Here is a 116,037-nt window from a genome sequence, read left to right as displayed (position 1 = left end):
CCCCCCCCCCCCCCCAACAAAAAAACAATCCCGTCCATTTTCTCAAGGCCCACAATCTGCTCACCATTTTCGGACTCTGTCGATGGACTTCAAATCTTAGGACACAACCTTCGACCCTCTAAGTAGATAAGATATATAAGTTCACAAAACACGAAATACGTCTATATCTCGTTAATGTATTGATTGTTTAGAGAAACAGTTGCAAAATATGTTAGGAAGCCCTGATTGTCATCGAAGGGACAATCTGTGCCGGCTTTGTTTCCTTGGCGAACACAGTTTATCTACAAACTCTTGAGAAGGGTGATATTATGGTTTTCCCTCAGGGGTTATTGCACTTCCAAGTGAATGGAGGTGAGACTCCAGCCCTTGCATTTGCTAGCTTCAGTAGTCCAAGCCCAGGGCTGCAGATTCTGGACTTTGCGCTGTTTAAAAACGATTTAGCAACGGAACTGATAGCGCAGACTACTTTCCTCCATGTTGCTCAGATCAAGAAGCTGAAGGGTGTTCTTGGTGGTACTAATTAGTAGTTAAGCTCTCTCATTTCGGTTTCCTTTTAGTGGCAGTTTCTGGATTTGTTGTAGAAGAGTAATATACTCGATTTTTGTATGCTTGTAGTAGAAGTATAGTTGTGTGGGCTTATTCTTAAAGGCGAAATGCCCCATTTATTTGAAACCCCGTTCTTATTTGCATCTGAAGATGAATAAATGCATGTTTCTTCACATATCTTGTATAATTTGAAGCAAGAAACAAGTCGGGTCGAACAACTTTAGGATCGATATCAGCAATGCAGTGCATCCAACGATCAACTACTGAATCAGAATTACAGAGCTACGGCACAATTAAACCCGAACGATGAAATGAACAAAGTGTTGACCTCAACCATACACTCTCAATGTTCACCTCAACTAATATTTGTATGGTTTAAATTTCTTTATGGATTATATGCCAAGTTCCGATGTCGCGCCTCACCACCACATGGTGTCACTAATCCACTCGTTTAATAACACAGGTATCTTTATATAGTACTATACCTAATTTTCATCAACTATTTACTATAGTTTACACACATTATAACATGTGAATTAATACCACCATGTAGTTTCTTTATCAAGAAGACTTCAATCAGTAGCATAATTAAGCCATCAATCTGGGCTTAATTTATGCATATTAACCAAAATTTCATGCCAAATCCAATTTTGCACGACGGTTATCGATCAAAATTCAAAATCACATTTTCCATCTCCCTTCTTTTCTACATCAAAAGGCGCTATGGTTAAAGAAAAAAAAAAAACTTTATTGGCACTTTTCAATCACTTTCCTCAGGAACTTTCCAAGAAAGAAACATCAAGTTCACAACTTAAGTTAATTTCATAAATTACCAATCAATACACCCACATCAAAAAATCACTCTCTTACGATGTTGAATTAAGGTTATTTGAATTCGTACGACACTTTATATTTATACTGTCATTTTCTTCTTCTCCACTCTTCCCCTTTTCTCGGATTGAATAATACAAAAAAGAATCAATGTACAAAAATAAAAAGAGGAGCGCATGAGGAGAAACTAGGGATTTGAACACATGCGAGAAAATGGCGAAATGTGACGATGACGATGGGATGAACGGAGCCAACTGCAAGGAAGGCCAAGAGTGGTGGGTGAGTTTTTTTTTTTTTGTCAAAAGGCAAACTTTATTAAATTCTAATAGGAATGTTTACGTCTTCAGCAAGAACATTAAATAAAAATTTCAGACCAATAACGTCCCAACGGAAGGCACCTCCATGTGAGGCAACGTATGAGGCTACAGCATGAGTAGCGGCATTTTCATTCGGCTTGACAAACCCAAACCTCACCCCCCAAAATTGAGATACCAACTGACCAATATCATGAATATAGCATTCCAAAGTTACATCCACCACATATTTTCCATTAATCATACTAATTATCACCTGAGAATCAGACTCAATTTCCACTTCCTCATAACCCAATTCCAAACAAACCAATAATGCCGCACGAATCGCCGCAGCTTCCACCATAGCCGCCGTGTTGAAAAATAGACCACCCAGCCACGCGCAACAAGAGCGGTGGGTGAGTTTGGTTTGGCCTTACTGGATTAGGCCTTTAATAATGGAGCCGTTATTATAACGGTAAATTGGCGGCAAGTGTCAACTACCCAAAAATCCGTTAATATTGTTACTTTTTTTTCTTGATGAAGCTCATGTTCATTAATTTGCTTTTGAAATGGAACGATACGTGTTTTTAGTAAACTTTTAAAATCTAGTCGTAGTGAGTGTTTACCTCATGTACAAAATTATATCATTAATTCAATGTTCTTTAGTATTACAAGTGGTTTGTAAATCAGTTGATTAAGAATCTTCATTCTTTAACCTAAAGTTCCGTCTTCGAATCCTTATCCCCATTGTTTAATATAGAAATCTTATCGTTTTTCAAAAAGTACGGCACTTAATATAATTAATGCACATATTATAATACAAGCAGAAATTTCAAAAGATGAGTGAAAAATCGGAATTAAAGTTGATAATCAAAGCAGGTGGATATTACGGTTATGTTATTTGGACACCCATAAGTGATAATGCTGACACACTCTCCAATGTAGGTAGAATCCACCTACAATGTTAAGGTCACTTTTCGATATCCAAATATTATAATTGTAATGCGAGGTGATTTTTACACACAATTTTTAGCCTCACACACCATTCTTTATTTCTAGCCATCAAATTGAGTAAATCAAATAAATTAACAAAACAAACATAAATAAACAAGAATGTATAGAAAGCTAAAAATGACGTGTATTTATCATTTCTCAATATTATCACTAAAGCTATAAATCCCAAAGGTTTTTCAACATCAATTTGACATTTGGATGGTAGAGACTTGAGAAATGCTAAGGAGACCCTCTCAAAGTGAGACTCTCTATGGTCACGGACTCTCTGTCACCTCGCAATTTAACGTTAATTTTCGTGCCAACATTATAAAACATTGTGCTAAAAACATGAGATGACAGAAAGTGGATGAAGAGTTTCACTTATGACATAGTTTCATTTGCATTTCTCTAGAGACTTGTCACTAATCTAATCCCACAATTAAGGTTATTATTTGTCTAATAAAAAAGGGAATTGTTATTGGCACTCTAAAAATCTCATTCTACACTCCAAACTTTCTATATTTGGAAAAAAAATACACTTATGAAGAGTGTAGAATGAAATTTTTGGAGTGTCAATAACACTTCCCATAAAAAATGACCCAAGGTGTTGGTGGGATGATAGATCAACATCGAAATCAAAGCGTCAACTCCAAACAATAATACAATCCTATTTATATTTAAGACCAAGTAGTTTATACATAAACAATTGATTTATAAAACATGGTCCATCTCCAACTCAACTTGATTGGACAAATTAAATTCGTCGAATATGTAACATATTAATTTTGCCAGTTCGTATACAGCAAAGATGCATATCGTATTATCACTTTCTTGGTCCCATTCTCCACTCTTCACTAAGAGAATAATTTACATAATACGAGTTAGTCATGCGTTATTTTATGCTAGTAAAACAAAAATATTTGTATAAAAACTTACACATTTTACATATATTTATTTTACATTACTTTACGTTACCGTGACAGTGTACATGTATCATGTTACCATGTAAATCTTTCTCTTAAGTATGAACACAAATTAACCTAATTAATCATGTAGTATGTCGGTCTTGCTACACACAAATTCAAATCCCCGTCCTTCAAAAAGAAAAGTTTTGTCACAAACCTAATCACTAACACAGATCCTAATGCTGAATACGGTCCGTTATCTTTACCTCTATTTGTTTCACTTTCTAATGAATCATATCTAACACTAATCACCGAGGATGATCCTCTTTAATTATGCTAAATTCCCAATCATTGAAATCAAAGTCCCTATGATTAATATATAAACATGATTCTATCGTCTACTTAAGTTCTTTTTAATTAATTTTGAGAAATTTTTTTTGAATCAATAACCTTATTCTATGTCCAACTCACTCTCTGCGCCATATTATTTTAATTAAACTATTAACATCTTCTTAAACTCAATTTAACTACCTAAACTCTCCTTACAAATCCAATTTAATATGTAAATTTTCTCTAGACCCATTTAAAAGATAAAACCCAAAGTCAAAGAACATGTTCCTCCTTCCAACAGGTTCATTGACCTTCTTTTCAATTCTTCATGATTAATAGAAATAGAAATTAATTAGAATTGGTGAGAATTAATTAATTCATCCTTTAAGTTTACAGGAAGATGACAGAAAGGACATTACCAACACCAGACACTTGCTTTTGATGGAGTCTCCATCATTCTCTACAGTGTTGATCTCAATAAATCTCAGGTTGTCTTGCATGGCCATGTTAAGCAAGCCGTCCTCTCCTCTTGGGGTCCCATTGCAGGGCTAGAACCTTAATTTCAACATAAACCCCCTCTTTGTCAAGGCAAAAGCTTGTGGATAGATCTATTTTTTCTTTTGTTTTGCACACGGAATTGGGCTAACAAAGTTTTTTTTATTTTTGCAGGCAATACACTCATAAACCCTAAACAAAATAATTCAAAAAACAAAAAAAAAAAAAAAAAACTTGCATAAATCGCTTCATACCTTAATAGGAGGATCCAAAATTTCAAAATCAACATATATGCGTAAAAAAGAGCTTATTTTTCTCTATGGGATAGCTGGATTTCAACTAGAATAGAACATATGAGAAAGATTGCACGATGGAAAGGGTTTGATTGTTGGATATGGATTTATTAATCAATTTTAGTTTTATTGTTCACTTCATCTCGTACTTGATCGTAATAATACAATAAAGTAAAAAGATCAATGCACATTTAAAGTTTATGGTGTGTGTAGAAAAAGATTATATGGGTTCGAAAAAAAATTTCATCGAGTTTTGATGCATGCGAAGACTCTTCTACAATTATCTTGTATCAACGATTGACAAAATCGTGCATTAACATGCTTACACATAACTTTCCACGCATATTTCTTTAATTATCAAATTGCCACCGCAGCAGTCATTATCTTCTTTGTCTTTCCTCCTTCGGACAGTAGAAAGATTATTCTTTTTAGTTAGTGTTACATTAAACATCAAAATGATTTTCTGACCCTTCTTTTCTATTTCCGTACGCTCGTGTTTATTATATCTCTTTAATTTTTCTTTAACTATTTTTTTTTTATTTTTTTTTAAAGACAAAAAAATAAGCATAATTTGCAGAAGAAGAAAAGAGAGATGTACGGAAATTATTTCTCGTGTTATATCAAATATTTCCATATACAAATAATTTAGAGTAAATGAGAAAGAAATAAGGAGAATGAGCCAGGTTAGCAGGGTGATAACCAAATGGAAAAGAAAGGAAGACAAACCCTTTCTCTCTCTACGTCCGAGATGTAAATGACAGACTGGCATTAGCAAGGTCAAGCAGAGAGAGAATATATATATATATATATATATATATATAGACAGATAAATATGTCGTTCATATATAGTGTGTCTGTGTGTATATTCCTTCTTTGTCCTAGAATTGTCCCTCAATTATCGCCTTGGGTTCTGCAGAGCTAGAGATCTAGAGAGGGACGAGATGAGTCTCTTTGGCCTGGGAAGCAGGTTTGTACCTAATGATCCCAAGTTTTTAAATCCAAAACTATATTGGATTCAGGATCATGAACTCTAGAACCCTATTCTTTTTTCTCAGGCTTTTTTCTAGGGTTTTTGTGACGATTTTGATATATCTGTCATGTTTGATGCATGCTTTTGCACCATAACTCTTGTCATATTTTGTTTTGCTAGAGGATTCTGCTAAATGGGGATCAATCAAAATTTAAAATTTTATCTGTTTACTCACTGAAATTTGGATCAGAAAAAACAAAAAACCCAATAAAAATTTGTTTGTTAGAATTCGGAACATGTTTTTTGTTTTCGCCCCTCCCCTGAATCACATCTTTGATAATTCTTCACATCTTTGATAATTCTGCAGAAACCAGAAAACATTCCGGCCGAAAAAGAGCGCTCCGTCCGGCAGTAAGGTTGGTTTATTACGTACATACATTCCTCAGCCAACACTAATCATGTTTACTTACTTCTAGATTAAAGTTCAATAAAAATCTGGTGTTATATTGGATATTGTTTTAGTCATTTAATGTGTACTTAATTTAAATTCATTATATTATATTTTTGTTTTAATATTTAATAAAAATCTTATTTAATATCATTACATTAAAATTTTATAATTATTATACGCATTTAATTCATTAACTTTATTTTACTTCCTTTAATTAGTGTACCTAAACTTTCGTATCATAATATATTTCACTAAATTAGTGTACCAAAATGTCTATACCTAAATATATTGTAGCACCTAAATATATTGTAGTGAATTAGTGGCACATGAGAAAATATGCAAAAACGTAAGTGTACCGAAAAATTTCGTACCTAAATGTATGATACTAAACTAGTGTACCAAAATGTCGATACCAAAATATATTATACTAAACTAGTGTAGCGAAATATCCGTACGTAAACATATTATACTAACCTAGTGTACCAAAATGTTCATACATAAATATATTGTAACAAATTAGTGGCACATAAGAAAATATGCAAAAACATAAGTGTACCGAAAAATCTCTACAAAAATATTTTCTTATATAACTTACTTACCATAATGAGAATTAAAATTTATAATTTGAACACCATAAAATTATAAATAAATAAAGAGACATTGAATACATATTCTGGCATAAATAAAGAGACATTGAACACATATGCTGGCATTAAATAAAGTGTAGGGACTAAAATCAATTTTTAATGTTGTATAAGACATTTTTCTAAACTTCAATCTTATTTAAGGATTAAAATCTAGTTTTCAATTTTTTATTTCTCAAAGGTTTTTCATGATTTTTTTTTTTTCCTGATGGAAGCAATATGTTTATATATACGTTGATAAATGCAGGGTGCCCAGCTTCAGAAACACATTGATGCTACTTTAGGCAGTGGCAACCTGAGGGAGGCGGTTCGTCTGCCTCCCGGCGAAGATATAAACGAATGGCTGGCAGTAAACAGTAAGAACTCTTCAATATGATCATCATAATTCTTATGTTGTAAATGTGTGCATGTTTATGTATCGATACAAAATTCACTGGGAAAATTGTTATTGCACTATATTTTAACTTCTTTCAATCTTGAACTTTTTCCGCAGCTGTCGATTTTTTCAACCAAGTGAACATTCTATATGGAACTCTCACGGAGTTCTGTACGCCGGTCAATTGTCCGACTATGTCTGCAGGGCCAAAGTATAGTTCTTGATCGTCCAGTAAATTCTTTTTATAATTTTGTTAACTCAGATCAATCCTCCCCATTCGACATCAGTTCCTTCGATAAGCATTTTTTTGGGGACATATTTCCTGAGTGCTAAGTTTGGTTAAACTCTCACAGGTATGAGTACAGATGGGCTGATGGAGTTAACATCAAGAAACCGATTGAGGTCTCTGCTCCAAAATATGTCGAGTATCTAATGGACTGGATCGAAGTTCAGCTCGATGAGGAATCCATCTTTCCTCAAAGATTGGGTAAGCAGAAAACTTTTCTGAAGTTAATTAGACCTGAATTTTGACGAAGCTCTCTTCATCAACTTATCTGCTGTAATGTGTTACAGGAGTACCGTTTCCGTCCAATTTCCAAGATGTCGTCAAGACCATTTTTAAGCGGCTGTTTCGCGTCTACGCTCATATCTACCATTCTCATTTCCAGAAAATTGTGAGCTTGAAGGAAGAAGCTCATCTCAACACTTGCTTCAAGCACTTTGTTCTCTTCACATGCGTAAGCTTTTGCCCCACCTCCTTTCTTTCGTAAGTTTAAGTTCTTCGCTTCGATTCTATTTGTTTGATGTTCATTCTTCGTGTTGTGACGCAGGAATTCCGCTTGATCGACAAAGGGGAGCTTGCGCCTCTTCAGGACCTGGTTGAGTCCATTTTACAGCCTAAGTGATCTCTGGAATTTTGGTCTGATGTTTTTGGATTTTGGTTCGGTTTTGGAGCACACATTTTTGACAGCTTCTGTTTCTATATCCCTCTCCTGTCCTTGTTATGGACCATTTTCTTAGACTTTGGGAATTTTAAGAAAGCTGTTTCTGCTTGTAATTATATGTTCCAAGCAATTATCTCACGTCAAATTACAACTGTAAAACCTGTTTGATCAAAATTGCTAGTCGTGCATCAATTTGGATGATTGGATTGGTAATTTCATTCAGGTTACTTGTAAACAACTCAGATTCACCGGTTAATTTCTTGGAATTCTTCAACGCACATTCAATCGTTAAAGTTAGCAATGTATATCAAACATTGTTATACTCGGATTGACAAAAAAATGTGAACCACTTGACATAACCCGGCCCTGAGAGAAGCCCTACAAGCCGACCACCTTGGTGCCCGAAATCTCTGGACCGGCCCTGACAAAAAAAGATAATTCCACAAGTTGCAGCTGGAAAAATGATCCATGACGAGTGAATGAGTCATTTTATAAGGAAAAGCAGCTTGTTATAAATTGATATTCTTTGAATTACATTTTTGTAATCTTGAAGTAATACATTCAATTCAGTATCAACCCTTTGTATCCCAATCAATTTTTGAAACCCCCTATGTTATGGACGAAAAAGCACGAAAAATTAAGTGCAAAATAAAACAACAGTGTAAACTTAACTGCTGTGGTACACTGGCAAGGAGGTCTTCTGTTCATCGTATCAATCTTTACTTTCCAGTGGTCGCTCGGGAGAACACACACATGACTTCTGTGTTGAACCTCAAATTAGGCTGCAAACCAACCTACTGATTCCTCTTTGCAATTGGAAATTTAAGATTGCCACTCCCTTGCTGATTCGTGAAATAATGGCAGCACAGACCTTGATGTCTTGCACGCTGCTGATCTCATACCGTGATTTAATGCAAAACCTGTTACCGCACTCTACTTTTTCCTTCTTGCTTCACATATACAGCCTGGATATGGATTTGCGTAAAAGCTTTCCTCCAGTTTTGGAAACTCGCCAGCCTCTCTCGGATATGGAGCTCCAACTCTGTCGATGTGAAGCTTTTTCACCTTGGAACTGAATTTGTTCCAAGAGATTTTTCCTTCGTCAAAGTCATCGACAAGTTTTACAAAATTCATCCTGCATCCCCAATGGAATGGAACTTAATGTACGCCGAAAATGTAATGAATGAAAAAGAAAAATAATCATGCTAAAAGGGGTTGTAAGAAAATAGGTTATGTAATTACCTGTCTGGATTAATGGTCTTCTTAAAGTTCTCAAAGCGCCTATGACCTTGCACTGCTTTTGCCATGTTTCCGTCATATGTATAAAGAAAAACATCACTCTGTAAGGCAACAACATAGTCTATACCAGCCAACATGTTCTGATGATTCCTGAATGGATTCAGCTCTTCCTCTTTAGCGAGAGTGGAATGGGAAAATATGTTCGGGAATTCATCCTCAAGATGTTGCATACTTCCATTCCCATAAGCTTCACCAGCTACCAAGTAAATCCTGGTACTGGATGGAAATCCGAGCCCTCTGAGCAAAAGCGAAGTCTCCCTTGGGGTCAATGGGCAGCCCCCAAGCAACCTTCTCTCTGTCCCATTAATTTCTTTCTCCTTCCAGTGGCTGACTTCGTATCGCATTCTACGTAGTTCTTCATCCTCCTCTGCTGTCAAACTATGACTGCAGCCCGTAAATGCAAGCATATCCTTCTCATACCTGATGAAGAAATTACAATTTACATAAGCGGGAGATAAGTTTACAATAAGTTGCTGCAATCACCCTACATATCAAAGAAAGCAAACGAAAACCTACTTTTACTAATGCAAATTCATTATATATATCAATACAAATATTTAACGTGAATCACCATTTCATCTCTGAAAGATCACTAACTTTATGCACACCAAAAGAGTGAAATGGTCCATCGGATACTAAAGTTAAAACTTATACACCACTTGCCTCAAATGAAGAGCAAGATAAGGGCCTCCATTTTTCCGCATTCTAGAAATCAAGGTTCTTCCAAGTTCTTCTATTGGAGCTGAATACTTCAATGCCCTGTAATTCACACGGCACCTCAGCCTTTGAATGGAAATTGAGAGGTCATTGTTGGCAATTCGAGAATCCGTATGAGTGAAATAGATTACTTTGTGCTGCTTCAACAGTGGGAGAACCTCTGACTTATAATAACTAGCCTGGACAAATGAATGCAACACAAGCTAATCAGCTGGCAATAATTAATCTAAGAAATGGTAATAAATGATATGAGATACGTTGGGAATTACAGTGAAGTATAGCCATTCGTGTGAATTGAACAAAAATCACGATCGGCTTTAGAACATAGCACAGCATCCCTAATGAATGCTCAACCTATGTTCCTCTGCCAATATTAAGGTAATAAACATTACTGTATGATAGATAAGTTTGCACGGACTCTGACCTTAGACCAAGATATCAGTGTTTTGTTGAAAGGCTCGATTCCAGCATAGGCAGGGGGTAATGTCTCTACTATGTGGATATCATCCTTTAGAGTCTCAATGAAGTGTTGCCAATTGAACAGATCTTTAAAACCACTGTGAGTAGACATGAAGTAATTAGTTCAGATTATATCACCAGGAAAACTTGAACGCAATCATATCATTTGGAGCATAAAGAAACTTGAACAACTATATGATATACTCAGAACTACGGAAATAAACAAACCTCTCATCAGCCCAGTAGTTAGTGTGATCAAGTGAAGGGAGGACAAGCGTCGCCTTCATAATCTTAGCAACAGCAACCATATCACAGATCTGCACTCTAAAATATAATGCATCAGACTATAGTTAACACCAATGAAATCTTAAAACAGTAGAATAATCAAAATGCACAATAGCCAGACCCCAAATCTCATCTGATTCAAGCCGCCATTAGCATTTATAAGAATGTAACCGTTGGTCTTTGCGTCCAGCTCTGCCAAAAGATGCAAGTAGGACATAAGATAATGAAAACCTAAAGCTCACAAATCTAAACACACAGAGGCACAAAGACAGAGGAAGAGAAGAGTAAAGTCATTTAGTTGCATGTGTTACATACGTTTATGAGTTTTTGGCAACTCAATGCACTGACTGAAATTCTCACTGTTCGGTCGGGACCAGATACCTGTGTACTGAACCAGAAATCAATTTCCATACCCTCAATTACTTTCAGGAAACAAGAGAGCAAAAAGCGAAAAGAATGTGATCAAGACTTAAGATTTAAGACTTACTTCAGCGCTTTTCTCTTCAACGACCACACGGTTTACACCCGACGCCATCATTATTGTTTGTTCAACATGACTTCCTCCATCACTATATCCATATTCGTGAGAGCCTTGATCCATCCGTTTTAAAAGATTCATGGAGTCGGAACCATCCTAGATTTAGAAGAAACCATCTTAGGAAAATTTGAACAAATACACGAAAAATCTAACATAGAACAAATGCAATCCATCCTAAAACAATCTCATCGCGCATAACACATACAATATCGAAAGCACTCACTCACTCAAGCACGCGCACACACATATGAAAACATACATATAAACAATACGACCATGTATATATATCTTTTTATTCGAGCGATATTCTAACTAATCAGAGCTAAGGGGATTCGAACTGCTCTAGCTAACTTAGCTACGACATACAAGCATATGTACAGAAACATAATAATTTGCCAACCTGGTTGGACCTAGCAGTTTCAATAGCAGATCCAAACCAACCAGTAGCACAAATCTTCAGAATCCCGAGAAACAAACAAACCCCACAAAACGCGAAGAACATCCAATGGCCAAGCTTCCTCTTCTCCCTCAACCCCAAGTCCACCACCACAGATCCAATTGGCCTCCTCAGGAACCCCCTCACCGCAACTCTCTGGCTCACATGGTTGTGGGTCTGCTTCCTTTCCAAAAACGAGTCAAACCCATCAGCCGGAACCGGGTTCCCACCGATTTCAGATCTGGGCGAGTTCAGCTGCAGATCAATCTCGTACTCGCCGACGAACCCGCCATTGCCGCCGTTGGTGTTACTGCTGCTTCCGATGTTGCTGCTGTGAGAACTTCCATTGTTGGCGGCAGCAGCGCTGGCATTGGGGTTGCGCTTGAACGAGTGAGCTCGGCGAGTCATTGCGCCCGAGAATCTCGGGCTGTTGACTCGCTGCGAGACGCCATCGCTGGCGTTGTGAAGGTGGTGGTGGTGACCCATGTCCTGAAACTCTGTAGCACTGTAAAACGCTGCGTTTTGAAGCGATCAGAGTGGTATTTACTGGTTATCGTTGGTGATTGGATTGGGTTGCAATCGCCATTAAAGCTGTCCACAAAGCAGCAGCAGCAGCAGCCAGGCTTTCTCTTCTCTTCTCTTATCTTTCTCTCTCTATAATTTTTTTCTCTCTCTAGAATTGTGATGCGTCAGAAAGTCCTGAAATCCGAAAATATGTTGGGGCGGAATTTGGATTTGTTTAAAGGCAGTGGCCAGCCAATGACGATGGTGACACTAATTCCGATTATACTATTTGGATCCAATATTCACCACGATTCCATTTTCTAACGGGTCTCGAACGAGCTCTTCAGTTTTTAGTTTAAAATAAGCCTTACAATCTATGGTTTACCATTGAACTACCAACTTATAATTATAAACGACACATCATTTAATTTGATAATTTTATTTACAAATTTATTTTTATTTGAAATAAATATATGTAATTTATTTGTATGCTGACTTTACTTGTAATGTAAGTTTGACTTGAGGTTGCAGAGTTGATAATCTTGCATGATTGCAACCTTTATTGGGAGATTACTTTTTTATTCTTTATGAATAACTTTGACTAATACTAATCGTCTTCAATACTTAATCACTATCACGGCGATTAGATTTCTTCTAATTTATATATTCATGTAAATTATATTTGACAGTTAGATGATGATTTATGATTGTTTTGATGAGTTTTGAGGTCTTCGTTTTGAGAACTTACAAGGGACAAATGCACATTAACATTAAGATTATATTAATTTAGATTAAAAAGCTTTAAATATTCGTTTTTTAATGGTTTATTTTATTAAATTGTCAAATAATTTAAATTTTGGATCTATACTATAATATTGTGGTTAATATGTACTTTATTATTATTATTATTATTAAAGAGAGACAGATGATTTAAAATTATTATAATAATTTAAGCGAAGAGAGAGTTTCGAATCTGTAACACATGAATGAAAACTCAATACCCTAAACTAGCATATTAGACCACACATGCTGGTTAATATGCACTTAGTTCTCATAGCTCGCCAAAATAAGAACCTTTGGAGAGCAAAAATGTTGTGTTGAATAAGTATTGTAGTCAAATTTTGAATTGTGTAATATTATTGATAGTGTAATACTAGGTAAACTAAATAATCATTGATATGTATATATGTGTATAATTTAATAATTATTGATATGCATGTATATAAAATGCACCAGTGTGTGTAAACACACACACACACACACATGTAGATATATAATGTATGTATATATGCAAGTCAATAATCACAATGGGTCCAAATGGGATGACAGGAAGAGTCTAGACCTTTTAATACGACGCATCTTCTCTGATTTGTATTTTAGTGTTTTAATTTTGAACATACTTTGTTTGTTCACTTATGTGTGCTAGTGTGAATACGTGCCTAATTGTAAACTATATAGAGAATTGAAAGGGACATTACCATTATGTTATACGTACGGAAAGATAACTCAATATCTTAACCAATGATCCTAAGAAAGTGTTGCCATTTTCCTAGGAAAGATATTCTCACTCGATCGCTCCACTAAGGTTATCGAATCAAATAATTCGATTTTTTTAAATTTCATCAAACATCCCACCTGTTTTGATCCTTTAAAAACTACAATAATTTTTTGTTGTTGGATGAAATTTCAAAGGCCCGAATCACTTGATCTAGTGCCCTTGGTGGAAGAGATCTAGAGAGGATCTTACACTTTACCATTGTTTTATAATCATACAAACTCTAGTATCCGCTTCTTTTAGCGTTTTTACTGAAAGTGTTTTTGCTGAAATGGTTTTGGAACCAATTCTTAGTAAAAATGCGAGTAAATCCTTAAAAAACACTTGAAGTAGTTATTGCATGAAGTACTTCAAGTGCTTTTAGAACCCATAATATTCTCACTAAAAACTCTTTCAGTTATTTTGAAAGAGCTTCCAAACGAGCCCTAAGAATTTAAATCTAAGTGCTTTTATAATTGTGAAACACTTTAACCTATTGTGTTAAGCGTTTTATCACTGACTCAAAATTCTTAAGTTCAAATTTCTCAGCCTCCATCTATTGAAAATATTTTTTATGGGTGGTGCTATACATTCACTATTTTCTATTTTCCATACACCCTATGTTAATTTCTGTCTTTTAATCATTTTAAATTCATTTGATCCGACAGTTAGAAAAAAATATGAGTGTGGATAAATAAATTAATGTTTTTCATAACTCACGATTGGGATGAATTCAAGCTGCCAGGTTGGAATGTAATGGAATTGGAGCTGTGTGGGCCTCCGGGCATCCCACAAACTCTTGAAGCCTTCCAATACTGACTTTTACATGGCAACAATGTTCTTCCTAAACGATTAAACGAGGAGTTTCTGAGTCATTTCCCTTTGGGCCATTTCTCATTGGTCTATAGAACGAAATCCCACATTCATTGACAAAAAGAAAGGGTACAAGGGAAATTTCCCCTTAACAAGTTTCTACGCGTCGAAGAAACATCGGTTTGTTGTTTGCGAAACCCTAGAGATGGTTTCGGGCTAAAAATAGCATATTAGTCATTGGCTGAAAATGACCTTATATCGTTGTTATGTAACTATGTTTGTGTTAAATTACAAAGTGATCACCATGCAAAAGGATATAACATGACTTGGGAGAAAGTTTATCAGTTTATTATAATATTAGTTGAATGGTGTTAAGTGTACGCATTATATTTCCTTCGAAAAGTGTGAGGTGTCGTGTTGAAAATTTGAAGTGGTCAGGTGAGGGTCGGTGTGCATTCAAAATTATTAACAAAATATTGCTGATATTTTTATTTTTATAGTGATTTGATATTGTGGCATTCAACTTTTTGATAATTTAGCACTATATTGTTTTCTTACCAAAACTCTTTAATATATTTTTCACGGAAGAATGGTACATTTCGCCATTAAATAAATGTAAAACAATAATTATGGAAATCTACTAAATTTTCTTCTGTTTGATAAAAAAATAGAATACTTATAACAAGATAGCTCGTTGTAACAATAAAGCCTAGTCAAAATATATGAGTTAATTATAATAAGGTTCTAAGCTCATGTCCAAGCAAGTCGAATGAATATGTGCATCAAGCAAAGACAAGTTAATGAAATTAAAATTTTGGTTAGACCGAATTTGATTTATAAGATAGTTATGGTATTAAATACATGTAAATATTATAATAGTCCGTAAAGTTGAGGGATTTGTTTGTGAGATTTTGGTTGATTTGTAGGGGGCAAATAGATTTCAAATAGTAGCAGTAATGAAAAGGTGCGAAAAGACTTGCACGCTTGCGCTTCCACACGCTAAATATAATTTGGCGGGAAAATCGAACCGGCCCCAAATTAAGCGTACGGTGAACGCTTCTCTCTTACAAAAACCCTAATTAAGTAGACCCGTCATTTCCAGTTCTCCGATTGCCTCCCCCCGCTTTCCACTTCCGTCATTTCGCGCCATTTATCCCCATCAATCAATCCGGTCAAATGACGGTTCTTAGGTCTGGCGAAATTGCTCCCCCCAAAACGACGCCTCGGAAGCCCAAGACACCGCTCAAATTAGAGCCCCCCACGCCAGCCCAGACCCATGAGTCCCCCACTCCACCCACCGCTCCGACTTCCTCCTCCTCCCAACCCCAAAACACTAGCCCTAATTTTGCCCCGAATCCCCGAAAGGGCTCTGTCGGGTCGGCCCCTGTCTCGGGAGTGATGCGGCGACGGAGTCTGCGTCTCGCTTCCATGTCTCCGGGTTCTGCCGAAGCGGTGGGGAGAGCGGGTGGCGGGGGAGAAGGTGATGATCGTGATTCGAGTGGAGAGGTGGGTTTTGCTCTGTTTGGGAAGAGGGTTATGGTTGCGGGTGCGGGAGTTGAGGAAGGGACTGAGGAGAAGAAAAGGAAGTTGGAGATCGATATTAATGTGCCGGCTTCCGAATGTGAAGGGGAAGATGGAGAGAGTAAGCAGTTTTTGAGTTTGCGGTCGGGGAAGAAAGTGGTGAAACGGGGAGTGGATGGTAGTAGTAATGGAGCTTTGGTGATTGATTTAGTTGCTGATGAGAATGGTAGCGTGACGAGGGAAGGTGGAGTTGGAAGAGGAGAGAGAAGGAAGAGAAAGTTGGGGGAGAGTGGTTCTGCAGTCAATGGTTTCGATGTGGTAGAGATAGCTTCAGATTCGGATTCGGACACAGAGAGGGCAAGTGAAAATGTCTTGAAGAGTAGTAGTCCTAAAGGGAAGAGGAAGTTGAGTGAAGCCATTGAAGATCTTGAAGATGACGTGACTCCCAGCGAGAATGATACAGAAAAGGGCAGAAGGAGATACAGCAGCAAAGAAAAAGGGAAGGGGAAATTGGTTGGAGAGGCGGATTTATCGAATGCTAACGATGGAGGAGAGAATGTAGCCGTGGACAATGTGTTTTCTGCTCCTATTCACATTGGAGAGAATGTAGCATTGCACGATCAGGGGCAGGTAAATAACGGTAACAGTAATACAAAAGAGAATGTATCAGATGGAAACGTATACATGGAGCGGTTTCGAGAAATAGCTAGGCGAAATGCGTCTCGATTTGCATATTTTTCTGCTGACGAGGAACAGGTGAATCACTTGCCTCCTGATGCTGAAGTGCCACAGGACATCGAAGATTGGCCTGGTCCCTTCTCTACGGCCATCAAAATTATTAAGGATCGAGCAGAAAAAGATGTGCAAGTGCCCTATAAAGACAAGACCAAGCCACCATCAGTGAATTGGGTTCCTAAGAAGTTTCCAGACCGTCCCCTCCCAAAAATTTCGGTTCCCACACTGCAAGATCTATGTTTGTTGGTTCTTGCTAAGAATGCTGATGCAATTGTTTCACTTGACCATGTGGCAGATGCTTTGAGGCACCGGCTAAGTCAGATACTTTGTGATTCTCGAAAAATGAACAGTCATCTGTTCGAACTTCTTGTTCAGAGATCTCCAACAGAGATTCGGTTACGGGATTGCTCATGGATGACTGAGGAGCAGTTTACAAAATCTTTTCAGCAGTGCGACACCGTCAATTTAACAGTACGTTCTCTTATTTTTGGTTGAGCTTCAGTTTTGCATATATAACATTCATTTATATCTGGTGCGTGTGTGATATATCAGGCGAATTTGAAATACTTAGTCTGAGTCAATAGACAAGCTTGCTATGTATGAATGCAATTATGGTTCATAGGTAGAAGATGAGAATACTCTGCTCTTATTGTATTGTGATGCTCATTTAACTGAACTGAGCTTTTATCCTGAATAATTAGAGTCTTGCTTCTTATAGTATTGACGGTGACACTCCTGTTAACTGGGAGCGGTGAGAGAGAGAGCAATTGATTTGTTATGATCACATTCACATCTGAATGTAGAGAATGTTGAACTGACCATAGTTCCTACATTAGAGTTTTCAGTGCCAATTCTGTTGCCACAAGGATGCGGGAAATTATTGGTGCTGAAAGTCTACTTCATATAGTATTCGTGCTTCTGTTAAATGGGAGCAGAGGGACAGCAAACATATTTTCTCATGTTTCCAGTGACATCCTGATAAACGTAGCTTAGCAACTGGCATTAATGTTTTATTAAAGGATTAATTACTCACTGAAAGCTATTTCTGTTGTTTATCAGTAATATGGAAGTTCGTTGTTTATTGAGTGTAGACTTCCAGCTTCTTGTCTTGTGATCTGAAACTTTTTTACTCTCTGGTGAAAATCAGGTGCTACAACTTGATCAGTGTGGGCGCTGTATGCCAGATTATATATTGCATTCTACTTTAGCTCGATCATCAAATTGCTTGCCTAACCTAGTCACTTTATCCCTAAGTGGTGCATGCCGTCTCTCGGATGTTGGGCTTGGTCAACTTATTTCTACTGCCCCTGCACTAAGATCTCTAAACCTCAGCCAGTGCTCTCTTCTCACTTACTCGAGTATTGGCACTTTAGCTGACTCATTGGGATCAGTTCTGAAGGAACTATATCTAAATGATTGCCAAGGCATTGATGCTATGCTTATGCTACCAGAACTGAAGAAGCTTGAGTGTTTGGAGGTTTTCTCGCTAGCAGGCTTCGAAAATGTTTGTGACAATTTTATTAGGGAATTTATCACTGCTTGTGGTCACAGTTTGAAGGAGCTTGTTCTGACTGATTGTGTGTAAGTCTTTCTAACACCTCAGTGCACAACATTTGCAATAAATTCTCTCATTTGTTCCCCAATTATGTGTTGTTTTTCTACTTATGAGGGTTGCTTTTAATTTCATGCAGGAAATTAACAGATTCTTCTGTGAAAGTGATAGCTGAAAGCTGTTCGGGATTATGTGCACTTGACCTTGCTAACTTGAACAAATTGACTGATTCTACTTTAGGATATCTTGCAAATGGTTGCCGAGCAATTCAAACATTAAATTTTCGACGGAATCCATTCAGGTGCTTTCCTTAATAGGTTTAGTTTATTCTTTTTCCATCAAAGTAGATATGATTTTAGTTTATTTTTGCTAAAGATTATTGCAATGCTAGTACTCAGTCCTGTTTAGACAGAGTGCACATGACTATTTAATTTGGTATGATACTTAATGGAGTAGTTCTTAATTGCGCTGATCTTTGATAAATTTTCTGGGTTGGATTGTAGACCCACATTGAGTCGTTAATAGAACCTGATATATTTATACTGTTATATGCTGATGTGATTTTAGTTTCATTTTGGTGCTCAATGCACACAATAGGCATTCCTCTGAGTGATAAACTTACAGAACAATCTATTCCCTGTGTGACAGTGATGAAGCCATTGCTGCATTTTTGGAAACTTCTGGAGAATGCTTACAGGAACTTTCACTAAATCATATCGAGATGGTAAAACTTTGCTCTCTCTCTCTCTCTCTCTCTCACAAACTCACGCGCACTCACACTGTCGATAATTTATGTCTGCCAAATTGCACGAGCCAAAGTTGGTGTTTGACTGTGATAATCTGCTCGCCACTTGCTTGAGCAGTAGGCCTGAGGTTGATTGAGACCCTGGTCTACATAGCCATAACTAGTTGTTCTTACATTATGAATACGGATTGGGTTCTTTTCAGGTCGGCCACAACACAGCCATATCACTTGCCAAACGTTCAAGGATGTTGCATACTCTAGATCTATCATGGTGCCGGAATTTGACAGATGAGGCCCTCGGTTTAATTGTGGACAGCTGCCTATCACTGAGGATACTAAAACTTCTTGGATGCACTCAGGTACGTACAAACTCTGATCAGTGTTCTAGTTTTGTCTCGTGTCTTGACAATCTGTAGCATGATAAATCATGTCGAATGGTGCTTGTTGCAGATCACAGATACTTTTCTGGATGGACACTCAAATCCAGAGGTGAGAATTATTGGCTTGAAATTTTCTCCGATACTAGAACATCTCAAGGCGCTTAATCCTCACGAAGGGCCATTGCGTTATTCCTCAGTCTGTTGAATTTAATCCCCTGTTCGGGTCATTGTCGCAACAGACATTCTGTAGCCAATCCATCAACTTTTGTAGAGGAAATGCAGCGTTTTCCTGTATCTGTAATCAAACGGTGGAAAGATGGATATTTTGGTAGTCGTTTCATAGTAATCAAGTCGAATGCTTTTCTTCCTTGCACTTTCGGTGGATGGAGAATTTGTATCTTTAGCTTTTCTTTAACTAGAAATCTGATATTTTCATTTTTCAACAACCCAAAGTATCAGCTAGACAAGTAAAGGAAATTGGAAATTAAGGAACTAGTTCTATGCGATTCAACCTGAAAAAAAAAAAAAAGACGTTATGGGAATGACGTGTTAAGGGCTCATTTGAAAATGATTATCGGAGGGCTGTAATTATTTTTGGAAAGAACATGGGAACTGCTTTTCTATAAAATCACTTCAAACAAATAATAAATGTTGTAAGAGCATCTTCAAGTGAATTTAACTTATGTAACGGTTATCAGTATTATTTTTCATATTTTGATTCTCATGTTTTTCTCATTTAAATATGTGAGTTATTTTAGTTAGACTGTTATTAATTTTTCCACTTCAAGGGACGAGGTAGAGGTAAATTATCACCTTTCACCCTCTTCATCAACGAAAAGGTAAAGAGTTAGCCCTGCTTAAAAGTTAAAGGGCAAATAAGGAGGTAAATGTGAATGGAATGTTGAAATGAACGTAGAAAAAGAGAAAGAAAAAGCAGAAAAAAACTGTAGTTGTCTAGAAAAGAAAAAAAAAAGCAATAAGAAAAAGAGAGAAAAATAAAAAAGTGAAAGGACTAATAATATATACAAACTTCCGTGTTTCCATTTTTTTTTTTTTTGAGAAAATTGTAATAATAGATTTATTCCAATTGGAGTAATGATCCTTCAACTTTAGCCTAATTGTAGTAGTAACCCTTCCAAAATGATTTATTTTAACGAAATTCTGACGAAAATGATCATAACTGCAAGTTTTGATAATTTAAGAAATCAATAGTAAAAAAATTTTAATTAAAAAAAAAACGTAAATTAGTTCGTAAATCTTTGGGCTTCTATTCTTTTACCAAGGAATAAAAACTTCACACACATAAAGCGGCTGATTCCGTAGCACGGACCGGAAGAAATGCTCGGTGTCATTGTGTTAACTTAGCTTTAAGTTAAGGTACTTCCAACCGTTTGAAGGTGATTGGATGTGTGATTGACATGCTTGCTTTTCGCTCACTCTCCTCAGATTTCATTGCGTCAACCATTTCTACCATTTTCTCTTTTCCTTTTACGTGAGTACGAAGTAGAGTAGGCATCTTTCCTCTAATATTTATTATTTAGGCTCCTCGCAGAACCAAACGAGAACCTGCAGCAGAAAAATTCACACACAAACAGCACTGAATCAATGGCAGGTCCAGACGGGGGAATTACGGAAATAACACTCGGTGTGGAGGGAAATCCCCTTACTAGTCATCATCTCATAATTGGTGGACACGGACACCCAGCAACTTCTGCAGCTTCGTCTATTCCTACCCAGCATGGCAGCGATGGTCAAGAAGGTAAGGTGCTAATTACCCATGTTTTGATTTTACTTTTATGGTCATGTAACTCTCAAATGATGCTTAAAGATGTCATCTTTTTTTGCGGGGTGAGGACTTTTAACTGAACCCAGTAAGTGATTAATTGAAAACTACTCTACTGTACTGCTGCTAATTACCCATATTTTGGTTTTACTTCTACTGCATATATAGTGCTTAAATCACACTTAAAAGATTCCATCTTTTGGGTGGGGTGAGAGTTTTTAACTGAACCCAGTAATGATTCTTGCAAATATGGTGGAAAAAAAGTGAACTTGGATCAGTACCTGCCACTCTACCGTGCTGCATTTAGTGGCAACTGGGAAGAGGCTAGCAAGTTTCTGGACAATGATCCAAGTGCTGCGAAAGCTAGGATCTCATATTTATCAATGACTGCACTGCATGTTGCTGCAAGCGAAGGGCACTCTGAATTCGTTGAGAAATTAGTGAAACGTGTTCCTAGTAATGTCCTCGACATGCAGGACGAAATGGGATTCACACCGCTTCACTATGCTGCAATAAGTGGAAGACCGAGGTCTGCCAAGGCTTCGTTGATGGAAAATCCAAAGTTGGTACAATGTGTGGATGCCAAAGGAAGAACTCCGTTGCTCCTAGCCGCCACTTTCGCATCTGAGAATAAGGAATTGGTGTGGTACTTCTTGTTGGTAACTACTGATGAGGCGCCTGGTCGTCCTTTCACTGGTGCTTGGGCTGCTAACCTTGTCAATGTGCTTATCGCCTCCGGTTTCCATGGTAATAACCGCTCACATTGTGGAGCAACATTTCCCTTTTCGCTAATCCTATCATTATAATTTGATTGCTTACAATTTTCTGCAACAAAAATTTCACTGTATCTGCTTCATCTATATCCTGAGTTGGCCATTGCTATTGATCAAGAAGATTGTTCTGCTTTATATGTTTTGGCAAGGAACCCGTCATACTTCCTTAGTGGCAGCAGGCTTAGCTTCTGGGAAAGCTGCATTTACTCATGTTAAGACCCTCGTCTCATTTTCAACTTTAACATTTTCCCGTTTACTTGTTCAATTTGTTTATCGTACTGATTTTTAAGAGGTTGCTTGTTATTTTCCATTTGGTTTCAGTTCTCCCAGTTGAAGTGGACTCTAGACCACCACACTCAGTGAGAACCGATGTGGCTCGCTACCATGGAAGCATTCAAAACCTTCCGGCAATACCAACACCAGAACAGTATGGAGGTCAGGGTTTGCGATTTCTGTATTAATTTGTTGTTCAACTATTGTCAGCTTTTTATCATATGTGAGAAAAAGAAGACGATGAGGTAGTACAACGATATTAGGCAAGGTCCTATCTTCTTTTGGTTCGATAAAAGAAAGGAAAATCGGGGGTTGCAGTGAAAAGATGTAATTAGGCGATTCTGGAGTAAAATTACATCTTTTTTAATTTTATTTTCATAATTTTAGGAACTCACATTGACTGTAGGTGTAGATTGTGAGCTCTAAATTTATACGTTTGAATAGGAATAAGAAGCCAAAGGAAGTGTACCCTACAGCCAAATATTGTCATACCGCTATAGTTGTACTGCCTATTAAATGAAAATAACCGAACCTCGTCTATTTTTAAACTTCATTGTATGAAAGAAAAATGGATTTGTCAAATCACCTTCATGGTTTTAGTGACCACTTAGAGATGAAACCAGTCATGTTACTCCGAAAGGAATTGTCAGGTATCAATCTGCATAATTGACACTTTTTGCGTGGTTTGGTTCTCTCTTGCAGTTCTTCACGGGTTAAGAAGAATACTTTTTGGAGCTATTAAACGAATCGGTGCGATTTGAAACCTTACCCTACCATATTTACCACTGCTGGATGCCTTTCACCCACATCTTGCACATTTTTAATTTGCAGCACCAGATCATTTCACGCGACTCCACGATGCAAAACTTAGTCATCACTGTGCATTTGAACTAGTAGAACGTATTTGCTTTCAACTTTCACAAAGGCATACTTCTTGGTGTTTCAAATATCTTTTGAATTCAGAAATACTCTGTGTAGCCACCGTTAATGGAATAGTTGAAATTATAAGAATGCTCCTACAATTTTTTCCTAATCTAATATGGGTTTGCAAGCGCAGCAACAACCAATATTTGTTACTCCCTTCTGCTATTGAACTTCGGCATGAACATCTTTTTCGTACTGTGTATGATAAGATTGCATGGAGTAAATTAATGGCTACTATACTAATTGAATCGGGGGGTACCATCTTGCATCTGGCAGCAAAGTTGGCTCCTCTTCCCCAACTCTCATCAATTTCCGGTGCAGCTCTACAAATGCAGAGAGAGTTGCAGTGGTTTAAGGTGTTTACTCGGAAAATTTATCAATTGTTAATATTTACACATATTTGACATTCTTAACAATTCTTTTATTTTGTATGTTTAGATGGTGGAGAAGCTAGTTCACCCTTATTATAAGGAGAGCCGGAACAAAAACGAAGAAACTGCTAGGGAATTATTCACCAACGAGCACAAAGCATTGGCTGAGAGTGGAGAGAAATGGCTAAAGGATACATCAAATTCTTGCATGCTCGTAGCAACTCTCATTGCCACAGTTGTGTTTGCTGCTGCTTTTACAGTACCTGGAGGTAACGACAACGAAGGAGCTCCAAATTTCTTAGAGAAGAAGTCAGTCATATTCTTGGTGTTTGTTGTTTCGGATTCAATAGCTCTATTTTCTTCTTTAACTTCCGTTTTGATGTTTCTATCAATCCTAACCGCACGTTATGCTGAAGAAGATTTCCTTGAGTCACTACCAAAGCGGTTGATAATCGGTTTGGCCACCCTCTTCTTTGCCATAGCCGCCACTATGGTAGGCCTTCGGTGCAACCCTTTTGATTGTGCTCGGCAGTTTCCATCCCAATTACTTTTCTGGCAAGTTTTCCAGTGACTCTTTTTGCCTTGCAGCAGCTTCCCTTGTTTATCCAAATGGTCCGATCAACATTTGGACGGAGCATGTTTCGCCCATAAAAACTTCGGTAACTCGAAGGACGGATGGAAGAAAAGATGTTAGAACTTGTGTTTTGGCTGTGTTTTTGTATACTGAATTACTGATCAATGATGAAAGGCAAATTACGCAAAAATCTAGAGCACTTATGTATGTGTGGCTCATATTTTTGGTGATTTAATTGTCATTGTTTGGCTAGACAAGAAATTAGTTACAATTATTTATGAATTCCCTGTAGTTCTAAAAAACTTTCGTTTTTTTCTCGAAAGTGCTTTTAAATGAGCTTAAAGTATTTTGAGTGAAAAATGTATTTGTAATTAATCTTTAGTAAAAATAAAAATGAAACTTGAAAAAGCAGGTGCTTCTTGCAAGAAGCATTTCAATATTTTTGAAATTCAAAATCATTTTCTCTAAAAACGCTTTTCAGTATTTAAAAGCACTTTCCAAACAATTTCCTTATCTTACCGAGTCCATTTGTTTACACCTTGACTGGATAGGCAAGTAATCGTTGTAGGCTAATTTTAATCGTGGTCCATGCAGAGACAATGATTTTAATGCGACATTTATGGTGAAAAAGTTGCAAATTAAATATCTGAGGTAAGACCGGTTGACAATTTTAGTCCAAACCAAATTTTTCATTAGTCCTTTGTTTAAAAAGCGAATGTGCATCTCACAAGTGAGATTCAAATTGTTTCAAACGATTGACTTAGGTTAGAGCATCTCAGAGTCTCTATTTAGGAATTTCCATCATCGCAATTTAAGGACTCAAAACAAATATACTTTTTCTAAAAAAATATTAGTTTTAATGGAAGTGTTCTTATAGTATAGTCCTTCAATTTAGATACTAAAAAGTTAAAAAAAAAAAAAAAAAAAAAAAAAAAAAACATTGTTATTTTTGCAGCCATTGATTTTCCTTTAAAAAAAAAAAAAAAAAAATCAGCAGGACTCATGCATGCAGATGCAGCTGGATAGCAGCAAAGAATCTGCATGTGGATGGGCCAAGTTTTCCACTCAAAAAGCTCACCGTGCTCCGCAACTTATATATAGAGACTTATCTCATGTATCCAATGAGTTATTATATTTTTGGAAAAATTTGAAATAGGTTCAATTTTATAGACTACCTTTTGAAATATGTTCAATTTTTAGTGACTTTTGACTTTTGAAATAGGTCTAATTTTTAGTTACTTTGGACTCATTTCAAAAAACCCCGTGAATAGTACCAGCATGGACTTTTTAGTGTAAAAATATGGTTTTTCATTAAAATGAACAGTACCGTGAACTTTTCGTTAAAACTCCCTATGTTTAAGGACTCAAATTTTCGGTGTATTGAAGAGCTTTATTCTCCATTTATAAGGTCTATATAATGGTGAAAACGGTTTTGAAGACTAGCATTGGAGAGCTCTTGGAAGCTCATAACATGTATCCCCTGTATCATGTATGACTGGTTCCATTTACGTTTTGAAATTCTGACTGGTTCCATTTGACTGTGGATTCTTCAAGTCTTTAACAAACGGGTTGCAGTTTACTGAGTTGACTCTCATGGATGACAGTTTAGGTTCAGAAAAAGTTGTATCGTTAAAGGCAAAGACAACCTGGTTTCTTTTTCATGGGAGTAGGATTCTCTTTTTTTTTTTTTCTCTCCCTTATTTCATCCTTTCTTATTTGAACGATCACAATTAAATCACATTAATATTTTATATTAATTTTTTTATAAAAACAAAAAGACAAAAAAAAAATATCAGCGAAGCGAATGAAAATAAATAGAAAGAGAAAGGAATAAAATCCTAATCATTTTCCATGGCCATTGTACTTGTGTTGCGGGCCATTACCTGCAATTTTTCTTCGGTGCAACTGGGGCATTCGTACAGGTTTTTTTGTTTAAAAAAAAAAAAAAAAATTTAATATATGGTAAATTATTGGCAACTTCAAGTTACAACTTACAAGTCAGTAAGTTAAAGTCATGTGCAACATACGTGAGTAGTTTATCTCCCTCTATTCTTTAACTTTACCTTATTACGTAATATATTTGCTCATTATTCTAGACTTTAGTGTATATTTATCATATACTTAATTATCTGTCACGTGTCATTTAACTTAATCTTGAGTAATTTTTTTTCAAATTGAAAAAGTGACATTTAATGTGAAAGTTAACTAGAGTTAAATGAAATAACAAATGTCAAATGATTAGGTGAATGGTGAACATGGTAAGCAAAGATGTCCCCCCCTCCCCACCCCCCCCCCCCCCAAAAAAAAACACGCAGACCTTATTTTAGGTCTTCACCAATATTTTTAGAATCTTTTAAAGGTTTCAAGGGAATATTTAGATCCATAAAAGAATATTGTCTTCAACGAAGATCCTTAGAATAGAATCCTTAAATATAGAGACTATAATATTAAAAGATCCTTATGGTGCATTCACGTGTGTGAGGATCTTTATATAACTTCCGGCAGTCCCTTTACCATAGGAGCTGGAGTTCCTTCCCATTAGAAACCACCAAGTCCTTAAGTTTAAGAAACACACAGTGGCAGAGACAATTTTTAAAGAACCAATAGAAATGTTTTAATATCTGCCCCGCTCTCTTTCCTTCCTTGGTATTCCCAACCAGGTCTTCCCTTCGATAGTGGTGAAGCCGCTGATATTTTGGGGAGCGATCATCATATGTGTTAGAATGAAGGCACCTATAATCTACTTCTGTCAAAGACTTCCTTGTGTAACTAATCAAGTTCTGCAATATTTTAGTTGTCGGATTAATATAATTGTTGATAATTGAATTATTACTGAAATATTGATTAGCGTGATTATTTATCATTGGTAATACATTATATTGTTTGAAAATTTGATCTAGGGTTTTTTTTTATTAACATCATACAATCTTACGAATGCATCCCATTTTTTTGAATTCTTGTTGAACTACCTCATTTACCCTTATTTAAATTTGAAAAAGAAAAAAAAAAAAAAAACAAACCCAGCACCCACAAATGCATCACATATTCCCTCCGCAACAGCCAAACAACATGCACCACCATTAACACAATTTCATTGATCTCAATAATTCAAATATTCAATTGTTACAAGAAGATGGTCTTGATAACTTTATTTACCCAGACATATGCCGACCTTATATTACAAAAGCATTTTCCATATGTTTTCCTGCCCATAGCCATCAAGTAGACATCCTTGAGTATGGCGTCTGAAATTGCAGTTTCTACAAACTGCTAAAGGCCTCGCAGAACGACAGGGAGGGAAGGGGGAGGGAAAGGTGAGGGAATGGAGTGCTTAGCATGGATCGATAAAGCGGCGGAGGGTGAAATGTTATTGTTGTTTTGAACAGATGGGGTGGCTTCAGTAGAAGTAGGGTTAAGTTAGAATTTAAAAGAACAATTTTAAGTATGGGATGTATTTATAAGATGATGGGATGCCAATAAAAAAATCGTTTGATCTACTTAGCATTCCTCGTTTGGAATATAAACTCCCTAGCAGGTCATTTGGTCATTCTTTCCCAACCACACGATTGAATCCTACGGTCACAAAAAATTCTATGTGAAGTCCCAGTGCACCTAAGAAAAATTGCATTACCTATTGATTCAATTCCTTCACCAATCCAACACAAACTAACAAAGAATATGGCAAAAGATAAAGAAAGAATAAAGAATTTTACTTTACTTTGTAAGACTGAATCTAAACTACGCATACAAGAAAAATAAAAAGGTCAAGTGAATATATGGTGCGGATTCACAATTTTGCAACATATAGCCAGACAATCTGACATGAAAACATTTTTTTGTATAACTAAAACTCACGCATACCATATGCATACGCTGTAGGCAGTCGAAAAGTTCATGTGCCCGGTCTTAAGGGAATGGAAAGCAGCCGTTGAAGTGTTTGTAGAGGAGCACAAAGGGCTGCGCGAAGAGGGAGTGGAGTTTTAATGAAAAGCCCATACTACTGTTCACTTTAACGAAAAACCACATTTGTATACTAAAAAGTCAATCCTGGTACTATTCACTTTACCCTTTATTTTGTCCTTATTATTAAAACTTAAAATTTTCAAGCCATTTTTATTAGTTTTCCTAAGAGGGAGAGAAATGGATGAATGATACATCAACCTCTTGCATGGTGGTGGCCATTCTAGTTGCCTCAGTGATGTTTTCTGCCGCCTTTACTGCGCCCGGAGGCAACCATACCGACAAAGGAACTCCAATATTTTTGTCCAAAACTACGTTCAAGGTGTTTGCTATTTCGGACGCACTGTCTCTATTTTCGTCTTTGACTTCAGTCCTGATATTCTTGTCACTGCTAACAACACGCTACGCTGAGAAAGACTTCTTGGAGGCCTTGCCGAAGAGGTTGATTTTGGGACTCGGATCTCTCTTCTTTTCGTTAGCCACCATGATGGTAGCGTTCGGAACAGCTCTTTCGATTGTGCTCACTCAGAGATTGGATTGGATTTATGTTCCAATTACTTTACTGGCTTGTTTTCCGGTGGCTATGTTCGTGTTCTTACAGCTTCCATTGTTTATCCAGATGATCCGATCAACTTATGGATCCGGCATCTTTTCCCCCTAAAACCCTAGCTTGTCTGGAAAATCTGGCAAATAATTGTATCAATTTATGTTGTACGTGTATCTTTCAAAAACCATAGATTAATGTCTCCTTAATCTCCTCGTAATCTCCTCGAATACTTAGACTGGTTCAGATAAACCTTCGAGGAGATTAAGGAGACCATCAATGGCATTCCCAAACAGTGAATTCTCACAATTTCTATGTAATATTAAATTTGTCGGAGAAGCTAGAACAACAATAATTTCTTGAAAGCAGATACGAGAGAGAGAGAGAGAGAGAGAGAGAGTGAATATCGTGTTTCATTGACAATATTTGTTGAACAAGGAACTACAATCTATACCAAGAACCTTGCGGGGTCCCTTTTGACACCAGGACTTTGCGCGGGAAGTGAAATTTCGGATTTTGACCTAACTTCACGTAACCTGTACACACATTTGTATTCTTCTACTGTAATTTTCTTTTAACTCCTAAAGAATGAAATACAATTCATGAACTTCTGTTGAATCGGCTTTCAGGTCTTGAAACAAAGCAAGTAAGTCTGCTCCTCTGACAATTGAGAGTTCGCCATTTCGATGATCTGACAATAACAAATATCTGCATCATTCCTCCTTGTTCTAAATATAAAAACTAGAGATCATATGCTATAACTGCGAACTACAAATGCACAACCAAGATAATACCTCAAAGCCCATCTTTCGGTACAGTTCCTGGGCGGGTTTGTTCTTTCTATCCACATGCACATATATCTGTTCCACATTAGCTACATTTAAACAGAAAAAGAAAGGGAATGAGAAGACTCAGAAGAGGAATTCAAGTGCGCCATAGTCAGACATTTCTATAATCCCAGAGAACAGTTCATGCAGTATTTCATCTTACCATTTAACATTGCGGATCTAATAGCAAACTGTAGCATATTGCTTGCAATACCCTGTCGTCGTGCTGCTTTGGCCACACATAAGTTTGAAATATAACCATATTTACTTGATTGTGTCCTGTTGGTACTGCAAAAGAGAGGAGCTTTTACCCGTTCCTGCAACAGAATTAATCTCATGGTCAGTTCAGCAAAGCCAATAACTGGATAGACCGGTAGATACAAATGCAGTAGGGTCTTTAGTTTTTAAACAAGATGTTTGTACCCCTGGAAAGGTCTCTCCATCCAACAAGTACCGAATGCTCAAATCAAGTGTTCCAACCACACTTTTCACAACAGTGCGTTTCACATTCTTTGTGTCCTTCTTCACCTGACAAATTCGAAAGCAAACAGTCACCATCAATGGTATATTTTTATAGACTGGGAACTTTAGCTAAATATAACATGCCCTAATGCAAAAAAGGGTTTTCTGAGTTCAAAATAACAAACCAGAAACACGCTCATTCAAATATGTCATACCGTAACAATGCATGTGCATATCTGCCCATTCTGCCCCTTTGCCCGTCCTTTTATAGCAGTGAATGCCTAAAAAGATTAAAAGTATAATTCAGAATTTTATTTGAGACATTCCATTTACACAGAATGGAAATGCAAATGAATCTTCCCTACCCGATCTGTAAATTTCCTTTTGTTACTTTCAGCAAATCTGTGTCAATCAAGCGTAGCTAGAATCAGCAGTGTCCAACCCTCCATTTGATTGATTAAAAAAAAAAAAAAAACAACTTAACAGACGCTTGATTCAGAACTAGAAGTTCTGAACCTTTCCTTATTCCCTTGTTTTATCTATCACCTTGATTGCCAGCTTTTGTTAAAAGGGCAGGACTATTCCTCTGCATGTATGCTCTATATGATGACTTCAGATGGTCTAGACCATTTAGTCGGCCTACCTATGATAGGAACTTTATGTTCCCCATTTATTTAGAGTAGTTCGATTAACAAAGACCAAAGGCAAAGAGACAGAGTCAGACAGACAGAGGGAAGTCTGAAAGTAATAAAGAACAACAGTACACACCGGTCATTTTTTCGCTCCTCCCAGTGACTTTCTGCACGTAGCCATGCTGCTGTCTGCCACAAACCCAAAAGCACCAAAAAACCAAATATTATTCGTGGGCACAAATAACTTACACTTAGAAATTTCGTGGCCAAGATGTGATCATCTAGAGAGTGATCACTTACCCAGTATTCTTCATCCAGTGTGGCCTGTCGTGCAACAAATTGTCCAAATTCAAACTTTTGCTCTTGATCTAAATCTTCATCTGATGGCTGCAGCCGGTCAAATTGCAGATCAGGATGCTTTGATGGTTCACAGTGAGGAATAGTTTGTGTTGGAAGCTCTACTGAAAGTTCTTCCATCTTCCTTGGATGAGAGGAATTTGAATCCCTTTTCCTGTTCATTTGGTAATGAAATAAGATAATGAAAGATATGTACCGCTGCTAATATACTAAATTTCAACTAACTATAACTTATGAGGAGAGGCCTTTACTTGAATTAGAGTACTGCATAAGAAACAAAACTAACTGGCTAGATCAAATAAAACTAAAGAATTTCCATATAGGACATCAGCACACAAAAAGAGAAAACCATCACGAATACAGTACAGTAAGAATTTAAGAATACAAATTACAACAGAAAGTAAATGAACTAACCCAATATCAATCGAAATATAAATTGTAACTCACACGTACCAAGTGGCATTGATCCTGAGAAACTTTTGATGACTTCTGCATTTGACATGGGAAAATCTCAACAGCACAGGCTTGTCAATTGAAATCGTCAACATCAGAACAGTTCTTCCTCTGGAATTGACTTTCACAGAGAGAGATGCTTCTTAGAGAAATGCCTTATGTCACAAAGTTGGTGACAATCATTCCCGGCATGTGAAACGCTTGTTTGATCCCTGCTGGATGTGGCTGTCTATTAGAATAAAAGCAAATAATTTCAAGAAACACGACTGCGGATATAACACCAGTTATAACTACCTAGCTGTCAAGCCCGGGGCAGTAAATAGTGGATAAGACAAAGATGACACCATGTAGGCTTGAGTCTGTTGATTTATTAATGAAAAAGAACAATCTATCAAAAAGTGCCTAAACAACGTTAGTTAAAATACCATTCTTGTGACTTCACCGGTACACAATTATTACCACATCATACGGGACCACGAAATCTGGATTCCCATGATGATTTTGGGCCGAGATAGAGTTTGGATTCTAGACCTCCAGCACTGAAGAGGAACCCAAACTCAAAAGTGGTCCTTAAAAAAACGGCCATAAGCGGTTTAGCTTCATTGCGTTACTCGGAAGGAGAGTGACTATCTATCTGGTGAAGGAAACAAGAAGTGGGTATGCAGCAAATACAAAGGTTGGTGGACAAAAGCAGGGGCAGCTCTAAATGTTTACAACAAGTTGATATCATTGAAACCTCATTCTTCTATTCTTTTTTATTTCAATTTTTTCTATTAATACCAATTATTTCCTAAAATAAACAAAAACAAAAATGGTAATCAAAATCTTGGCCAAAGATTTTGTTGAGATTAGTTAGTGGATAATTAGCATAACATCCTCTTAATGGTGGGACTCAGAAAATATTAGCATAACATGCTCTTAATGGTGGATAATTAGCATAATAATTACTGAGGACCACTCAGAAAATATTATCCAAAAAAATAATTTACCAAATTTGGGGGCTTGAAACAGTCGCCATTGTCGTTGGGGAAAGAGGGAAACAGTCGCCTTGTCGACTGAGTCGACTCGGAGGAGTTATTCCCAACCTACTCCCTTACAGTTAAACGCCAGAATTTCGACGGAATCAAGAAAGCCAAGGGTTTCGCGCCATTGAAACGCACAAACTCGCATGCAATTTCAAAGTAAAGAAGAACAAGAAAAAGAAAGCTTACTCAATTTCTTGGTGGCAAAGAATCAAAGCTTCGCGTCGTTGGCGATGGACTTGTACGGCGAATACATGCAAAAGCGCGGGCTTTTTGGCTCGTCTGCGGTTGAAATGGATTGATACTTTGGGGCGGAGGTCACGGTGGTTTGCGGTGGCGCTGTGGGCAACGGTTACGGCGCGCTTGGATTTTGGGGGGGCGAAAAAGTGGAAAGCATTTTGCTTTGAAGGCGCGCACAGCGATCAGTCGATGACCGAATTACAAGGCGAAGGCGCTTTGATGTCGTATAACTGCGGGACCTTTGATGATTAAGAACAACATGAGCCGTTGGATCATTTTATGAGTAGTTGGCGTTTTCGTTTTCCCTTTCATTTTGCGCGGTTCGGTCTAACTGACACTGAACGTTCTTTTTTGCAAACATTTTCCTTCTTCCTTTGTTGAAAATTGTAATTTTCTAATTATTTCTTTTTAAATCCTTTCGTTTTATTTTACTCCAGAGAGAGCGCTTTTACGACTCAAAAATTACTGTTAGATTTTTCATAAATAGTTCAAAACATGTTGTTAGAGCAGTATTTAAAATATCGATAGAGGTGGAATTAGCAATATGCAAATTTATGAAAATATCAATGAATGTATATTGATATCGACAATGGTTGCTTTTCAAGAATTTATGGAAATTTGCAATCGTTAGGTATATCAACTCATCCAGATTTAGTTGAAATTAGAGAAAAAAATTCAAAAAGTTGACATCCTTAATGTGTTTTGACAAATTTTTTGTAATCAACCAGTAAATATTGGTCGATATTCATTGATTTTCCTATATCGCGCCAATACAAGGTGAAGTTCGCCGATACATAAACTACGGACGAAAACTTTGTTCTAATTCTCCATTTCAATGTAAAGGATCGGTAGCAGCACCCAGCAAGAAGATGGAGAACGAGGTGAACATTGCATTAGGTAGAAATTTAAACACCATTTACACGATGCCAAACAACAAAAGTAGATAAAACCGTGATCTGATTTGCAAGCATGCTCAGCTCAAGGACACAACAGCATGTACAATTACTTGTGTCAATCTGCAGCGTCCCCTTAATCCATCGATCCACACAGAAAGGCCATTGTGTGATGAAACATTAACAAACCCGTTTGCGCGAAAAGTCGCTTCATTTTAAGGGATCCGAAGGACTGGAATAAGAAATTACATCCGTTTCAGGTCTCTGCTGCTGTTCCTGCTGAAGAACAAAGCGACGTAATCACAAAGTCACAAAGTCATCTAATCTGTCCCCATCAAGGTGCAAATACCATTAGAGATTCTGAAAAATCTAAAACTACTACAAAAGGCAAGTTTGTGAATTCAGCAAGCACGGAATGAGGCACAAATTTTCACCTTAGATCAGCATGTTCTACAGACTCTAGGATGTGTGGAGTACGTGGGTGTCAACGCAGAAAATAAGAACAAAATGTATAACAGTAAAAGCTAGGAAATCGAGTACAGTTTCAAAAGCGAGTTTTCATGTGTAAATTCAACAGTCGTACCTTGTCTTTGGACTTGTATAAATTGTAGATATCAGTGTAGTTTACGATGGCCTCAACTCTATCTAGTGATGCTTGCAACTTTCCCGAGTTCATGTTGAACCACGGTTCACCAGTACCCAACGCCCTAATCAATTCAAGGTTTCGACCATGAGCCATAACTACTCACAATCAAATAAGCAGTTGAAACAGAAACAAGAACAAAACCGCATGTAATTTGAAGAAAAATAATCCGAAAACTAAAAAATAAGAGACAGTAAAACCTTAACAGATATGAAAAATAAATAATGATAAGGAGCTAACTTGAAGGCACACTACAAGAGATAGTACTTTGAATTATCTCTACTGCCATAAATGCATACAAGACTAAGGAACTTGCCCGGTGATTTCTGGAAGCACATAATCCGCCCTCCACCCAAAGCGCAAATCCACACCAGGGACCAAGCCAACCGATGTCTTATTCCTGATCCGAGATATGCCATCTCCACCAAAACAAGTAGTAAGTTTCCATTTCCACCCGGTTGCATTGATTTGAAAATTATGGCCTATGCCAACCTGCTTTTTCCAACATTTTGTAACGTTAATACTACGATACTTGAAGAAATATGAGCTCAGTCCAGGCAGGGGGGCACATCAGCAGAATATATGATTGTTCAAGCTAAAACATTATGAATTCCTAGTAAGTCTGGCATACGTTAATCCAAGTCTGCTTGAGATGGTGCAAAGGATCTGAAATTATACACTTCAATAGTGCAGGAAAGTGGAGCGGGGAGTTGAATAAAAAAGAAGATTGAAAAGCATCAAACCTGAAGATTTAGATATCCAGTTAGAGGAATCTTTTTTGAAAGAACACGAACATCCTGATGGATAGGCTCGTAGATGAACTTCCAAATCCGTTCAGGAGCCAACGGCTTCAATACAATCTTTCCTTGAAATTCATTGATTGGAGCATTATAGAACTGAACCAAATCGATGATCTCAACAAATCAAAATTCGGAAGCACTCAATACGGATTAATAAACTAACCTAAGACTCATAGAAGCTTATGTTCCACAATGTATACAGTAAACATAAACAACTGCAGCCAATCTTCATGAAAATTTGAACCAATATAAACACATAGAAATTCAGTATTCTCATCGATTGTTTAGGAACCGTTTGATAACCATTTCTCCGTCATCCCTCCCACCGCCCCCTCTCCACCCTTTTCATCCCTCTCTTCCCCCATCTACTTTCCTTTTATCTCTACCCAATAAACCGAAAGTAAAAAACTAAAACCGAAATAGTTATCAGACGGTCCTCAATGTTTACAAACACAAAGGATAACGAATCTCTCCAATTCCAAACAAAAATTCAATCCAAAAAACCAATCTTTACGAACAGGACACTTCAACTTGTGACTAGCATGGAATAACCCGAGTAATTCTTCATATTAACACAGAAAACAGAGGATTAAGCGTTGGATTATTAAAAAGTTCAAACCTTTTGAACTGGGAAGGTAAGAAAACAGTTAAAACTCTTGAAGAAATTGAAATTTCATACCTCCAGATTGAGGCCGACCCTTAAATCCTTCACTTCTTTCCGGAACTTGAAAAATAACTCCGACGGTATCAAATTTACACTGTAAAGTTCTTCGCACAAAGTTGGTTCTTCCCCACTCGAACCCCAATCCATTTTTTTGATGAATTCAGAGCCGTGAACTGTACGGACGAGGCTTTGGAGCAGTCGCTCTCTGCTTCTTCAGTGTGGGAGGAGATGAGAGGGAGAGGAGAGCAGGGAGGAGGTTGATGAAAATGCAGATGCGCCATTAAACTAGGAACGTTCTTTGGATAAGAGTGGAGGAAGGGAGGGTCCATTGGGCCATTGTCCACAAATCGTCAAATAAAAGATGGGATTCATTTTGATTAAAAGTTGCCACCAAAAGCGTCTACAATGTTTGGCCCACCAAACCTTCAAAGCTATTTTTTTATTCACAAACGATGTTGTACACAAAATTCATCTAAACTACAGGGAGAGTTATTCAAGCTTGGATATCGATGAGGAAGAACACTGCTTTAACCAATTTAGTTGAATGCAAGTCTACAGTGATATTCTAGTTTATATTAATAAAAAAAGAAATGCTTAAGGAGACTCTCAAGTGGAATTCTTCATGGACTCTCAGTCACCTCACAGTTTAACATTAAACCAACAAAATAAATAAGGGTATGATATCCACACACCCCATTTTACTTCTCACGCACCTTTTTAATTTTCGACCGTCGAATTGGATGAATTGAAGAATATCAACAGACATAAATTATCAAGGGGTGTGTGAGAAATAAAATGAGGTGTGTGAATAGCACACCCCAATAAATATTATGCAAAAAGTATGATGTGACAGAAAATCTATAGAGAATACCAATTTTGATAATCTCAATAGCATTTCTCTAATCAAAATTACAGAAAAAGTCAAACTCAAATGCATCAAGTTTACGATATCATAAATTCCGTATTTACAACAAAATTTGAGGACTTCAAGTTTGTCTAATGGCATGATGATGAAGGCACATGATCCAAGTAGTGGCTTGGGTGTGCTACCTCTTCATTAAGATCCTACCCAAAATTTCAAAATTATTATGAAGACATTACTAGTGATGAAGGATTAGCATTGTTTCATTCCAAGAGAAATACTAATGTAACTCTCTTACAGTGAGATTTTTTTATGGACTTTCTATTATCTTATGTTTTTAGTACAATGTTTTTTTAATATTGGCACGGAAATTAACGTTAACATGTAAGGTGACGAAGAGTTCATAGAAAATCTCCCTTTTAAGAGTCTCCTTAACATTTCTCTCATTCCAATTTGAAATTTTTGCTTAGACTATGACCTTCCAAGCTACAAAGTTAAATCAACCATTAAAAAGAATGACAAGTTAGCCTTGTTTTCTTAAATCTTAACTAGCATATGGGTACACACAAAGTGTGTGAGAAAATTTTTTATTTTTTATTTTTGAAATAGAAGGAGAGAGGAAGAGAGTGATAGAGAATGTGGGAGTGGGAAGTTTTTTTTTTTTTTTTTTTTTTTTTTTTTTTTATAATTAGAGATATGTTAGGATTATATATATGTGAGGCTTTGAAAAAAAAAAAACAAAATTTGGTTGTGTGAAATTACATTTTTGCCCCATAATTCTTATTCATGTTCTCTTTTAATTAGAGCGTTAAACTGGTAATTTCATAGGATTTTAGTTGACAATAAATATTTTATTAATTAGTAGAGATTACAAACTAAATTTGGTTACATCAACCATGATTGTGTTTCACTTTCTTAAATCTTACTTAATTTCTCTTGGTCTTTTCCCTCAAAGAAAATAAGTATTTTTATAGTCCTTTTTTTCCAAGGTAGTTTTTAGGGTTTTGCTTATTACACAAACGAGTTGTCCAAATATTTTCCTTTTATTTGGTTTGTTTGTACATTGATCACTTGTCACATTTTCGTGATAAAGTAAATTTGAAGACATTAATTTCTTCAACCTTTGACAATAGTTGGGTCGCATTTCTATCAATGAGATTATGATATCTACACTATAATTATGATATTTAAACGTTGAAAGCCTCTTCAAAAACAATCTTCTAACTTCGCCGTTCTTCATAATACAACAATGTAACACTTTATGTTCTTAACGTTATCCTTAATCATGTAATACAAACGCGTCTAGGTTAATACGTGCACCACGACAATGTAGCACTTTATGTTCTTGACATCGTCCAAATAATTAAACGCGTTTATACTCATGTAATACAAACTAGACACGCGGCACAGTCTGAATTAAAGATTAATTTGCACAGTCTCAAAATAATGATGCATATATTATGTTCCTATCAATTTTATCGGTTAACAACGTGGCTAAACCCCCAATTATATTCCTATCATTTGTTAAACGAAGATCTTCTTCAAATAATATCCTATGTAAGACGTATGCATATATTATGTTCCTATCAATTATCTTCACTCCATCTGTTATAATTTTTTATTCATCTTATATTGATTTAACTTTTATATTTTATCATTAAGGAAGTGATTTTACACCATTTTAGCTTTTCAGGCACTCATCTTCATTTATGATCATCAAAATTATAAATCAAACGAAATCAACAAATATATTAACATGAGTGTGTAAAGATCACTTTCCTTAATATTAATTGAAAAGAAAGAAAAAAAGACAATAAAGATTGCAAAATTAAAAGGCTACAAAGGTTGACACAGAGTTCCAAACTTTCATTTATTTCATCAAACTTTCACCATACAATTACAAAAGTCCACCACCTTCACCAACCCTTGCCCCAAAAGGAGCAATTGGTGGAAGCAACGATCGTGTCCTTCTCGGCTCATATCTCCTCACCCAAATGTGTTTTCCATTGATTGTAAACTTTGCCTTCCTCATCCCATTGAGTATGGCCTCGATCGTCGCCGGACTGTGGAAGACAATTTTCGCAAACAGTGACTGCTCGTGTGGCTGCACCTCCTGCATTTGCAGCGACTCGATTCTAGCCCCGAAAGTCATTGTGAAAAACTGCCTCACTTCCGATTCCTGCACCGGGTACCCTTTCGAGAACGTGACAAACATCGTCCTGTCGTGTGGTGGTGCCGCCTCGTTCCTCATCTGCAGAGGTTGCTGCTGCTGCAGATATGGCTGCTCATTAATTGAAAGAGAAAATGAGAATAAAGACGAAGACGATGGTTGTTGGGATGGTAACGAAGAAGATGATCGTTGTGATGGTAACACCACGTTGCGGTGATCCACAGAGTTCTGAGCGAAATTCCGCTCCATTGTCTTCTGCATGATGTCGTCGAAAGCCGGGAGGCAGACCTCGTTGACGGCCTTGGTGACGCCGCGAGCCGCTGCATCCCGGTTCTCGTGGAAAAACTGGACTGAGATTTCTTTCTCTAGAAAGCTTTGCATGAGTGGGATGTCCGTCTGCTCAGAGGAGAGAGAGAAATGGGTCCCGTTGATGAGGCCGAGACAGGTGATGGCCTCGTCAGCGAGCTCGTTGATCAAAATGTAGGGCAAAGAGAGCATCTTTTTCACCACATTCTTGAACCCATCTCTCTCCAGCCAGAGCCACAGGGCCAGAACCTGCATGGACTCCAGTGGGTCCCGGAAGAGCTTCAGCACCAGAATCGTGTACAGACTTCTGTCGACGTTGTGAAACTGTTTGAAGTTCTCCTCTGTGAAAAGCGAATAACTCGAAGCCATGTCTTTCCGCAGCTCCAAAACTTCAAAAGCTGCCACCTTTATGGTCGGAAAAACACAAAGGTTACTACAAAATACCCAGAAAAGAAAAATTAAAAAAGATAGAAACATAAAAGTGAAAAATCAGATGAAAAAAAAGAAACCCAGAAAGGAAAAATTGAAAAATACGAGATTTCCAAGATAAAAAGCGAACCTTCTGAAGCTGTTTTGTTCTTCTGCTGGGATGGGTTTTTTTTTTTTGTGTTTGTTTTCTCTCACAGCCGAAGGCACCCAGAAGATTGAAAGAGGAGTGAGACTGGCAGTCCAGAAATTCGAAACCGATGCTGAGGTGCTGACACAATGTTGGTGTTCTTATCAAAATTTCAGAGGATATTGTTTGTTTTAGAGATTACTTTTAAGCAAGAAATAATTAATGCAAAAACAAAAAATGTATGTTTGCTTCCAACTTGTTTTATGGAATTGTTGCCTGGTGTCATTAAATCTCTCTGCTTTTCCCCTCCTTCTGAGAAAATTGTATTTGCGTTATCAATCTTTTTTTTTTTTTTTTGTATATATATTTGTTCATCTGGAAATTTTGCGGATGTTTGGCCAGTCAATGGGTGGCTTTATCAGTAAGTAGGGTTTTTATCGTGGGTGCCTTATCTTGGAAAAAATAGGGTGTAATTGCTAGATTAAATCGTATAGAAAAGTAAGAAATGATTCATGCAATTATATATCAAGGTAATGCATACACATGAGTAATTAATGTTGAATGAACATGACGTAATGGATTAGAAAACCTGAAAATTGGGCAAGGCATATATGTCATTTAAGACAAGTTTACGCCTCACCTGAAAATTGATAACACTTTTCTCTCAAGATACAACGAACACGTCCGTGTAATAGTAGCACTTCAAATCACAGGACTCCAGTGAACCACAATTGTGTTGAAAACTCTCTGATATAGACTCAATGGGACATTTTAATATTTAGTGCATTATATTTATGATTATACGTATGATAAAAAAAATATAAAATGATTATGGGGGCTTCTCTATTTATAAAATTTGAGATACCTCTTTAGAAAACATGTGACTATTCAGAAAAAGTTAAAAATTGTAACTCTTCATTTGATTAGATACATTGTTCTACCAAAAGACACCACCTTCAATTTACATTTGATTAGTAAATTTAATATAATAATTGGCGGATTGCCTTGATTGCTGCAGCTTATTCTCTGTTTTCCGTAAAACGGCTCTGCATGAATCTCAACACTTAGCGACCAGTGTGTTTCATGCATTTTCTGCGTTTTCCTCTGCTGCAGAAGAAACGGCACAAGAATTAATTGAGAGATGTTAGTTGAAAATTGCTGAAATTTGTAGTGTTTAGAGTAAGTAATTGTTAAAAAATTGGGGTCTAATTGTTAAATTTAAAGAATATAATGCTAAACATTGGGCAGAAGAACCTGAAATTTGCCCTTCGAAGATGCCTCAAAGTTTGTGTTGGCAGATGCCTCTCCACGACGTCCTTTCTATACGAGGAAGTCGAACTCCAGTATTCCACAAAGAACAAGGAACCATAAAGTGTTTGATCACTCTCATAGACAGTAGAAAATTTCGAAGTGTGCTGGAAAATTTAGCAAGTTGGCAGTTTGATTTGTTTTATATGAGAAATTTTTCAGTGCTCTAAAAATACGATACTTTACACCGAGTGTTATAAAACAAGTTGACACTTGATGCATCGTGTTGTATTATTGGCAATGAAAAATCTCTTCTTTATATTAGGGCATTGTTTTCTAGTAGGATGAGGATTATGATTTCTCTCCTATTTTTTTGGGATTCAGAATTTGCTTTCCTATTTGTATTAGGCTTTTATACTAACTTAGCATGAGAAATTAAGTCTTGATGAGATGTAGTCTTCTCGTGGCGTGTTTACGAAATCGGAATGGAGGTAGAATAATAAGAATTAAATTCTTCCCCGAGTGATTTCTGCAATTACCAAATTTTGGTAATGAAAATATTAGTTGTCTCCACCCAAAATCAGTAACCAGCCTCCTAAGAGCAACTCCAAAAGAGATGTTAAAATTTTCACATAAGCTATAACAGTTAAAAAAAAAAAAAAAAAAAAAAAAAACAGCACTAATTGTTTCCAACCAAAATTTCAAATCTTATGTGGCATAACATGGAATGGTAGCAAAGGAGTTTGGTGTCAAACTTGACAGTAGCTTCAAATTGTTTTTTTACTAATTATTAAATGTCATTTTATTAATATTTTAATATCATTTATTACTTGATTGTTAAACATTCGAGTTACAAGGAAGTTGAGAAGGCGCGTACACAAAAACGCGCCGAAGCCGTGGAAGACGAAGACGAAGACAGCAGAAAATCTCGCAGGTGACTTCGTAAATGGCCGCAACAATAAGATAGCTTCGGAGAAGGGACTGTTAAGCACCTCTGCATACTGTCATTCTCTCTTATATCTTCTCTGCATACTCTCTTAATTACTCTTTTGCCCTCCCTCTTATTCTCTGAGAGCCATGATTCTTATCCAAAGTTGGAATCAGATTCTAGGGATTTGATCAACTGGGTAAGTGGAGGAACTTGTTTCCTAACATGGGTCGGGTTTAGTTTTGGTTGGTTGAAGCTGTATGAAGCAGATGAAGTTGGCGCATTTGGTTTGGAGCTAATGGAAAAAGGTCGAGTTTTTATTGGGTAATTGTGTGTGGAATTTGAAATAATACCAGAAGAAGTGGAAGGAGGAGGCAGAGAACTTGCCTAAGAAAATGAAATGAGATCTGGTACTGTAGATCGTGAGGAGTGAGAGAACTTGCCTAGACAGAAATTAAGAAGAAAAAAAAAAAAAAATGTAATAAAATAATAGTTTAATTTGACATATCGGGCTGAGATCAAAATATGAAAATATGTTAAAATGCCATATAAGCTGTCAAATTTAAATTTTAAGTTCAAAATTTGACATCTCCTTTTAATATGGTCTAATATTCCAAGAATCCAAGTGATTCCCCAGTTTAGGGATGTTGTTTATGTTTACTGATAGGATAAAGATTAGGATTCCTTTCCTATTTTGAACTATATATTACTTTCCAGTTTATATCACAATTAGGCCTTTAAAATTACAGCCCTTGTAACTCACTAAGAGAAATTAAGTCTTGACAAGATGTACTATTTTCGTTATATAGCCGTCTTGGCAAATTGTTATGGATAATACCTGCATCTCCGATAAGAGAATGAACAATATTTCCAATCCAAACACATTATACATTCTTTGCAAATAATGTATTTTCACTGTATAAATCTTGTAATCAGAACAATTCAATTTCTTAACATTCATTTAAAGATTGTTTGTATAAAAAAAATTATTCGAATCAGAGAATGTCTATACATTCAAGTATATGAAAGAAATTGACAATAAGTACTAAATAACATATTTATGATGAACTATTAATTTATATACATTTATTGACTCCATAAATATACAATATTCATAAATTGTGAAATATGTGTATTTTTCCTATGAGAAGATGCACGTATTGACCAATTTTTATTTTATTTTTCTTTATTTTATGTCAACAGAACTCGGAAGTTGCGATCAACTTTTCCTCTTTATTTTCACATCCCTTGATCTACCAGTATTAAATTGCACTATTTGATTATATTTCCACCGATGGAATTGAATTATTATTGAGAACTTTAATGAAAAATTTCTTGTACTATTTATTTTAATGAAAAATCACATTTTTATACTAAAAAGTCAATCATGGTACTATTCACTTTATCCTTTATTTTGTCCTTATCGTTAAAACTCAAAGTTTTTAAACATTTTTCATTAGTTTTCCTATTATTATTCCTATCATGAAATTCGTTCCCAATTTAGAGAGGAATACCCATTCAAAATGTCGTCGCCTTTCTGAATTCTAACTGTATTTTCCATCTCAGTGCATGTACACAAGCGACCTAACCTTTTGAGAACATTAATGAATTGTTACTCCACGATTTTTTCGGAATGTCAACAATATCTCTGAAGAACCAAGCCATTCTTCAAGCATTTCGTAACCAGGAAGATTATTTTCGAGTACCAATAACATTTCTGAAAACTATGTCGTTCTTCAAGCATTTCAAGCTGTATGTCGTTCCTCAAGCGTTTCGTAACTAGGATAATTATTTTCAAGTACCAATAACATCTCCGAAAACTATGTCGTTCTTCGAGCATTTCAAGCTGCAAGTGTCCAAGCATTCACTTACAGCGACCTTCCTCTGTCTCCGGGTGCCTAAGTATCAATTCACAAGCCTTTCCCAGGATAAGCACTGAACTGAACAACTGAATTGGATTGCGGCATATAAGGAAAAGATAAATCAACTTTGTCAACAAATTTTCTTGTCTATAAAAGATGGAAAACATTTCCAATTTGGGAAACAGAAACATAAAATTGATGCTTGTATGATACAAAGGTCCCATTATAGTCATCGCATAACAACTAAATCGTATACGTAGAGAATACACGGGCATGCGGATTCAACAACTACAGTGGAAAACCCCAAGAGAAAACGTAAAACATGACCAACATTCTTCCAGAATCGTGAAAACGAAACAGAAGCTAAAACGTCAATGTAGATTGTTGTCCTCCCCGCTTCAAACTCCCATGCCAGTTATGTCAGGTGTTTCTGCAGCGATGCACTGCAGATCAGAAAGAGAGAATGATCTCCAAGGAGAACTGCGTCGAGGAAGAGGTGGTGATGGTTCTTTATCAGGTGATCGTCTACCATGTGGTGGCAGAGGTGGAAGACAGGAAGAAGGTGATGGTGAAATTGAGTTGGATCCCTCCCCGTTGCTATAGCTAGGGGAGCGGCTCAAAGTCTCCCCAATAAGAAACGATGCTCGACTAGAGTTAGCAGCTGGTCTCTTTGATAAGTCATTGCAGTTTTTATCCTGAAAATAATTCTGGGCTAATACATTCTTGCGTTTCTTGGTATAACGATTTTTTGGCTTTGCAAGCTCCTTGACAGAAGAAACAGACGAGATGTCTGCTAGGCTTGTGAAGGACTTTGATTTACCGCTATAAAACTTGGATATACCTCTCCTGAAATGTTAGAGAAGACATCATAAATATATCACAAATCAAATGCATGAAAAACATAAGATAATATACGTAAGTACGGTTTTTGAGCTTGTAGATTGTACTTAATGATCTTAAAGATTCATCTAATCCAACCATAATGGCTAAATATTGCCACAAACAAAATTTGATTCTCGCATGACGCAAAACAACTAAGTCACAAAAACTTGCACAAGGCATGGAAGGAGTGTGAAGTGCCTTCCTTTCGAGGCTTTTGAACGATACTTTGAACCATTAAGACATTTTTATAACAATCGATCCCACCCCCTTGTTTGTTTCAACCTAATTCATTCAACCATTAAGACATTTTTTAACCATTAACTTATTAACTTCCTAATAAGACTGTCGAGAACTCAACTTTCCTCTTTCATCAAAGATTGAACATTAATTCAGGCTTGCGTGTCAATAAACTTCAAGAAAATAAAATAGATAACTACAAGCTTATTAGCTTACATGACAAAAACAGTATAAGAACTATACTATGATTGCATCGCCACCACACCACGACACTCTCAAAGTTTTCCTAAATGCTCTGCTGGTTGCTGAGAAGACCAGATAAGGTAGAAAAATAAATTTCAAACATGTTTCATCACGGAGGATCTTAAAGACCAAAAGGAAGAAAACAACGAAGTGAAAACAAACAAAAATCCGAATGAGAATTAGATATAGCCAACTGACTTCCTTTTTCAATAATCAAACAACAAGAGCATCCACAAAGCCTAAACATTTAATATTCTTTCATTTCCTCTAGTTTCACGAAACCATACAAGCATACAAAAAAATCCAAATTTCAGAGAAAGGAGTGAGCCTTTAATCTTAATTTCTTAGAACAACAGTTGGAAATCCACCCAGTTGTGATTAACGAATCATAACCACGTCATCGTCAGTAGTGTTCATTTTATTGCCATTCAATCTAAATAGCTTCTTTCCATTATTTCTTGTTTAGTTTGCATACTTTGTAGTTTCTGCAAATTACTGAATCATTAACTAACAAACCCACCTGCTAATAACTTTCAAGCTCTAATTTTTTTGCAGCAAAAAGCAATAATATGCTCAAAAAACAATCAAAGCATCAAACTTTATCCAAAATTACCATAACCCAACTTGCTAATTCCATAAAACTACAACACCAACCAATCAAAATCCAGATTATATCAAAACCCAATTTGCTAGTTCAGTAAAACCACAACACTAACCAACCAAAATCTAAATTAAATCAAAACCCACCTTTCTAATTCACTAAAACTACAACACAAATAAATCAAAATCCAGATCATTCAAATCAAAAGTTCAAAACCACTAAAGGTACCAAGTAACATACTTGACAGGCAAAACCTCCTCGAGCTGGTCCATGGTGTCCAACGGTCCTTTAAGCGAGCTCTGCACCTCAGCCTCACCGGATTCCTCCCCCTCCGACGACCCATCGGACGAGTCGCTGTTCCTTCCAACTGAAGACGACGAGCTGCTGCAAGAGTCCTCCTGGTCATGACGACGATCTTGAGCAAACCCTTTATTTTCCGACGAGTCGTGGATGGGGATGCAAGGCGCCCCGTGAATGAACCTCGGCCGTCGGATCATATCATTGCCGCCACCGCCGTTTCTCCGTAGAGCGATTGACATGATGGGGGCTGGTTCCGGGTTCAAAGTTGAGAGATTTTGGATAGAAGAAGAAAAGAGTGCGAATTTTGGATAGAATGAAAACAGCGAGAAAGGAAAGGACTGAGATTGGGATATTAATGGCTGGTGATCAGCACATGGGGTGGCGATGATTTCGCCATTTTCTTATGTATATATATACTCATAAATTAATCTCCATTATCCAAAAAATCAAAAGCTCATAAATTAATAATATGATCGGAGAAGTATACTACGTATTATTATTATATAAATAAAGTGAGTGAAAAATATATTCTGAAGTGAGTTATATCAACTACTTCATCCACATAATTTTTCATCTTGTGTTTGGATGTACATAAAATTTTCTTGATCAATTAGTCAGTCTACTTTGTCGAAAGAGTTTATGATTTCAATTTAACTCACATAACTTCAGAACAAAAATTATATATTTGCGGTGTTTTTTATATTACGGAATGATTTGATATAAAATGGTTAAATATATTTTCTGATACTACTAGAGTGATACTGATGGAAAATGATCCTCGCGGGATCCTTTTCTTGGAGATTTGGGGGATACGTGATCGCATATGTTCATCATATATAGTGAGGTCATATATCATTTGAAATTTAAAATTTAAAATTAAATATAAATAGTACCCAACGAAAACTGACGACACGATGTACGATGAACGGACATGATCACGAAATTCTTCGAATCTCCATAAACAACATTTTACACAAAGTTATCAAAGTGGTTATAAAATATTTGGATTTATAATAAATTTAAAACATGTGCATAATAAAAACACTTTTATCAAAAAATACTTACGAACATAAATGATTTACAATAAACTCGCAAACGAGAGTTTTAATTATAATTTTTAGTTAAGTACACATACAACGAGTATGATAAAAGTAAATATGCTATTATTTGAGTAGATGAATAATGATATATTTTTCAGTGTATCTGTAATAAGAAGTGGAAAATCACATACTATTATACATTAAAGAAAAAGAATTCTTCTAATTATATAATAAATAACATGTATTATTCTATTCCGTATTACGAACACATTGAAAAATCTATCGTAGATAATGAAGAAGGAAAAAAAAAAGAGAATAAAGAAGTGAGGGCGAACCTTATCATGATTTGAAACATGGCATAAAATACGGGAATATGGAAGTATAGGTTTGTGGGGAATAGTAAACTAAGTTATCTGATTACATACTTATTTATCCACTTTTTTAATCTATTTCTCAAATATATTTTTTGGGTGATTGGGGTGCTTTTGGGTGTGGTGGACTCATGGTATGCTTTGTTGGGTTACGAAAATGTACAAGGATTTGGTTTGACTCTTTGACTTATTGTGTGTGAATGTGACGCGTGGAACGGTGGATCCCAATGTGATTTTGACAAAAGCAATGCTACACTTAAATAAGAAAAATTGCAGACTTCAAGATCTTCCTTTGGCGTTAGTAATTTAATTGGGTATGAACCTTAATTTGATAGACAAATTTAATTTTGACTGCTAATTCGCATGAAAGCAAATAAGCGTTGCTAAATGAAATAATCAGATGAAATTCTTCTTTTAAACCACAAAAAAAGGATATTTTGAAAAGAACACAAAAAAAATCACCTAATGAACAACCATGGAGTACCAATGAAGATTGAAGACAAAAATACTTGAAGGGGAATGATGATTGGGGCTACGGGGCATGAGTCTGGAGATAGAAATCAATGGTGATTGTGGTGATTGTGGTATACGAGTAAATTCTATAAAATTTGATCATAATCATGGAAATCAACAGAAATCAATAAAAAAAACTGGCATGAAAAAGAAAAGGGAAGGAAGAAGAAGCATAATGGATAGGGGAAAGAATAAGGAAACTCATCGTATACTACAATCATCATTTAATTAACAATCTTTTTATTAATTATTGATTAACAGTTTGAAATTAAATGCTAATTAATTTATATGATGTGGTTATCCATATTAGATGCCACCTAAGATGATATACAATTGTGGTACAAAAATATGGTAAAAATAACATTATTATTTTGATAATCATGATTAGTGGAACCCTATAGTGGGTCACAGTTTTGGTTTCACACTCTAGCATAGTCTAGCATATTGGTTGATTTATATAATATCTACATTTCTTTTATAATTTTCTCTTATAGATGGACCCACTATAATATTTTTTTAAGTTTAAAGAAAATATATCTAGTACGTTTGAAAAACTCACGTATGCAGTCATCGTGACATTTCATACAATTAGTATAGTTATATGTGTAAGTTGTTTTTATTTGTATTTATAATTGGCATTGGACATCATAATAGTAGTGCGGGCATATCATATAAGTTGCTTACATATCTCAGTGACATGCAAAAGGGTAGTAATATTCATACACTCATTTTTATTTTTCACACTCCTCTTAATTTTTTGTCGTCGAATCGAATGAATTGAATAAAATCGGGATTGTTAGATGTAAAAATAGGTGTATAATTAGCACTATCCCATTCAAAAATCCCTTTCTTATCACATAAGTAAATCGTAAATCATGAATACCTACCGTAAAATATAAATTTGAATCATTGCAAACATAAAAGCGTCTAAGTTTAATGAATACGTGTAACTTACGAGTAATTGTATATATTTAGAACTTTAAGATTTTGCATGGATGAGAAAAGTGAGTCACTGCACCAAAATTGAAGTTAATGATCTAACTTTTTTGTGCAAACTTTTTCTTCTTTTGGCAAAAGCAAAGATGCACCAGAAATGAAGTTTGAACTTAAACCCATTATAGTAATGGATGCATCCACCACCAAGGGGAGAAATCAATCTTCAAATACTTTCTTTTATTTTTCTTTTTCAAAACAAACAGTGAGTGATTTGCCCACAATAGTCTACCTTTTAAAGTTTGAAAAAATTTACAGAAGTATTTTAGCTTCTCTCTGAACACTATCATATAATTCACTAGTGCCATAAATAAATTTCAAAATGTGTCGTGTCGTGTGAAACATGGATCTGAATGTTTGCATGACATGGGGGAAGTTGCCCCCTTTTTTTTTCTTGTAAAGTATAGGGGAAGCCCTGTATTGTATTGTATGTCTCCATTCAATGTGGAGAATTTAGAGGACGTAAGAGATGATGTTACGCCGACCGACTTGACTGCCTAGTTGAAAACAACATACAGAGATTTTGAAGAAGAATAACCAGAGGGACAAGGATTATTTGCCCTCCTACTTCTGGTGTCATTCTGTGCTCTTCTATTTTGTGTGGTTATAATTAAACCACGTTAATATTTTATATTGTTATTATTCATTTTTTGTCTTATTATCTCTATAAAAAAATAATATAAAATATTGACGTGACTTAATCGTGACCACACGAATAGAAGGACATGGAAAAACACTGGAAATGGAAGAGCAGACAATCCTTGTCCTAAGCAGAGCCTTGTTGTAGTAACGTGGGGCCCAACCACATGATCCTGATCTGTTGTGATCTTTGTCTCCTGGCCATTGATTTCTGCTTTGACCCAATTCAAGTCAAACAGCACTTAGCCCAACAAAGCCCATCGGACCAACTATATAAAAGCCCACCCAATTCAATGATACGAAAATGAAAATGAATAGTTGTGATTAAACATAGGGGTGTGATATCCACGTACATTTTTTTTCTCACACACCCTTTTAATTTTCAACATTCGGATATGATTAATTGAAGAAAATTAAAGGACAAAAATTAACAAGAGGTGTGCGAAAAGTAAAACAAAAGTGTGGATAGCACACCCCTAAAAATAAAATAAAAAATTGAATATTTTTTGAAATTAAAGTTAAAGGTAAAGTAAAACACTCATATCATTAGAGCCAACCCAAATTGATCACTAACTTCTGGTTTGGAAGATACTATTGACACTGCAAAAGGTTATTTTGATTTTATTTTATTTTTTAAATGGGACAACTAGTGGCAAACCACGGTTATCCACCATTTTCGAAGGCCGGGAAGACTCACGTAGACATTTTAGCCTCCTCCTGACCACAAATCTAACTTCTACACCAGCAATGAGTTTCGGGAGTATAATAATTACACCAACAGCGGGTTATTTTGACGATTTACAAATTGTATTTGTTTTCTAAATACAAAAAATTTAGAGAGTATAATAACTTTTAAGAACAATACTGACTACTCAAAGCATGAGCATGAGTTCTTACTCAAAACTATTCGTCACCAATTCATAGAACTTTGCGTTTATAATCTGAACATTCATATTACAAATCACTCTATAAAAATCAATTAAAATTAAGGTCATTTAGTCATCTAATCGTAAAAAAACAAATGAACGGAATTGATAAAAGCATTAAAAAGCTCCAATATATTTGCATCAATAGATTGACTAAACGATCTTACTTTTAATTCATTTTTTGTAGAGACGATCTTTACAACGTGAGTCATACTATAAACAGTTCTGATCATAAACACGAAGCTCTGTGATTCGAACTAGAAGAGTTTGGGTCGGAATTCCTACTTATCTTTTGAGTAGCAAGCATAGTTCTAACTTTAAACGAGTGTCAAAAGTCCGACAGACTTCCATTCGTTCAATTTTGAGTACTATAGGTAATGATAGATTTCTTTCTTCACGTCTATTGTTATGTACATGTGTAATGCTTCATGTCTATTTCTCCTCCTAGATTTTCTTTTCCAAACTAAAGTAAATGAAAGCAAGAGAATTACAGAAAAGCTACTTGCTTGGTTCAGCTGACGATTGTGATTGACTTCTGAGCGTCGGAATCTTCTTTTGGAGTTCAAGATTGGAGATCCGCTCCGCCTCCAGTGCTCGTTCAAGCTTTAATTTCAAAAAAAATTACAACATTTGTCACAAAAAATTCTCATGGGAAAGAAAATGATGCCCCAACTAGATCGACCAAGGTAGGACGACAATACCTTTGCTGCTCGTGTACTCCATTCTCCTAAAATGGCTCTCAACCTTTCGTTTTCCTCCACGTACTGTTCGAGTATTACAGTTGCGGAGGTTAGAAAATGGGAAAAGAGAAGAAACGAAAAAAATAGATAGGGATTCGAGTCCATAGCGACCATAATGCAGTAGGAAACCTGATTGTTGGTGGTCCGGACTTGCTGGATTTCGGAATCCCTCTCAGCTATCAAAGACCGAGCAAGCCTGAGCTCAGACTGCAATTGATTCATCTGCAATGTAAACACATCTCTCAGACTCCCAGTCACCTTCTAATGTCAATTATGTGATGTAGAAGAGAACAGCAAATGAGACATTGAAAGGAACCGTGAATGAGGTAACTGCGTAACACTAAGAACACTCTAATTTTCATAATGAATCAAGAGCAAACCACTTGGTATTTCTAACCAGTCATTACCTCAGCGGAAAGCGTCCGTAATTCCTGATCACGAGCTGCCAACAGATGGGCAAGGTCCACCTGCAAAGACAGACATCGGTATTGTTCTGTCAATTTTTCATATAACAAAGAGCATGAAACAAGATCAGTGCTCAAATTACACTGGCAGTTGTATGCTCACATTTTCAAGAGCTTTGTATATCCTATAGAATACGAAAATAATAGTAAGTTAGTAACTAATTACCTGAGGTGTGCTCCCATCATTAGTCCTTTCGTATTTACTTAAGCACTCTTGTAACTGAAGGATCTGTAACAAACACATGTTTAGAATAAAATAAGACTGTTGATTTGAAGAACTTAATGTGCAGCATGGAACACCTAACTGTCCATATCACACTTCAGTACCCAAAATCATTAGTTGAAACCTCGAAGAAGCTGCATGTAATAACATTGAGTACAATAGTACAACCACCAATGTCAAGGTGAGATACCTCTTCACTCAAAAAATGAAGGTTTTCACGCTGATATTGCAACAAAGCCATTTGCTGATCAGAAAGTCGACCAGCATCATGATACCTGTCACAACACATAATGCGTGTTCTTACATTAGGATCCATGAAATATAGCAGTTTAGAGTAAACCAACTATGAGACATATCTTATGTTTTAAACTGTTAAAGTTCTTGCCGCAACTCCTGGTGATTGATCTCTCTTCAATTTCTGTATATAAAATCAGGAAGCAAGATCATGGGGTATTCCAGAAGAAAAAAATGTATGATTACCTCAAACCTTCTAAAGAACTCGAGGGTTGAAGAGGAGAATATAACGACTTTAAGACATCAGGCTGGGAGTTTAATGAGTTGTACTGGTGAATATAAGCTGCAAACGCCAAAATTAGCGATAGATGATACGTAAGTACTATAACTTTAAGAGTTCATGTTTATGTAGGTTTGTGCTAGACATGAAAATGATTCAGGACTAAGCTCACCAACATTGAGACTCATAAAAGATCCGGCACATATTGCTTCAATTACCATTATAGTCCTGCAGATTTTATGAGTAACAAATAGTCGGTCACAGATGAAAACTAGCTTTCACATTGAACTCATCCAACCAAAGTTTAGACAAGATCTTGAACTATCCCATATATTGATCACATTATCAATGTTGTTGAGACCACGAATCCGAAAAAGGGCAAAGAAACTATAAAGGAGACAACAGCTACAAATTCTGAATGAAGAAATGCTTATGCTTGGAATCATAGGTTGGTAATTCCTATACCTCAATATTGCTGGGAGAGTAAGGAAACTGATATGGGGTCTCCAGACCATAACAAGTAACAACGCAGCAGTTCCTAACATTCGACGAAGATATCAGAAACTGAATTGTGACAATAATGATGATAACAATATTCTTGAGGGAAAATATAATGGCGGACTCATAGGAAAGAAGTGTAGAGTCTTTGCAACGATAAAAAATGGAAGCCACCACATTTCAAACAAAAAGAAGAAAAACAGACAACTTAAATACAAATCCACACACCGTATGAAGTAACAGCAAAAGGTAGGCGAACAATATGCTTCAACTTCTGGCTGAAACTATAATAACCCTACAAAACAATGTGTATCTCGTCTTTCACAAATCAAGTAAGCAGTACTAAACAACACGATCTAGCATCCCGCTGAATCAAATACAAGTGGACAAGTATTTGATTCAGCGGGATGCAAATACAATTGGACAAGACTACAAAAGAACTGGACTTTAGTAGCCGTACCGATTTAATACCTACTCAATTCTGAGATGTTGGGGCAGATTAATCCACCAATATAACCAAAATTATCAGTTCAAAGGATTTATATCCGAGTAAACTAAAAGGTTACCTGTAAGCGAATTTTCTGAACCTGGGACACCAGATACTGCTGAAAAATGCCTGAAAAAAAAGTTGAAAGATTAAATTTTAATGCGAAAACACGAAAAGTCTCTAAATTTGAAGACTGCCCAGATAAAAAAATCACAGATACCTGTGACTACCAGAAGAAGGACGTTGCAGCTGCAGAGCAATTGGGGTATCAAATCGTCTATGGCCTGAAATATCCACGGAGCCGCGACGGCCACGGCAGCGTAACCGGCGAGTATGATTAAGTAGAAAACACTTCCGAAGAGGCTCCTCGACTTCCGGTGGCCAAACAGCGGAGCCTCGTGCATGATATCCAAAAACCTGAAAGGTGAAGCGCCGAAATCAACGGCGGGGATTTGGAATCGGGCGGCGGAAAACGATGGCATTGGCGAATTGTGTGCGGAAATTGGAGGGAGATTGAGGAGGAAGACTTACAGTGCGTTGTCCTCCGGCGATGTTGACGGCAGAGAACCTTGCCGTTCTCTCTTTGTTGACATTTTTAGACACGGATTTTCGGTTCTGTGTATTTGCGAACTGCGATCTCTGCTTTCAAGTTTCAGACTTTTGGAAGGAGGGTTCAGTCTCAGACTCGGAACTCCCCAGAGCTCTGTCAATCATTTTGTTTATTAATTAGATAAAATTGCACAGATGGCGCCTGAAGTTTTCTTCTTTTTTGTATCTATCCTTTAACAAACAAATATTTGCACTTTACGACCCCAAATTTGGGTTCTTTTGACAATATGAAATTTCAATCCAATTTTCATCCACAATTCCGTCAAATATGAGCTCGCGAGGACCCTTTTTCGGATGCATTCTTGTTAGTTCACAAGCCAAAGAACCCCTTCCTAGACTTATATTTGTGAGGTTTTATAGATGAGAAGTGAGATTGGCACTACTAATTTATCCACATTCATTTCTCTCATCGTTTTTTAGCTTTAGTACTTAATAAGTTGAAAGAGAATTAGAAAACAACACAAGATAAATGTATAATGAAAAAACGAGATCATAACACTAATTATTGTCAATTGGTTTTAAGTTTAGGAAATGAATTCTCTTCGGATTCCTTTCACTTGAGCTAACTGAGCCATAAATTCGGGCTCTTGAAATTTGATCCAACGACTAAAAACAGAGGGCTCCATTAAAGTTATAATAACTTTAACCGTTGAATCAAATTTTAATTACCCAAATTTATGGTTCAGTTGGCTCAGGTGAAAGAAATATGAAGAGTATCCTTTTCTTAAGTTCAGGCTATAAATGGTAAAATATTATGAGAATAAAAGGAGTGAAAAAATAAAAATGTCATTTGCGCAACTTAATATTGGGCCGAAAGAGGAGGCCGAGTTTTCAGATGGGCAATCTTATGTGGACAGGCGGTGACATAATCTCCAACTCAAAGCCACCACTGGATCACTGATAAACCCTAAGGCAGTGACCTCGCAACTTCATAAAATATGAGCCAAATTCCAGGCTTTCATCTTCTTCCTCGATTTCTGGTTGCTGGGTTTTCCTCCATTTCTTCGTTTTCGTACCCCTCCGACTAAGCTCACCACAAAAAGGCCTAAAACCCCGATAAAGCTCCGGTTTGCTATGCTGACATTTCTGGGTTTTTCTTCATATCCATGAAGACCCAGGTTCCCAATCCGAAATCCAATCCGATTTCCGGCCGACCCGTGAGAAAATCCGGCCAATCAACCGGAACCCAGAACAGGATTTTCATTGAAAACATCTACGAGAGCAGAGCTGAGCCGCGTGATGGAGCGGCGGTGCAGATGACCCTCCTGTTCTTCACAGCCCGTCCGACCTTCTGGGTTCGAGCCTCCAAGATCGCCATTTCTCATTTCCACAGCCTCGCCCACGGCGGAGCTCGGCCGCGCCCGCTTTACGACTTCGAGGTAACGTCAAACCCAGAGGTTTGGTTTGTAAAAGTTGTTTGCACTCTGTTTCTTCGCTCGCATTCATTGGATTTGGGTTACCTTAGTAAGAACCTTTCGCCTTCGATTGCTTTTGAGGTTATTAAGCGGTTGAACAATCCGAAATTGGGGTTGAAATTCTTTGAGCTCAGTAGGGTTAGTCTGAGTGTTAAGCATAGTGTATGGACTTACAATTTTCTTTTGAGGTCTCTGTGTCAAATGGGGCTTCAAGATTCTGCTAAATTGGTGTTTGATTACATGAGGAGTGACGGGCATACGCCAGATGATTCAGTTGTAGAACTCTTGGTGTCGTCGTATGCGCAGATAGGCAAGTTGGATGATGCTGAGAAGTTTCTTGATGAGGCTCATTGTGGTGAGATTAGATTGCCACCTTTCGTATACAATAACTTGTTCAATGTGTTGGTTAAACAGAATAAAGTAGATGAGGCTGTTAGCTTGTTTAGAAAGCATATGGGGCCGCATTGTCACCCGGATAACTGGACTTTCAATATTCTAATTCGAGGTTTATGCAGAGTTGGAGAAATTGACAAGGCTTTTGAGTTGTTCAGTGATATGGGGAGTTCTGGTTGCTACCCTGATATAGTTACATATAACACACTAATTAGTGGACTTTGTAGGGCTAATGAGGTAGATAGGGGATTTCAATTGCTTAAAGAGGTTCAATCAAGAATCGAACTTTCACCTGATGTTATAACTTTTACATCAGTCATATCAGGATATTGCAAGTTGGGTAAGATGGAGGAGGCCTCCGTTCTTTTTGATGAGATGATTAGTGCCGGAGTTAGACCAACTTCTGTTACTTTCAATGCAATGATTGATGGATTTGGTAAGACTGGCAACATGGGTTCTGCACTTGCTATGCATCAGAAAATGCTCTTTCATGGTTATCATTCAGACGTTTTTACCTTCACTTCCCTAATTGATGGCCATTGTCGAGCTGGGCAACTGAGTCAGGGATTAAAGCTTTGGCAGGAGATGAATGGGAAAAATGTGTCTCCAAGTGCGTACACTTTCTCTATCCTTATTAATGCTTTGTGCAAGGAGAGTAGACTACATGAAGCACGTGATTTCCTGAGGCAATTAAAGTGGAGTAATGTGGTTCCGAAACCTTTTATATATAACCCTGTGATAGATGGATTCTGTAAGGCTGGCAATGTTGATCAGGCAAACGCCATTGTGGCAGAGATGGAAGAGAAGAGATGCAGCCCTGATAAAGTGACATTTACCATTCTCATACTCGGGAATTGTATGAAAGGGAGAATGTCTGAGGCAATTAGCAATTTTAAAAAGATGTTGGCAATTGGTTGTGCCCCAGACAACATCACCGTAAATTCTTTGACATCTTGCCTCATTAAGGCTGGGATGGCTAATGAAGCCCATCACATTAAGCAAATTGCATATAATGACCTCAATTCGGGCATGTCACCTACAGGAAGAACTGATCATATGAAAGCAAATGCACAAATTCCAGTGGCTGTTTGATTGAAGCTCTACCACAAAAGTGGAATTGGAATACTTCTTCCAGTGGTTGGAGGAGGTCCTTTCACGCGCAATGGTGAATCAAGTACCAGATGGAGCATGCTCCGTGACACAAATGGGTTGAAAACCAGTAAGTACTTTGCCCGTGTTCATTTTGAGTTGAGAGTCGAGACTCTATATTTGCCTTGCCATACCAATTTTGCTCAATGATATAATTCCTCAATAGGCTGTCCCTGCACTCAACATGGTTATGCTTGTCCATGTTCCGGTGTTTCAGCCACTATGCATCTAGTATAATGGCAAGGCAGAGGGAGTTGGGAGGGAGCAATTACAGAACTTCATAAACTCAGCAAATCGCTTCGAATCATATAAGTTTTTTTGTGCATACTTGAAGCACTTCATAAGCGTTTTGCTCGTTCTTTATATGTTGCTGGCTTACCACGATTCTTCCAAGTTATAAAAATCATTGCCACAATCCTTGCTTTACTGCGTTACAGAGAAATTGATGTGTATGAATTCCATTCCATTTCATTGATGATAGTATTTCTACAAAAATATGTCAGTTACTTGGCCAAATTACACTGTTGGTCCCTGTAATTAGAACGATTTTCCAATTTAGTCGTGTGGTTTGTTTACTTCATCAATTTTAGTCCCAATCACTAACCTCGTCCAAGTTGAAGATGGAAATTTTGACGTTTCCGAACGTGCATCTTTGCAAGCATTTTCGAAATTTGACATTGTTTTTATGTACATGGATTGAGTATGGAATTATATTCCCTTCTTTGTCTTCCCTACGTTTACTAGAACATTGGCACATAACTATGATGGGGGGTCGTTCAGTGGTTAGGGGCGAATTCCGATCTTGTATTTCACACGGCACATTCCCTATTCAATTTTTGGCACTTCTAAATCATGTGATGGTGGCTATGAATTGCTACCACAGTGAAACTATCGGCTGATCCTTTTTTTTTAAACAAAAAATAAAAGGTTCTCATTACAGAATAAAAAAATTATTGTGAGTTTTACGTTATATTATAATTTATGACTTATTTTATTTCAAATAAAGCAGGCTAATTGATCTCATAACCTGTTTTTCGTTGTGTATTTCGATTTATAACTTCCTTATTTCAAATAACGTGCAACTTTATAGAAAATTTAAACAAAGGACCTTTTGTTGCTTACATTACAATGTCCAAAAATAAATCGAGTCTTGTAACTTATTTGTGCATCAAGACAGAAACATTACAATCGCCACTGAACAACGACCCCTTCGTTCACCTTCAAACTGGAAACCCTACTGCAACAGAACGTCTCCCAGCCCGAAACAACGACGAATTTCATTTACATATCCACAACCAAGACCGCTGTTTCTCTCGACAGACTTACGCGACAACCGGGTACGATGCACATGTTGCAACACCTGCAATCCAGATCAGTGAAATGAATAAGAAGCTGCACCTCAGTTTCCAGTCAAAAACATATCTCGCATTTATTAGTTTAGCAATCCGAAAAACTTACCACACATGTTCTTCCCGTACTCCATCTTGAAGTAGCCATTGTCCCCCCAGCTTTGTCCCCAAGAGTTCTTGATGAGCCAGAAGGGGACGCCGTCTTCCACTCCGTACCCAACCGCAAGAACCGCATGGTTCACATCCTGCAAACATAACACCAGATTAGGATAACATTTTGCTTAATTTTGAAAACACAAATAGATTAAGCGTAATGATCAGAAGTTAAACTCACCATGGAACTGCTGCCGCATGTGTCACTGGTGTAAACTCCCGACTTGTAAAACCGGAAACTTTGGACGACCTGAAACGCCACGCTGACCGGCCGCACAAATGCAACGGCATGCTTCAATTCTTCTTCAGCACCCTGCATAATTTTGCACATAACATTACAAGCTGCCCCTTGAAATTTAAAGCATGTCAATTGTCAAAAGTGCTTATAAGCTCTGCTTTTCTGTCCCATCACGCTTACCAGGGTGATATTGACAGAGTCGACGACTTGGACGCCAACATTTTCCGACGAAAATTTGCAAGCACCGTCAACTCCAACGTAGGGATACGCAGCCTCAGTGTCAAGACCCCCGTTATACTTAATGTACTCAAATGCTTGAGATGGCAGCCCACCATGGCAGCCGTTGTTGTTGAAATCTCCGGCACAATCCACAAGCTGCTGCTCGGAGAGGGAGATTTGCTTTCCAAATGCCTGCACATACGCTGCCTCGAGAGCTCCAGTGGTGCTGCAGCAGCCATATATTAGTGTCAAACATTTGAAGTACACGATAATTAGTAGGCCTTAATTTACAATTTTCATTCGATGATGATTGAAAATACTCGAGCTAGAAAATAAACCTGAATGTCCAGCAAGATCCACAGTGACCTTGATCTTTAACCGGGGTCACTATGCCTTCTTCTTTCCAGTTTTTCTGTACATACACACAGAGGAACAGTCAATATTACTTTCATACCGATTTACTGCGTAATAGGGCTTCTCTTACATTTTCCATGTCTTAATATAAAGTTGAGAAAACTATCATATTGCAGTAGCGAACGACTACTTGATTTAGCGTCACTCAGTCTCAACTTGATTAGAAAATATCATGCGTTTAAAACTCATGAACGAAAAACTTAGTTACCGACTCAGGGAGAACGGCACCAGTGAGCTTGTGGTTGCCCTTTGTGGTGGCAGAGCAGTTCTGAGCAGCTCCCAACCTGTGCCTCGCGAACTCTTCCCAGCTCCAATCAGCAAACCCTGTAGTAGGGATCCATCAACCGTATCAATTCAATCATAGTTAGTACATTCGCGTATAATACTTAATTACACAGAAACTATGAGTATTTTATGAGAAACTAATTCAAACGATAAATTTACAACTTTCAATTGCTACACTAATCAAAATCAAATAACATTTACAACAGATCGATCAAATGCGGAAAAATGATTCATTTCAACGATTTGAAATTTATAAATTCATTATTTCAGTCAATTTCCTATCTTTTTTTTCTAAATTTGAACCAGATGCATCAATAACTCAGTATAATCCAACCCAAAAACAAAATAAATATGATTTTTTTTAAATGTTAGAAAAAGGAAAAAAAAAAAAACAGAGCGACAGATGTTTCTCTGAACCTAGCAAAAGAGAGCCCTTTCGACTTGGGTCGCTCTTTTTCCTTTTAAAAAAAAAAAAAAAAAAAAAAAACGAAAGAACAGAGCGACAGAAATGAAAAAGGTGACTTACGATTAACAGCAAGAGTGTAAGACAAGCCCTTCCTGTTGGTGGATCGAATCAGCTTCTTATTCTCCAAGAAAATCGCATATCGCAGCTTCATCTCCTCCGCGCTCTCGTACTTCTTCCCGAACCTGATTGTTACCAAAACCAAAGAAAAACTAGTCAGTTAACCGGACGGCGGTGATCACTGATCAGGGACGAACTGCTTCGTGCGGGTCCGCTGTCCCACCTGTGAGCGAAACGGGCGAACGAGAGGACGTGGCGGGAGCTGCCGAGGACTTGGACGACTTGCTCCTCCATGTCACGGAGAGCGTCGGACACCAATCGGATTGGGTTGGACTCATCGAAGGTCGACGCTGCCACCCCGCAGCTGATCGCCGCCAGGAACAAGGCAGCGGACAAGAACAGCATCAGGCGAGCCATGTTTTTGCTGATATGTCGGAGGGGGGAGAAGATCAATGGAGATTCTGCTGCTTGAATATTGGTGAGCGGGAGGCCTGGGTGCTGTGCAGTTCACAGATTGAGCTTCTTATTAGACCAACCTGACGAATCAGCAATCGCCACGTTGCGTATACGTATGTTTTTACTGGAATTTTCTTTGCCATGGTTTTGACCTTTTTAGCGTTCCGTCGTCGATGACGTACGGCGTGACCTGAAAAGCTTTTTGAGCCGTTTCTGTTATCATCGACACCAAAGGCATTTTCCTTTTCTTCTCTTTCCATATTTTTTTCTCTTGAGTGCACGATTTGTGATGCAATAATCGTGATATTGCAGCAAAACTTGATTAATAATTGTGATCCATGATATGAACTCGTGATCTTTTTCAACGTAAAATCTAAAAGTGTTTAATATTGTTTATCTAAATTAACCAACTCTTTGAATTATTTAGCATATTGGATGAGTTCCTTAACTTGCAAAACCGACACGGTTGGATGAAATGAGGAATTTACTTGGTGATAATCCAGTGTAATATCCAATCAAGTTCTGTTGGACAATGTGTCTAATTGTTTGACATCATACAACCTAAACACGTGTTAATTTTCATCTAACTAAAATAGGTGATCATATCATATTTGATTCTAATCGTTTGATATTTCATTTCTTTTCGTTGTTAAAGTCGACTTTTTCATCCAACTCTATCATTAGGTTGGACTGGTTCGAATCGTATGCTCTTATAAGATTGAATAAGATACAACAATTCAATTTACGCTAGATCAAATGTGATTGTCTAAATTTTACTAATTTTGAATCGATGAAACCCTTATAGTAAAGATTCAATGGCAAACTGTATTTACAAATTTACAAAACAAAACAATCATGAGAAAACGATCTTGTTATCGCTAACACTATATGAACTGAACGTACTCATTTCACAAGATTTCAGTTTGTGGAGATTACTTTTCCTAGCTATCACTCTACTCCTAATAATCGAACAAGATATATTCTTTTTTCTTTTTTTCTTTTTTCTGTTTTTGTCATTGTTGGACTCAACAGCCATCACCATTTTGTCATCTTCAAAGAAAAAATCCTCGAATCCACTATTTATTTATTCATCCATGGAAAATGCTGCATTATAAAATGGAATAAAAACAGAAGATAGAACGAGATATGGAACACTATGAAAATGATGTTCAACAAAACAAACCAAGAAAGATGGAAATGTCAATAAGAATTGGTCCCACTACAGAACGGAATCCATGTCTAAGATAAGATTCTAAGGAAGAAAAAATCAACTTATATGGTTCTTGATGAATGATAGGAACATGTTAATTAAGCTTAAAACTTACGCAACTTAATTTTAACGTGTTTTTTATACAAATAATATTGAGGAGAGAATCGAATTGGAAATTTCAAGTACAAATTGTAAAAATAAAATTTTTTAATTAACTAAACTACAGCAGTGTTGTATGATTTTCAAATAAAGAACATAACTACACAAATAATATGTCATTCGAATGATGGAGAAACTTGATTTTAAAATGAAATAACAGTTTGGTAATGCATGATGTATCTTAATCTCTATATTGGCTGGGAAAGGATACATTACATGTAACGAGACATATTTCGATCATCTCACTATTGTCAAGACAACAGAAGTCGAGTAAGTGCTATACAACAAGAGATTTGTAGCTTAATTAGTTTAGAGCGTTTATTCAATTATTCTTGTATTTGAGTTATTATGTTCAAATCCCTCCCCTCCACCTCTGATATCACTTTTATAAAAATAAAAAAGAAAAGAAAAGAAAGAGTCACGAAGGCGGCATATCATGAAGGAAAAGTGATGGACATATAGATGTTTCGTTCGAAAAAAAAAATATATATATATATATAATTTGAAAGAGAACTATTTGCACAAATATACTTCTTACAAGCTCAAATGGATTGTGGGAAGGTATAGACAAAAGCAGAGCAGAGTAATTTATAATTTATAATTACTTTGCAGACAATTAATTTCCAAGTACCCAAAAATATGGGAATCACTTAAAATATTGATCCATTTCTTTGTCTTTTGGTACGTGATTTTTCACTTAAACAAGATTCGTTTGGCACCCTAAGCTTTTGTCTAATAGTTGATTTTGTAATTAACATTTGGTATATAGTGACAGGAGAATCTTCATTAATCAATATATGAATGCAGTACAAGTTGAAACTTTGGCCCCTTAAGAATATTCAAAATCCTCGTAATCCTTTTTGATTTTGTTTTATCCTTTTAGTGGAGATCAAATACAAAATCTTCAACTTTAATATGGAGAAGAGATGCCATGGGATTATAGAGGCTAAGCAAAGATAATTTTGAATATAAATCAATCAAAACTACCTAAGTTCGTTTTTTTTATTTTATTAGAACCACCTAATTTTGCTTAAGTTAGCGAAGCTAGCTCTGGTTTTTTGTATAGAATCGCCTAAGAAAATGGAAAATAAATTGATTGCAAACTCGTTATTTATGATATTTAAAATTAAAATCTCTTACTTACAGGTGAAGAATAATATTATTAAATTATAATAGTAAATAGCTTAGGTTTTCTATATTGTAAAACTTTTGAGCCTATGTGACGATTCAAAGTGCTATGTTTCCACCACCATATTTTTATTTTTTTTATCCAACAAAAACTAAGCCCATGTTTAACTTTCCTTATCAACTTTCCAAGAAGCCCAACCGTGCTTTGAGCCCTTGTTCTACCTACCAAGAAGCCCAATCGATGTCGTGCATAAACAACCCATAACTTATGGATCATTCTCATGTGTCGTAATACTCATGAAAACTATATAATCCCTCGAGAGTCAACTCACGTCACTTTCGGCAAATATTCCTTTATTATAATGGTGAAAATGAGTTGATTTTTTGTACGATAACGTGAGTTTGAACTTTGAATGCTATCAATAATTAATCTAATATTTAATATAATAAATTCTATTATTTCACCAAAAAAAAAAAAATCGAAAAAAAAAAACAAAAAAAAAAAAAGAGTCGCGTGGTTTCGCAGGGCTATAATCGCTCACAGATCCCTTCCCTTTCTACAGTACTAGGACAAAAAGTCATACAGTGGACCGTTTTGCACGCAAAGTTAGCTAAAAGATTTAAAACCTTCATAGATAGAGACGGAGAATTCTTTATCCTCTTATTTTTTTTTTTTAATTCATTTCTTGTACATATTGTTTTTTGTTTTATTATTTTTATAAAAAAATTAATATAAGATGTTGACGTAGTTTAACCATGATTATTCAAATAAGAGGAATGAAAGAATAAAGAGATTAGGAAAGTAGAAATTTCTTCTTGTACAGAAGACCCGATCATGCATGCGTGGCTCCCCCAATATTTATATGCTGATTCGTCAGTCCTCAAACGGTTCAGAAGAACCGATCAGCATGCACACAAACCAAATCAAAGCCCTGGATATTTCTTCAAACAATATAGGCCACTGGATAGTTGACTGTTGACCTAAATAAAAAACATTGAAAGCAAGAATGGAAACAGTTTCAATCCGTGTTTATATATATATAGTTACAGTACTTGAACACACGCATAAAGGGTGTGTGAAATATTTTACTTTTGTTTTTAAAATTGGAGAGAGGAAGAGAGGAAGAGAGTGAGAGAACATGGAAGTGGCGAGAGAGGGGGAGAGATTTTTATTTTATTTTTTACTTTTTAAATTAGACATGATACAATGTAAGTGAAATAAAAAAAAAGGTAAAATTTTATTTTGTAAAATTACGTTATTGTCCTTAACATTTTTCATCATGTTTTGGTTGACAAAGAATGTTTCATATAATATGTAGCTTAGATATATATTTGCAATTATATTATATATGTTAATGTTACGTGCTTAAACACGTCCTCTAAGAGCTTGTGGCCTAACAAAATCCAGGTTATGCATGTAAGCTAGCCCTAGTAGTACTCGGTTTAATTGAATCAGTCATATATAGTTTCTAATGATATTAGCCAAAAGTCTCAGGTGGTTGAACCGAGCACAGATGTTTACGATTATCATTAACTCCGCAGAGCCGTTGTGATGATATCACATCTATATAAATCTATGCATGTATATATACGCATAACAACTACGACCGTGTATATGACGATATTACATAAGTCATAACAATGTCATTTTGTATTATTAACTATAATCTATTTCTTATTATGTAACTTTGAATTGCAAACTTCGAGGATTATAGTACAACCTTATTATAGCACCTTATTTAATATTCATACAAATTGAGTATTTTCCTTTTCCTTTTTTTCATTTTTTATGATCATACACGGCCCGTTTATTTGTCTACATGAAGGAATATCTTAGAAGAAAGTTGATCTGAAGTCAAAGATGTATTACATAACTGCGTACGCTTTCAAGAAGTTTGATTTGTGTTTGGTGGTTTGGTAAAGTTCCATCTCCATAGAGAAGGTCGGTTTAGTTGTAGTTAGATTGAATATTGATCCATTCTAATTTTTTTACATATTTGAAGGATTACCATGCATAAAACAATAGATTTTCATTTACTCACGTGATATTCATTGTTTTGTGTCATGCGTGTGTGGATGCATTCTATTTAGTGTTTGTTACTAAAACAATACTCTTACCAAAATATGAATGGACACTTTTCAAACAGTACCTTAGAGAAATGTTGAGGAGACTTTTTTTTTTAGTGAATAGATTTTTCAATGTATTTGGAATACGGGGTTCCGATTATATAATGACATGGGCATACCGTCCATGTTCTAGGTACACTGAAAAGTCTCTCCTTAAAGCGGGATTCTCTGCCACCTCATAATTTAAAGCTAATTTCCAGAGCAACATTATTAATTAAACATTATGTCAAAAAACATAAGATCGTTCAAAAGGTCTCTTTAGCATTTCTCTAGCATCTTAATATCGTTTTCATTGATTTGATTAATTCATCAATACAATTTTTAACCAATTAATTTCCTCAGAATATGAGATTATAAAGGAAAATTAGTAATGCACATCATTTTCACCCGTTGCGCACCCCTTCACGGTCTCACTTAACAAAAGGATAAGTGATTAAGATTACTAAGATAATAAGGGATGATAAAGTAGTGCTCAAGTGGATATTAATTTATCATGAAGTTTGATAAAGCAGTGATCACTTGAGACTTGAGAGGGACAGTTTGATCATTGCCCGGCTAGGAGGGCTAGGGCAAATAAGTTAGGTTAATTTCCTCATTAGCTTGCTGCCCCGACGTCTGATAGAATACCACAAAGGGTTAATTAAATTAATTTTATTGGCTTATAGTTGTTAAATGCTAGCTGTCGCTAGATTATATCCTTAATCATCATGTTTATCAAGCAATACTACACGATATAAAAAATAAAATTAACAAAATTATAAACTGTGTTCAATTCAAAACAACTTTTTTGAAGAGGGAAAATTTATGAAATGACTTATTGAAAATGAAAATTTGTTTCATGTTTTTCATGCAATATTATTAACATTTACTTTTGGAAAATGCTAAGAAGACTACATTTTTAGACCGTATTTTGTAGATTACATAATACGACGGTTGGTAGCTTAATGTTTTCTTTAATGAATTAAAATTTTAAGAAAGAAATCTAACCATCAATCATCCTAGCATGTGATTTACAAATGTAGTTTAAATGAATGGTCCCTTTAACATCGGTTGTCAGTTTTTATATATTTATTGAATTCAATTTAAATTAAATTCCTACGCGTTTCTTTTTCCAACTTTTACTCAGCTAGATTGTATCCTTAATCATCATGTTTATCATGCAATACTACATGATGTAAAAAATAAAAATACCAAAATTATAAATTGTGTTCAATTCAAAACAACTTTTTTGAAGGGGGAAAATTTATGAAATGACTTATTGAAAATGAAAATTTGTTTAAAATTTGTGTCTTTCGTGTTTTTCATGCAATATTATTAACATTCACTTTTGGACAATGCTAAGAAGACTATGTTTTTAGACCGTATTTTGTAGATTACATGATACGATGGTTGATAGCTTAATGTTTTCTTTAATGATTTAAAATTTTAAGAAAGAAATCCAACCATCAATCGTTATAGCATGTGATTTACAAATGTAGTTTAAATGAATGATCCCCTAACTTCGGTCGTCAATTTTTATATAAATTATTGAATGCATATTACATTACATTCCTACACGTTTCTTTTTCCAATTTACTGAGTAAAGTCAAAAGAAATTAATCTTTTTATTTACCAAAACTCCCTTAAAGTAAATTAAGTCGTCATTTGAATTTTCAAATATTCTTGCTTCGCAAGTTTCTAGTGACAATATTAGAAGGTAAATGAAGCAGTCGTTTCTTTCTGCTCCCAAATGACAACAATGCCCATTGACATTCATGAAACAATGTTCCCGCACCACACACCTATTTGTGACATCTCTGATGGATATGATTGTAATTCCATATTCATCTGCCGATCGAAGTTTCTTTCACACAGCCATTCAGTCGACCTAGTTCATTGACAATATCCCTCCCTACTAATCTGTTTGAAACACTCGTTTTTAAAATAAAAGAGTTTTAAAGAAAATTCTACGGTACTGTTCATTTTAACGAAAAATCATATTTTTACACTAACAAGTCAATTATGGTACTATTTACTTTACCCTTTATTTTGTCCTTATCATTAAAACTCAAAATTTTCAAATATTTTTCATTAGTTTTCCTTTAAAACAAAGATTAAACATTAAATTTATCATTAGCATCATGATAACCTCAACCACCCCACATGGGGACCCACTTTTGAAATAAAAAAAAAAAAAATCGATAGGTCAACTTAGGAATATAAACAGAGAATTCTGATAAACTGAGGTGGAGACTCTTTCTTATCCAATTTGATCGTGAGTTGACAACGCTATTACTTATTGATAAATTTGTTATAAAATGCATGAACGATACAAAATATCTTTTACAATATGGGTTGATTAGAATACCACTCGGTCTAATAATGTATAATTATATTAAAAAATTTACTTAATAGATATTCGAACTTTAATGTATAAAGACAGACACATTGTCCGTTAATTAACCTAATTTAAGCATGCTCTCCACCTTTGTACTCTATGATGACGCGTAGTTGGTGAGCATGGTCTTTTGGGGATAATGCATTGTCTTGGGGCCAATGTTCTAGAAGCTAAAATGTATTGCAAGTCCAGCAACCCTTTTTTCACCCTAAAACCTCTTAATTAGGCTTGGAAATTTATTGCATAACTCATTAATCTAACGCAAAATGATATGAAACTAACAAGTTTTGAGTTAATTCGTAAACGAGTCGGGTTGTTATCAGGTCATTTGTTAAGAATTCGTTAACGAGTCAGGTCCTTATCGAGTTACTCATTAAGAATCTAATAAGATAACGGATATGACACAAAAAAAAACATGAATACGACCCATTTGTCAGGTCTAGACACTAGGCATGTCAATTTCTTGCATGACCTGTTAACCCGACATAAAACTACCTTTAACAAATTAGGTTGTTATCGAATTACCTATTAAGAACTCGTTAAAATAATAAGTTTGACATGATATAGTCCGTTAAAATAACAAATATGACACGAACACCTGACAAAACAAAAGCCGTTTGCCTGGTCTACTCTCAACTACTACGAAGCCCCATCCCATTTGCATACCTCTTAGTGTGAAATAGCTGGATTTTCTTTGTTTCTCTTGAGGATTTTTTTCAACATCATAGCTGGATTGTTTTTGTTCTATTAGGACCTTTCTTCTTCAGCCGGTTTATTATTTAATTAGAAAAAGTAATAATAAGGGTAATTTGGAGCTAATGCTTTACACTTCATGATCCAGCCAAATGACAGAAAACAAACTTGTTATTATAAAAACATTAAGAAAAGTTCTTAATTGTGCTTTCCAATCCAACTTTCCAAAGCACATAAAACCAATTTCTGTTTATTTCTCTTTTTCTATTCGTTTTACCCTCATGCCAAAAAGTCAAGGTCAAGGAGGAAAACCGTGTCATTTTTGTCTAAGAACCATGTGGACTAAGTACTCATCACCCCATTTTATAAGAATAATTACAGTATACCTAAAACCTTCAAATATATATATATATATATATATATATATATATGGGGTGATGCAAAGAATGTGACAAAAAAACATGGAAAAATTCAGAAGGGGTCTGATGGTTTGTTTGGTTTGGGGGGAGTTGGGTTCTTTTTGTTTGAAAATTAGGCCTCGTCTTCTCCTTTAAAGTCTCCCATATCATTTGTTCATTTAATCACATCTCTCTCCTCTCACATTTTCTAACCCAATTCTTTCATTCTTCCCAAAACCCTGAAGAAAACCTCACCAAAACAAGAAGAAATCTGGGATTGATCCGGAATCATTTGGAAGCGAAATAAGAAGGCGTTTCGAGCTCTAGTTTTCGGAAACATTTTCGTAAAATATGGTGGTCAAGAAGGTCGTCACGTGGAGGTCTTTTGTGCCAAACTGCTACAAAACTGAGGCTCCACCAAAAAAGAGCAGCGAGAAAGTGGTGGCAAAAGAAACCTCATCCCAAAGGATTTCACCATCTGATCTGAGCAATCCAAGCACAACACTGTCGGAAGATCTTTCGATATCTCTTGCAGGCTCTAATCTTCATGTCTTCACGCTTGGGGAGCTGAAAGTGATCACACAAAGCTTCTCGCAAAGCAACTTTCTTGGAGAAGGCGGGTTCGGGCCGGTGCATAAAGGGTTCATTGATGACAAGCTTAGGCCTGGTTTGGCAGCGCAGCCGGTGGCGGTGAAACTCTTGGACTTGGATGGCACTCAGGGCCATAGGGAGTGGCTGGTGAGCAACTTTTTTTGAAAATTTCAGGACACTTTCTCATTTTAATCACTTGGCTTTTCCATAAATCTTCTGTTTTTAATGATTTTTAATTTTTTTTCTGCAGACTGAGGTGATTTTTCTTGGGCAATTGAGACATCCACACCTTGTGAAGCTCATAGGCTATTGCTGTGAAGATGCACACAGACTTCTGGTTTACGAGTACATGCCAAGAGGCAGTTTAGAGAACCAGCTATTCAGAAGTATGTTTAATTTCTCTACAAACTCTTCATTTTTCAAAGCTTTTAAATTTCTTTCTTCAGCATATGTGCGTTAGGCCAGTTGATTATGACAATTTGTACGCCGCTTGCATATCAAGTCCAATCTCTTCACTCTGATGATTTAAATAGTTTAAAATATCGCCTCATCTAGACACAAATTCATCCTTCAATTCCTAATGTCTATTTTCTCGTTGTGCAGGATATTCGATGTCCCTTCCATGGTCGTCAAGAATGAAAATTGCGCTTGGAGCAGCAGAAGGCCTTGCCTTCCTCCATGGAGCAGAGAAACCCGTCATATATCGTGATTTTAAAGCTTCAAACATCTTGTTGGACTCTGTAAGTATTACCCTCTTTTTTTTCTTCCAGGACTAAATAATCCAGTCATTGTTGCTAATCCTAATTTACTAAATGCTTATATTCCTGTTCTTTTTTGTTTACAGGATTGTACTCCAAAGCTCTCTGATTTCGGATTAGCAAAAGACGGTCCAGAAGGAGATGACACGCATGTTTCCACAAGAGTTATGGGCACACAAGGCTATGCTGCTCCTGAATACGTCATGACAGGTACTAATTAATCCAATCCAATCCGTCCGACCTAATGCAACTTAAAGGCCTAGTCAAGTTAATTTTGGATTAGTTTCTAATACTCGTGTTAATTTTCAGGTCACTTGACAGCAGCGAGTGATGTGTATAGCTTCGGAGTTGTACTATTGGAGCTTCTAACAGGAAGGAGATCTGTGGACAAAAACAGACCTCACAGAGAGCAAAACCTAGTAGAGTGGGCAAGGCCTAAGTTAAACGAACCCCGGAAACTCAGCCGGATCATGGACCCGAGACTCGAAGGCCAGTACTCCGAACATGGGGCTAGAAAAGCCGCTGCATTGGCCTTCCAATGCCTCAGCCACCGGGCGAAACAAAGACCAAAAATGAGCGAAGTGGTCAAGACCTTAGAGCCACTCAAGGATTTTGAAGACGTCCCCTTTGCATTCGTGTACACAGTTCCATCTGAATCCGATAATTCGATCAAGGATGTAAAAGATGGTGATGCACAGAAGGAATTGAAGAAAAATAACAACCACCATAACTACAAGCATCATCAGCTAAGATCACCAACCGAATCCGATAATTCGATTAAAGACGTAGAAGATGGTGATGCAGAGAAGGAATTGAAGCAGAAGAACAACCACAATCACGACAAGCATGATCAAATCAGATCACCAAGGTCTCCACATAATAATGGCTTCAGGTCTCCTTTGCACCAAAGAGTCAAGGGAACATAGAGTAGTACTAAAATACAGATGTAAATCATATCTTGCATTCACACCTTAAAAATGTAAATAGAGATTTTTCAAAGTTGCCTTTGGCTGCATATGCTGTACAGCACCTGCAGACTCAAGTGCAACAACTCTTGTGAGGGGAAATGTTAATTTTCTTGACTTTTTGGGCCAATCATTTTAGTTTTTCTTGAATTAATTTTTTCAAATTCAGAAACTTTTTCTTCTCTTTGATTGTATATTTAATAGAGTTTCTTTTTTTGATGAACCAAAACACCTAATTCAAAAAGTGGGCTGTACAGTTAGATTCTGATCCTACCCGTTCATGCTTTCGATTAATTAGCAAAACTCATAATAAAGTGGAAAATCACTATCATATACATGTAGAGGGAAGGGAAATGATACAATTAAGGACCAATTCATGTCATTTATATTTGTGAAGCCCACAAAACAGAAACGGTCGGAATCAGCTTACTCGCATATCCGCAATTGATTTAGCACACTTAGAATATATTAATTTCAAAATGATTAAATACAAATGAACAGTATGAATCAGAATTGTTGGTGACATTGATTAGCATTTGTCACATTCCTTTTGTAAAAATATAGGTTCCCATCAATGCAAATGTTGTTTAGCAAAAAAAAATAACCAACAGAAGGTGGCTATGTGCGTCGAGATTGGAAGCCAATTACTTGATGTCAGAACTCAGAAACACTGAAACTGATTTTCCTTGTCCACTGGCATGTGAACTCATATGGCATGATGCAGCACCAAACCCTCGTGTATAATATATAAAATAATAAAATAATAGGTTTGGTCATCTTAATAACAAAGCTTAATTGTGTTAATAGTCCATGTGATGATAATGTAGTTGGAATGTGGTGAAATCTGTTAGGACTTAGACTCAAAATCGAAAGTTTCGTCAACTCTCCATTAATTGTTATCACATAAGCCTCACATGCTAACAATTAAAGGAATCCTGACACATCCCGACCCGAAATATCCACTGGACACTGAATCGAGTTGTGTTGGCCGACACCAAGGAGGTGATAAAGCCATAGAGTGATGGTGATGTGGAAAGTGCTACTAATTTAAACCTAAAGTAACTAATTCTAGAGTGCGCGTGTGAGTAGTTTTGAACTCATATCACACAAGTGATGTCAAAACATAAGTAAAATGCAGTAAAAGTAGAGTAATAATTATACCGTTAGGAGTAGCCTCCTAGTTATCAGCTTTTATCAGAGGTCCTCGTCAATAATATGAGTTCTGCTGCTAAATCTTGAAGGGACGAAAAACAAGAATGAATTGGCCTGAAAAATAAAGTTTTATTTCCGACCACCCCTATCATCATGGGAACTAATAATTCAATTTGGCCTATTAACAAATACCAATGACAATGAAACATGCAATGTGCATAAGTTATTATTGGATTTTAGTTAACATTATTTTGTGCAAGGTCAGAAATCATTAGAAAAAAAAATATAGAATCTAAATGGGCAGGCTACAAGAAAATGACAATGGCAGCCTCTCAATAATTGATGATCATTATTTTGGACTGGAATTTATTTGGTCAAAGGAAAACCTCAAATCATACTTGCCCTCGTTCACATCCACCGCCCTGCCCTCATGTGTATACCAAGCTAAACTCAATCTCAGTTATGAGTGATTAGGTTGAACACATGTCTATGGAATGACGTTGGGAAGTTCCGGTTCTTCCACCATTTTTTGCCAATCTCATCCGGCGATGTCAAGGATGGTTTAGGCTCAGATTCTCTATTGATAGAATATTGGCTAAATGCTAATTGATCAAATGGTCATCTACGACGATCATTCTACTAGTGAATAGTTACGAAAAAAATGTACCGATATATAAATTCTAGAGTTGTCACGTCTTATAATGTCAGTTAATCAATTAAGAAACAAAGAATGCCTTGAAACTTGATGCACGCTAGAGGCTTTTTTTTTTTTTTTTTTTTTTTTTTGAGTCAAAGGCGATAGATTCTGAATTAGAGAGAAGGGGTGACAGTACAGCAGAAGGAGCAATCATGGCTCCGAGTTACAATCCTCAAATAAAACATCTAAAATAATATACAGAGGCTCTTCGAACTAGAAAGCAGGGCTGGAGGATGAGAGATTGTAGCGAGCGAGTCAATGAGCCACCTCGTTTGGCTTGGCGTTTGATATGGGTAAAGCTAACTCCAGTGATCCCCAATGAAATCTTTTTGACATCCTCGACAATAAAACCAAAAGGGGAGAGGCTCGGTGAAGAGGCAGAAAGAGCTTGGATGATCTGGTGTGAATCACTCTCAATGGTTAAGTTGTGGAAACCTTTGGAAGACACCAGAGCCAGACCCTATCGAATTGCAAGAGCTTCTGCAAAGAAGGGGGAATGAACGTGTGTAAATGACTTCGATAAACCATCCACAAATTTTCCAGCAGAATCACGGATAACCGCTCAATTCCCCTGATGAAGCTATTAGCATCCTAAACACCTTAAGTGTTCAGTTTCCACTGCCTTTGTCTAGGCCTAGTCCACAATGATGATGAAGAGGCAGGGGGATCGCGGAGAGGCAGAGAATGGAAGGTGACTAGTAGAAAGTTTTGCCACCAGGAGATCGTGCGAAAGACTACGGCGTTGGGAGGGTTACATTTGCTGGACTAGAATATGGAATTCCGAGAAGACTAGATGACATGGAAGAGTATCAAGAGTAAATCAAACCTGTGTTTGTCCAAAGTGAGAATCAGGGACAACATCCATTCATGGATTGAGAGGGAGACATTTCATTTGGGAGGGCGTCCCAATACCGATAAGCTCCAAACACAGGCTGCGAAAGGGCAGTCACGGAGGATATGAACACCAATCTCATTTTCACATCCGCATAACACACAGCTAGAATCAGAAATGATTTGACGTTTAACTAGATTTGTCCTAACAGGATGATGTCCATGTAGAGATGCCACACATTCATCGGAACTTTCGGCGAGACATTTGCACCCCAAATTCGTTTCCAAATGAGGGAACTATGGAAATCCCCAGAATATGAGGCACATTGGGATCTATTCGTGATCAAATCAAGTGCAACATGATAAGCACTCTTGACAGAGAATAAACCTTTCTTGTCAAAATGCCAGATAACCTTGTCTTCCAGAAGGCGCAGACTAATAGGAAGTGAAAGGATGAGGTTGCCTTCTAGCTCATAAAATAGTTCTGTTATAACCTCTTCTTTCCAACATCTATTTTCCACATCAATGAGATCGCTGACAAAACAGAGGTTACAATCTAGGGGCCTGGGAGAAACGATACAAAAAGATGACGGTAAGGGGAGCTATTTATCCTCCCAAATCCTTATTTTTCCACTAGACCTAACCCTCTATCTCGAGCCTTTGTTTGCTACCTCCCAACCCTTATAAATGCTTCTCCATACAAAGGAATCGCTTGGGAGAATGAGGATGAATGGAAATATTTAGCACAAAAGATCTTAGCCACCAAAGAGTCGAGATTAGTCTGAAGGTTTCAAGCCTATTTGGCCAACAACCCGAGGTTGAAGGCACGAATGTTTCAAAATCCAAGATCCCCATCATTTTTAGGAAGGCAAAGCTTATCTCAGGCTAGCCAGTGGATTCTCTTACCTTCTTAAGAACCACTCCACCAGAAACGAGCCACATGGCTGTTAAGGTCATCATAAAAGTATTTGGGTAGTAAGAAGCAGTTCATTGCATATAGAGGAATTGCCTGTGTGACAACTTTGACCAGGATCTCCCGTCCCGCCAAACTAAGGAGCTTCCATTTCCAACTTTGGAGTCGCTTCCAGAGACGTTCCTTTATGAAATTGAAACAGTGACCATGGTTTCGTCCTACCACTGTTGGAAGTCCCATATTTTTATCGTGCCGAGCCACCCAAGTTACCCCTAATAGGACGCCAAAGCGTGCTAGACATCCTGTTTTACATTTCGGCTAAATGAGACTTCACTATTCTGTAGGTTAATCATCTGTCTTGAGGCAGCCTCATACTTGCGAAGGATGAGCAATATTTGCTGGCATTCCTCCACATTTGCTTTTGCAAATAAGAAACTATCGTCGGCGAACAGGAGATGGTTAATCTGGGGTGCGTTAAAGCAAATCAAGACACCTTGGATGAGACCATCCCGTTCCTTTTTCACAATCAGGGTCGAAAGGCCTTCAGCACATAGAAGAAAAAGGTAAGGTGACAACGGGTCGTTCTGCCGAAGCCCTCTTGACGGGTAGATATACCCTTTTAGCACGCCATTGATCATAAATGCATAAGAAACCGTCGAGACACAAGTCATTATCAAATCCACCCAATTCCTGTAGAAACCAAGTTGAAGAATGACATTTCTCAAATAGCCCCACTTAATTCGGTCATAGGCATTGCTCATGTCTAATTTTGAAGATAAGAACCCATTTTTCCCCTACACCTCTTGAACATGAAATGAGAAAGCTTCGAGGCCAGCATGATGTTATCAGAGATCTGGCAGCCTAGGACAAAAACACTCTGATGATGAGAGATGACATGTTGGAGGGTGAGCTTGAGGCGGTTGGTAATAACTTTGGATGCAATTTTGAAGAACACATTGCAAAGACTGATGGGTCAGAGTTGAGACATATCTTCCAGTGCTTTAACTTTTGGGATAAGGGTGATGTAGGTGAAATTTACTTTCTTCAGAAGGTTGTCTGAGTTTAAGAAGGAAAACAAAGCCGTAGAGACATCATCGCCCACAATGTTCCAAATTTTTTGAAAGAACAGAGGGGGGATTCCATCAGGGCTGGGGGTCGTCGAGGGTTGCATTTGGAACACTGCTATCTTGATTTCCTCATCTTCGAATTCGCACATAAAAGAAGCATTCATGCCCTCTGTTACTCGGTTGTCGATATCGTCAAGAATTTCCTCGTTCAAAGAAGAATGATTGGATGAGAAAATTCTCGAAAAGTAGCCAGTTATCATTTTTTCAATCCCCAAGTCATCTTCATGCCAAACACCATTATCATCTTTCAACTTAACAATTCTATTTTTCCCCCGGCGAATGGATGCTCTTCGGTGGAAAAAGTTGGTATTCCTGTTGCCGTCCTTCATCTAGGCTATCCTGGACCTTTGCCGCCAATAAGTATCCTCTTGAGCCATAATGGAATCAAGTTGCATGGCAAGGGCTTATCTTTCTGCAAGAGAGGAGGCTGAGAACGGTTGAGAGTCAATAGAGTTGAGTATTGAGCGAACCTGGCTTAATTCAGTTTCGTGTTTCTTGAAGGTTGCTTAATGCCAAGACAACAAGGCCAGTCGAGTGTTCTTGATCTTCTCAACCACTTGGAACATGGGATATCCGCTAACATGTTGGGCCCAGGCTAAGCGGATCACGTCAGCACAATCTGGATGATGAGTCCAATACTCCTCGATGTGGAAGGATGGACGATGAGATTGGCAGGTACTAGCCCGAGGCCTGGTAGTGAGAGCAATTGAGACATGGTAGGAATTAAGAGGGTCAAGGTGACGAACCACTAAACCTGGGAAGAGCTGTTTCCAAGAATCGGTGGCGAAGAAACGATCTAGCCTCTCCTTGATGCCTCCACTCCTAGAAGTCATCCATGTAAATGGGTTCCCCTTAAACCCCAGATCTCGGAGGCAACAGTCGCCCACCGCTTCTCTGAATTCCAGCAGTTGGTTGAGGTTCCCCTTAAACCCCATATCTTGAATCTTGATGCACGCTAAAGTTATAAACAGTAGTAAGCAAGAACAGATGTGCCCTCCACTGTACTTGAGTCATAGGTTAATGTAAAGTATTATTTGTACTAGGTATGCTAGAAAACACCATGTCGTTAATAAGGTTGGGCCTTGTATTGGGCCCATTTTACACAAAATTGTCGCCTCTTGTGCATTCTCGTTGGGCCTAAGGTTACTTAAGAACACATGTAGCAGACTTATTAATTATAGGATGTTTGGAAGTGCTTTTAAAATGGCTAAAAATATTTTTAGTACCTATTCTTGGTAAAAATGCAAATAATCTTGAAAAAACTATTGAAATGATTTTTACAAGAAGCACATAATTAGTACTTCTTAAAAAATACACTTCAAGTGCTTTTGGGAATAACACTTCCGAACATGATTTAATTATCTCCAATATTACCAAAATAAATAAATAAAAGTAGGAAATCACTAACCTTTTGGCGGTGTTGTAACTGTCTTTTCCTTGATATTGATGTTGACCGCCACAAAGTCTTACCCATTTTCTAATTATTTGATGATTATTCTTGTACCAAGTTACCGACATGAATAATTCCTTTTTTAATAAATAAATAAAGAATTTTAACGAAATACTTCAAATACTGTTCATTTTTAACAAAAATTATATTTTTACTTTTTCTTAATACTATTCACTACATCTTTATTCAGGGTTGGAAAAATTACCTAAAATCTCAAACCAAACCAAAAAAATCCTAAACACAAACCGAAACTATTCCGAACTTTGATAATCCTATACCGAAATATTCGGTATACGATTGGTTTCCAGATTTCATTTCTTCGGTATTCCCGAAGTCTCCAAATCTTCTTTTGCTTTTGCTTTTGCTTTTGATTCATGCTTTCCAGCGCTACATATGCAAAGAACAATGAAAAAATAAAATAAAAAGCAGAGCCTTTCGGTTCCACTAGCAAGGGCGCAAAAATAAAATAATATGGAAAAAGGCATGCGATGGTGATGCCTTGTCGGTTTGGGAGAAAAGCACAAAGCTTTTTTGGAAATTAAAAGCGCAGCTCTTTTGTTTTGGTTTTGAATCTTGATATTCTCGAGGCAGAGAAAGGAAGAAGCTCTCTCGTCTCTGGCCTCGACCCATTTCTCTCTCTATCATCTCTGAAGCTCTTTCGTCTATGGGTTATGAATCCTCAGCGCTGCGCAGGCATGATTCATAACCCACAACAAATAATTCCATTTGATGATCACTGAAGCTCAAGAGAAAAAGATTGGATTTTTGCATGTAGGTTCTGAAGGATTTGTGCAGAAATGGCATAAGAAGATATGATTGTGGAGAGGAATGGGTGTGGCCGTGTGGGGTTGGGAGTGAGGTGGACTCGGAGTCGCTGCCGTGCTCGAAGAAAAAGATTGGATTTTTGCATGTGGGTTCTGAAGGATTTGTGCAGAAATGGCATGAGAAGATGTGATTGTGGAGAGGAGTGGGTGTGGGGTTGGGAACTAGGTGGATTCGGAGTCGCCGCCGTGGTCGTTGCTTTCTAAGAATGGTGGAGGCGGCGGAGGAGAATGGTATTAAGATCTCTCAGGAGGAGGCTTGTGAAGAAGCCACTGGAGATTGCTGGTGTTGACCGCATCCCGAACCGTACCGAAAAACTGAAAAACATTCGGAAATACCGAAATTTGGGAAAGGCGAAATTTTGGATCGGTTTCAGTTGCTGAAATCTCATTCCGAACTTTTTCGGTTCGGTATCCCATACCGAACCATCTCTACCTTTATTCGCTATTTTTTATTAAAACTAAATTTTTTTTTTTTTTTAAACTTTTCATTTTTCTTGAAAAGAGCTAATAGGGAGCTTTCTTTATGTGTCTAACTAACAAACACAATGGCAAAGACAACGACGTCGTTATGTGAAAGAAAAATTAGTTACAAATAATTATGAGTCACCGAATAATCCAGCTCTGCAACTTCCTCGCCAACCCAACATATGCAAATCTTCATGATTTGCTTACATGAATGCAACAGAGTTTAGGGTTTTTAAATAGTTGGAATTTTTGAATGTCAACTTTGAGTCCTCTGTTGTTGGAACCTGCAGAGGTGGGAACAAAACCCATCATCTAATCTAAATGCATCATAAACTTGTAGCCATTGAATTGTTATATAAGAGCAATTCCACCCCTAAGACTTTACGCTAGCACCCAGCTCATTTATCCACTCAAGTGAATAGTAATAGACTCCAATAAACAGTAATAGGCCAAAGCATCTCCATCCCTAAAAAAAAATAGCCTAGTCCATTATATTAAAATATTATTATTTTTTATTATAAAATAATAAATAATAATATTTTTATTTTTAATTTCTGAATTTATAAAAACTAAAATAATATTTTTATTTTCTCCTTCCCATCACCGCCATTCCCGTCGAGCAAAAGCAAGCCCATCATCCAGTACTCAATACTATGCTGCCTCTTGAGCCCGAAGTTCTTTGGCCACGAAGGCCAAGTTTGGGTGGTGATGGAAGTCTAGTCGGTGCTCCGACTGTTGACGTTGAAGCGGCGCGGGAGATTGTACATGTAGACTTTAAGAGGCGGGGAGGTGGTGGCGCAAAGGGACCGGACAAAGTGGTGGTGATGAGGGGATGAATGGGAGGAAGTAGGATCGGATGTCGACGGTGCCGATGAAGATTGAGTAGGTGAGGAGGAGGAGGAAGGTGAAGATGAGGGCGAAGGTGGCTTTTCCGTACATTTTGTGAGATCTGGTATTGGGCAACCTGCAGCGGGAAAAAAAAAAAAAAAAAAAAAAAGGTGGCTGATGTCACGCTGGGGTCAGATGGGCCGGTCCCAAGGTCAGTAAAAAATGGGCTGGTCTAGAGACTGGCACAGGCTGGGTGCTAGGCAAATTTGTGGGCTGGAGTGGATTGACACAGTCCCAGCTTGTTTTTTTGACTGGGTGCTGGGCTATTCCACCTCCGGTGGAAATGCTCTAAGGATAAGATAAGGGTTTTTAAATAGTTGGAAATTTTGATGCAGAACTAGGTGATGAATCCTAACCCTAATCATCTATGGATGCCTAGCTAAAACCTGTTTACCAGAAATTTAGTAATTCGTAAAAGCTGCATAAACCCTAGCTAGCTAGTCATTTCTAACCTAGATCGAGGTAAAGTGTAACAAGTTCATACCTACTAAACCTTAGTTTGTTATATATTCATGCTTTTTGTTCAGTAACAATATTGGGACTATTTGGATTACAAAATATCATGATGAGTAGATATTTCCAGTACTTGAATTCTTGTAACGTGCTATCCAAAGCTGTATGCAGCTAGGGTTTTGAAAAGTATAGCCAAATTTTGAGCATATGCACGTTAGATATTTCTAGTCCTTTTCTTTTTCATATTTTTAGGAATTACAACCACTCGATGGGATCTCGAGAGGGCTCAAGCACTACTCGAAGGGGTCTCGAGAGAGCTCAAACACTGCTCAGAGGGGTGTTAACCAAGCTTGATCATATGCAGACTCTCAGAGAGAGAGAGAGAGAGAGAGAGAGAAAAAAAAAATCTTAGACAATAAGTAATCTGTTTCGTATTGATATTTTTCCTTACAATTTACATCACCATTGTGGTATATATATACAACTAAGTTGGCTTACACTCAAAGTTAATTGTTATAACAAACTCCTAACTGCTTGCCTAATCTTATGACACTTGTCAAAGGTATAACCCTTAGATTAATCACTCCTTACATCCCCCCTCAATCTCAGGGGCTGTGAAATTGAGTTGGAGATTGGTAAAATGAGTCCGAAACAATGGTGCAGACAACCCTTTAGTGAGAATATCTACAAATTGTTCAAGTGAAGAGACAAATTGAACCAACAACATTCTTTTGGCCACCTGTTCCCGCACAAAATGAACATCGATTTCAATATGTTTGGTATGTTGATGCTAAACAGGATTACATATAAAAGCAATCGCAGATAGATTATCATAGTACAGAGTAGGTGTACCAGAGATTGGAACTTGCAGAAAATGTAACAATTGCTTTATCCAATCAATCTCAGCAGCAGTGGAAGACTCGATACTCTGCCTTAGTGGAGGAACGAGAGACCGTGTTTTGTTTCTTTGAAGACCAGGAGATGGGATTAGAACCAAGAAAGACAACCAGTCCCGTGGTTGAGCGACGATCATTAAGATCCCTTGTCTAATCAACATCGCTGAACACTTGTAAATCTAATCCACCTTTGGTATAATGTAAACCACATCCTTTAGTAGCTTGCAAATAGCGCAAAATCCTTTTAACTGCCACAAAATGAGCTTCCATAGGGCACTGCATGAACTGTGAAACCTGATGCACTGCAAAGGCAATGTCAAGCCGAGTAAAAGTAAGGTATTGAAATGCTCCCACAAGGTTGCGATACAATGCTGGATTATTATATTGCTTCTCATCATCCTTCAGCAACCGATTATAGGGTAGGCAAGGTGTAGCACAGGCTTAGACATCTCCATTCCAGATTTAAGAAGCAAATCACCAACATATTTATCTTGAGATAGAGATAAGTCATCCTTCTTATGAACAACCTGAATCCCAAGAAAATAATGCAATGGTCCGAGATCTTTGATATCAAACTATTGAGTAAGTGGATGAATAACATCCAATATAGCTTGAGAAGCACTACCCGTGATGATAATATCGTCAACATATAGTAGGAGAATCACAACAGAACCATTCACAGCTTTGACAAATAAAAAGGAGTGACTATAGGTGGATTGAAACCCCAAAGATGGTAAAAAAAAAAAAAAAAAAAAAAAACTAGTAAATCGCTCATTCAAAGCCCTTGGGGCTTGCTTAAGGCCACATAAGGACTTGTGCAACTTACAAACATAGTCACTGTGAGTAGAGTCCAGGAAACCCGGAGTTTGAGCCATATAAACTTCCTCTTGTAAAACACCATGCAAAACAGCATTTTTCACATCAAGTTGACGAAGACTCCAATTAAAATGAGCAGCTAAGGCAAGTACTAACCTCACTGTAGTAGGCTTAACTACATGACTAAATGACTCACCATAGTCAATTCCTTCTTCTTAATTATAGCCCTTTGCAACTAAACAAGCTTTATAGCTCCCTACAGAACCGTTTGCATTCTTTTTAATCTTAAACACCCACTTGCAGCCTACTAAATTTTTGTGAGGTGGAAGAGGAACATGATAACAAACTCCTAACTGCTTGCCTAATCTTATGACACTTGTCAAGGGTATAACCCTTAGATTAATCACTCCTTACAGGGGTCTCGATTGGCTGTATTCCACTTCCACATAGGGGGCCTATATATGTGTTTGTCAGGTGGCAAGTCTTTTTCTCCACCCATCGCTCTCAATCACTGTATGCAGCTCTTACTGTTCGATGAACTGTGGTAGCTTCGCTTGTTCAGTAGTCAAGTCTCCGTGCTCCGAGTATGTGTGGCATTCAATGGACGATCCAATCGACCAAAAAAAAAAAAAAAAAAAAAAACGGACGATCCAAAAACTTCCATATAGTTGACATCTTGGCCTAGTTTGCAACGTGAAACACAATTGTACGGAGAGATAATTGAAGGGACTAGAGCCTATACGACAACAGACTATCTATCACGATAATTTGCTTTTGGATAACATTGGCAATCATTCAGATTATAGAGAAAATAATGTTGTCGGACTTAACATCATTTAATAAATATCTCATACACGTAGGTATTTCTTTTTATTATTTTGTTGAAATTATAACTGATTAGAAAGGTAATTAACCCCACAAAAGACTTAACACCATTTAATAAATATCTCACACACGACGACATTTCTCCTTATTATTTTGCTGAAATTATAACTGATTAGAAAGGTAATTAACCCCACGAAAACTACAACATTGAGCCTAGAACCAACAAAAAAATAAGCAAGCAACACAAAAGTAAATAATGTTGTGTGAACTTAACACCATTCAATAAATATCTTACACACATCGACATTTATCCTTATTTTTTAGCGAAATTACAACTGATTAGAAAGGTCATTTACCCCAAGAAAACTATGACATTGAGCCTAGAACCAACAAAAAATGGGCAAGCAACACAAAAGTAAATAATGTTGTACGGACTTAACACCATTCAATAAATATCTCACACACGTCGACATTTATCCTTATTTTTTAGGAAAATTACAACTGATTAGAAATGTAATTTACCCCACGAAAACTACAACATTGAGCCTAGAACCAACAAAAAATGGGAAAGCAACACAACAGTAAGTTTTTATGATTCATACACGTCGACATTAATTTCTCCCAACGTTGGAATGGTATTGGAGCAGAAATCATATATAAAAAAAAACATTGACAAAATACGTGGTCGGCAGGATTCGAACCTGCGCGGGCAAAGCCCACATGATTTCTAGTCATGCCCGATAACCACTCCGGCACGACCACTTGATGGTATTTCAATCAAACTCAATAAAAATGACTGCAGCAGTGAGGATCAATCTAACTCACTACACTAATATTCATAAGAATAGAAAAGAACACTACACAGACAATATAAGTAAAGGAGGGATACTTTCAGAGTTAAACATAACTATGTTGTTGATACAAACGATTTCGGGATGTGTGAGCGATGAATGAGTGTTATCTCATGCAAGTGCATGGGTTAACACTTTTAACCAACAAAGTTGTGCAAGTCCAAGTCAAGCTCCAGACCACAAGTACTAAAATGGGTTAACACTTTTAACCAACAAAGATACGTGTAACTTGCCAAATACAAATATAACTAATAAAGATGGACTGGCAGCCGAGGTTCCATAACAGCAACAAGTGGGAACTTCCGAGGTGTGACCAATCCATAAGCTTCCTCCATACCCAAATCTTCCACTTTCACATTCCCAGGCAACTTCCAATTAAACCCATGCAACATGTTAGCCAAACAAGTTCTTATCATCTTCAGCCCTAGCTTATAACCGGGGCACATCCTCCTCCCCGACCCAAACGGCAGCAACTCAAAACTCTGTCCCTGCAAATCATTCCCAGTATTCCCTAAGAACCTCTCTGGCCTAAACTCTTCTGGTTCTTCCCACAGTTTAGGGTCTCTCCCCATGCTCCACGTGTTCACAAAAACTAGGGTTCCTTTGCAAACATCGTAACCTGCCACGTTGGAGTTTTCAACGGCGAGATGTGGTGGCAGAATTACAACCGCAGGATGCCTCCTCATTGTCTCTTTCATGATCGCATCTATGTAAGGAAGTTGTGCTAGGTCTTTCTCTTCTACCCATCTCTCTCTCCCGATCACTCTGTCAAGTTCTTCTGTTGCCTTTTTTATGAGGCTTGGTTGTTTTAGGAGCTCAGACATTGCCCACTCTAAACTTATTGCTGAGGTATCAGTGCCTCCAGCTATTAAGTCCTGGTTTAAATTTAAATGGACAATTATGTTTTATAGATGGTTAGTCAAACACGAGAAATATATATTAAACGTGATAAATATGTACATATCTTACAAATATTAATAATTGAATAGAATTGGGATCATATATGATATCTCATATATACCTGAGTGAATGCCTTGATACTGTCATAGTTGAGTTTAACTTCAAGATCATTTGAACCATCAACCAGCTGCAATAGTAAATCCACCATGTCATTTGGCACAAATTCCTCCACTCCTTCCTTCTGCGCCTTGTGTTCGTTGAGCACAAAATCGTAAAACCTATTGATTTTTTTCTGCATGGCCTTCATTCGCTTTATGTATCCTTGCAAATCCAAGAAATTAAGCCATGGTATCCAATCCCCAATGTTAAACACCCCATTAAGCACAAAAAACTCATCTAACATGTCCTGAAATTCTTTAAGTGACATTATAGAACCCTCGTATTCGGCCACGCTAAAATAATCCTTACCCAACACAATTCTGCTCATAATGCTAAAAGTAAGACGTGACAGATGCTCTTTGAGCACAACCGGGTTACCTGACTTGGCGATGGCACATAATCGTGATGTAAAAGCGCAATTTTCTTCAACCCGAATGTACTCAAAGGATTCTAGTCTTTTGGAACTAAACAACTCGTAGAGGAAGATTTTCCGGCCTTGACGCCAATATGGACCGTAGGGTGACCAACTGACACTATGGTAGTCATAGGCGAGGTACTTGCCTGCTGCAGTCTGTGGCCTAGAGGAAAACACATGATCATGTGTCTTCAAAAATTGTTTTGCCATTTCTGGAGACGAGGCAACCACAACTGGGCGGGAGCCAAACCTGAGTTGCATTATGGGTCCATAAGTTTGGGATAATTTGTGAAGGGAATGATGTGGGAGAGGACCAATGAGGTTGAGGTTTCCAATTATAGGCCAGGGCTTGGGACCTGGTGGAAATTTTTGTTTCTTGAGTTGGGGAAAGAAGGTTTTTGAGACAAGGGCAAGAGTGGCGAGGCATGCCAAGGTTAAAATTACAGCACAAGAAAAGTACTCCATTGTGTGGATTGTGGCTGCAATGGTGAACGGTTGAGAGTTGTGATCTTATATAGTTGAAGTAGTAGGTGGTTACTTGATATCAGAATTAAAAACTTTATCTTATTTAATGGATGCAGAAGATTCACAGGAAATAATTTTATTTTTTTTTAAATACACTACTTGTGGTAATGGAGATATTTGCATAGATGGTATTTTCAAAATGACTGCCAAAATATTTGCAGAGATAATGTTTCCCAATTTTGTTTTTACGCACCCATCTCGTTGCAAACAGTGAAAGATACAAGTATAGGATAAGCCACTCGTCAAAGATTCATTCTCCACCTCTCCTCCTCATAAATTTCTAAATATTTTAAGAAATTATTATTGGTACAATAGAAATGTGAGCGGATGTGTGATATCACTTTTTTACACTAGTTTTTGTAGTACGACCGTAATATTGGACAAATAAAATAATCATTAAGATATTCATTTGGAAACAAATACGGTTCCACAAAGAACCTCTAAACCCTTAATCAAATAGTCGTAGGGTTTTGGAATTGGACATTTTTGGTAGATATGATATTTGAGAGAATACCTAAAAGATAGACAATTTGAATTGTTGAAATACCTTACAGAGTGGGCTACACAAAAACTTACATAACAAATTGTGTAAAAAAGTGATGTCACACATCAATTCCTTAAAAATTTAACTATAAACTTAAAATTTTTATGGTAAAAATAAAAAATACTTATATGAGAAGTACGCAATCAAAATTTCAATGTGTCAATAATAGTTTCCGTATTTTATTGTCAAAACACTTTAAAAATATTAACTGAATGCTACATTATAATTCTGAAAATAAAATGAATGAAAAATGCTACACATGCAATAGGCTTAGGTACGTTGTACGTACAAGTCCTTTGCGCTAGGTGATGTGTTTTCTGTTGAGAATGAGGAGATGAACCTTGCATGGGCTTATAAGAGGTTGGACTACTCTCCATATTACCAATTGATTTTATGATGAAACTTTAACTTTCTTTAATTTCTCTAAACCTTAAACCCATGTGAGCAGTGACGGATCTATTAAGGGACCAGGATGGTCCTGGGACCACCCGAAAGCTTGGATAAATGGGCGTGAGGATCCTCAAGGACCACCCAATTTTAGGCAGCGGTGGAGAAGAACAGCAGCGGCTGCACGCTGTGCAAAACAGAAGGAGGAAGAAGAAGGTCAATTTTTTTATTTAAAATGATTTGGCTAAAACGACGTCGTTTTGAGGCAAGTCATTAAAAAAATTTAAAAACTCACGTGATAGAGCACTTACCATCTTACAGAATAGTAATCAAATTCACTTTACCATTAATACCTAAGCCAGCCGATTCGCCGAAGTCACTAATTGTCTGCCGCTCCTGTTCCTCAAGCTACCCAAGCCAGCCGATTCACCGAAGGCCATCAGCATCAACTTTAGAATTTTTGTAAGTTTTCTAATCTAGTGTTAGTTCTTACTTATTTTTAGTGTTAGTTGATACAGATTTATTGTTAAGGCTGTCTTCGTGGTTGATTAGATGGGTTGCTTTAATTTTCTTCTGGGTGTTCTGTTTTGCCTTTGTATTGGTGGTTTCTGATGGTTCTGGTAAATATATAGCATGTATGAAGTATGATGGAGTTGATTGTAGTAACAAAGTGCCCCCCATGTGCTTGAAGGAATGCCAGAGTGGGTATTGGATAAAGGGCGTGTCTTGAATTTTGATTGAAATCCAGAATCAGTGTGAAGAAGTTTATTTCTTCATCTGGGCTTTTTGCTTCGAGTTCCTTCTGTGGATTAGTTCTCGTTTGGAGAATTTTTTAATTCAAATAAATAGTAGGAAAATGGGTTTCCCGTTTGAAGCTGAAAGAAGCTAGTAAATAGGCTCTTATTATTACTTTGGGAGATTGATCGAATTGCTTCAGTATTGAAATTGGTTCACCTTTGCTATGATATGAAAGAGTTGGTCTCAGTTTATTGATTTCATGTATTTAGTGGAATTTAGAGGCGTCGTTTAGTTGATCTGAACTCGTTGCTTGCTTAAATAAACGGGTTTTTCCTTTACGGTGAATTCCTTTATTTACATGAGCTAGTGCCTAGCGATTAGGCTAATGTGTGACCAATGAATTTGTGGATGTGTTTTTCTATAAAGTACGACGCCATATCCCTCTTTTCCATTCTCTCTGTTTAGGTAAGACTAGAATTTGTACCCCCACGTTGCTGCGGGGTTGAAAATTATATGAAAGATTATGGAACTATAATCTTCATAAATAATGTTAGAATCAAAAATTGATTTACGAACGCTAATGCAACCAATGCAATTTATTCACGACTTATAATATATGACCCAAGAATATTCATGCAGATATGAACAGCATCAGCAGCAAGATCCTGAAATTTAACATTTCTTCTCTAACCACAAAACTACACGGTTAAGCAAACATGGACTGGAGCTGATTTTAAAAGTTATTTAAAAGGGAATGGTAAATCTTATGCATGCCAAAGAAGATTCAGAGCAAAATCTTAAGAAACATTTCCAACTCGTTTACTTTTGGAGTGCGCATATATGTGTGTGTGTTTATTGTTCTTAAACTAATATATTGTACAAAATTGGGTCAATTTTCAGATTTTCACCAACCTAGCAACTTTCAATTCTTCGAGAATCAACATTCACATACACTGGTAACAAATATCGTTTTCCTCCGTGCAACTTGCTTTCCTCGGTGCTTTTTCAATAGATACTGGAAAGATGTTCTGCAACAACATAAATAAACATATTTAGACAGCCTAACATGGTTGGAACATTAAGTATATATCAGTCGAGCACATTAGCCATAATAACACATGTACATCAAGCTTCGTAGTTTCTTGTTATGTTGGGAGTATGCGAAACCTATTTCTTTTTGTTTCAAACTTTCTAGTTACATATCAATGTAGGAATCTTACAGAAAATGTCTTTGCAAAGAACAGCAGGATCTCCAAAGAAATGAATCCATCTTTTCTGCCATGTAATTCAAACTAAGCAAATAAGAGAATGGACAACACAAACTAAGCAATAAGATAATGCCATTAAACTGCAATAATTAGATAACTATACTTCAATTTGAATGGATGAACATAACTATTGTAATCATTTAGTTTACCTCCATCATTATGTCTATGTGTAATAGACCAAATTTCAGTAAGGGATATATAATTGAACGGATCAAAAAGTCCAGCACAAAAGAAAAAATAGTTGTTAGTCCTGGTACTTTAAAACAGATAACAAAGCGAAAGCATTTGCCATTCTATGTATAAAAGCCCGACACACCCCTTGCAGAAGAACTGGAACAAAGAGCAAAGAGTTGGACAAAACCTTACACAGTTCATAGACATCATGATTTCTACTTTTATGTAAGCCATGTTACCAGACGACAACCTCCCTTATCACAAAACCTCAAATAAATAAATTTAAAAAAAAAAAAAATTAGTGCAAAAGAGCCCAGCCATTTTTCTCTTCCACCGCTGCTCCCCCGTTTCTCTCTCCCCCTAATATCCATTTCTGCAAACGACAGACCTTCATGTAATTGTTTTACCATGCCATAACATGTTTTACAGAAATCAAAGGTCCAAGATCCAATAGTAAAACATATTAAAGTAAAACAATAGCCCAAATAATTATTAAAAAAGAGGAGAAGAATTGACATAAACCCAACAAAGATTAAACACTTCCACAGCTCCAAAATTACCTTGTCATAAGCATCTCCTCCAAAGTTCTGCTGAAACGACGACAGATCAGACAGCGCCCAGCACGGAAACTTCACCCCGTCGTGCGTCACAACTGAATCAATGGCGTATCTTGTATCCTTACGCATAAATTCCAATTCTGAATCGTTTAGGCTTCCAAAAAATTGCACAAAAGTGCTAAAGAAAATGAACAAACTGAAACAAAGTAACATGTACACGCGAAGACTCACCCCAAATTGCTATGACGGTCTGCTGCACACGTGAGGACACGTTCACAAAGCCTTTCAAAGGCTGAGATTCAACTTTCAAATATGAACACTTTAACCCACAATTGTTCTTTCTTAACTTTAGCCACTTCAGCTACATAACCGGAAAAAAAATAATAATAATAATTATAGTTAATTAATCTGGGTTAAGATTAATAAAAAAAAGCTTGAAATTTTCAAATCTAAAATCACACCTCAGGCTGCAAGTAGAATCAAAACCATGGAATTTCAAAACCACTCACCTTAAACACAGAGGTCTTCGCAGGCTTCAAATGTAATTTCAGCTGAACAAAAATACCCAAAAAAAGAAAAAACATGAAAATCTAATAAAAATGAAGAACAAATATTACAAATCAGATAATTAAAATTACTAAAAAGAAAAAAATCAACATGCATCAAATGCAAAACTAATCTGTAAAAGCGAGGAAATCCATTTGCAAATATGTTTTTTGGTTTCGAACCTGGAAAGTTCGGTATTTTGACCAGCACACCGAGGAATCGAAATAGAGACCCGATGAATGATGATTTCTATGGTTTAACTGCTGCTGAGCTAGCCGAATCCACCAAGCACCAAAAACGGAGAGCGAGAAAGGGCGAGTTCGAGAGGAAGATAAGAGAAATCTGTGAGAAAGCAGCAAATATGAAGAGAAAAATCGAGAAGACGGACGAAAGAGAGCGGGTAGATGACTGACACGCGAACGAAAGGGAGAAAACAGTCAATGGACTGCACAAAAGGGCAAACAGCAAGGGAAACCAAGAAAAAACCCAGGGGCAAAACCGTCCCTCCACTGGTCATCCACAGTACCCAACCCCTACAAGTTTTAGTATATATGATGATATGGTGTATCCGTCCTTAATGGATATATGTTTAACATCGAGGCTGCTCTAAGACCGAGCCGAAGCTGATGTTCTTTGTTTTTTTTCTTGGTTTTTAATAGCATACTTCTATTAGGTCTTCAAGAACTTTGAGAAATGGGTGGACTGCCTGCAAAAAATACTTCCTCTGAGACCGAGCCCGAGCCAGCCGATTCACCAAACGCCATCAGCATCAACTTTAGAATTTCTGTAAGTTTTCTAATTTAGCGTTGGTTCTTACTTATTTTTAGTGTTTGTTGATACAAATTTTTTGTTGAAGATTGTGTTACAGAATGGAGGATCAATTGTTAAATAATAACTTAGTTGTTTACATTGAGAAAGATGTTTTGTCTTGTATTGACAATGAAACTATCATGACATGTTTTCAAAGTATGAAATCCCGTCGTGGACAAATTTTGTATTTCTAGCTTGTTTAGCACAAAGATTATAAATGGAAAGTTGTAGTTTGCCATTTATTTGTTCAATGATAATTTCGACCTTTTTTTTTTTTTTTTTGGAGCTTTTATATTGGAACCATCCTATGTTAAAATCCTGAATCCGTCACTGCACATAAGGGAGCATGTTGAGAATGATTTCCACATTGATGAATGGAGGGACATTGCATGGACTTATAAAAGGTTGGGCTACTCTCTATATTACCAATTGATTTTATGATAGAACCTCAACTTTCTTCAATTTCTCCAAGCCTTAAACCCTTCCGAAATACTATTAAGCACCAAATCCACAATTATTAATGTGTCAACTCACGCACCGATATATAACTAGCTCTCTTCATTGGCAAATATTAAAGGTAATGATGCAACGATATCAACATTTCGTTGCTCTACCTTTTATCTATATATCCTTAAAAAATGTTTTTTTATTACATTTTTTATATGATTATTTCACAATTTTATTATCTCTCGAATAGAAATGGGACTCACATTATTGGTGAGTCCTAGTTTTATTAGAAATATGATATAAAAAATGTAATAAGAGTAACTCTAGATATCCATATGACTGCTCAAATAACAATTCCTCGTCAAAAAACATTGGAAAAAAAAAATTGGCGATGCGCGCGTTATTGTTGGAAGGCAATGGGAATAGGCGTCTAAGCGGGGACCTAGGCTTTTTTTATTTTTTATTTTTAATGAAATTTAATATACAACATATAAATAAATGTCTATTTATACTTTAAAATTTATATAATTGTACTTGGATATATAAATTGCAAAGTATAATTACATATAGATTACTGAAAATATGACTTTAGTCCCTAGAATTTAATTTTACACATAAAAAACCCAACGTGACTTTTTTACTCTAGAAAAACCCAGTGACTAGGATCCACATAAGCGATTTCATTAATTACATTCAACTTGACACATTTTACAAATTTTGGATGCCGAAAATACCCCTATTGTATGTTTGATTTATAAAAATTAATTACATGCTAATTATATGGGAGAGTTAATGACTTTGAGAAATAAAAATAATAATAAATCAAAAGACATTAATGTACGAAATTATGGAGATGAAAGCACAAGAGGCGAAATTAATGTGTATATAGATATATCCTTTAGCCTTTGCGGTTGTTAACTCTGAAAATGAAGAGAACTGGTCTTGGTTCCTCCAAAACTTGTCAAAAATCGTCATTCCTCAAGGAAGAACCATTACATTCATATCTGATCGACAAAAGGGGTTGATCGAAGCAGTGGCATCAGTATTTCCACAATCACCGCATGCATTTTGTTACCACCACTTGAAGCAAAACATACTTCTTAAGTACCCATCCTCCCTGGGTAAGTCGTATCGCGACTGGATCATTCAGCTTTTTGGGAAATGTGCATATGCTCCTACCGAGGATGCATTTGAAATGCATCTGAGGACGTTAATGGAGGAAGGTGGTGCTGTAATGAGGGATTTCTTGAAAACGCTTCCAAAAGAAAATTGGGCAGCCGCTCATTTTCCAGGCCCAAAGTACGGCGAAATGTGTTCAAACGTAGCTGAATCCTTCAATGCATGGATTGTCGATCAACGTTTTTTGCCCATATACCAGATGCTTGATGGAATTAGGGCCAAGATCATGGAGATGAATGCACAAAGGAGGCGTGTAGCTGAGGGTTGGAAAACTTCCCTTTGCCCAGAAATGGAGACCATTATGCAAGATTTGCTGGAATGCGGGCGCCATTGGGATGTTGGTCGTTCAAGTGAGTTTTTGTTTGAGGTGCATGGTGAGGACTCTGTAATGGTTGATCTCCAATCTCGCACATGTAGCTGTAGAATGTGGCAAATCAAGGGGTTTCCCTGTGCCCATGCAATTGCTGCTATACTTAAGTCGGAGGGGAATCCATATGAGTACGTGGAAGACTATTTCATGGTCCATTTTTTTAAGAGTTGCTATGATATACCAATTGTGCCGATTCCAGATATCGATAGGTATGCACAGGAGGAAAATGAAGAAATGCTGATTAATCCACCATTGACAAAGAAACCTCCCGGAAGACCAAGGGTGTAGCGAATCAAATCATCGGGGGAGCGGACAAGGCCAATTACATGTTCTAGGTGTGGAACCCTGGGTCACCACAACAGAAAGACTTGCACTGCCGAAATATGATATAAACTTGCTCGGGGCTTTTAACTGTTTGTGTTTTTTTCGTTTTTGTATTCGATTTTCCTGTTTGTTTTATGTTCAATAAAGAATGCCTCTGGCATCTCGAATTGATTGCCACCAGAATTAGGTCTTCGTTGTTTTTCCATGTCATCAATGTTATCAAGAAGTTTGTTTACACATATAGGTTCATATCTACCAAAACGGGTTAGGATTAGATGCAATTTTTTCTTCCTTGACTAATTCGGACTTTTCCTTTTTCTACGTGCACAACAATTTACCTACCCAATACGAAGTGCTGGTGATATCCGTCTTAACAAGGATGCAAATTATTTGTATATATACCAAACACATATAATAAAACATTTTTCGACCAAAAGAAAATCCCAATATAATAATACATGAATGTGAATGATGGACTTAAAGGTAAATTACAGATTTGATACATCTCTTACATATATTTCAAAACACTCCTTATATGGAGGTTGGCAACGGTAAATAAATTGTATTCCAATATCATATAGTTTGAAGGCAAAATAAATAATTCAGCGTCAATTTGAAGGCAATATTACTGGAAATATGCTGCACCCATATCATATAGTTTGCATCAAGAAACATTTGTTCAACTTGTAGGCAAATTATTTTTCCATTTTTTTTTGTTACATATGTTAAAATCAAGTTTTAGTATGAGTGCGCATAAAATTTTTTTAGTGTTATGCATCAAAGTTCATGTTACTTTTATTATTGAATGATTAATATCCATACATTAGTACATATGTTTGGTATATACAAATAATTTGCATCTACACCAAGAGTGTAATTCGGTAGGTAAATTGTGCAATACGTAACATAGAAAATAAAAATAAAAAAACAAAAAAAAAAAGGGCCCGCAGTACTCAATACATAAGGATGAAAATACTGAATCTAATATGGGTGCAGCACAAATTTTTTTTTTTTTTTTTCCGGTGTATATTGAAATTATTTATTTTGCCTACACATTTATTTCTGCCAATCCTTTTCCAATTATATTGCCTTCAAATTGACGCCAAAAAAGGGATATATAGATCAGCAGTTATTTGGATACATTAACCTTTTGACATAAATGTAGGATTGGATCAAGCTTGTAATTTACCTACACGACCATTTTGGAATGTAATAGAATTGTTTTTTTTTTTTTTTTTTTTTTTTGGAATGTAATATTTTCATAAATGTAGGATTGGGTCAAGCTTATAATTTACCTACATTGTTATTTATTTACCTACATCTTCATTTTCCTACATCGTTGTATATTTTGTATACATCGTCATACTTTACCTACATCGTTATTTATTTTGTTTGATCGTTATAATTGTGGCTACATTGTTATAATTTACCTACAATGTTGTTTACCTACATCGTTATTTACCTACCGATTTCATTATATATTTATTATATATCGTTATAATTTACCGATTTCATTATATATTTATTATACATCGTTATAATTTACCTACCGATTTCATTATATAATGTACCTACGAAACAAGCGAAATTAAATGCTATGAAATCCAAACAGATTTTCATAAAATAAATAGGTAAAAACGTATCATAATCACATGTTTAAATGCACAGATTATGATCGGATTCATTGAAGACCCACTACACACCATGTTGTTTGAAAGTATCTCCATTTAAGTTGAATGGTGCGATTCAAATCTCAAAAACGGTTCGAATTTCTGATTGTCAATCTCTCCCCATAAACATGGTAATTATTGAAATCAATGATGTTGTTATGGATGGTTTTCTGCAAAACGACTGGATTTGAAACGGTCATGGGATGATATTCTGAAACGCCTGGGGTTGTATTCTGAAACGCATGCTGAGGATGAGTGGCATAGGTGTAATACTATTGTATTACTAGGTCAATTGTTTTTCAATTGAGCTACACATTTTAAATTTGGGTTTATATTAGATGTTTATAGATACAAGGGTTTTAGTCTTAGGATTGTGAATTGCAAGGGGTAAAATCTAATGGACCCTATAGATTATAAAGTATTAGATCATACTGAACATAGAGAACAAGCATATAACGAGTGTTCACCAAGTATTCAACAAGTCTCTTTCAATTTATTGAAGAAAAAATAATGCAAAATAAAAAGTTATCTATCTTCTATTTAAATGAGAGTCGTGACATAAGCAGGAACTTAGCCGGGTCTAGATGAGCTAGAATGACGCCTTGCCAGCCTAGGCACCCTTTCTTAATTTTCAAAAGCTTAGAGATTTAGATGTCATTTCTTAATTTTCAAACACCTAGATATAAATCAGGACAGTAATCAACTGCTTAACGCCTAAACAACGTTAGTGGTGATTTTAGAACACTACTTATAAAACATAATATGAGTAAATAGTTCTTTTCTACACACCATCAAAACAAAGACAAACTTGAAGCTTGGGCTTCAACCCCGATAAAAACAACCATACAATGAGGCTAAAAAGTGGCCACGGTACGAAAATCCTAGAAGCTCGAAAACCAGTGTTGACAAAGAAATATTGCATTACAAAGGGTTATGATTTTCACACTCGTGATTTATCCTTCTGCGCTTCTTCTATTTCTCGTGTCTCTTATTTTTTGTAGACTGTTATTATATCCCAAAAAATAAAGTACAAAATACTACCCTACTACATTGTATAAAAGTTATCAGAAAATATGCTGCAACAGAATCATAGAAATAATGGCTTGAAATCTCCTTTGCACCAACGAGTCAAGGGAACGTAGAGTAATACTAAAATACATATGTAAATCATTTCTTGCATTCACACTTTAAAAATGTAAATAGAGATTTGTCAAAGTTGCCTTTGGCTGCATATGCTGCACAGCACCTGCAGACTCAAGTGCAACAACTACTGTGAGGGGAAATGTTAATTTTCTTGACTTTTTGGGCCAATCATTTTAGTTTTTCTTGAATTAATTTTTCCAAATTCATAAACTTTTTTCTTCCTTTTGTTTTTCTTCTCTTTGATTGTATATTTAATAGAGTTTCTTTTTTTTAATGAACCAAAACACCTAATTCAAAAAGAGGGATGTATAGTTAGATTTTGATCATGGCCGTTCTATTTTTCAATTAATTAGCAAAACTCATAATGAAGTGGAAAATCACCATCATATAAATGTAGAGGGAAGGGAAATGATACAATTAAGGACCGATTCATGTCATTTATGTTTGTGAAGCCCACAAAACATGAACGGTCAGGATCAGCTTACTCGCATATTCGCAATTGATTTAACACACTTAGAATATATTAATTTCAAAACAATTAAATACAAATGAACAGTTTGAATCAGAATTGTTGGTGACATTGATTAGCATTTGTCACATTCCTTTTGTAAAAATATGGGATCCCATCAATGCAAATGTTGTTTAGCTAAAAAAAATTAACAAACAGAAGGTGGCTATGTGAGTCGAGATTGGAAGCCAATTATTTGATGTTAGAACTCAGAAACACTGCAACTGATTTTCCTTATTCTCTGGCATGTGAATTCATATGGCATGATGCAACACCAAACCCCAGCGCATAATATATAAAATAACAAAATCATGGTGGTCATCTTAATAACAAGTCTTAATTGGGTTAATAGTCCATGTGATGATAAGGTAGTTGGAATGTGGTGAAATCTGTTAGGACTTAGGCTCAAAATTGAAAATTTCGTCAATTCTCCGTTAATTGTTAGCATGTGAGATAATTGTTATCATATGAGCCTCACATGCTAACAATTAACGGAAATCCTGACACACCTTGACCCAAAATATCCACCTGAACACTGAATCAAGTTGTGCTGAACGACACCAAGGAGGTGATAAAGCCATAGAGTGATGGTGATGTGGAAAGTGCTACTAATTTAAACATAAAGTAACTAATTCTAGAGTGCGCATGTGAGTGGTTTTGAACCCATATCACACAAAATGATGTCAAAACCTAGTTATCAGCTTTTGTCCGAGGTCGTCGGCAACAACATGAGCTCTGCCGCTAAATCTTGAAGGGGCAAAAAACAAGAATGAATTGGCCTGAAAAATAAAATTTTATTTCCGACCACACCTATCACTATAGGGACTAATAATCCAATTAGGCCTACTAACAAATACTAATGACAATGAACCATGCAATGTGCATAAGTTATTATTGGATTTTAGTTAACATTATTTTGTGCAAGGTCACAAATTATTAGAAAGAAAGAAAAAAAGAATCTAAATGGGCAGGCTACAAGAAAATGAAAATGGAAGCCTCTCAATAATTGATGATCATTATTTTGGACTGGAATTTATTTGGTCAAGGTAAAACCTCAAATCAGACTTGCCCTCGTTCACATCCACCGGCCTGCCCTCATGTGTATGCCAAGCTAAACTCAATCTCAGTTATGAGTGATTAGGTTGCATACATGTCTGTGGAATGACGTTGGGAAGTTCCGATTCTTCCACCATTTTTCGCCAATCTCCGGCGATGTCAATGATGGTTTCGGCTCAAATTCTCTATTGATAGAATACTGGCTAAATGCTAATTGATCGAATGGTCATCTACGACGATTATTCTACTAAGTGAATAGTTACGAAAAATGTACCGATATATAAATTCTAGAATGATCACGTCTTTTAATGTCAGTTAATCAATTAAGAAACAAAGAATGCCTTGAATCTTGATACACGCTAGAGTTATAAACAGTAGTAGGCAAGAACAGATGTGCCCTCCATTGCACTTGAGTTATATGGGTTAATGTAAAGTATTATTGGCATAAGAAAAAATAATAGTACTAGCTAGGCTAGAAAACGCCATGTGGTTAATAAGGTTGGGCCTTGTATTGGGCCCATTTTACACAAAATTGTGGCCTCTTGTGCATTCTCGTTGGGCCTAAGGTTACTTTATAACACATGTAGCAGACTTATTAATTAGAGCATGTTTGGAATTACTTTTAAAATGGTTAAAAGCACTTTTGACGAAAGTATTTTTGGTACCTATTCTTGGTAAAAATGCAAATAATCTTGGAAAAACACTTGAAATGATTTTTACATGAATTACATAATTGGTACTTCTTAAAAAATACACTTTAAGTGCTTTTGAAGTCCCAAAAGCACTTGAATAACACTTCCAAACATGCTTTAATTCTCTCCAATATTACCAAAATAAACAAATAAAAGTAGGAAATCACTAACCTGTCGGTGGTGTTGTAACTGTCATTTTATTGATATTGCAGTTGACTACTACCAAGTCCATTACCCATTTCTTAATTATTTGATGATTATTCTTCTACCAAATTACCGACATGAATAATTCCTTTTTCAATAAAAAAAAAAAAATCCACTAATAGGTGGGAACAAAACCCATCATCTAATCGAAATGCATCATAAACTTGTAGCCATTGAATTGTTATATAAGGATAAGATAAGGGTTTTTAAATAGTTGGAAATTTTGATGCAGAACTAGGTGATGAATCCTAACCCTAATCATCCATGGATGCCTAGCTAAAACCTGTTTACCAGAAACTTAGTAATTCGTAAAAGCTGCATAAACCCTAGCTTGCTAGTCATTTCTAACCTAGATCGAGGTAAAGTGTAACAAGTTCATACCTACTAAACCTTAGTTTGTTATATATTCATGCTTTTTGTTCAGTAACAATATTGGGACTCTTTGGATTACAAAATATATATATCATGATGGGTAGATATTTTCAGTACTTGAATTCATGTGACATGCTATCCAAAGCTGTATGCAGCTAGGGTTTTGAAAAGTACATATAGCCAAATTTTGAGCATATGCACGTTAGATATTTCTAGTCCTTTTCTTTTTCATATTTTTAGGAATTACAACCACTCGATGGGATCTCGAGAGGGCTCAAGCACTACTCAAATGGGTCTTGAGAGAGCTCAAACACTGCTCGGAGGGGTCTCGAGTGACTGTATTCCACTTCCACATAGGGGGCCTATATATGTGTTTGTCAGGTGGCAAGTCTTTTTCTGCCACCCATCGCTCCCAATCATTTTATGCAGCTCTTACCCTTCGATGAGCTGTGGTTGTTTCGCATGTTCAGTAGTCAAGTCGCCGTGCTCCGGCTATATGTGTGGCATTAAATGGACGTTCCAATCGAAAACAAAAAAACAAGAAAAAAAAGGACGATCCAAAAACTTGCATATATAGTTGACATCGTGGCCTAGTTTGCAACGTGAAACACAATTGTACCAGAGAGATAATTGAAGGGGACTAGAGTCTATACGACAACGGACTATCCATCACAATAATTTGCTTTTGGCTAGCATTGGCAATCATTCAGATTATAAAGAAAATAATGTTGTCGGGCTTAACACCATTCAATAAATATTTCACACACGCCGACATTTCTCCTTACTTTTTAGTTGAAATTATAACTGATTAAAAAGGCAATTAGTCTCACGAAAACTACAACATTGAGCCTAGATCCAACCAAAAATGGGCAAGCAACACAAAAGTAAATAATGTTGTGCGGACTTAACACCATTTAATAAATATTTTACAAGCGACGACATTTATCCTTATTTTTTAGTGAAATTACAAAAACTACAACATTAAGCCTAGAACCAACAAAAAATGGACAAGCAACACAAAAGTAAGTTTTTATGATTCATACCCGTCGACATTATTTTCTCCCAACGTTGGAATGGTATCAATCAAACTCACTACACTAATATTCATAAGAATAAAAAAGAACACTACACAGATAATATAAATAAAGGAGGGATACTTTCAGAATTAAACATAACTATGTTGTTGATACAAACGATTTCGTGGATGTGTGAGCAATGAAGCAGTGTTATCTCACGCAAATGCATGGGTTAATACTTTTGACCAACAGAGTTGTGCAAGTTCAAATCAAGCTCCAAACCTCAAGTACTAAAATGAACGCTCTTAACCAACAAAGATATGACTACCTTGCCAAATACAAATATAACTAATAAAGATGGACTGGCAGCCTAGGTTCCATAACAGCAACAAGTGGGAACTTCCGAGGTGTGACCAATCCAAAAGTTTCCTCCATACCCAAATCTTCCACTTTCACATTCCCAGGCAACTTCCAATTAAAACCATGCAACATGTTAGCCAAACAAGTTCTTATCATCTTCAGCCCTAGCTTATAACCGGGGCACATCCTCCTCCCCGACCCAAACGCCAGCAACTCAAAACTCTGTCCCTGCAAATCAATCCCAGTATTCCCTAAGAACCTCCCTGGCCTAAATTCTTCTGGCTCTTCCCACAGTTTAGGGTCTCTCCCCATGCTCCACGTGTTCACAAACACTACGGTTCCTTTGCAAACATCGTAATCTGCCACGTTGGAGTTTTCAACGGCTAGATGTGGTGGCAGAATTACAACCGCAGGATGCCTCCTCATTGTCTCTTTCATGATCGCATCTATGTAAGGAAGTTGTGCTAGATCTTTCTCTTCTACCCATCTCTCTCTTCCGATCACTCTGTCAAGTTCTTCTGTTGCCTTTTTTATGAGGTTTGGTTGTTTTATGAGCTCAGACATTGCCCACTCTAAAATTGTTGCTGAGGTATCAGTGCCTCCAGCTATTAAGTCCTGGTTTAAATTTAAATGGACAATTATGTTTTATAGATGAGTACTCAAAAACGAGAAATATATATTAAACATGATAAGTATGTAATTAAGTGTATAGAATGCGTGTATGATGTGCACATATCTCACAAATATTAACAATTGAATGGATTTGGGATCATATATGATATATACCTGAGTGAATGCCTTGATACTGTCATAGTTGAGTTTAACTTCAAGATCACTTGAACCATCAACCAGCTGCAGTAGTAAATCCACCATGTCCTTTGGCACAAATTCCTCCACTCCTTCCTTCTGCGCCTTGTGTTCGTTGAGCACAAAATCATAAAACCGATTGATTTTTTTCTGCATGGCCTTCATTCGCTTTATGTATCCTTGCAAGTCCAAGAAATTAAGCCATGGTATCCAATCCCCAATGTTAAACACCCCATTAAGCACAAACAACTCATCTATCATGTCCTGAAATTCTTCAAGTGACATTATAGAGCCCTCGTATTCGGCCATGCTAAAATAATCCTTACCTAATACAGTTCTGCTCATAATGCTAAGATTAAGGCGTGACAGATGCTCTTTGAGCACAACCGGGTTACCTGACTTGGCGATGGCATAGAGTCGCGATGTAAAAGCGCAATTTTCGTCGACACGAATGTACTCAAAGGACTCTAGTCTTTTGGAGCTAAACAACTCGTAGAGGAAGATTTTCCGGCCTTGACGCCAATATGGACCGTAAGGTGACCAAGTGACATTTTGGTAGTCATAGGTGAGGTACTTGCCTGCTGCAGTTTGAGGCCTAGAGGAAAACACATGATCATGTGTCTTCAAAAATTGTTTTGCCATTTCTGGAGACGAGGCAACGACAACTGGGCGGGAGCCAAACCTGAGTTGCATTATAGGTCCATAAGTTTGGGATAATTTGTGAAGGGATTGATGTGGGAGAGAACCAATGAGGTTGAGGTTTCCAATTATAGGCCAGGGTTTGGGACCTGGTGGAAATTTTTGTTTCTTGAGTTGCGGAAACAAGGTTTTTGAGACAAGGGCAAGAGTGGCGAGGCATGCCAAGGTTAAAATTGCAGCACAAGAAAAGTACTCCATTGTGTGGATTGTGGCTGCAATGGTTAACGGTTGAGAGTTGTGATCTTATATAGTTGAAGTAGTAGGTGGTTACTTGATATCAGAATTAAAAACTTTATCTTATTTAATGGATGCAGAAGATTCACAGGAAATAATTTTTTTTTAAATACACTACTTGTGGTAATGGAGAAATTTGCATAGATGGTATTTTCAAAATGACTGCCAAAATATTTGCAGAGATAATGTTTCCCATCTCGTTGCAAAACATCTTATTAATTAGAGCATGTTTGGAAATACTTTTAAAATGGTTAAAAGCATTTTTGACGAAAGTGTTTTTGGTACCTATTCTTGGTAAAAATGCAAATAATCTTAGAAAAACACTTGAAATGATTTTTACATGAATTACATAACTGGTACTTCTTAAAAAAATACACTTCAAGTGTTTTTGAAGTCCCAAAAGCATTTGAATAACACTTCCAAACATGCTTTAATTCTCTCCAATATTACCAAAATAAACAAATAAAAGTAGGAAATCACTAACCTTTCGGTGGTGTTGTAACTGTCATTTCATTGATATTGCAGTTGACTACCACCAAGTCCATTACCCATTTCTTAATTATTTGATGATTATTCTTCTACCACATTACCGACATTAATAATTCCTTTTCCAATAAATAAAAAATCCACTAATAGGTGGGAACAAAACCCATCATCTAATCGAAATGCATCATAAACTTGTAGCCATTGAATTGTTATATAAGGATAAGATAAGGGTTTTTAAATAGTTGGAAATTTTGATGCAGAACTAGGTGATGAATCCTAACCCCAATCATCCATGGATGCCTAGCTAAAACCTGTTTACCAGAAACTTAGTTATTCGTAAAAGCTGCATAAACCCTAGCTTGCTAGTCATTTCTAACCTAGATCGAGGTAAAGTGTAACAAGTTCATACCTACTAAACCTTAGTTTGTTATATATTCATGCTTTTTGTTCAGTAACAATATTGGGACTCTTTGGATTACAAAATATATATATCATGATGGGTAGATATTTCCAGTACTTGAATTCATGTGACATGCTATCCAAAGCTGTATGCAGCTAGGGTTTTGAAAAGTATATATAGCCAAATTTTGAGCATATGCACGTTAGATATTTCTAGTCCTTTTCTTTTTCATATTTTTAGGAATTACAACCACTCAATGGGATCTCGAGAGGGCTCAAGCACTACTCAAACATTGCTCGGAGGGGTCTCGAGTGACTGTATTCCACTTCCACATAGGGCGCCTATATAAGTGTTTGTCAGGTGGCAAGTCTTTTTCTTCCACCCATCGCTCCCGATCATTTTATGCAGCTCTTACTCTTCGATGAGCTGTGGTTGAGTTTAACTTCAAGGTCACTTGAACCATCAACCAGCTGCAGTAGTAAATCCACCATGTCCTTTGGCACAAATTCCTCCACTCCTTCCTTCTGCGCCTTGTGTTCGTTGAGCACGAAATCATAAAACCGATTGATTTTTTTCTGCATGGCCTTCATTCGCTTTATGTATCCTTGCAAGTCCAAGAAATTAAGCCATGGTATCCAATCCCCAATGTTAAACACCCCATTAAGCACAAACAACTCATCTATCATGTCCTGAAATTCTTCGAGTGACATTATAGAGCCCTCGTATTCGGCCACGCTAAAATAATCTTTACCTAACACAGTTCTGCTCATAATGCTAAGATTAAGGCGTGACAGATGCTCTTTGAGCACAACTGGGTTACCTGACTTGGCGATGGCATAGAGTCGCGATGTAAAAGCGCGATTTTCATCAACACGAATGTACTCAAAGGACTCTAGCCTTTTGGAACTAAACAACTCGTGGAGGAAGATTTTCCGGCCTTGACGCCAATATGGACCGTAAGGTGACCAAGTGACATTTTGGTAGTCATAGGTGAGGTACTTGCCTGCTGCAGTTTGAGGCCTAGAGGAAAACACATGATCATGTGTCTTCAAAAATTGTTTTGCCATTTCTGGAGACGAGGCAACTGCAACTGGCCGGGAGCCAAACCTGAGTTGCATTATGGGTCCATAAGTTTGGGATAATTTGTGAAGGGGTTAAAATTACAGCACAAGAAAAGTACTCCATTGTGTGGATTGTGGCTGCAACGGTGAGCGGTTGAGAGTTGTGGTCTTATATAGTTCAAGTAGTAGGTGGTTACTTGATATCAGAATTAAAAACTTTATCTTGTTTAATGGATGCAGAAGATTCACAGGAAATTTTTTTTTTTTTTTTTTTTTTAATACACTGCTTGTGGTAATGGAGATATTTGCAGAGATGGTATTTTCAAAATATTTGCAGAGATAACGTTTCCCAATTTTGTTTTCACGCACCCATCTCGGTGCAAACAGTGAAAGATACAAGTATAGGATAGGCCACTCGTCAAAGATTCATTCTCCACCTCTGCTCCTCATAAATTTCTAAATATTTTAAGAAATTATTATTTGTATTTTAGAAATGTGAGCGGATGTGTGATTTCATTTTTTTTACACAAGTTTTTGTAGTACGACCGTAATATTAGACAAATAAAAAAATTATTAAGATATTCATTTGTAGATAAATACGGTTCCACAAAGAACCTCTAAACCCTTAATCAAATAGTCGTATGGTTTCAGAATTAGACACTTTTGGTAGATATGATATTTGAGGAAATACCTAGAAGATAGACAATTTGAATCGTTGAAATACCTTATAGAATGGGTACCACAAAAACTTACACAACAAATTGTGTAAAAAAGTGATGTCACACATCAATTCCTTAAAAAATTAATTATGAACTTTAAATCTTCTATAGTAAAAATAAAAATACTTATATGAGACGTGCACAATCAAAATTTCACTGTATCAATGATAGTTTCCATATTTTATTGTCAAAACACTACAAAAATATTAACATGAACGCCAAATTATAATTCTGAAAATAAAATGAATAAAAAATGCTACATGCAATAGGCTTAGGTACATTGTACGTACAAGTCCTTTGTACTAGGTGATGTGACTTATGTTGAGAATGAGTCACACATTGATGAGATGAGAGGCCTTACATGGGCTTAAAAAAAAAAGGGCTACTATTGCCAATTAGTTTTACGGTGAAACCCCTCAACTTTTTTCATGGTATCAGAGCAGGTTGTTCCACGTGTGAAGCAAAACGGCCACACACACTCCACGTCATCCCGTGTTGTCTACGTGTTAGCCTTCGCCACACGTGATGGGGCGTGCTGAGAATGAGTCCCACATTGATGAGATGAGGGACCTTGCATGGGCTTATAAGAGGTTGGACTACTCTCTATATTGCCAATTGATTTTATGGTGGAACTTCAACTTTCTTCATTTTTTCCAAACCTTAAACCCACATGAGGGAGCATGTTAAGAATGATTTTCACATTGATGAAATGAGGGACCTTGCATGGACTTATAAGAGGTTGAGTTACTCTCCATATTGTTAATTGATTTTATGATAGAACCTTAACTTTCTTCAATTTCTCCAAACCTTAAACCCTTCCGAAAGACTGTTAAGCACCAAATCCACAATGATTAATGTGTCAAACTCACGCACCGGTATATAACTAGCTCTCTTCATTGGCAAATATTAAAGGTAATGATGCAACGATATCAACATTTCGTTGCTCTACCTTTTATCTATATATCCTTAAAAAATATTTTTTATTACATTTATTTCACAATTTTATTATCTCTCGAATAGAAATGAGACTCACATTGTTGGTGGGCCCTAGTTTTATTAGAAATATGATATGAAAAATGTAATAAGAGTAACTCTAGATATCCATCTGAATGCTCAAATAACAATTCCTCATCAAAAACATTGGAAAAAAAAATTGACGATGCGCGCGTTATTGTTGGAAGGCAGTGGGAATAGGCATCTAAGCTAGGACCTAGGCTTTTTTTATTTTTTATTTTTAATGAAATTTAATATATAAGATATAAATAAATGTCTATTTATACTTTAAAATTTATATAATTGCACTTGGATATATAAATTGCAAAGTATAATTACATATAGATTATAAAGTATTAGATCATACTAAAAATATAGAGAATAAGCATATAACGAGTGTTCACCAAGTATCCAACAAATCTCTTCCAATTTATTGAAAAAAAAATAAAATGCAAAATAAAAGTTATATATCTTCTAATTAAGTGAGAGTCGTGACATAAGCAGGTACTTAGGCGGGTCTAGACGAGCTAAAATGGTGCCTTGCCAGCCTAGACACCATTTCTTAATTTTCAAAAACCTAAAGATTTAGGTGTCGTTTCTTAATTTTCAAACACCTAAATATAAATCGGGATAATAAGCATCCGTTTAACGCCTAAACGGCGTCAGTGGTGATTTTAGAACACTACTTATAAAACATAACATGAGTAAATAGTTCTTTTGTACACACCATCAAAACAAATACAAACTTGAAACTTGGGCTTCAACCCAATAAAAACAACCATACAATGAGGCTAAAAAGTGGCCACATTACGAAAACCCTAGAAGCTCGAATACCAATGTTGACAAAGAAATATTGCATTACAAAGGGTTATGATTTTCACACTTGTGATTTGTCTTTCTGTGCTTCTTTCATTTCTCATGTCCCTTATTCTTCGTCAACTTTTATTATATCCCAAAAAATAAAATACAAAAGACTACCCTACTACATTGTATAAAAGTTGTCAGAAAATATGCTGCTACAGAATCATAGAAATAATGGCTTGAAATCTCCTTTGCACCAACGAGTCAAGGAAACATAGAGGGGTACTAAAATACATATGTAAATCATTTCTTGCATTCACACTTTAAAAATGTAAATAGAGATCTGTCAAATTTGCCTTTGGCAGCATATGCTGTACAGCACCTGCAGACTCAAGTGCAACAATGTCTTGTGAGGGGAAATGTTAATTTTCTTGACTTTTTGGGCCAATCATTTTAGTTTTACAAAGAGTAATGAACTCCACACTCATGCTTTATCCTTATGCGCTTCTTTCATTTCTCATGTCCCTTATTCTTCTTTGACTTTTATTATATCCCAAAACGTAAAATGCAAAAGACTATCCTACTACATTTTATGGCTAATGCTTTGTGAGGTTTAGCCAACTTCTCCACCGCCTTAGTGTAGATAATATTATTTGTTTAAAAAAATAAATAAATAACTCTATCATACTACAAACTCGAATTGTTGAAACTTGAAAGCCCTAATTTCCCAATACAACAAAACAAAGTGTGTCCAGCAATCCATAAGCCCAAAAATACCCAATAATATTCACCAAACAAAAAAAAAAAAAAAAAAACGCAATGATAATTTAAAACGTTGGAAGCCCAACAATGAAGCAAATTAAAGCCCTACTCAACATGCTCATTCAAAAAGTTCTTTTAGCCGTGTGTAATAATTATTTATTTATCAAAAAAAAAAAAAAAAAATCTTTTAGCGGTGTCTAATATTCTATGAGATTGGGAGTCTAATTTCTCATTTTGGTATTTACAATAAAAATCGATAGAAGTGGTTATTGAGTTTTTCAACTATACTTTGTTTTGGTCATTTCGTAAAAAATCTGTTAGTATCCTCGTTAAGAGGATGAGTTGGTTTGACAAAAATACCCTTTAAAAAGTAATCACGTGATCGCTCAGTGACGATTTAACGAGAATATTAATAATTTTTTTACGAAATAACCATAATAATTTATCGTAGTCAAACTCAAAACTATTTTGTCAATTTTCATTGTAAATATCAAAGTAAAGAGTAATACCAAACCACTATTTTTACTAAAAAGCCTTCAGAAAACTCCAAACTCCGGCCATTTGCAAATTTGCAAAACTCTTGGATTGGATTAGCCGGAAGCCGAGTAGAATTCAGACGCGCGCGCCTCTTAATTTCCCCGAAGCTGCTTCCACTATCCCCAGAAACCACCTAAACTAACAAAAATTGAAAAAATCAAGTTATAAAACCTAGCTCACACCATAACTGGAAACTCATTGATCATCATCGTATGCTTTTTCTTTTAACTCTTTTTTCTTTCCAAAAGCATTCGCAGATCACAAATACCCTCCTCTTTCTTTTTTGTATATTTTTACCAGATGTTTCCTTTTAAACTTTTGGGTTGTTTTCTTGTTAAATTTAGGTATTGATAGTACTTTTGAGAGAGGAAAATGGGGAGGGATAAAAGCATAGACAAAGTCACCAAGCATCATAAACAGCGGCAACGGAGACACAAGGAGAAGGAAGGCGGTGATGGCAGGCGCCGCCGTGGCAACAGCGGCTGCCGTCCTACCAACCGTTGGGTCTTAAAAACTTCCTTCTTGTCATCTTGTTTTTGTTTCTTCATTATGTTTGGCATCTAATTTTTGACAGTGCATCGTACCGGGACTCACGAGCGGAGAAATTGCCATCCATGCAAAAGGCTATGCATCTTATTAGCCGTTCGATGAGAGTGGTGAGAAAATGTTTTGTACATCGATGGTTGGGAAGGGCGGGTGGTCGCTTTGGATGGAGCTCCATGCAACTGAATTTTGTGACAATATTCCTTTAATTTCAGCATATACAATTTGTAAATAAGAACAAAATGTGTTGGAAAGACTTAATTAAGTTGTAATTAAGTTGGTTAGAGCTTCTGTTTTCTCACCTACGTATTAAAGTTCGAATATTTCTCCTTATATTTGAGATAAACTTAGCGTTAAACATCATTTGTGTCAAAAATAAATAAGATGGATTGAATATAGTACAATTTATTTTCATATATAAGAATCTAGAAGTGTAGCAAATCCCAGCAATACTGGATTTTTCTTGGATTCATTGAAGAAAAAATAAACTGTGTTTTTTGTTATTATTTATCTTGTTTTTACGATGATCCTTGTGTTTTTTTTTTTTTCTTCTGTTTATTGAGATCATCAAAGAAAAATTAGAAGATTAATTGTGTATTTTTGTGAAGAAATAGAGAAAAACAAAAGGATTAATTTGTCCAATTATGTCTGATCAAAAGTTCGTATAATTTGGTGTGAGGTTAAATAGGATGAATTTTTTTTGTACCATACTTGACCAATCCCGAAACTACTAAGCACCGGTCAACAGCATACCGTCAAGGACCCACAAGATTTTTCCCACAACCAGGAGGTCAATCACAACACGACACATGTCGGTATCATAAGCCAATCACAGCGCGACACGTGTCGATATTAGAGGCCAATCACAACACGACACATGTCAATGTCAGAACAAAGCTAGAAACTCTCTTCTATAAAAGGGGATCATTCTCCCACAATAATCTCTAATGTCATTTGTACTAAACTATTCACTAGAACTCACTAAAAGAGAGCTTGAACCTATGTATTTGTGTAAACCCTTCACAACTAATGAGAACTCCTCTACTCCGTGGACGTAGTCAATCTGGGTGAACCACGTACATCTTGTGTTATTTGCTTCCCTGTCTCTATTCATTTACATACTTATCCACACTAATGACCAAAGCAACCTAGCGAATGTCACAAACTTCACACTTTCTGTTGTACCAAAGTCCTCGCCGATTTTGTGCATCAACAAATTTAAATTTTGATAATTGTGCCTATCTATTACACAAATCTCGAAACTTCAACTCATCTAACGATGATAAATAGGATGGTGAGCAAAAATATTATGGTCGAATAATTCAAAGTTGAAAGGGACATGAATGAGACTTGAAATTAAAACTTTAAAAGTGCATAAGCTAAAGGTTGAATCACTTGTCAACACAAGTGAACTGGTCTAAGTCTCAGATGAATGTTTTATGGTCAAAAGTGACCAATTTTTATCAGAATCATGTGCTGATTTTTTAGTGTAACAATCATTGTAAATGCGTCATTATTAAGTCAAGTGTTATAACATGTGTGAACGAGAATTTTATATATGACTTGGAGTATATGATATTGATAAATAAATAGACATTATAACATGAACAAAGGAATAATACTACATGACGTGGAGGAATAATCATAAGGTTTAGATGATCAAACTAAAAAGTTTCCAAGCCCAAAAATAAAAGTTAAACTGAAATATCTCGTGCTGTATTGTTTCTAGTACTTAGTTTTTGGATTGTACACTCTTCCTTATGCAGCAAGAAACACTTTTATCTTTGATTGTGAGGGTTTCAAATAGAAAAATCATTTATTGATTTGTACTCTGACCTAGTTTAATCCATGAACTCAAATCAATTATCTTATCCCTTCTTATTCCTAATAACTATCTGAACCATGAATTGTCTTCTGATCCATGTTGGTTTTGGCTGGACTATAGTGCATTTGTGCTCACTACCATTAAGTTATGTGGTGGTGCTACTCATTAACTCATAGATTGTTGTTAAGTTTAAATTTTAAATTCGTGCAACAAATAGATTAAATGAAACTCATCTAACATAAATGAAAGAAGTGATGAGCGTCACCACCACCGGCAAAAATATTTCCGATGTACTAGGGGTTTCTTTCTTTAGTGAAAGTTTATACGTCGGTAAAAAATGTACTTCCCTTAGACCACTAGGTAGTTTGTTTTGGGCCCATAGAACATAACAACAATTGGGCTAAAACCCATCAATAATACTGGGCCTGAAGTGCAGCGAACTGAGGAGCAGCCGAGCCTATTTACTTAATTCTGCTAGGGGCTACAACGAAAAGATCCCTTGTGATTTGGCTTTAGTTTCTTCTTTTTTTTGTTCGAAAAGATAAATTTCACTACAAAGAAAGTAGGGCAATGCTATTAACATGTTTTTTTTTTTTTACTTTTCCCACACATTTGTTAATTTTTGTCCATTAATTTTTCTTAATTCAGTCAATTCGATAACTTAAAATTGAGAAGAATATGTGAAAAGTAAAAATAAGTGTATGTGGCCCTTATTACAGAGCTCAGCTTTACCTAAATTTGCCTTTTTGGATATCAAGCGGATTTTGAGGTGGTTGATTTATGCTCCTTAGCAATAGAAATGAAAGAATGATGAGAACCTTGTTACTCAGACGCTTTTGTTGCTTGATAATCAAAACCGTTTTAAGTTCTTGGTCAGCTTTAAAGATTAACTTTGCAGATGATTTAATAAAAAATTTATATTATTTAACCATTCAACTAATTTTGTCAAAATTTTAGTGTTTATAAGTGAAACATAGTTAGTCTATTTATTAGATAACTATTAGATAACTTTGTCAACATCACTTGTAATCAAATACGAAGGCTGACCACATGATTGAGGAAGTCCTAAAACTTGAAGAAATTGATTTTCGAACATTCATTTTCTCTCCCTATATATATTGTCATGTATTTTCATTATTTGATTATTCTGTGTTTTTATCAACAAAAAATAAACCGAAAATCCTGAGCCGAAAATTAGAGTACAAAAATAACTTTTGAGACCCAGATATTCAATAGGGATTGTTGTTAAAATATGAAACATTAAAAATTGTACAACTAAAGAGCGAAAAATCTGAAATACTTTGACGATTGAGAGCAGCTGCTTTCCAACTACCGATGTTTTTGTTGGATGGAAGACTGAGGCCGAGAGCACAAGGACGAAACAGAGCATCTCTGCATGTGCATACTCCCACAAGCAGCCAAGAAACACCAACCGAACTTTCTCATTTGTATTTCTTCACAATTCACACTCCTTTCTTTTCTTTTCTTTTTTTCTTTTTTTTATTTTGCACACAAGCTTTGAGGAGGCACAGATTGTGTTTATTTAATAATAATTACATCGTGGAATGCTTACTCCTCTAAACACTTGAAGCCATCAATATTTTAAGTTTTAACCTGTTATTTATTCAAATCTTTTCTTTTGGGTAAGTTACATTTTCATACATTAGACTTGAAGCTTATTTTAATTCTTTACAATATCTTCAAAACATTTGATTTTCATACATTAAGTACTATTTTATTTCAAAATAATACATCCGTTACATTTTCCATCTATGAATCTGTTAAGTGCTGACATGGCTGCCACATATATGCCACGTGGCAAAAAAATTTAATTTTTTATAAAAAAACATAATTTTCTCAACAAAAAAAAAACAGAAAAAAAAAAAAAGTGTGCCACGTGGTTTTTTTTTTTTTTTTAAATTTTAACAAAAAAAAAAAGAAAAAACCTGAATCTTCTAAAAATAAACTAAAAACCCATCTTCTTCTTCGCTTGCCTCTCCTCCGTCCAGCCCACCAAACATCCTCAAATTCCCACCTTCCTCTCCATCCAGTTCAACGGACTCACGAGACTGCAAAGAGCAATACCATCCCTGCGAACTCGCAAGAATGCAAAGAGCACCCACCTCGACCCCAACATTGCAATCGACCCAACCCTCCCACCCCGTAAGCTCACACCCCTTCCCAAAACCATAACCAAGCCTTATAATTCGAGTTGGGGGTCCCTGAATTCGAGCACTTCTCCATGTTTCTTCTCTAGCGAGCTCCACGATGGCCAGATGGGTAGACGTGCGCCACCATCTGTAAAAATTCAAACTCGCGTGGGGGGCGGCTTGCGAGGGAGATGGGGATGGGGTGGGGTGGGATGTGGTGGAGGTGGAGGTGGAGGTGAGGGTGGGGTGGGGTGGGACGGGGGGGGTTTGGGTTGCAGGGAAGGGGAAGAGAGGTAGGTCGGGGGGTAGATGGGTTTTCTGGTTTCGTGATTTGTTTTGGTTTTTTTTTTTTTTTTTTTTTATAATAATTATTATTTTAATAGGATGAATTATTATAATATTTTAAAGGTATAAAAAAATTATTTTTTTGCTATGTGGCACAAATTTAACAGCCACGTCAGCATCGCGTCATCAATTAACGGATTTTCTAACGAATGTATGAAATTGAAATAAAATGATAAGTCAATGTATGAAATTGAAATGTTTTAAAGATGTTGTAAGGAATTGAAATCGACCCCAAACTTGAGAGGGTAAATTGTAATTTACGCATTTCTTTTTCTTCACCAGTCAACCCACTAATCAATACAGATATATACCGTTCCCCAACATCTGACCGAAGTTGTTTTTAGCACTTTAAACGAATCATTTTTTTAGAAAAATTAATTAAAATGGTTTGAAAACTTTAAGTTTTAACAATAAGGACAAAATAAATGGTAAATTGAATAGTACCAGGTTTGACTTTTTAGTATAAAAATGTGGTTTTTCGTTAAAGTGAACAGTACTGCGTTTTTCGTTAAAACTCTTTTTTTTTTATAACGTATTATCATATGACACAACATTTTTACATTTATTATGAAGGAAGTTGAGATTAAAGTTGGGTGATCTTATAAGTTTTCCCGCAAGGTTTTCTTAACTCTCCAATGTGAAATATTATTTCATGAGAAATGTTAAGGAGACTCTCTATGGACTTTTCATCACCTCATGTTTTTTACATTAGTCATGTGTCAACATTATAAAACATTGTATAAAAAATATAAAGTGACGAAGGTGACGAATAGTCCATCGAGAGCCTCCTTAGCATTTATCTTCTTTCACATCCTCACAAATCATAGCGTGTCAATTTTAAAAATAGAGTATCGACAACTAGAAATTCGAGACTCACACATTTTCTTATTTCTTTGGCACTAAACGTCGAGCGAATATACAACTCGATGTGTAAGTAAACTCAAACATAATTTTTATACTATTTTACAAGATTGTTAATCGATTGACACATACACGGTCTGTAAGTAAACTCGAACATAACTCATTGCAACCACATACATAAAATACCTTCAACATTGGGCAAGGAACTTCATGAAATTTGACCGAGGCATGATGGACCCAGAAATTATAACTAATAAAGATGGACTGGCAGCCTAGGTTCCATAACAGCAACAAGTGGGAACTTCCGAGGTGTGACCAATCCAAAAGTTTCCTCCATACCCAAATCTTCCACTTTCACATTCCCAGGCAACTTCCAATTAAAACCATGCAACATGTTAGCCAAACAAGTTCTTATCATCTTCAGCCCTAGCTTATAACCGGGGCACATCCTCCTCCCCGACCCAAACGCCAGCAACTCAAAACTCTGTCCCTGCAAATCAATCCCAGTATTTCCTAAGAACCTCCCTGGCCTAAATTCTTCTGGTTCTTCCCACAGTTTAGGGTCTCTCCCCATGCTCCACGTGTTCACAAACACTACGGTTCCTTTGCAAACATCGTAACCTGCCACGTTGGAGTTTTCAACGGCTAGATGTGGTGGCAGAATTACAACCGCAGGATGCCTCCTCATTGTCTCTTTCATGATCGCATCTATGTAAGGAAGTTGTGCTAGGTCTTTCTCTTCTACCCATCTCTCTCTCCCGATCACTCTGTCAAGTTCTTCTGTTGCCTTTTTTATGAGGCTTGGTTGTTTTAGGAGCTCAGACATTGCCCACTCTAAAACTGTTGCCGAGGTATCAGTGCCTCCAGCTATTAAGTCCTGGTTTAAATTTAAATGGACAATTATGTTTTATAGATGGTTAGTCAAAAACGAGAAATATATATTAAACATGATAAGTATGTAATTAAGTGTATAGAATGCGTGTATGATGTGTACATATCTCAGAAATATTAACAATTGAATGGATTTGGGATTATATATTATATATACCTGAATGAATGCCTTGATACTGTCATAGTTGAGTTTAACTTCAAGATCACTTGAACCATCAACCAGCTGCAGTAGTAAATCCACCATGTCCTTTGGCACAAATTCCTCCACTCCTTCCTTCTGCGCCTTGTGTTCGTTGAGCACGAAATCATAAAACCGATTGATTTTTTTCTGTATGGCCTTCATTCGCTTTATGTATCCTTGCAAGTCCAAGAAATTAAGCCATGGTATCCAATCCCCAATGTTAAACACCCCATTAAGCACAAACAACTCATCTATCATGTCCTGAAATTCTTCGAGTGACATTATAGAGCCCTCGTATTCGGCCACGCTAAAATAATCCTTACCTAACACAGTTCTGCTCATAATGCTAAGATTAAGGCGTGACAGATGCTCTTTGAGCACAACTGGGTTACCTGACTTGGCGATGGCATAGAGTCGCGATGTAAAAGCGCGATTTTCGTCGACACGAATGTACTCAAAGGACTCTAGCCTTTTGGAACTAAACAACTCGTAGAGGAAGATTTTCCGGCCTTGACGCCAATATGGACCGTAAGGTGACCAAGTGACATTTTGGTAGTCATAGGTGAGGTACTTGCCTGCTGCAGTTGGAGGCCTAGAGGAAAACACATGATCATGTGTCTTCAAAAATTGTTTAGCCATTTCTGGAGACGAGGCAGCTACAACTGGGCGGGAGCCAAACCTGAGTTGCATTATAGGTCCATAAGTTTGGGATAATTTGTGAAGGGATTGATGTGGGAGAGGACCAATGAGGTTGAGGTTTCCAATTATAGGCCAGGGTTTGGGACCTGGTGGAAATTTATGTTTCTTGAGTTGGGGAAACAAGGTTTTTGAGACAAGGGCAAGAGTGGCGAGGCATGCCAAGGTTAAAATTACAGCACAAGAAAAGTACTCCATTGTGTGGATTGTGGCTGCAATGGTGAACGGTTGAGAGTTGTGATCTTATATAGTTGAAGTAGTAGGTGGTTACTTGATATCAGAATTAAAAACTTTATCTTGTTTAATTGATATCAGAATTAAAAACTTTAGTTGTGATCTTAGATAAGATATTTTTCGATGAAAAGAAAAGTAGAAGATATTTTATAATTTTTAACTGTTTGGAAATTTTAATTAAAAATCATTAAAGATCTAATTGAGTTGTACTAAAGTATGCCATAAGAAATTTTGATTTCAAGTTGAATTTTAGTATGGTGATCATTAGAATTTTTTTTATCAATTGAGTATTATTAATGGCATAAATCATTTTGTTTGTAAATGACTACATTTTGAATTTTTGAATTTGTTTGGATGTTATTGAATACTTGTATTAATGTCAATTTTTTTAACGAGCCTACAAGCAAAACCCAAATCATAACCAAAACCGTTTGAAACTAAACCAAATTAAAACTAAATGATTTGGTTCCAATCAGTTGTTACCCTAAAACCGAACCGAACTAAAATAATTTTAGTTTCAATTTTAACTTTACCCTAAAACGACACCAAATCATTTAAAAGGTTTTCTTTTGATTTTGACTTGACCCTAAAACGACACCAAATCATTTAAAAGGTTTTCTTTTATTTTTTGGGTAAAAATCATTAAAAACGTTTATGTTGTTTAACGGATGCAGAAGATTCGCAGGAAATAATTTTTTAAAAATACACCCCTTGTGGTAATGGAGATATTTGCAGAGATGTTGTTTTCAAAATGATTGCCAAAATATTTGCAGAGTGTTGAAAAGTCTCATGGGCAATGAATGCCCACAGTTCCATTTGTAGAAAATGAAAGTGGAAAATGAATTGTGCTGTCAGAAGACGCGTTACAAATTTCAACATGCAGTTAATGCATCAGTATGGAGTTGCTCTATAAATAGATCGCTCCATATGTTTTCATGTAACAGAAAAGATAAGAGAGAAAAGAAAAAGAGCAGAGAAAGAAAGAGAGGAAGAGGAGAGGAGAGAATAAATAGAGTTATCTTTGTACTCTTATTATTCCAAATTATAATGAAAGCACTACTGCTGCCCGAGGACGTACTCCAGTCACACTGACTGTAGAGGAACCTCATAAATTTTGTGTCTTATTTTATTTATTCCACTGCACACACATCGTCTATTTTACAACACGTTATCAGCACGAAAAGCTCTCATGTCAGTGGAAAGCACAACGCCATAAATCCGGTGAAGCACTATCCACCTCTCACCTCAGTCATCTAAAATCTCA

The 116,037-nt window shown here is 36.5% G+C and overlaps 20 protein-coding genes, 1 long non-coding RNA gene, 1 other non-coding gene and 1 pseudogene across 32 annotated transcripts; 8 read left to right on the top strand and 15 right to left on the bottom strand.

The window, feature by feature from the left end:
* The first annotated feature begins 5,504 nt into the window (after window positions 1–5,504).
* Window positions 5,505–8,272, top strand: LOC137748452 (MOB kinase activator-like 1A). The gene is made up of 7 exons (XM_068488603.2): window positions 5,505–5,653; window positions 6,024–6,072; window positions 6,999–7,107; window positions 7,245–7,338; window positions 7,481–7,614; window positions 7,701–7,864; window positions 7,958–8,272. Exons 1-7 carry the CDS (start codon window positions 5,628–5,630, stop codon window positions 8,030–8,032), a joined length of 651 nt encoding a protein of 216 aa, XP_068344704.1. The 5' UTR covers window positions 5,505–5,627; the 3' UTR covers window positions 8,033–8,272.
* Window positions 8,273–8,558: 286 nt separating this feature from the next.
* On the bottom strand, window positions 8,559–12,656 carry LOC137748451 (O-fucosyltransferase 35). The gene is made up of 9 exons (XM_068488602.2): window positions 11,770–12,656; window positions 11,319–11,465; window positions 11,147–11,219; window positions 10,953–11,023; window positions 10,775–10,863; window positions 10,512–10,644; window positions 10,034–10,266; window positions 9,314–9,790; window positions 8,559–9,206 (listed from the first exon to the last, which is right to left on the bottom strand). Exons 1-9 carry the CDS (start codon window positions 12,289–12,291, stop codon window positions 9,005–9,007), a joined length of 1,947 nt encoding a protein of 648 aa, XP_068344703.2. The 5' UTR covers window positions 12,292–12,656; the 3' UTR covers window positions 8,559–9,004.
* Window positions 12,657–15,685: 3,029 nt separating this feature from the next.
* LOC137748718 (uncharacterized) lies at window positions 15,686–19,962 on the top strand. Its single transcript, XM_068488896.2, has 6 exons — window positions 15,686–17,383; window positions 18,060–18,493; window positions 18,604–18,765; window positions 19,113–19,188; window positions 19,413–19,568; window positions 19,660–19,962. The coding sequence occupies exons 1-6, from the start codon at window positions 15,833–15,835 to the stop codon at window positions 19,792–19,794; spliced, it is 2,514 nt and encodes an 837-aa protein (XP_068344997.2). The 5' UTR covers window positions 15,686–15,832; the 3' UTR covers window positions 19,795–19,962.
* Window positions 19,963–21,040: 1,078 nt separating this feature from the next.
* On the top strand, window positions 21,041–24,477 carry LOC137747725 (uncharacterized; annotated as a pseudogene). The gene is made up of 7 exons (XR_015958024.1): window positions 21,041–21,348; window positions 21,637–22,119; window positions 22,207–22,356; window positions 22,467–22,580; window positions 23,121–23,168; window positions 23,250–23,698; window positions 23,781–24,477. The product of XR_015958024.1 is annotated as an uncharacterized LOC137747725 (transcript).
* A 3,704-nt stretch (window positions 24,478–28,181) lies between these two features.
* Window positions 28,182–28,908, top strand: LOC148698793 (ankyrin repeat-containing protein ITN1-like). Its single transcript, XM_088679041.1, has 2 exons — window positions 28,182–28,259; window positions 28,426–28,908. Exons 1-2 carry the CDS (start codon window positions 28,182–28,184, stop codon window positions 28,906–28,908), a joined length of 561 nt encoding a protein of 186 aa, XP_088535167.1.
* A 278-nt stretch (window positions 28,909–29,186) lies between these two features.
* Window positions 29,187–33,127, bottom strand: LOC137748784 (GCN5-related N-acetyltransferase 6, chloroplastic). Of its 6 annotated transcripts, none has more exons than XM_068488964.2 (10): window positions 32,734–33,127; window positions 31,523–31,734; window positions 31,013–31,223; window positions 30,849–30,901; window positions 30,446–30,482; window positions 30,296–30,361; window positions 30,042–30,146; window positions 29,782–29,935; window positions 29,586–29,665; window positions 29,187–29,482 (listed from the first exon to the last, which is right to left on the bottom strand). In XM_068488964.2, exons 2-10 carry the CDS (start codon window positions 31,615–31,617, stop codon window positions 29,417–29,419), a joined length of 867 nt encoding a protein of 288 aa, XP_068345065.2. In that variant the 5' UTR covers window positions 31,618–31,734; window positions 32,734–33,127; the 3' UTR covers window positions 29,187–29,416. The 6 variants fall into 6 exon arrangements, with proteins under 6 accessions (XP_068345065.2, XP_088544461.1, XP_088544464.1 ...); XM_088688335.1 differs by having other exon boundaries at window positions 31,523–31,751; window positions 32,734–32,993; XM_088688338.1 differs by having other exon boundaries at window positions 31,523–31,747; window positions 32,734–32,993.
* A 527-nt stretch (window positions 33,128–33,654) lies between these two features.
* On the bottom strand, window positions 33,655–36,131 carry ORG4 (OBP3-responsive protein 4 (ORG4)). Of its 4 annotated transcripts, none has more exons than XM_068488728.2 (5): window positions 35,800–36,131; window positions 35,064–35,216; window positions 34,637–34,815; window positions 34,261–34,384; window positions 33,655–33,956 (listed from the first exon to the last, which is right to left on the bottom strand). In XM_068488728.2, the coding sequence occupies exons 1-5, from the start codon at window positions 35,929–35,931 to the stop codon at window positions 33,888–33,890; spliced, it is 657 nt and encodes a 218-aa protein (XP_068344829.2). In that variant the 5' UTR covers window positions 35,932–36,131; the 3' UTR covers window positions 33,655–33,887. The 4 variants fall into 4 exon arrangements, with proteins under 4 accessions (XP_068344829.2, XP_068344831.2, XP_068344830.2 ...); XM_068488730.2 differs by having other exon boundaries at window positions 33,655–33,953; XM_068488729.2 differs by having other exon boundaries at window positions 34,637–34,812.
* Window positions 36,132–38,543: 2,412 nt separating this feature from the next.
* LOC137747728 (uncharacterized) lies at window positions 38,544–39,491 on the bottom strand. Its single transcript, XM_068487885.2, has one exon. The coding sequence runs from the start codon at window positions 39,489–39,491 to the stop codon at window positions 38,544–38,546; it is 948 nt and encodes a 315-aa protein (XP_068343986.2).
* Window positions 39,492–43,889: 4,398 nt separating this feature from the next.
* Window positions 43,890–46,472, bottom strand: LOC137748361 (uncharacterized). The gene is made up of 2 exons (XM_068488506.2): window positions 45,920–46,472; window positions 43,890–44,562 (listed from the first exon to the last, which is right to left on the bottom strand). The coding sequence occupies exons 1-2, from the start codon at window positions 46,216–46,218 to the stop codon at window positions 44,115–44,117; spliced, it is 747 nt and encodes a 248-aa protein (XP_068344607.2). The 5' UTR covers window positions 46,219–46,472; the 3' UTR covers window positions 43,890–44,114.
* A 4,315-nt stretch (window positions 46,473–50,787) lies between these two features.
* LOC137748326 (protein FIP1) lies at window positions 50,788–54,106 on the bottom strand. Its single transcript, XM_068488466.2, has 13 exons — window positions 53,919–54,106; window positions 53,608–53,804; window positions 53,467–53,516; window positions 53,129–53,195; window positions 52,868–52,940; window positions 52,575–52,630; window positions 52,369–52,465; window positions 52,079–52,163; window positions 51,832–51,894; window positions 51,609–51,668; window positions 51,331–51,423; window positions 51,163–51,225; window positions 50,788–51,064 (listed from the first exon to the last, which is right to left on the bottom strand). The coding sequence occupies exons 1-13, from the start codon at window positions 53,978–53,980 to the stop codon at window positions 50,960–50,962; spliced, it is 1,071 nt and encodes a 356-aa protein (XP_068344567.2). The 5' UTR covers window positions 53,981–54,106; the 3' UTR covers window positions 50,788–50,959.
* A 682-nt stretch (window positions 54,107–54,788) lies between these two features.
* LOC137748384 (uncharacterized) lies at window positions 54,789–57,537 on the top strand. The gene is made up of 2 exons (XM_068488531.2): window positions 54,789–57,023; window positions 57,120–57,537. The coding sequence occupies exon 1, from the start codon at window positions 55,103–55,105 to the stop codon at window positions 56,894–56,896; it is 1,794 nt and encodes a 597-aa protein (XP_068344632.2). The 5' UTR covers window positions 54,789–55,102; the 3' UTR covers window positions 56,897–57,023; window positions 57,120–57,537.
* Window positions 57,538–58,015: 478 nt separating this feature from the next.
* LOC137748385 (thiol protease aleurain-like) lies at window positions 58,016–60,782 on the bottom strand. The gene is made up of 8 exons (XM_068488532.2): window positions 60,358–60,782; window positions 60,138–60,259; window positions 59,535–59,650; window positions 59,251–59,324; window positions 58,874–59,138; window positions 58,637–58,768; window positions 58,412–58,547; window positions 58,016–58,313 (listed from the first exon to the last, which is right to left on the bottom strand). The coding sequence occupies exons 1-8, from the start codon at window positions 60,549–60,551 to the stop codon at window positions 58,276–58,278; spliced, it is 1,077 nt and encodes a 358-aa protein (XP_068344633.2). The 5' UTR covers window positions 60,552–60,782; the 3' UTR covers window positions 58,016–58,275.
* Window positions 60,783–68,714: 7,932 nt separating this feature from the next.
* On the top strand, window positions 68,715–71,126 carry LOC137747209 (EPD1-interacting receptor-like cytoplasmic serine/threonine-protein kinase 5D). Its single transcript, XM_068487273.2, has 5 exons — window positions 68,715–69,420; window positions 69,524–69,659; window positions 69,877–70,013; window positions 70,118–70,241; window positions 70,341–71,126. Exons 1-5 carry the CDS (start codon window positions 69,034–69,036, stop codon window positions 70,955–70,957), a joined length of 1,401 nt encoding a protein of 466 aa, XP_068343374.2. The 5' UTR covers window positions 68,715–69,033; the 3' UTR covers window positions 70,958–71,126.
* Window positions 71,127–74,882: 3,756 nt separating this feature from the next.
* LOC148698792 (uncharacterized) lies at window positions 74,883–75,350 on the bottom strand. The gene has a single exon (XM_088679033.1). The coding sequence runs from the start codon at window positions 75,348–75,350 to the stop codon at window positions 74,883–74,885; it is 468 nt and encodes a 155-aa protein (XP_088535159.1).
* A 212-nt stretch (window positions 75,351–75,562) lies between these two features.
* On the bottom strand, window positions 75,563–76,045 carry LOC148698791 (uncharacterized). Its single transcript, XM_088679026.1, has one exon. The coding sequence runs from the start codon at window positions 76,043–76,045 to the stop codon at window positions 75,563–75,565; it is 483 nt and encodes a 160-aa protein (XP_088535152.1).
* Window positions 76,046–76,222: 177 nt separating this feature from the next.
* LOC148698790 (uncharacterized) lies at window positions 76,223–76,651 on the bottom strand. Its single transcript, XM_088679022.1, has one exon. It carries the CDS (start codon window positions 76,649–76,651, stop codon window positions 76,223–76,225), a length of 429 nt encoding a protein of 142 aa, XP_088535148.1.
* Window positions 76,652–83,013: 6,362 nt separating this feature from the next.
* Window positions 83,014–83,095, bottom strand: TRNAS-AGA (transfer RNA serine (anticodon AGA)). Its single transcript has one exon. It is a non-coding gene; the product is annotated as a tRNA-Ser (tRNA).
* A 109-nt stretch (window positions 83,096–83,204) lies between these two features.
* On the bottom strand, window positions 83,205–85,356 carry LOC137747647 (trimethyltridecatetraene synthase-like). Of its 2 annotated transcripts, XM_088688304.1 has the most exons (3): window positions 84,622–85,349; window positions 84,206–84,405; window positions 83,205–84,059 (listed from the first exon to the last, which is right to left on the bottom strand). In XM_088688304.1, the coding sequence occupies exons 1-3, from the start codon at window positions 85,121–85,123 to the stop codon at window positions 83,433–83,435; spliced, it is 1,329 nt and encodes a 442-aa protein (XP_088544430.1). In that variant the 5' UTR covers window positions 85,124–85,349; the 3' UTR covers window positions 83,205–83,432. The 2 variants fall into 2 exon arrangements, with proteins under 2 accessions (XP_088544430.1, XP_088544428.1); XM_088688302.1 differs by having other exon boundaries at window positions 84,206–85,356.
* A 1,078-nt stretch (window positions 85,357–86,434) lies between these two features.
* LOC148698789 (uncharacterized) lies at window positions 86,435–90,484 on the top strand. Its single transcript, XR_015957997.1, has 2 exons — window positions 86,435–86,576; window positions 90,057–90,484. It is a non-coding gene; the product is annotated as an uncharacterized LOC148698789 (long non-coding RNA).
* A 1,383-nt stretch (window positions 90,485–91,867) lies between these two features.
* Window positions 91,868–92,491, top strand: LOC148698788 (uncharacterized). The gene has a single exon (XM_088679019.1). The coding sequence runs from the start codon at window positions 91,868–91,870 to the stop codon at window positions 92,489–92,491; it is 624 nt and encodes a 207-aa protein (XP_088535145.1).
* A 6,820-nt stretch (window positions 92,492–99,311) lies between these two features.
* On the bottom strand, window positions 99,312–101,361 carry LOC148698787 (trimethyltridecatetraene synthase-like). The gene is made up of 2 exons (XM_088688296.1): window positions 100,335–101,361; window positions 99,312–100,163 (listed from the first exon to the last, which is right to left on the bottom strand). The coding sequence occupies exons 1-2, from the start codon at window positions 101,250–101,252 to the stop codon at window positions 99,537–99,539; spliced, it is 1,545 nt and encodes a 514-aa protein (XP_088544422.1). The 5' UTR covers window positions 101,253–101,361; the 3' UTR covers window positions 99,312–99,536.
* A 1,193-nt stretch (window positions 101,362–102,554) lies between these two features.
* On the bottom strand, window positions 102,555–103,307 carry LOC148698786 (trimethyltridecatetraene synthase-like). Its single transcript, XM_088677758.1, has one exon. It carries the CDS (start codon window positions 103,290–103,292, stop codon window positions 102,570–102,572), a length of 723 nt encoding a protein of 240 aa, XP_088533884.1. The 5' UTR covers window positions 103,293–103,307; the 3' UTR covers window positions 102,555–102,569.
* A 9,468-nt stretch (window positions 103,308–112,775) lies between these two features.
* LOC137747648 (trimethyltridecatetraene synthase) lies at window positions 112,776–114,818 on the bottom strand. The gene is made up of 2 exons (XM_068487791.2): window positions 113,820–114,818; window positions 112,776–113,648 (listed from the first exon to the last, which is right to left on the bottom strand). The coding sequence occupies exons 1-2, from the start codon at window positions 114,735–114,737 to the stop codon at window positions 113,022–113,024; spliced, it is 1,545 nt and encodes a 514-aa protein (XP_068343892.2). The 5' UTR covers window positions 114,738–114,818; the 3' UTR covers window positions 112,776–113,021.
* Window positions 114,819–116,037: the final 1,219 nt, after the last annotated feature.

This window comes from Pyrus communis, chromosome 2 (assembly GCF_041283825.1).
Source record: "Pyrus communis isolate YQ-2024b chromosome 2, ASM4128382v1, whole genome shotgun sequence".
NCBI lineage: Eukaryota > Viridiplantae > Streptophyta > Magnoliopsida > Rosales > Rosaceae > Pyrus > Pyrus communis.
This window is presented reverse-complemented; position numbering and strand designations above follow the sequence as displayed.

Bases quoted from the DNA above. Each gene is read 5' to 3' on its own strand.
- LOC148698786 (XM_088677758.1), bottom strand. From the start codon at position 103,292: ATGCAACTCAGGTTTGGCTCCCGGCCAGTTGCAGTTGCCTCGTCTCCA.
- LOC148698792 (XM_088679033.1), bottom strand. From the start codon at position 75,350: ATGAGCAATGCCTATGACCGAATTAAGTGGGGCTATTTGAGAAATGTC.
- LOC137748784 (XM_068488964.2), bottom strand. From the start codon at position 31,617: ATGTTGACGATTTCAATTGACAAGCCTGTGCTGTTGAGATTTTCCCAT. The intron at 31,224-31,522 runs GTACGTGTGAGT...CCAAATGAACAG, and splicing joins CTCAGGATCAATGCCACTTG to GAAAAGGGATTCAAATTCCT. The intron at 30,147-30,295 runs GTATGACATATT...CGAATTTGTCAG, and splicing joins TATGCACATGCATTGTTACG to GTGAAGAAGGACACAAAGAA.
- LOC148698788 (XM_088679019.1), top strand. From the start codon at position 91,868: ATGGAGGAAGGTGGTGCTGTAATGAGGGATTTCTTGAAAACGCTTCCA.
- LOC148698790 (XM_088679022.1), bottom strand. From the start codon at position 76,651: ATGGGGTTTAAGGGGAACCTCAACCAACTGCTGGAATTCAGAGAAGCG.
- LOC137748452 (XM_068488603.2), top strand. From the start codon at position 5,628: ATGAGTCTCTTTGGCCTGGGAAGCAG. The intron at 7,615-7,700 runs GTAAGCAGAAAA...AATGTGTTACAG, and splicing joins CATCTTTCCTCAAAGATTGG to GAGTACCGTTTCCGTCCAAT. The intron at 7,865-7,957 runs GTAAGCTTTTGC...GTTGTGACGCAG, and splicing joins ACTTTGTTCTCTTCACATGC to GAATTCCGCTTGATCGACAA.
- LOC137748451 (XM_068488602.2), bottom strand. From the start codon at position 12,291: ATGGGTCACCACCACCACCTTCACAACGCCAGCGATGGCGTCTCGCAG. The intron at 9,791-10,033 runs GCAAGTGGTGTA...TTTCTTCATCAG, and splicing joins TATCTTGCTCTTCATTTGAG to GTATGAGAAGGATATGCTTG. The intron at 9,207-9,313 runs GTAATTACATAA...TTGGGGATGCAG, and splicing joins AAGACCATTAATCCAGACAG to GATGAATTTTGTAAAACTTG.
- LOC137747209 (XM_068487273.2), top strand. From the start codon at position 69,034: ATGGTGGTCAAGAAGGTCGTCACGTGGAGGTCTTTTGTGCCAAACTGC. The intron at 69,660-69,876 runs GTATGTTTAATT...CTCGTTGTGCAG, and splicing joins AGAGAACCAGCTATTCAGAA to GATATTCGATGTCCCTTCCA. The intron at 70,014-70,117 runs GTAAGTATTACC...TTTTGTTTACAG, and splicing joins CAAACATCTTGTTGGACTCT to GATTGTACTCCAAAGCTCTC.
- LOC137748385 (XM_068488532.2), bottom strand. From the start codon at position 60,551: ATGGCTCGCCTGATGCTGTTCTTGTCCGCTGCCTTGTTCCTGGCGGCG. The intron at 59,325-59,534 runs GTAACTAAGTTT...GTGTATGTACAG, and splicing joins GTGCCGTTCTCCCTGAGTCG to AAAAACTGGAAAGAAGAAGG. The intron at 59,139-59,250 runs GTTTATTTTCTA...TGGCTGCTGCAG, and splicing joins GGATCTTGCTGGACATTCAG to CACCACTGGAGCTCTCGAGG.
- LOC137748361 (XM_068488506.2), bottom strand. From the start codon at position 46,218: ATGTCAATCGCTCTACGGAGAAACGGCGGTGGCGGCAATGATATGATC. The intron at 44,563-45,919 runs GTATGTTACTTG...CTAACATTTCAG, and splicing joins GAGGAGGTTTTGCCTGTCAA to GAGAGGTATATCCAAGTTTT.
- ORG4 (XM_068488728.2), bottom strand. From the start codon at position 35,931: ATGGATTGGGGTTCGAGTGGGGAAGAACCAACTTTGTGCGAAGAACTT. The intron at 34,816-35,063 runs GTTTGATGCTTT...TGTTGGAAAAAG, and splicing joins CTGGATATCTAAATCTTCAG to CAGGTTGGCATAGGCCATAA. The intron at 33,957-34,260 runs GTACGACTGTTG...TTTGTTCTTCAG, and splicing joins TATACAAGTCCAAAGACAAG to CAGGAACAGCAGCAGAGACC.
- LOC148698791 (XM_088679026.1), bottom strand. From the start codon at position 76,045: ATGAAGGACGGCAACAGGAATACCAACTTTTTCCACCGAAGAGCATCC.
- LOC137748326 (XM_068488466.2), bottom strand. From the start codon at position 53,980: ATGTCAACAAAGAGAGAACGGCAAGGTTCTCTGCCGTCAACATCGCCG. The intron at 51,895-52,078 runs GTATCTCACCTT...TGTTTGTTACAG, and splicing joins TTCATTTTTTGAGTGAAGAG to ATCCTTCAGTTACAAGAGTG. The intron at 51,424-51,608 runs GTAATGACTGGT...TTTACATTGCAG, and splicing joins TACGGACGCTTTCCGCTGAG to ATGAATCAATTGCAGTCTGA.
- LOC137748384 (XM_068488531.2), top strand. From the start codon at position 55,103: ATGAAGACCCAGGTTCCCAATCCGAAATCCAATCCGATTTCCGGCCGA.
- LOC148698793 (XM_088679041.1), top strand. From the start codon at position 28,182: ATGTGCCCGGTCTTAAGGGAATGGAAAGCAGCCGTTGAAGTGTTTGTA. The intron at 28,260-28,425 runs GTGGAGTTTTAA...TAAGAGGGAGAG, and splicing joins AAGGGCTGCGCGAAGAGGGA to AAATGGATGAATGATACATC.
- LOC137747647 (XM_088688302.1), bottom strand. From the start codon at position 85,123: ATGGAGTACTTTTCTTGTGCTGTAATTTTAACCTTGGCATGCCTCGCC. The intron at 84,060-84,205 runs GTATATATGAGA...AATTTAAACCAG, and splicing joins GTATCAAGGCATTCACTCAG to GACTTAATAGCTGGAGGCAC.
- LOC137747648 (XM_068487791.2), bottom strand. From the start codon at position 114,737: ATGGAGTACTTTTCTTGTGCTGTAATTTTAACCTTGGCATGCCTCGCC. The intron at 113,649-113,819 runs GTATATATAATA...AATTTAAACCAG, and splicing joins GTATCAAGGCATTCATTCAG to GACTTAATAGCTGGAGGCAC.
- LOC148698787 (XM_088688296.1), bottom strand. From the start codon at position 101,252: ATGGAGTACTTTTCTTGTGCTGCAATTTTAACCTTGGCATGCCTCGCC. The intron at 100,164-100,334 runs GTATATATCATA...AATTTAAACCAG, and splicing joins GTATCAAGGCATTCACTCAG to GACTTAATAGCTGGAGGCAC.
- LOC137747728 (XM_068487885.2), bottom strand. From the start codon at position 39,491: ATGGCTTCGAGTTATTCGCTTTTCACAGAGGAGAACTTCAAACAGTTT.
- LOC137748718 (XM_068488896.2), top strand. From the start codon at position 15,833: ATGACGGTTCTTAGGTCTGGCGAAATTGCTCCCCCCAAAACGACGCCT. The intron at 17,384-18,059 runs GTACGTTCTCTT...GGTGAAAATCAG, and splicing joins GCGACACCGTCAATTTAACA to GTGCTACAACTTGATCAGTG. The intron at 18,766-19,112 runs GTGCTTTCCTTA...CCTGTGTGACAG, and splicing joins TTTCGACGGAATCCATTCAG to TGATGAAGCCATTGCTGCAT.